The sequence below is a fragment of the Sarcophilus harrisii genome, chromosome 2 (genome assembly GCF_902635505.1).
Source record: "Sarcophilus harrisii chromosome 2, mSarHar1.11, whole genome shotgun sequence".
In the NCBI taxonomy this organism is placed as follows: Eukaryota; Metazoa; Chordata; class Mammalia; order Dasyuromorphia; family Dasyuridae; genus Sarcophilus; species Sarcophilus harrisii.
This window is the reverse complement of record NC_045427.1, coordinates 628035866-628157761: the sequence shown is the minus strand read 5'-3', so window position 1 is coordinate 628157761 and position 121896 is coordinate 628035866. Positions and strand designations below refer to the sequence as shown.

At 44.9% G+C, this 121896-nt stretch overlaps 1 protein-coding gene across 9 annotated transcripts; it reads right to left on the bottom strand.

Moving 5' to 3' along the window:
- Window positions 1-5737: 5737 nt before the first annotated feature.
- LDB3 (LIM domain binding 3) lies at window positions 5738-116905 on the bottom strand. 9 transcript variants are annotated; one of them, XM_031956741.1, is made up of 16 exons: window positions 116561-116806; window positions 84567-84718; window positions 77605-77680; window positions 64980-65002; window positions 62520-62723; window positions 59054-59068; window positions 55291-55460; window positions 53168-53204; window positions 39507-39542; window positions 37592-37759; window positions 29138-29271; window positions 19669-20167; window positions 17634-17814; window positions 17055-17175; window positions 14191-14306; window positions 5738-9070 (listed from the first exon to the last, which is right to left on the bottom strand). In XM_031956741.1, the coding sequence occupies exons 1-16, from the start codon at window positions 116651-116653 to the stop codon at window positions 8981-8983; spliced, it is 2115 nt and encodes a 704-aa protein (XP_031812601.1). In that variant the 5' UTR covers window positions 116654-116806; the 3' UTR covers window positions 5738-8980. The 9 variants fall into 9 exon arrangements, with proteins under 9 accessions (XP_031812601.1, XP_031812600.1, XP_031812606.1 ...); XM_031956740.1 differs by lacking the exons at window positions 59054-59068; window positions 62520-62723; window positions 64980-65002 and adding exons at window positions 71432-71829; window positions 116813-116905 and having other exon boundaries at window positions 116561-116682; XM_031956746.1 differs by lacking the exons at window positions 59054-59068; window positions 64980-65002 and adding an exon at window positions 71432-71829.
- Between the last annotated feature and the right edge of the window lie 4991 nt (window positions 116906-121896).

Sequence of the window (121896 nt, the reverse complement as noted above, 5' to 3'; positions counted from 1 at the left end):
ATATTATATATATATATATATATATATATACATACATACATATATACACAGAGTATATGTAACTATAATTCAGTATGATTGCTCTCCTTTGTAATCCTATTTATTTTATTTAATGCATTTTAAAACATTGTGAGAAGAGGTCCATAGGCTTCCACAGACTGCCACAGGAGTTGAGGACATACACAAAAGATTAAATACTCACACCTTAGATTTTTGAGGACAGCTGAGTGATTCTTTGGATAGAGCTCCCAATTTGGAGTCAGGAAGACCTGAGTTCAAATTCAGCTTTAGACATATACTAAGCTGTGTAACACTAGCCAAGCCACTTAATCCTGTTTGCCTCAGTTTCCCCATTTGTAAATGACCGAGAGAAGGAAATGGCAACTCACTCCAGTTTGTCTGCCAAGAAAATCTTACACAGGGACACGAAGAATCTAACATGACTGAACAGTAAGAACCTTACAAAGCACTAGTCTCATAACAATTCTATAATGGAGGTGTTATTATCTTCACTTACACAAGAGGAAACTAAGGTTCAGAAAGATTAAACTATTTGTGAAAGATCCAGAGTGGGAGGGAGAAGGAGGAGGAGGAGGAGAAAGAAGAAGAAGAAGAAGAAGAAGAAGAAGAAGAAGAAGAAGAAGAAGAAGAAGAAGAAGAAGAAGAAGAAGAAGAAGAAGAAGAAGAAGAGGAGGAGGAGGAGAAATTCAATTTAATAAATTAGTCAAGGGTCTATTCTAGAGAAAATAGTTGAATCAAGGAAGACAGACCTCAGACCCAGGAGAATATCAATCCCTTTCCTGACTGAAAACTTCCTGGAGGCAATAAATGGGGGAAAGTGGGCCTCTGGGCTGTATCCAGGCTAGCCCATTATATTATGGTGCTTAAGTTTTAGAAGAACTGAAAACAAGAGGGCCAGCTAAGACCTCTGTTGTCAGCAGAGTAACTATGGCAGCCTATTCATTGGATTGTCTTTCTCTAGGGATCTATGGAGCCCTTTGTCATGCACGGGCCTGGGAATAGCCTTGATCATTAAAATGGGTTATAAATTGCTTACAATACCCAAAATGCACCCAAAGCTGGGTGTTTGATCCTAAAGTATCACCCCCATGGCCCTAAATCTGCTGTATGTGTAGGGGGAAGGGACACGGGGATCCAGGAGTTGGGATCACATCCGTGTTCTGCACCAGCCCACCATGGCATGTTAAAGACAAAGCCAGACTTCTGCTATCATAGAATGGTGGAGCTTTAAGAAGGAAGACATTTCACTGGACATCACATCTTTTCCCTTACTTAATAATCCAGCCAAAAGGGGCTTCTCTCTATTCCATGTATTCTTTATCTTCCATCTCTATGTTATTGTCCTCACTGTCTCATGCCTAAAATAAACCCCTTCCTTAATTTAGACTCAGAGATTCTCCACTAACAGTACCTATATGACCCTAGACATGTAATCTTCTCTGTTTCTCAGACAATTAGCATTTAAATGCCTACTGTGTGCCAGGAAATGTATTTAATACCGAAAATGCCAAAAAAAAAAAATAATAAAAGCAAACACATTGTCTTTGCCCCCAAAGAGTTCACATTCTAATGGCAGAAATATATAAATTATTATATACATATAAAATAAATATTGACTAAATGTTTAGAAGGTAATCTCAAGGGGACAAGCACCCTCATCATGTTCATGGGGTGAGAAAACAATTCTGGGCTTGGGTTCACTTGTCTGTAAAATTCAGGATTAGCTCTAAGCCTCTGGATCTAAATGCTATAATTTTATGATTGCATTAATTACCTGTACATAGGCCCTTCTTCAGGGAAGGGGATGGAATTATATGACAGCCACTTAAACTCTTTCCCCAACCTTTTTTTTTTTTTTTTTTTTGCTAAGGTAATTGGGGTTAAGTGACTTGCCCAGGATCACAAAGCTAGGCAGTGTTAAGTGTCTGAGGTCAGACTTGAACTCAAGTCCTCCCGACTTCAGGGTTGGTTCCCCAACTTTTAACAGTTCAGACAATGAAAAGCCAATGTTCAGAGCTCAGCAAGGAACTGACCATCCTCTAGAGGACATGTGTCAGGGTCGCCAGATCTCTGACTGTCAGCCCTCTACAATTTCTGGCATGTATAGACCCAAGAAATCAGGGGGAAAACTCAGAGGGTAGTTTCTGTTGCTAATCTTGTGACATTGTATCTTTGCTACACAAACCACTGGCAAAAAATGCTTTAAGGCTTCTGGAAACTTTCAAGAAAAGCGAGAGAAGAAGAATCATCCTTTGGAATATAAGCATTGACACAGAGATCGAAACAATCTGCCTTCTCAGAGCTGTACTTCTTTAACATTGAGAATTCTAGCTCAGGTCTTCTTGTTGTAGTAGTTAGCCTTGAAGTGTAAGAGCCAATTCTTGAGAACTCTGGGTCACGGGTCTGGGCTCTCTCTTCTTTTATTGGATGGCTATGAGCAAACTCAGATGGAAAGAAAAGCTGGAACCCTCCTCAGACTTACTAGCAACATCTGCTGCCTGTCCCATAGAACAATGATTCTTTACACTCTTTTTTAGATCTAAAATTACCAACTAATGGATTTGTGAGCTCCAATGAAAACCAAGGATGTGGTCATTTATACCAGCTAGTATTTATTTGGTACTTCAAGGCTGGCAAAAAAAAAAAACTATATACACACACATACATAGGCACTCAGGGATATATAGTCTCACTTGAGCTTCACAACAGCCTCTTGAGCTAAGTGCTATTATTATCCCTATTTTACAGATGAGGAAACTGAGGCCAGGTGAGGTATTTTGTCCAGGGTCCTACAGATAATGTGTCCAAGGCAGGATTCGAACCTGGTCTATTCTGATTGCAAGTGTAACACACTTACTATTGTGTTTCTCAGCTACTTGCTCATGGTTCCCTGTAAATCCCAAGTTGGGGCTTAGAATGCGAAAACATTGCTTTGATGAATTGCTTGTTGAGGGCTTGGTTGCTTCTCTTAATGATGAATTAACCCTGGGTGAAAGTGGCTACTGACTTTCCCGTGTTCATTTTTATTTCCAGACAAAGTTGTAGAAGAAATTCCAGTGTTCTCTTGGTTTTCTTTCTAAGATCCTGTAAGATTGAGGGCAAGAGAGCGAAGGATAGAAAAGAGACACTATTCAGGAGATATTGCCACCCCTCACCCAACTGTAAAGTTCCACCACCTGACAGAATGATTTGTCCGTGGATGGAAACAAGTCCCAGAAATCCCAGGATGTCCCAGTGGTTGTACAAATAATAGATAATCTGTCACTTGGGTGTAGACTCATGACCCAGGAGACAGGATCCCAGTAGGTCTGTGACTAGAAACAAAGAGAAGTTCTGGGAATTCGTTGCTTGGTGCTGCACAGCTCAGCTGATGTATGACATTCAGAGAAGGCCATATCCTTCTCCCAGGGCTGCCAGATGCTTGGCCCAGAACAGATGAGAGCCACGCTAGCCAAAGACTCCAAAACAGAGGCTTTGCTTCTTGCTTCTCCCAACATGAGGACACTCAGCATGCTTTTAATTCTGTCAATATAGAGAAGTGAGCCCTATTGCATCTTAAGTCCAAAAACCTCAGTTGTAACTGTGTCTGATTGTTGAAGAGGCTAGGGACAGTGACCTCCCAGGAGTATTTGGCTAAGAACCTCATGAAGTCACTGACCTGACCTTCTACTTGCAGGAGTTTTGGTGCAATTTTAAAAAACAGTTAGAAATTACAATTATTAAGCTCCAAATGCCATCTCTGTGTAGAACAAGGACCTCTTACCTTTGATAACCACCCCTAGAACTTTTTATTTGCCAAATTGGGAAACATTCATTTGAATAGGAGTAAATGTAATTTCTGATCACATATTAGGAAGATAATTTTTTTTAAAAAAGAAGAATCAAAAAGCAGGAGAATTTGGACTGGAAACATTTGGGTGGGGTCCAAGGTCAATCCAGTATCAATTAGCTTTCAAGGCATCTTTAAACAGAAAGCTTGCCATGTTGCTTTTTTTTTAGGAGATCCTTAGTGAAACAAGTAGAAGTTCAGGTTAGGATGAATTCAATGAATTCTGATCCAAATCCAAGGGTGAACCAAGTATTAATTGGCTAGACTATCATGGGACTTCAGTGTCTAGTCAGTGAGTTTCTTGTAGTTGGGTCTAGAAATATTTTTTTGAAATTTAATTATACCTCAGGACTGATTTGTCAGTTTATCTCTGTTACACTAAGTTTCTTGCAATGCCAATGGGCTATGATAAAAGAACTTTAAAAATACTTCAAAGATGTATTTATATTGTATTCTTCTTATGCTTCATACAGGTCTTTCAAGGTCTGGTTAGATCATTTGTTAACAAATCAAATATCATAAAAACTGTTGAAAGATTTAACCTTGTCATTAGCCAAAACCAGTTCTTTCCATTTGGAGAAAGGATCATAAAAAGAAAGAATGAGAGAGGAAGAAAAAGATAGAAAGAAAAGGAAAAAGTGAAAAGAAAGAGGAAAAAAAGATGGAAAGAGAAGAAGAAAGAAAAAGGAAAAAGAAAGAGGGAAGGAAACAGAAAAAGATGAGGTAATGAAGGAAGCAAAAGGAAGAACAAACATTATTTGGGGCTGATTAACTTCTCAATCAACAAAGATCAAATTATTTTTAGTATACCTTTAGTATTGGGTATTTTTTAAAAAATTCTAATTCTTTGACAGCTAGAAATCCATGTGGGGTATATTTGATAACTTTCAATAGAGGGAGAATAAAGAAGAGGAGGAAGATAATAAAGTGCAAAGGAAAAACAAGGGGTAATGCCAAGGTCAGCCAGCACCTCTTTTTCTCATGCCTCATCAAGGTTTATGAACTGGATGCGACTTATTTATCGGATACTGTCATGATACATTTTTTCTATTTATAGGAAATAAATAAAGGAAAACCATAATTTCCAGAGAACTGTCTTAGAGTCATTTGGGTTAGGTTCAAAATGAATATTCTCTCAATATTTGGTTGACAAGTATAGACCTTTGTAAAGACCTAACCTTGAATTTATGACAACCCACTTCCATTTACATATTTATGCAAAACTTTTCCTATCTTCATCTTGTTTGATTAAATAAGAAAATTGAATTTGCATTAATGCAGGTAAAAATTCTATATATGATATGCTAAACCAGGGTGTTAGGGGATTTGAAGAGCTGTTTTGTCCTGCTTGTTCCAGAGGGCAGAACTAGAAACAATGTGAAGGTTGCAAATTGGCAATTTTAAGACTACCATTAATAGTAATTTTTAAAAATTGCTTAATTGGTAGAGCTATTTAAAAGAGAAATGGGCTACTTTGACAAGTTAGTGTGTCCTCGCTCACTTCCTCTTTTCCCTTCTCTACTATCATAATACTTAAGGATCCTAGGTTTGCATATAAAACTACAGGAGACTTCAGAGACTATTTAATCCAACCTTCTTAATTTACAGATGAGGAAACTGAGGCCCGATCACATGAGTAGTGAACATCAGCAAAGCCAAATGATTACTTGTTTGGATATCAGAAATGGAATTCCTATTTAGGTGTGAGCTATATCCTTAATTAACCTCTAGGATCCCACTTGTTTTTAAGTTGGTTTTTTTTTTTTATTCTGTGATTCTGCAACTTTCTTGACTTACTCCCATGTTTTCAAAGTCTCTATAAGTGATAATTGGCCAAACCCACTTGTGATTTTGAAAACTCTCAACAGAAAATTCCTTTTATGCACATCCTTTTTCATCATTTTATTTTGTGACAATGTTTAGTTCACATTGATTGGCGCAAAAACTTCATGCAAAATATATTGGCACACACTCCTAGTAAATGACATGACATTCCACTTCTGAGCTAATAAATAGAAACTTTTTCTTAAAAAATTCAAAAGCAAAGACATTTGGGATTGAAAAAACCCATTATAAAAGCTAAATTCCTAGCACATCACTGCAGACACATCACTCTGTTGCTAAAGTTAATGTTTAGAAATGTTAAACAGATGTCTATTCTAAGGAGACAAAAATTTCAATCCAAAGTATACTGCCTTATGTTGACTCAGAAGTGTGGTTCAGTACTATAGGCATTCATGCAGTTAACCATAAGTAAGAGATAACTTAAACAAAACATTGTACCTAACTTAATGACCCCTGAAGGACTAAACTTTAGGAGACTTCCTTTTTCTGTCAACTTTAGAATCATATGTGTGTGTATGTGTGTGTGTGTGTACATGTGTGTGATCTAAAAAGGTTACAACAGTAATAGCAAAACCGATTTCCCCAAAGTTCCTTTTTAAGGCTTTTCACTTTCCTTGTCAATTTCCACCAAAAAAAAAAAAAAAGGAATCAAAATAAAATCTTCAAATAGGCTCTAATATTCTTTAACTGTAAGGAAAGTGGGTTCCTATTGTTTTCTCCCTTGAAATCAGGCACTAGGAAATTTGTGAAATGGCAGAAGTCTGCTAAGGGAACACTGGATTTGGTTTACAAAGAAGGAGCATGGGACATTGGAAAGAATGCTGGATTTGAAATCAGCACATATAAATTTTAATCCTAATTCTGGCACTTGCACCTATGTGACCTTGCATAATCCTCATCTGAAAGAAGAGATTGAAATCAATGATCTCTACAATTCCTTTCAATTTGGAATTTATGAGTGTATGTCTCAGAAAATCTGAGCTTACATCTTGACTCTATCACTTAGGTGGATATCTTTGGGGGAGGTCACTGTCAGTTTGGGCTTCAGTTTCCTTATTGTGTAAAATCAGTAATTGGACTTTATCACCTTAAAGGTTCTTCCCAGCATTCTGTGATAACCTGGCAGATATGCTGTCCATTCAAAAATGCAGTCTGGATGTTTTAGGCTGTCTTTATCCTTAGCTATTATATTTTTAAAGAAGGTGATGGAATCATACATAGTTGTTAGTGTTTACTTCTGAAAAAAAAATGAAAAGTATCCTTTCTTCCTAATCTGAAAAGTATCTTCAAAATCAATATATAAAAAAAGATACGCCAACTCAAGGCTCTCATCTCAGTGCATATGTTTATGAATATGAATATATGCATATTCTCCTTTGGATTTTATATGGAAGAGAATAGATGGCTTCATGGAGATCCATAGAAATAAAGTTTAAAAGTCCATGACCATTTGTTAGCATCCCCAATTTACATACTTAAGGCACTTTCCCCTACAAATATCAATTTCCAGGGGGAGAACTGAAACTTCTTCATTATTGTACATACATCCAGTGGCTAAAAAGGGAAAGAAAAAATCCTCAAAAGGAAGGATGCAGCAGAGTTAGCAATAGAATGCAAAAAACTCCATCTGGTCATGCTTAATGGAGAGCCATAGCCATTCAAAACTGGAAGTATACTTTGTCAATGAAAAAAATATATTGCTTGCTACTGAAGGAATGAGAAACAAACATGTCATTTTCAGAAATCACACTCCTTTCTTATTTCTACTTACTGAAATAGCCTAAAAATGACCGTTTGGCATTAGCTCAACACTGAGATTATTTAAGGAATTTGGACAATCTCAATGGCGATATCAAAGGCAATACTTGCTATATTGACTAGAGAGATTAAGTTCAAATTTTTTCTAGCACACCTTAAAACACAGGATGTTGTAAAAATGTTAGCCAACAAGAGAGATGAGCAATTCAGCAATATTATCCTATCCCTTTCTTCTTATCAGCTAACCAAACTATAGGTTAAAGAATGGATCCCAAATAGGGGAATTAATCACAGTGGTACCAGATATAACTGTGAAACACCATCAGTCTGTGACCTTTGCCCTCCATCTTTAATGAATTTGGCAGAAATTAAATCTCTCCTCATTCTATAGATTGGGCAGGCCCTTCTGCTACCCTATTTATTTTTGCAATCCATCTTTGTTCCTTCCCAGTACTGAAAAATCAAGATTGGTTCTCTTCTCCTGACAAGGAGTTCACATAAAAACTTCAATCAGTGGCCATTTGAAGAACCATGGGTGTGGAGACCCAGGAACATCATTTCCAAAAAGCTCTCAAAACAGATACAACATTGAAATATTACAGAGTCCTCTCCTTCCCTTTACCTCCTTTACCACGGAACAAATTTGGGGGATACTCATGCCATTTTTCCATCCCAATTTAACATGAGATGGATACTTTATGGACACTGGGTGTCTAAGACCAAAAGAGATGAGCTGAAGAACTTAACTTTTCTTAACTTTGTACTGAGTAGGAGGACGTCTCTACTTATGTTATCCTTTTTAATGTCCCATTCTCCTAGAAATATAGCCCCTTTCTTTTGACTTTGGCACTTGATTTTTTTATTCTTGGTGACCTTTCATACTGTGGAGAATGATTCAAATTGCTTTATTTAAAGACCTCTAGTTTGCTGCTTTGGGAGTTAGCACCATTATATTAATAATGGAATAATGCTTCCTTTTTTGGTGAGAAATGCCTGGATCTGTCTTACTTTACAAACTACTAGCTCCAGTCCTAAAAATATGCTACAACTGGAACTTTTTTTTGGCATATGACTTTTTGTTTTTCTTTCTGCCAGCTGTAGCTACAGACTAGAGGGCTCTTCGAAAGGACGCTGAGCTCTTGTTAAATGCCAGCAAAGGATGACCAGAACTCTAATGGCTACTTTGCTGAGCTTATTCAAGAGCATATTTATATTTCTTAGGAAAAGTTGCTTTTAGTTTCATACTCTGGAGTGCTCACAATTGTGTCCTCAGCTTTTGAAGTACCATTCCAGTATTGGATTAATTACGAGCTCCTTCAGGGAGAGATTCGATTTGACTTCTGCTCAGAATAAGGCAAATGCATGTTCTGTGTACATAAGAAGGACTAAAATTGTACTTCAAAAGATCTCAGGGGCTTCCTAGGTCCTCTCCCTTCCCCACAGAAAGAAATCCATCGTGATTTATCCTTTGTAGTTAACAAGGTTGGCCATCGAGGTTCCCTCTGAGCCAGGGGCTGTCAGCTTCTTTTAAACATTGATGGCATGAGCATGCTTCTTGCAGAGTGGCTTATCTTTCTTGGAGTAGAAGGGTTGTCCCTCCAAATTCACATGACAGACCTGGAAGAAAGGTGCAAATGTGAGAAAGAAAGGTCATGGTAACAATGAAATCATGAATTCATGAATTGGAGTAACAGTGCATCACACAATTTTACATTTAATTTGCATCATTCACTTTTCTCCATTACTTTTTTAGGATGGGCTATCAATCAAACAATAAATTAAGCCTTGAGTTTTAATATTTGTCCATGCCCAGATGTTAATAATTGGCCTTTATAGACAGATTCCAGTAGGCTTCGACACACACATCTGAATAAAAGGCTGGATGTTGTGTGTTTGTTAATGTCCTTGGAAAATATTAGGAGTTGATTGTATCCCTCTCTTATTTAAAAACCTTCAGTGGCTCCTAATTGACTCCAGGATATTTCAGGCCTTCCACAATCTGACTTCAATCTACCTTTTCATGTTTGTTTCTTATTCTTCTTCTTTACATTCTTTACTTTCTACAAATTGGCCTATGAACTGTTTCCTGAATGTGACATTCCATCTCCTGCCCCATAGGCTGTTCCTTTGGCTCAGATGTTTTCCTTATCTCCATCTCTCAGAATTCTTATCTTCCTTTAACATTTGGCTTTGGTATCATCTTTGCCATAATGATGATAAAAATGAGAAATGATGAAATAATAATGATAATAATAAAATAAGATGGTAAAGTGATAAATGATCAAACAACATAGAAATAAGATGATAAAAGTGATAAATGATTAAATAATGATAATAAATAATGATAAGATGGTATAAAATTGGTCTTCTTCCTTGCCCACCTGCTTCCAAGTCTCAAGTTATCTGCCTTCTATTGTTTCATACCAGTCTACTATGTAACATTTGTTCCACAAATGAAACTTAAGTTCCTTGAAGCCAGAGGTGTGTGTGTGTGTGTGTGTGTGTGTGTGTGTGTGTGTATTCTACTGCCCTAAAAAACTAAGTTACTGACATTCGAGAGTGTGAGCTCTAGTCTGCATTGTTTCTTAATGGGACAGCTGCTAACTGTAGCTAGAGTCCATTGAAAAATTAAGTTTCTAAGAAATCCTCCCAACTTCCCAACATATGATCAATGAACTTGAAAGTCTCTGAGTTTCATTAATAAGAAAAGGACCAGAATATGAGAATCCTGGGAAGAATACAGCAGATTTCTGTGTCGAGTAACCAGGGGCAGTTTAGCTTCAGCCAGGTCATTAGGAGCAGGAGAACCCTGTTGGTGTTAGTGATGCTGTCTTAAGCAGCCAAGGAAGGAGTTAGCTAATGTAATATCTCATCTCTGCCGGAGCACCTCTGGGTTGCTACGGCAACAGGTAAATACAAACATATGGGGAGAGATAACAAGCTTACAATGCCAGGCCAAGCCAGAAACCAGGCCTCCAATGGAATCATGGAAGTTCATGGGAAATCCATAGGCTTGACTTGTCACTCCCATGACTAAGAAGGTCCAGGGGCTATTGCTTCTAGTCTGGGGGAAAATAGCAGCTCCTGTTTGGTGTCTGGAGTCCATTACAATGTCTTGCCTTTCTTTTCCAGCTCACAAACTTTATTCCCCACCCTGAACTCAGAATCAACCAGACTAGACCACTCTTTGCCTGTATTCTAGATCATAGATTTAGAGCTGGGGAAGACCTTCGAGATTTTTTAGTTCAATTTCTCTACTTTAGAGATAAGGAAACTGAGGCCCTATGAAATGAAATGCCTTGCCCCAGGCCACATAAGTGGCAAGTGACAAAGCTAAGCTTCTAACCCAGGTTCTCTGCTCTCCCATGCGAAGCTGCCTTGGGTATATAGCTTTGGACCCTGAGAAAGCCATTCAAACTTCTAGAACCAGGTTTCCTTCTCTGGAAAATAAGGAGGTTGGGCTGGTTGGCATCTGAGCATCCCACCCCCCACCCCCGCCAGATTTATGGTTCTATGAAATGCATCATTCTTTCCCCTTCTTTCCTCCCTCCATGCCTTTGTGCAGACTGCATTGGGCACCTGGGATGCCTTTACTCTTTAGTGGTATTGCTCAGAATCTGTAGTTCCTACAAGACTCAGGTCCAGCCACATCTCACCTTCCTCCCCTTCATAATTCTGGAAATACATTGTACTGGCTTATCTATGCTGGTAGTTTCTTTCAGTAGAATGTAAGCCATTTATGGCTCCAGTGTCTAATATGGTGTCTGGCACTTAGTAGGCAGCTCACAAATGTACCCTTTATGGCTCTAGTACCTAGCATAGTATCTGGCACTTAGTAGGCAGCTCTCAAATGTAAACTCTTCATGGCTCCAGTGTCTAGCACAGTATCTGGCACTTAGTAGGCAGTTATCAAATGTAAACTCTTCATGGCTCCAGTGTCTAGCACAGTATCTGGCACTTAGTAGGCAGTTATCAAATGTAAACTCTTCATGGCTCCAGTGTCTAGCACAGTATCTGGTATTTAGTAGGCAACACAAATACTTGATGAATGAATGAATTAGTGACCTAGAAGATGGCCATTTTTACAATGCTTACAGCTATCATGGAAGTAGGTGGGATTATATATATAAAGCTTTCCTTCTTGCCCCAGACCAGCTACATGTGTCTCATTGCTAAGGGGAAATGGAAAAGAAAATACCATCAAGTCCTAAGGAAACCATACAAGTGAGACAAATTAACATGTTTGAGTGTTAAACTTGTAGTAATGGGTCCTGAATTCAAATCCAAACTCTGTCATTTTCCTCTGTGACTTTTGGGGATGTCTCCTTGTGTCTCTGCCTCCAGCTCTGTATGGGCTAGATGCCCTCTAAGGCCCCTTTCAGTGCTATCTATGGCCCCGTGGTCATGGTTCAGTACAAACTCCCAGGAGAACCCTCATCCAGCCTCAGCCTCCTTCCAGTGATGAGCAAATAAGTGCCTCATTAAACAGCAGACAGAGCAGGTTTAAGGACAGCTAGGTGGTGCTGTGGATAGAGGGCTGGGCCTAGAGTCAGAGAAACTCCTGAGTTTTAATCCAGCCTCAGACACTTACTATCTGTGTGACCAAACTGTTTGCCTCAGTTTCCTCATTTGTAAAGTGGGGGTGATAATAGCTCCTGCCTCCCAGGATTGTTGTGAAAAAAAATTCTAAGTACTTAGCCCATGATAGGTACTTAATAAGTATTTGTTGGCTTGACAAGTAAGGCTTTTCTTTATACTATCAAACTTGCTTGAATTATGTACAGGTAGAAAATAATCATACTTTGAAATTGGGAGAGGACTTTATAAATATCCTGTTTATATATTGGAGAACTTGGCTAGGAGTTAAATGCTCAGGGCCTCTGAGGAAAAAAGTCAATAGTAACAAGAATAACGATCAACACTTTTTTGGCCCTTTAATGGGTAGAGTTTTGGGTTTTTTTTCCCAAGATAGCTAAGCCACCTAAGCGGGTGGTAGTGCAAATTATGCCCATTTTATTGATGAGGAGATTGAGGGTCAGCAAATGATTTTTCACTGTCACACAAATAGGCAGGCCTTAACTGGCTCTAGGTCCAATGTTGCCCCATTCTATCACACACATCCTAGTAGCAGCATCTAGAGCTTCAAATGTAGGCAAATATATGTTAGGGCTGTGGATTAGCAACCAGGAGAATTTCCCACTTCCTATTGAATCGACTGAATCTTAGCAAGCTTCTTTTAACAATTCTCATTAAAATGCTACAAGTGGCATTTCATTCAGCTTAAAAATACTCTCATTTCTAGTTCCTTCCCTTAGACTTTCCATAAGAAAATTTCAGCCTCAAATTTAAATAGGGAAAGAGAGGGTAGAGAAAAGCATAAACATTTATTAAGCAACTATTGCATGTTCAGCACTGTACTAAGGGCTTTCAAGAATTATCCCATTTGAGCTTTATATGAATCCTATGAAGTAGGTGCTAATATTAGGGGATAAGAAGGGGATACCCTTCTTACAGTTATGGAAACTGAGGCAGACAGAGAGTAAAGGACAGAGTCACAAAGCTAGTAAGTTTCTGTGGCTGCATTTAAACTCAAGTCTCCTTGATTCCAGGCCCAGTTGTCTATCTCCTGCACCCACCTAGCTGTTCATAGTTCTCTGAGTAGAGAAGACATCAGAAATCATCTAATCATATATCATCACTTCACAAATGAGGATCATAGGGATTAATTGACATGCTCAAGATCACAAAGCTAATGAGCTGATCAGAGCTAGAGAATCTCAAGTTCTCTGAAGTTATTCTGTTAGGCTGAATGAAATGCTGCATGAAGTATTATTTCCATTAATAACAACTGCCATTTGTATAGAGCTTTGATATCTGCAAAGTTATTTACATGCATATCAGCTTCTTGGAACTTGATAACAGCCCTGGAGGGAGTTAAAACTGGTGCTATTATTTCCTCTTTATAGATGAGAAACCATCAAGTTGTCAGGAAGCCATATATACAAGTGAGACAAATTAACAAGTTGGAGTGCTGAACTTGTAGTAATGGGCCCTGGATTCAAATCCAAACTCTGCCATTTGCCTCTGTGACTTTTGGGGATGTCTGCTTTCATCTCTGCCTCCAGTTCTGTAACATCTGCCCTCACAAATGTATCCTTTATGGCTCTAGTACCTAGCATAGTATCTGGCATTTAGTAGACAGATCTCAAATCTAAACTCTTCATAGTTTCAGTATCTAGCACAGTATCTGGCACTTAATAGGCAGTTATCAAATGTAAACTCTTCATGACTCCAGTATCCAAGTCTCAGATAGCTTAAGGGGCTTGCTCCTGGTCACACAGCTAACAAATTCCAGAAATGGGATTGGAACCCAAGGCTTCCTGACTCCAAGACCAGTGCTCTCTCCTCTTTCTTGTCCTCAATAGAAAAAAATTGAAGGTGGCCAATGGGCAATTTCATGCTTATCTCCTGACCTGCCCTGTTTCGAGAAGAGAGCACTCCCTGGTAAATGGAAATATGCCTTTTCCAAGTGAGAGACCATGAGGATTAGTCAATAAAGTCTCATTTGGTTTTTGTGATTTGCATTAGAAATAAAATAGGAATGAACAATTTTTGTAAATAAAACCAATGACTTTCTTCCTGTTGTCCAATGCCCAGTTCCCTGCAGTTTTGGTTCCCTCCACTTTCAGAGGGACAGGGTGACTGACAGAGTCCAAGTCACATAAAGGAAAACCTACAGCGCAGATGAAGCAAGTATCATGCCAAGTATGTCCCAGAGCCTCGATGAACTTGTCTCCAGCTTCCACGGGGAAGTCACAGCCATGACACTTGGTGCTAAACAAATTGATGTAATCTGAAAAGAAGCAAACATACACACTGAGACCCCAATACTCTGAGAAGGATCCAGAAAAGATGGCGGACAGAGCTATGGAGAAAAGATGGATTTGGAGGCAGTTCAAACCTTAGCTATATCCCATCCTTTTTGTGTGACTATAAGCACAACCTCTAAGGGCCGGGAAGTTCTTCCTCTGTCTGTTAAATAAAGGAGTCAGTTTAGATGACCTCTAATGTCTCTTCTAGATCTAAATATATTACCTTAAGGAGTGGGTTGGGAATGAGGAAGCATCTCAACTTAAGTCTACAAGAAACTAAGGCAATGCCACAATTCAATAAAAATCACAATCATAAGAAGGTAGCATCACATAGTATAAAGAGAATTTTGTATTTGGAGTCTAAGGACCTGAGTTCCAATTCTGATTCTCCTCCTCTCTACCACCTGTGTGATCTTGGACAAGTTATTAAGTTCTGAACTTTTGTTTCTTTAGTTGTAAAATGAAGAGAAAAGTTGGGCTAGATGAACTCCAAGGTCTCTTCCAATTCAAAACCTATGATCCAATTGGTTGCTAGGTGTCTGCCATTATCTAGATAAGAAATCTGTTGAATGACTTATTTTTTAACAGTTAAGTTGCTTTGACCTAGATATAGATTTTGAACTTCTGTAAGTACATATTAGTTTGATATTTTACATGATATTGTCATTAAATCCTATTCAATAATGACAATCCTCTTCCCTTCTGTCACCTCTCTTGTCTTCCCCCAAAGAAATACAAGTCCTTAGTCTGGATAAAAATGAATATGAGAAGTTATGATTTCACTCAGTAGTTATAATGAGTGAAAACAACACATTTTATATCTTCTCTACCTAAAAACTTCCAAAGGATTAAAACTGTCCAAGAATGGAAAGTAGAAAGTAAGTAGCAGAATTGGAAACTGAAAGTGGAATACATCCCTGCAATTTCTTTCCAGTGACCCTAATTCTATCCTTTGGATCTGTGTAGAATGATAATCCTTCAAATACTGCCAGATAGATTTCCTACCCCTTTCTCTCCCCATCCTAAACTACCTCTTTTTCAGGCTAAATATCCCTAGTTCCTTCCCTGAAGGCTTATTTCCCAGGTTTTTCTACATACAGCTTGTTCTCCTCTTTTCCATTTGTTCCTTGGGGCATTTGCAATCTACTGAAATCCCAATATATTTTTTTTTCATATCAACTGATGTTAAGCCAGGTTTGTCGCTTCATAGTTGTACAATTGAATTTTTGACCAAAGGAGCAGACTTCCAATTCATCCCTATTAAATTTCTTAAGGGGTTATAGCCTATCACTCCATTCTTTCAAAATCTTTTGGATTCTGCTATCTGACATATTTTTTTTTCCTGGCTTCATGTTATTGGCTCAATGGATAAATGTACTTTTTATGACTTCATTCAAGTCATTAATGGGCATTCTGGGAAGACGGTGAAGTAAGTCAGAAATTGATTATATCTTGAATCTACATAATCATGTAGATTCTTTATGTAGATTATGATTATGTAGATACTTTATGTAGTATGACATTAGAAACCTGGATTGACCAGTAATGTAGGAGTTAGGTGAATGTGTGGTTAATTGAACAGCTGTGCCTAAATATTGTGATTTAAAAATAGATGTCAGTATGGCTATTACATAATCATAATTTTATAGCTGAAAAGGAATCTCGTATTCCAGCCAGTCTAATCTTTTATTCTCCTCTTCCCCCAATCCTACCTCAAAACATAGAGTTAAAAAAAAAATCATAGAGTTTCAGAGGAGCTGAGAACCAAAGATATAACATGACTTGTCTGGAGCCCTGAAAACTCTGTTTGTAGTTAATTATCAGTAATAAAGCTTTCGTATTTTTCCATATACGAACACCAATGGAAGAATTAGCTAACAGTTGGTCTGACATTGGAAGGTGATAAGGATTCTCTGAGGTGGAGGAAGAGATTCATTTCAGACATGGTTGCCATGTAATAGCCTAGAGACAATCAATAGGATTTTGTATAACAGGAACAGTTGATGAGTCAATATGGCTGACTAGAATGATAAGTACATGGTAGATGATAATATGAAATAAAACTGGGAAATAGAAGACAACCATACTGGGGAGCACTTTTTGATCTAGAGAGGACTTTTTAATATTAACCAAGAGGCAATGGGGCACTGAAGGTTTGTGGGTAGGAAGGGAATATATGGTAAGATCTGTGTTTTAGGAATCCTGGCTTGACAGGAAGGAAACCCATGGGAGAGAAGGGACAGGATGGATTAGAAAGGGAGAGACTACGATTGGGGATACCCATCAGGACATTATTGAGATAGTACGAGAAAGGGAGGATGTGGGACTAATCTAGACTAGAGGATATATGAGTGGAGAGAAGCAAGCTGATGAGAGAGATGTCCTGGAAGAAAGATCAGCAAGGCTTGACTACTGATGGGGTGCAGGAGTGAAGGGAAGGGAAGGGAAGGGTTGATTCTGGGGCTGTGAATTTAAGGGACAGGAAGGATAGTGGAGTTGTCCTCTAAAGAGGGAGAGAACTTTGAAGAAGTCTGTTACCTGCTTCCTGAAATTCAGTGAAGCATTTAGTGCAAAGCATTATGGATTTGGAGTTAGTCTACTTGGATGCGAAGCCCAGCTTGGCTACATTCACTACTTGTATGACCCCATTCCTAAGTCTCTCTTGAGCTATGAGGTTCTGTTTTATAAACAATTCGAGCATCCCCACAGATTTCCCCCAGGCCCCGTACCTTTCTCACAGTAGGGCTCCCCATCCTCCATGTGGAAGAGACTATTGCCAAAAGGCTTCCTACAGGCTGCACAGACAAAGCAAGTGGTATGCCAAGTCTGCCTCAGAGCATGCATCACTTCCTGGGAAAAGAAAAAAGGGAAACACAAGGACAAGAGGGCATCAGCTGGCTGACCTTGGCTCCATCTCTGGGAGTACAGGAATGAGGGCTTGCAAGGAACAGTTTAACCCAGCAACCTTAGACCTAATGCAATTTCTGGCCTTGGAAGAAGAAAGGCCCTGCTTCAAGCAGATTCAGAGAAAGCATACCCCTGGGGCCTCGAACAGTTTTCTCTTCTGGAAGGCCTTCATTCCCCAGAAATGAATAGTTTTTTTTTCTTTCTTTCTTTCTTGCCTAACAGAAGAAAATGTGTCTGAATTGCTGGGTAGAAGGAGAGAGGTTATCAGAACTAGACTTCCTGAAACTGAGGAAATGGAACAGCTGCTTTTCCAGATGTGGGAAAATGGGAGTTAAAACAGGAGAGAGACATGAACGCATCTCTAGGAATCCCCTGGAACAAGAGGTTAACTTGTGACTTACCCCCATGATCTTGGTGTTGCACTTGGCGCACAGTGGGGCAAAGAACTGCTCGTAGCAACGCTCACAGTACACGTTATTCTGCTCCTCCACGAAGCACACATCGGCCAGAGAGGTCTTACAATAGGCACAGTTAAACTCTTCTGGGTGCCAGGAACGACCCATAGCAACCAGGAAGGGACCCCTAGGAAGAGAAAGGACAGGATGAAAGGAGTCCCTATGATGACAAGGCCAAAGATCACTGGAGTTTGACAGGCTAGAACAGTGAGCAAACCAGAAAAGATTTGATAAAGCTTGGTGATCAATGTAAAATCCTAGATCGGGGTTCAAAAAATCAGTCCCAACTATGAGGGGCAGGAGTTCTGGCCCAGCAATAAAGTTTCCATGAAAAAATGATCTAGAGCTAAAATGTTCCAATGGTTTTGTGATGGAGAGAGCCATCTGCACTCAGAGAGAGGACTATGGCCCATTAAACATGGATTACAACATGGTATTTTCACTTTTTTGTTGTTATTTGCTGGCTTTTTGTTTTCTTTCTCATTTTTTCCTTTTTGATCTAATTTTTCTTGTACGGCATGATAACTGTGGAAATATGTATAGAAGAATTGCACGTGTTTAACATATATTGGATTACTTGCTGTCTAGGGGAAGGGATGGGGGAACACAGGGTTTTATATGGGTAAATGTTGAAAATTATCTATGCATATGTTTTGAAAATAAAAAGCTTTATTAAAAATGATCTTTTAAAAAGATCTAGGGTTTAAGGAGAATGTAAATTCAGAAGAATGAAAGCAGTTGATAAAGCAAATGTAATTTTAGCCTGCATTGAGAGGAATGGCAGCCAGGACTAGGGAGGATAGAGTTCCCCATTCCTCCCCCCTCCACAGACACACATACTTCCCCTTCTTCTGTCCTCATCTGGAGACTTGTGTTCAGTTCTTGGTACCACATTTGAGGAAATCAATCAACATTTATTAAGCACTGACTATGTATGAGACTCTGTGCTAAGTACTGATCATCTGGAGAGTGTTCAGAGGAAGACAATGAAGATATTGAGGGACTTCAAGACTCTCATCTGAGAGTTAGTCAAAAGAACTAGGGATATTGAGCCTAAAGAAATGAAGACTTAGGAGACACATGATAATTGCTTTCAAGTTCAACCCATCAAGGCAGAACTGGAAATAATGGAAAGAAATTATAGAGAGGCAAATTTATGTTCAAAGTATAGAAAAAAGTCCTTAATAATTAAAGCAATCCAAAATAGAAAGCACTTAGCACAGTGCCTACACATAGTAGGTACTTAATACAAGTTTGTTGTTTGCTCCTCTGGGAGGTAGTAGCTTTTTCATCAGTAGGAGTCATTGAGAGACCACACACCAGGGATTTGTAGAGCTCAGTTATGGACTGGACTGAAAGATCCCTGAGGTTTGGGTTTTTTTACACTCCAAAACTCCTATGACGATGATGTCTTGAATAACTCAAATGGAAAGGTCTTAGTTACCATGGGCTCCCTTGCCCAAGAAATGATCAGCTTCCTGTGACAAATGAGTGGCTACAAGAGCAACACAGCAAGGCCATTTGCATCGTGATCACCCAAGGCTCCTAATGAGCAAATATTAATGTATTGGCTGAATACACCTCCAAGTGAGTCCTGATGCCTTCTCTTCCATGATGGAGTTTGCGGGCCAATATGGTAGAGTAGCTGGAGACAGAGGTTCAAATCCTGACTGGACCCCTGACTAGCCATGTGACCTGATCTAAAGCCCTTAACTTCCCTGACATTCTTTGTTCACCTAGAAAATGAAGGGGGTTGACAAAATGTTATCTAAGATTCCTTTCAACTCTAAATTTTATAATTATAGAGAGAAAAGGGGAAGAGGTAAGGATGAAGAGGGTGCACTGGGCACAAGTGGGAAAGAGACTGCAGAGGAAGGGAAGAAGATCCTCTCCATGTACCCCTTGTGTTTCCTACCCTTAGGGTCCTCTCTGTGAGTCAGAGCCCTTTCCCACTTCTCCCACCCCAGGCCCACGACTGTACCGGATGATGCTGTTACAGTGTCCACAGTGAGGAGTCCGGTTGCTGGCTGGAAAGCGCTCAGCCCTCTGGATGGTTCCTCGGGCTAATGTTGGTACCTGGGTGCCAGCAGGAGTATAACCTGGTGATGGGGCCGGAGCACCCCGAGGAAGGATCTGCTTGCTGAGTGAGGTGGTGGTCTTCCCGGGGGCGAACTTTTGAGAGAAGTTGTCATCGGTCACCCATGGTGGGCGGCTAGCTGGCTCCGCTGGGCCGGAGCTATAGGTTGCTGATGGGGCTGGGCTGTATGGGGAAGGGTTATAGGAAGGAGCTGGGGATGGGGTATAGGCTGGGGCTGGGGATGGGGTATAGGTTGGGGCTGGGGATGGAGTATAGGCTGGGGCTGGAGATGGGGTATAGGCAGGGGCTGGAGATGGGGTGTAGGCAGGGGCTGGGCTGTAGGTTGCTCCTGGAGCTGGGCTGTAATTGGTGCCTGGTGCTGGGCTATAGCTGCTTGCAGGTACTGTAATCCCAAAGCATAAAAAGAAAAAAAAAGGAAGGGGTCAGGAAGCTTTGGACTTTCCCTATGTTGAAATCCACATTATTTCCATATCTCAAGTTCACTAATTTTGTGAGATCCAACCCTCTGACCATAAACTGTCAGTTGCTGATGGAGCTGGGCTACATGGGAAAGGGTTAAAGAATGAGACCAGGGATAGGATGTAAGCTGAAACAAAGGTGACATGAAGAATGAGGCTTGTTTCTTACAACCAAAGCACTAGAAAATGTATTGTTTTAAGAATTCTCATTCAAAAGAATAAACTTCTTTCCCCCAAATCTTCATTTATTTATATCTTGATTTTTTATCATGTTCATTTTGGAATATATCTCTTCTCCCTCCCCTACTCAGAAAGCTCTCTCTTATAACAAAGATTAAAAAAGGGATAAAAGCATTTTAACAAAACCAATCACAACCTCAATCATCTCTGACATTAAATGAACCATTCCTCACCTCTGGGCCTCCATCTCTGCAAGAAGAGGAAGGAGGTCTCAGGAGCATCATCCCTAGAAGATGTCTCATAGGCTCCATACAATTTAACTCCCTCATTTCACAGAAGGAAAAAACTAAAATAACCCAGAGAGGTTGGCTGTGTAATTTGGCCAGCACAAAGATAGCAAATATCCAAGAAATAATTTGAACCCAGGACCTCTGCCTGCAGAATCACTGTTCTTTCCATTACACATTCTCTGGATCCAACTTGAATTATTATAATTTTTTCACTTAATAGTATTTTATTTTTTTCCAATTACATGTGAAGATAGTATTCAACATTCACTTATATAAGATTATGAATTGCAATTATCTTTCGATCTCCTTTCCTTCCCTTTCCCTCCCCAAGACAGCAAGCAATCTGATACAGGCTATTCACAGACAATCATTTTATACATGTTGTGAAAGAAAAATCAAAACAAAAGGGAAAAACTACAAGAAAGAAAAAACAAACAAAGGTAAAAATAGTATGCTTCAATACACATTTAGTTTGAGTTATTATAATTTTATAGAAATCAAATTCTTTTTGGTGGGATGGGGAAATATTTCAAAATTTTAAAAGAACTCTCCAGTGAGCTCTGCTCCCCATATTTCAAGTGTGATTAATAAAGACAAAGAATAACAAAAGAATTCCTTATCTGGAATTCAGAGAAAAGATCTGAAGAAAACAAAAGATGGAATTTATATAGCACCTACTGTGTGCAAGGCACTTTGCTAAGTACTTTACAAATATCTCCTCTGAGACCTCACAATGATGTGGGGGCTAAGTGTTGTTATTATCTCCATTTTAGGGATGAAAAACTGACACTGGGGCTAGTAAATGTCTGAGGCTGAATTTGAACTCGGGTCTTTCCGATTCCAGCACTCTACCTGTCACTTGGCTGCCTAAAAATGACACCAATGAATAATATGTCTAACTGGTCAGGACTGAATTTTTTGATTTCTTTAAAACTGGAAGTATTGGGGTTAGGGGGTTAGCAGAATTATGGGTGGGGTCTGGAGAAATGACCATAGAGGATGTTTAAATAAAGTTTTATAATATACAAAGTACTTTTATATCCTCTGAAAGCCCAGTGAGATAGATAATGAAAGTGTTACTAGCCCCATTTTAGAAATGAAACCACTGAGGCTCAGAGCTGGCTTCCTCAAGGTAATGGCAAGTCAGGGCAGACCCAGGCATGAGAGTGTCCATTTTAGGTACTTTCCCCAGACCCCAACTCTGTTTTCTCCAAGTGGTTAGAGGAAGACAGAGAACCTAAGCCTTCTGGATGCTCTGACAGCTCCTGGAGTCCATTTGCTCCCTGGCATCCCTCTTATTAAGATGTGGGATCCAGAAATTAGCTTAGAGTTGCTCAAAAGCAGGCCCCTTCTGGGCCAGGGTCAGATCCAGCCAGAGACCTAACAAGAGAGTAGGAGGAGAGCCCATAAGTGAGTTAACTCCTAGCCCAAGGGAATTCTGGGCTCTCAGAATGCTCAGCTCTCCCACTCTGCCGAGTGAAGGACGGATGCAGACATGCCCTGCCTACACACGGGCTTGTTCCATCTTCCAGCAGACTCTCAGGGCTCTCATTATGGCAAAGCGTTAGCCTCTTCTGCTCCTTTCTTGATATCTCATCCAGCTCCCCCTTGGACAGAAACTACAATTCTTCCTGCTTCCTAGATTACCAGAAAGGCATGCTGGGAGTCTCCTCATCCCTGAGTCCCCATTGGCTAAAACCACCCCAGCAGGATCAGATGAGTGTATGTGTGTGGGGGTGAGGGGAAGAGGGGGTTCCATGACTGAAATGGTGGTAAGGGACTTCGACTCTCCTCCATTCCGTTTCTCCCAGGCACTCATTCCCTACAATTAAAAGCTACCCTCTTATAGTTTTTCCAGATGACCCCTCTTCACCCAGCTTGTTACTGTTCAGGTTTTGACACTGCTCATTATATGCAGTGCTCCCCCATTTTAGTGACAGAGAACCCCCCTTTTCTTCCATAATCCAGACAGGCAGCTGAACCCCTCTCTTTGCCAGTTATTCCTAACTATTGCATGGGGAAACTCAGCTCCTTTTGGAGGGGAAATAGATCTGAGAAAAGAATGTGAGAGATAGATAGATGGATAGATGGATGATAGCTGGAAAGCTGGATAGATAGTTGGATAATAGAAGGCTAGATAGATAGATAGGTGTAAGTATGGATAGATAGATGTATACTTAAATGAATAATAGACGGATAGCTAGATGGACAGATGAATGGGTGGGTGGCTAGTAGATAGATGGGTAGATGCATGGATAGATAGATATTTAGATGGATGGATAGATGGATAGATAAATAGATAAATAAATGGATAGATGGATAGATTGACAGACAGATAGATAGAAGGATGGATAATTGGATGGATAACAGAAGGATAGATAGATAGTTGGAAGTATGGATACATAGATAGATAGGTAGATAAATATAGAAGGATAGATAGATGGATAGTAGATATATATATAGATGGACAGATAGGTGGATAGATAAATAAATGGATGGATGGATAGATAAATAGATGGAAGGATGGATAGATGGATAATTGGATGGATGATTAGAAGGATAGATAGTTGGATAGATAGATGGAAAGTTAGATAAAAGATCTATCGATGGATGGATGGATGGATGGATGGATAGATAAATAAATGGATATATGGATGGATAAATAGATAGACAGACAGACAGACAAAGGGTCCAGATTAAAATCTTGTCTTTGCTACTTCCTATCTGGGTAACCATAGACAAATCACTTAAACACTTGGGTCTCAGTTTCCTCTTCTAGAAAACCCAAGGGTTAGGCTAGATAATCTTTAAGTTCCTTTCAGCTCTAAATGCCGTGTCCTAGTTCTTCCTGCAGAACACTCTGCAAAGTTCTTTTAAAGTAGGAAGAGAAAGGGAAATAAACATGTCTGTGACATAGGCCCCCAATTCCCCGGAGGTGCTTGGACCTTAAGGCAGTAATAGAAATGAAGTGAAGTCTGTCTTCCCTCACCCACATGCATCCACACCAGCCACTCACCGTTTGGCAGATTGAGTGGAGAAGAAATAAAGAAGTATTTGAAAAGGAGGAAAAGATGAACGTGGAGAAAAAAGAAAAAGGAAGGGGTGTGTATTTGGAGGTGGTTTTTTTTGGGGGGTGGAGATTAGCACTATTTGAATTCAATTTAATAAATCTTTCTGAAGTATCTATTATGTGCTCCTAAGACAAAAATGAGATATTTCCCCACTCTTGAGGAACTTAAGCTCTTTTGAAAGGAAGAACACTTTTATAAATAAGGAACTCATTTGGATAGGGGTAAAGAATTAACAAATGGGAGGAAGCTGGGGAGGCTTCATGGAGGAGGTGGCACCTCAATAGAGCTCATGAAGGAAGAGGAAGTTTGTGAGATTCAGAAATGAGGGAAGAGTGCATCCCAAGCTTGAGAGATGGTCTGAGTGGACATACAGAAGCAGAGAGTGAGGGCAGGTAGAGTTTGTAAAAGGGAATCATGTGAAATGGCATTAAGGACAGTTAGAGCTAAATTTAGCAGAGTCCTAAATCCCAGCCTGAGGCGTGTGTATTTATCTTAGCAGGAGTAGGGAGTCAGGGATAACTCTGGAATAAGGGAATCAGGAAAAGGAACACTGCTGAGAACACTGCTTTCCTTGGTTCCAATAATGGGCACTCAGATGCCCCTGTGGCTCTGTAGTTACTCCTTGGAGCTAATGACACTCCTCTGGCTACAAAGTGAATTCTACCTGGGTTTGGAAGTCTACACTAAAGTCAGCACTGTGGCAGAACAAGAGGCTCCAGTGGAGACACACAAAGCTTTCTCTAAGTGATGGATATAAAAAATCATCTATTTCTGCATTTGAGTTCTGTTCAAGATTTGGATGACCTCTCTCCAAAGAGCTCCAATAAGTTCCTTTCAGGGCAATTGAGTCCTAGGTGTGGAGTCTTGAGCAGGGATAGCCCAGTCCAATACACCTGTCCTGATGCTGTACTCACCTGCTTGGCTATGTGAGTTTGTTAGTCAAGAAAGGTTGATTAAGCACCTACTATGTGCCAGGCACCAGACTAAGCAGAATGGACACAAAGAAAGGCAAAAAAATATATAATTTCTGTTAATAAGGAGCTCACAATCTAATGGGATCATAAGCTTTCAAGCTAGATAGGTAGGGAGGGGGAAAGTAGTATTAGAGACATGGTTTAAAGTGAGGTCCTCAGCAGGAAGCTCCTAGAATGAGCCTGGGCAAAGGCAAGGAGGTGGGAGATGACATAATAAGGCAACTAGGTGGTACACACCATAAAGTCCTTGATTTGGAGTCAGGAAGGGTTAGAGTTTGAATTCTACCTCAGACATTCATGAGCTGTGTAAACTTGGGTGTAAACTGAGGGAGCCTCAGTTTCCTTATCTGTAAAAAGGGCATGACCCCCTTCCTTTTGGGGTTTTTATGAGGTCAAATGAGAGAATATAAAAATGCTTTGTAAATCTTGAAGTGCCATCTAAAAAAATAATCCTGTATCTCTATCTCCTAACTTTAAAAAAATTGAGTTCCACCTGGCATCCTTCCTCTCCTCCATGATGTTAATCCCTATTTCTGTTAATCAGTCTTGGAACCAAACAACCTAGCTCAACCCAACCTCCCCCCCCTTTTCTACTTTGGAAAGATAAACAGTGTTTAAAAACAGCAGAGGAGAGCCTTGCTATCCTATCTCTTTAGAGACTGCCCAGAGGATGTTACTATTTCTGCATGATGGCATTAAGCCTGTCCAAATTAGAAGGTGATATTTCATCTCTAATTGGCAAGTTCAAAAGGCCCCCTATCTCACAAGGCTGCTTGGAGAATATGTAATTAAACAAGGTGATTCCTAACTAATTCTAACTTCTCTGCCCAACTTTTTTCAAAGAACTCTTACTCACTCAGCCTCTGGCAAGACCGTTTCCCTCCCAGAATCCTCTTGAGTTGAACCCCCATTCAACATACTCAAAGTTGTTTCTAGTGGTGATTATTCCAATGGTTTTTTTTTTTTTACCTTTCTGTGGTCCTTGGGATTCCAAAGAGTATACTAGCTACTATTCCGCAGTTTGGGGGCCCTTGAGAGGCTGTGCCCTCAAACTGGCCTACCTTCTTCATCAATGCCCCAAGGCTTTTTAGAGGGAACCTTACTGTGGCATCTCAGGCGCCCTACCTCTGGCGCCAGCAGAGTGGGGGCCCTGGATAAGATCATGACTGCAAGAGGATTGTTGATTCTGCTCCAGAAATGCCACCCACAGGCCCAAGGGGAGGAGTGTTGGGGCAGCCTGGAGAAGAGGGCTTCTGACCTAAGGGTTGGGTGGAAAAATGTAGACTTGGGCTTTCCAGAGACTGAACTTCTTTACTGGTTGGTCACAAAACCATCACTGCCTCCCATCCTCTCCTTTCAGAGTAGAAGCTATCTTGAACCCTTGCCAGTTCTTCCCTTGGACCCTGAAAATCTGATCAGAGCCTGTCTGAGGAGTGCTTTGAGCCTAAGAAGGTCCCAAATAAATACAGGGGACATCATCATTTTCCCTTTTCTTGAAGCCACCATGTATTAGAGATTGCCTGGATGAGTGGTGTATGGGAAGTTGTCCAGTCCCCCTTCCTGATAAAGAGAAAACCAAGTGTGAGATCCTCTGGGAGATGGGAGTTTCTGGGTCTAAGTACCCAGATCTTTCTTCTCTTTGCCAGATGGTCCAACAAGGGCCAATGCTGGTCTTTTGGCCAATATTGTTTCGTTCTGCCACCAAATTTGAGCCCACCGCAATATGTTCTTCTATGGATTCTAAAAGAGACTCACCAGCATGGGAGGCAACATAGTGCAGAACACTGCCTTTAGAGTGGAACCTGGGTTCAAATTCTGTCACTTACTAACTAAACAATGATAACTGACAGGTCACTTAAGCTCTATGGGCCTCAGTTTCCTCATCTGGAGCAGGTTTCAGACTAGATGGAATCTGGGGCTTCTTCTAGTGCTAACTCTATGAATCTGTGATTCCCAAGATAGCTGTATGATCAAGGGCAAGTCTTTGAGCCTCCATTCACTCATCTCTAAAATGGGAATCTGAATTCTTAAAATGCCTACCTCACTGGAAAGCCCTGTATAAACCCTTAAGTAAGTAGCTAGTGATCTCCTTGGGGACCCTCAGCCTCAGACGACCCCTGGAAACTTTGGGAATACTAACCCCTCTCTGACCCCATCCTGCCTGTGCCCTTGGCTAAGACCAGAGCCAGCCATTCCTTTCCAAAGCATGTCAGAGAATTCCTGACCCTCCCACCCTTCAGGCAGGAATGAGTTAATGTCTGGGAAGTAGATGAGATCTTCTTCTTGCTGGGAATGAAAGCAAATCCCATTCAAACTCAACACCAGCCCTACAGCAATGGAATCATTCTGGGGAGGGAAGGGGTTAAATGGAGAGCTGTATTCTTCTCCACTCCCTCATTCGTTCTTCCCTTCCCGTGGGGCTTGAAACTGGAACTAGGGGTATGCTGCCACCTGGTGGGGCACAGACAGATGGACCAGACTGGAAAAGGGCCAAGATTAAGACGGAAGAGGGGCCCAAAATGTTTCCAGACCCTCTGTCACCTTAAGAGAAAGCCTTTGTCCAGCTCTCGCGTATGAGCCTCCAGGGGGCAAGGAGCACGGGCTTTTGCACCAAGCTCTCTTTGTCCAGGAGCCTCTGTTGCCAAAACTAAGAGAAGCCCCAATCTGGGGAGGGAGGGAGGGCCTTCCTCCAAGGAGATTTTGTTTCCTTTTAGGATTCTGAACATTAAGCAAGCCCGTAGCCTGGCTACCCTGGCATCCTGCCCCATTGTTCCTGGTGCTATACTTAGCGTTGAGTTCTAGCAAGCTCACAATGCTCGCAGTTCTCTTCAAAGTCTGCAGCTCTCCTGTGGCCCTGCCTTGCCACTAAACTGGAGCCTGACATCGGATCCCAAGAGGCTAGAGACAAACTTGTGGTGGCTCCCATTGCCTAAATGCTTCAAAGCATGCCATGATCTACCTTCATTTCCAGGCTACACTGTCATAGGATTAAGAGCCGGAGGGGATTTTCCAAGTCAGCTAGTCTACCCCTTTTGTTTACTAATGAGAAACTGAGGACCAGAAAACTTAAATGATTTGTCTAAGATCATGCAAGCCACTATCTGTGGTCATGCAAGTAGGATTTATATATATATATATATATATATATATATATATATATATATAATTCTATATTCCCCATATATACACATACACATATATACATGTATAATTATTTTTCAACTAATAAGCATTTTTTCTCCCTCCCACTTCACTCCCCTCTTTTTCTTTAGTAGAACAACAATAAAAAAGAAAGAAAAAAAACAAATATGCAAAGTTAAGCAAAGTTAATTCCCTCTCTGGTCACATCCAAAAACATACGTCTCATTACATAGTCGGATTTAAGCCCAGTTTTCTTGGTCAGCCAGGGTACTTCCCACTCCTGCCCGTCTCTTTTGTTCTGTTCATCTTCTCTCTCCTTAAGCTAGGTCCCATTTAACTCAGTAAGATTTTGAAGGGGAGTTGGATGTTACCGGTCTCCTATCACTGGCATCCTTGAGGGCAGAAGGAGCTTTTGCCTACCCCCTGTGTGGCCCCAATGACTTTTGACCAGAGATTTGTCTTTGGGTATATCCTATGAAGAACACATAAGGGACAACTCTTACCCACTAAAAAATGTACTCAATTGGGCCTTTGTCCCAGAACTCCCAGGACAGGTCCAGAGGGACCACTTTCATTCCTTATGTTTGCTTCCTGGGTGGGAGACTGGGAGGCAGGAGGGATGATGTCCCTCCTGGGAATAGCCAGAGGCTAAGTGGGAGAGAGCCAGAAGGGTAACTTGGCTCCTAGTAGCAAGGGTCTTCCTGAGGAAGATGTTCCAAACATGTCCTTGAGAGGGCCTTTTACCTGATCTTGGATTGTGGGAGGAAGGACTGGGAGGAACCTTCTTGCTTTCCACCTGGCTCCCTGGGAAATGCCCTGGCCCTGTGCCAATCTACCAGCCAGCTCTGAACAGGCGGCTCTTCCTTTCCCTGAAGAGCCCATGAGCTGGCACATGGATAAACTTGAAACTCATTATTCTGCTCCCCAGCAACTCCCAGCAAGTAGGAGTTGCTCTTTGTAGAGGAAAGAAAGCCTCCTTGCTATTTGCTCCTGGTCTGTAAGAGACCGCTCCTTATGGCCCTCATATCAGCGAGATTCAGGATTCAAAGTCACACTGCAAAGCCTTTCCCTTTTCTGGGATGTGTGAGGTTTGATTGGCTCCCCTTTTCCCCTTAACCTACATACACTCACATACATAAACACACATCCACACACATATATATACATACAACACACACACACACACAAAGATACAATGTCTTCTCCAGATACATACAGATCTGTCCATGTGTTCTCACCTGATTGGTAGACTGAAGGCCGAATGCTGGCAGTGGTAACCACCCGGGGTTTAGGAGCCGTGGCAGGAGCTTCATTATAGGTGGCAGGAGCATGGGACGCCGAAGGCGCTGGCGAATAGGAAGAACTAAGGACCCTAAAAGGAAAGGGGAGCAGTAAACAGACCAGCCCACAGGGAAGCTGCTTCATTCACCTCCCTATTTTCTGCCTTTTCTTTTCCCCCCCATGCTTCTGTTTCTGCCCCACAGCTGTATCCGGGGATTAATTTTCAAGGGATCTTGGGAAAAGAAATTTTATCAAGAAAACTACAGTTGTTGGTAAAAAAAAAGCCTCTGGTTTCCTTGAAATTTATAGAATCATGTCTTCTCAGCCTCTAGCTACTCATCTTTGAGCTATCAGCAAAATGAGTCTATTCAAGATTAGTAATCAGCAACTCACATTTCCAAGGAACATTAAGTCTTTGATTTCATAAGAGTCAGTAGTTATAAGGATCAAATTATAGAGTTTAGAAATGAAGGGACCTTAGAGACTCTGAGATCTTGGGGTCCTAATCTTTCACGTATCGCTAGCCCCTTGAACAGTGTTTGGGGGAACCCTTCTCTGAATCTTATTTTTAAAGGTACAAAATAAAAATCCATAGGATTGCAAAGGAAGTCAATTATAATTGAAATATGTTTATCAAAATAAATTGTTTCATTTTACAGAAGAAAAGCTGCCTAGGGAAATAACTCCTTTCTCAAGTTCTCAAGGGTGGTAAAGTTATCTCCATTTTACAGATGAGGAAACTGAGAAAGAAGATGACTTGACCAGAACACAGTTCCAATGTTCAGTGATCAGTTACATTTCCAGAGTCAGTTCCTAGAACTTGGGGAGGGAGAGGGAGGCCCATTCCCTAATTCTGTTCAGTTGGATAAAGAAAGATCAAGAAACTGAAGGTTGTGGTTAGATGTGTAGAGTGGGCTCAAGGAGGACACAGCTCCAAGTTTCTAAGGTTTTCGATTCAATTCAATAAAAGGTCTACTATGTATTAAGTAGTATGATTAGAGAGACCAAGACAGAAATGGAAAAGTCTCTGTTCTCATGCATTTATGTAACTAAATGAAAGATAAACTAGGGAAGGGGAAAGGAACAAGCATTTATTAAGCACCTACAGTCTGCCAGGCTCTAAGTGCTTTACCAATGTTATTTTGCTCAAATATCACAGCATCCCCTGAAGTATGTGCTATTATTATCCCCATTTCATAGTTGGGGAAACTGAGGCAGACAGATTAAATGATTTGCCCAGGGTCACACAGCTTGTAAGTGTCTGAGGCCAGATTTGAAGTCAGTCTTTTAGACTTGAGTTCTAGAACTATGTGCCACCTAACTGCCTTGAGAGCAGGGGGAAAGCACTAACGGCTAGGGATTTGAGTAAAAACAATCTCTTCATTGGATAAAGAATCATCTGTCAATCATTTCGTCAATAAATATTTATTAAGAACCTATGATGTGTCACCTGGCTTCCAACACTTTCCTCCACGGTGGTATCATATAATGGCTCCCATACTGAATCTCATCCTGTATGGCTGTGTGTCTTCAGGCCTCCATAAAATAACCACTTGATCCCAAATGTTCCCTGAGGTTCCAAATCCTATTATTTTAAAACTTTATCCTGTTTTATAACAGGGGTTCTTAAGCTTTTTGTGACCTGAACACTGTCCCTTTTGGCTCCCTAGTCTAACCCCCCAAATGGGTTTTATGGTGTGGGCCCATACCAGAATCATGAGTTTAAATGCAGAATATAAAAATACAACCTTACAAAGGGAACTAATTATGCTGAAACTGTTACCAAAATATTAACAGTTTCAATTTCATTGAATCCTTGAGATCCAGCTGCGGACTCGGCTTAGGAGACATTCTCCACCCAGAACTGCCTGGGTCGACTCTTGAGAACCAGAGAATAAAAGATGCTCACATTTTGCTCTCCATAAATCAGAGAGAAGGTGCCAAGAGAAGCTGGCATTTACACAGCACTGGAAACTTTGCAAAACTTGCTCATTACCTCATTCTGTCCTTACAACACCCTTGTGAGAAAGGTGCAAAGGGTATTATTGTTCCCATTTCACAGATGAAGAAAGTGCCATTCAAACAGATTGGCGATTTGCCCATAGTTACATAGCTAGTGAATGTTAGTGGTGGGATTTACTCCATCTCAGGTCTCTCCTGGTTCCATGCCCGGCTACCACACAGATCTCACAGATGGGACAAACATTGTCCCCATTTAACAGAAGAGAACACTATGGCCAAGATGGTACAGCTAATGGGGAGGAGAGCCAGGATGCAGACCCGGCTAATTTGACTCCTAGTTGGGTTTCTTGCTTGGGCTGCCTGGATACTATCAAGAGCCCAACAGGCTCAGACTTCACGCTTTGGGCTCCAGTCTCGTCTCCTTCACTTACCTCAGACAAATCACATCATCTGACTCCGAGGTCTAGAGAGCCGTGAGGACGGAACCCAAGCTTTGTCAAGAGCTTCTAAACTGGAAAGCCTTCCAGTGACAGGAAGCACTGCAGCAGAGGCTTGGGCCATCATCACTCATGGAGAAAGACCCTCTACTAAAGGGCAGGGGCGCCCATTACTGACTGAACTCATCCCAGCTCCTTAAAGTATGCTGGGCCAATGAGCACTCATGGTTTTTTTGGAGCTTTTCAGTGACAGCCTTTGAGGTAGCAGTTAGTGCAACAATTATCATCCCCATTTTATAGTTGGGAAAACAAGCTCACAATGATGATGTGACTTGCCCAGAAAATACAATATAGCTTATAGTTACTTAAAGTGTCTGTATGTGTATATATATGTATATATATAAACATATATCTCAAATGGATATAAATTTCATATATATAAATACACATATACCACTTAAATTATAGATAGATATATACCAAAAACATATAAAGATATATATATTTGGCAGAAACACTGGTGTGTATATATATATTTATGCATGTATATATATCACATATATGTACATATATACATGTAGCTGTACATGTGTGTTAATATTTATACCTGTATTTATACATATATATCACATTTATAGCTCTGTGTATATATATATATGTATATATATATATGTATATATACATATATAAAATTACAAATGTGCTAAGAAGGGTTAGAACCTCTATAGAACAGAAAGGAAAGCCTGGAAGGATCATGTAGCCTAACTTCCTCACTTTGTAAATGAAGGCACTACATTTTGGGGAAAGCAAGTCCCTGGCCCAGGGTCCCTGGTAGAAAGTGGCCAAGCCAAGATTTGCCCCGGGTGCTCTGCTTCCACATGTGGCGCTTTGTGTCAGTGGGGAAGCAGTTCCCTAGATGACAACACAAAGGTATTGAGGTGTGGGGACACACGGAGCCAGAGCCAGAGCCAGAGCCACAAAGGAGCATGGCAGAGAGTGTGGCCTGTTCCCAGGCCCTGCACAATGCCAGCCGACCCTGGCCTTATGGGCCAACCTGGCTGGAGGGGATGGGGTGGTCCCTAGGGAGAAGGCATCGATGGAGAGCCTTATCAGAGATGTCTCCCCGGCTATCTGCCCTCAGCATCATGGGAGAGAATTCCTTTATTTTTTCTGGTCTTTTCAAATAGATTTTCAGAAAAAGGCCAGGAAAAAGTGACGGGAGATCCCTCCATTTATCCTTGTCCCCTTCTCTGCCCCCCCCACCTCGCCCAGTTATCTAAGGCCCACAGCTGGCAAAAGGCCCACGGCCCTAAAATCCCGTTCTTCTTCCAGGCCTGTCTGCTCCCAGGGAAGACTTGGGACATGTGGCCAATTCGGCGAGTTCCATCTAGAGCCTGACTATGTTGGGGGAGGGGGAGGGCAGGAGGGTCAGTGGGAGCTTTCCCCAGCTCTCCCCAGCTGGAGGGGCCCTTTGTGGCTGTCACAAGGAGCACATTCATGAGTTTTTGGTTTCCTTCCTCATGCTTAATAGCTTCATTCTTCTTCTTGGAAAAAAAAAAATAGCATGTGCCTCTAAGGGAAAGAAGGTCAAAGATGACAGACAAGAAAGCTAAGCTCTATTCTCCATGGGAAGGACTTAAAATGAGCTTCTTACAAATTGGAGAAGCCCTCGCTCCTAAATTCTCCCTTCCCCCATCTGCCTCCTCCCCCCTTCCCATCATCATTCCTCCCTGAGCTCTCCCAGTGACTCTAGGGGAGGGTTAGCTAGAAGAACAAAGGGAGGATCCTCTTTGGGGCACCATTGAGTAATTAGGCTGAGCTCGGGGCCTTTGGGAGCCTAGGCCCTGGGGGAGAGCAGGTGCCCAGAAGTTGGAGGACCTGGCTTCCAATTCCACCTCCATTTCACCTCTGGCTTAGGCTTCCTCTGCTGAGAAATGGGGGAGTTGGATGACGTTCCCTGAGGTCCTTTCTTGGAAAAGTCTGGATCTCCAGAACTAATCCTTGGCTGAGGCCCTGATTTAACACCTGGCTCCTTCAAAAGACATCCCTTTAGGAGCTTGGGAGCAGGGAAATACAAAAGAAACCCCCCCCCAAACAGCCAGGGCCCCTGAGAGAGGAAGTGGATCAGACTGGCCAGGACAGGGAGGTAGGTCAAAGAAAGGCCTTTCCTTAATCACTTGTAGCTGGAAAAAGGGAAGAGGGATAAATCTCATGTTGGGAAAACAGTGGGGGCTTCCAGGGTCCTCATGTTTTGTTCACTCTGTCTACCCAACTCTGATACACTATGTTCCAAGATTTCTTCCAGGACAATAGGATCTTTGTCCTGGAGAAAACTTCTAAGGACATTTAGCCCAGCCCCCTTCTTTACAGATGAGGAAACTGAGGCCCATGGAAAGCAAGTGCCCTGCCTGAGGTCACATGGCTAGTAAGCATCAGAGGCAGCACTTGAACCCAGGTCCCCTGGCTCCAGAGCCTCTGCTGTTTCCTAGAGCACTACTGACTAAATGACCACTGCTCCCAACTCCTTTGGAAACTACTTACAAGTCCTTAATGACTTCCTTAGTGCCCAGTCCAACTGAACTTAACTTTAAAGATATAGGGGAGGGAGGAGAGTAGGGGTTAAATGACTTGTCCAGAGTCACACAGCTAGTAAGTGTTTGAGGCTGGATTTGAACTCCCAACCCCAGGGCTGATACTCTATCCGCTATAGCACCACTTACTGGTCCCTAATGATACTGGGATGTTTTTAAGCTAAGAATCTTTGCCTTGTGGTCCTTGGATAGAGGTTCAGACTGTACCAAGAAAGTAATTAGGTCTAACAGCTTATTTCTGCTATTTCTAGGTCCTTTCCAGAGAAATATCAATAAAACCAATAAGTATCAATAAAATACCAATGAATTTCAATAAAAACAAAACCCCCCCAAAAAAACCCTCATGATCTTTCCTCCTAAATTCATTCCTCTTCATTCTCCTCTTTTTACCAGACAAGCCTGGAGTCAGCTTTTAAAGTTCAATTCAGTTGGACTGGTCACTAAGGGATCTCCTACCTCCAAGCTTTGCATAGAATTGGAACAGTCTCCTCAACATCTGGCATGTGGAAGCCTGATCTCCTTTCTAGCCTCAGCTCAAATACTCTCTCCTACAGAGGCTTTTCTTGCTCTCCCACCTCTCAGTGGTACCCTCACTACAGAATTAACATGTTTTTATTTTGCATTTAATTATGTGTTTATATGTTGTTTCCTGCTCCCCTGCCCAAGAGAATACAAACTCATTGGGGGAAAGGAGACAGCTTTTAACTCTTTTTTCAAAGATAAAACTAAGTGTGCCCAGTCCTATGCACAGTGCTTGGATACAGATGGTGCTTATTAAATGCTTGTCACTTTCTAGGAGAGGAAAGAAGAGCGCTGAGTTCTTGAAAAAGATCACTGAATTTGAGTTACTTGAACTTGACTCTAATCTAGTAACTGTGATCCTTAGCAAGTCACTTTCTCTCAGCCTCAGTTTGCTCATCTGTAACATGACAGGACTGGAATGGACTAAATAATTTCTAATATTTCTAATATTTAATAAGAATTCTTTACGAGGATGAGTCAACAAAAATGTGATAAGGAACAATAAAACCTTCACAAATGGGATCTGTCTCCATCCTGAGCTTCCCCTGTGCACTTCCTTGCTCCTAGCACCTAAAAGCTGAGCAAATAAAGAGGCAATGCTCCGCTAAGGAAATGGAGAAACCAGAGAGAAACCAGAGAGTCTGAGCCACCTAGTCTGAGGAGACAGAGCGAAAGATGCTTTCCAAGTGCACAAGTAAGAACTTAAAAGCTGGAGAAGAGGTTGGGCAAAAGAAGGAACAGATAGGACCTGGGAAAGGCCCCTGAACCTGGATACAAATTCGTAGACTAGAGATTTACTCATGTCCCATCTAGCTGCAAACCTTGTGGATGTAGTAGATGCCAAGGATAATAGTGTCTAAACCAGAAGATGAGATGTCTCCAGTGTTTTCTGGACCTTGGAGATCCTCTTTGGCCAGAAAACAGTGGCATGAGATCCTTCCATTTATCCTTGTCACCTTCTCCGCCCCCTACCCCAGTTACCATAGGCCCATAGCTGGCAAGAGGCCCACAGTCCTGAAATCTCGTTCTTCTTCCTGGTCTGTCTGCTCCCAGGGAGGACTCGGGACATGTGGCCAATTCGGTGAGTTCCATCTAGAGCCTGACTGTGTTGGGGGAGGCTGGAGAATGCCCCCAAATTACTCTAGAAACTCAAGAGGTGACTCCAATTTAATAATTGATATTCAGATGCTCAAAGCCATATATAGAATTCCAGAAGGGACCTTACCTCACTTCATTTTATAAAAAGGAAAACTGAGGCCCAGTGAGTTTCTAGGAGGTTGAAAGTCACCCGAGCAGTAAGTAGAAACCAAGATTTGAACCAGATCTACTATCTCCAAATACAATCCCATTCCATTACATCCTACTGAACCCCCTTTACTTTTCTTCCTTCATCCTAACCTTTGGTACTTCCTTGAATGAGAGATGGAAGACAAAGGTTAGGGATGAGGCTGAGGAAGTTGGAGCTGAAGGCCATACTCTAAACACCAAATTCTATCCATCCTTTGATCCAGCTTCTTCATCTTTTCCAAGAAGCCTTCTCTGCTCCCCCAGGGAAACCCATGTTGGTCTATTCTTTGCCAAACTCCTTATAGCAACAATGACAACCAACAACTGGTATTTCTAGAATTCTTTTGAATTTACAAAGTGTTTTGGTCCCGTCGGGCTCCTTACTTACTGCCGACAGAGACAGAAAGACAAGATCGCCCAGTGGACTGAGGGCGAGTTTTGAAGTTAGGAGTGCCTCCGTTGGAGTCGCACCTCTGACACGTCCTGGCAGTGTGACCATCGGCAAGATGCTTCACCTCAGTGCTCAGCCTACACAACTTTCTAGGGCAAAGGTGTGTTAATCTGTTGTGGGTCCAGAACATCTCGGGAAAGACCTAAGACCCTTCTCAGAACAATGTTTTAAAATGCTCCAGATGAAGGTCATAAGATTACAAAGGAAAGAAATTATACTGAGATATAATGCTCCTGAAATATCAAAATATGACTTTTTATATCTTACAATACTTTTGAATTGAAGAAATTCACAAACACTTCCTCTCAGATTAAGGACACGGCAAAATGATAAATTACAGGGAAGGTGCTGACCTGCATGGGCAGAGGGATTTCCCAAATAAGGAAGCCACAGGGTTAGTTCCTAACCCAGTCCCTGTTTTACACATGAGAAACCTGGATCTCAGAGAGGCTGCTTAGGGACACACAGCTGGTGAGAGTCTCTTTCTGGGCCTCCCCTGACTCCAAAGTCCAGCTCTACCATGCAGGCTCTCTGCACCATGCTGCTTGGTTAGCTAGCTTTCCAGAGGGAGCAGGCTTGTACCTCCAGATGGACTAGATTTTGGAGGACAGGGGCTGTGACGTCTCAGTCTTGCACAAATCTGGGCACATTGTAATAGGTGCTAAGTCTATCACTATGACTAGTAGTTATATAACACTTTAAGGTTTGGACAATGCTTTGCAAAGATTATCTTATTTGAGCCTCACAGAAATCCTTAGAAATAAAGGTCATTATTATCCTCACTTTACTGTAGACGAAACCGAGGCAAACAGACTAAATGACTTGCCCAGGGTCATACAACTATATTGGAGAAAGCAGAAAAGCCTTTGAGGAGGGAACTCTTGAGTCACAGGGTCGCTTGAGGAAAAAGTTTTACAAATTGCAAAGAACTCCAGAGATGAAAGTTACCTCTTCTCTCTTCTCTTTCAGCCCCTGTGCTCTGACTCCCCCAGGACCATAGGTGAGGAACATCTGGAGGTATAAGAGTCACTGCTCTCCTACAGCCTGACTGGTTTTCTAGGGCTGACTTTTCTCTTTCTGTGCTTCCTGTTGGGGCATCTCTTGAAACCCCATCCACAACCAGGGCCTGAGCTTCAGCAGGCAGAGCCAAGGACCCATTACCTTTGGAAAGCAGGCGAGAGGCTGTCAGCAGAGGCAGAGGTGATGGAGGCAGCTGGGGGCGATGCTGGGCGAGCTGGGCTGGCAGCAGCGGTAGCGGGTGGATGGGCAGAAGCTGGCGGCAGAGCAGAGGTGTGGCTGGTGGATACTGGAGCATGCTCGATGGGGGTACTAGTTAGGGTTGGGACCAAACAGAAGAAGTACATTGAGACAAAGTTCAAAGAGCCTGCAGGAGCGAGGCCCATTTGTAGCCAATGAATTGGGACTCCGGGAAGGACAAAGGGCATTGGGTTTTTTTTAGGAGGAAAGAAATCAGTGGAGGGAGGCAAAGGAAGCTGGGGTAATCCCCAAGGGTAATGGGTTCCGGGAGGTTGGGGTGGGGCTGCACCTGCTGGGGAGTGGCTTTCTTTGGACACCTTTTCCTTGACTTGGCTACTGGGTATAGACCTGGTTAGCTTAAGGGTGGCCAGACCACTTTGGGAACCACAGAAATATGGGCCTGATCACGGCTATCTAATCTAGTGCCTCCGAACAGCAAAAATATTCCCAACCAAGAAAAGCCTGGCTTGTTCATTAAAGGTCCCCAATATCTCTCTCTTAAATGTTCTATGAAATATTTCCTGAGGACTGTTTAGTGAGGAATAATTAGGGATAGAAGTGGAGAGAACAGCCCAGGGATTCTGAACTGGTTTTGCTTCCAGCCTGATGCATTGACTTGGGTAGAGCCCATCCTTAAGCACTCTCAATCCCTTGAAGACTTTCCTGCTCTCTCTTTCCTTCCTGCTCATCCTGGGGGCAAAATGGTGGGGCCAGGAAGGAGGTGGAAGGTGTGAGACAGAAGCCTGGCAAGAGAACCCAGAAGAAAGGCAGAGAGAAGCAGGAAGCATCCAGAAATGATGCTATAGAAGAAAGCAATGTCATTTCTTTTTACAAAGGTCATTGATGAGAAGAGTTCTGTGGGTACCCCCTGCCACAAAAAGGGATTATAGGATGCTACGGAATTGGCCCCATTGTTAATCCAGAACTATGTGCCCTTACAATTCTGCATTGTCAGTCTTTAGCTAGCTTCCACTCACCCCACCAGATGCTTCCCATCTCATTCCCTTCCTGTTTTACAAGGAATGAAATTAAGTTCCAGGGAGTTTCTTAGAATGAGCTAAGCAGATGCAGTTAGCAGGTGGTGGAGGCTTAAAATTCTAACTCTCTCTGGGCTTCCAGCCTCTGACAGTGTTCACTTGTCCTTCTTTAAGCCTGGCCTGACCAGGAGACTGCTGTGATCGGGTGAAGGGATCAAAGGATCTGAGTTTGAATTCAGTTCTGCTATCTGTAGATCAGCTAATATGCAATTATTTATTGTTTATAATGTGCTAGGTACTGTATGGATACAAGGAAACACTGGCCTGGGACCCTCAATTTAAGAACCATTCATTTTCTATGCACAACACTGTTCTGAGTCCAGGGCAATTATTTACTGCTTTTGTGCCTCAGTTTCCTTCTTTTCAAAATGCAGATGATAATATCCTGCCTGCCTTGGGAAGCTCATGTGAAGATCATATAAAAGAACAGAACAAACATAAATCCACAAAGCATGACTGTTTTGCTCTTTGCGGGGGGTGGGAGGGAGACCAGCCCCAAAGAAGTTCATTTGAAGGAGCCTCCACTCAAAGCCCCAGTCCAATCCCTAATATAAGTGGACTATCTGAATCATTAGAGTTCCTGAAGAGATTTGCCATTTCTATCTGCCAAAATCAGACTACCTGGATCTTGCAAAGCAAACCCAAGGCACAGCTCCCCAGGTGACATGGGTGTGTACCTCCAAATGGGCAGGTCAGTGTTTAGGAAGCAGTGAACTCTTTTGGAGGAAAAGGGAGGGAGAGGGAGGCCTGGACTGAGGGACACGGAACACAGAAAACTTTACCTTCTTCCTGCTGGCTCCTTTGAACTGTCCTTGGCGCTGTGAAAGGAGGGAAGAGGATATGAAGAAACCAGGGAAAACACAGAGTTCGGTGAGGAGGAAAAAAGGAAGAGAAGAAATCAGGAGAGAAGGTACCAATATAGCTTATTGTCTGGCTGTCCAAGGCATTAGTGTTTTGGAATGAAGAGCTCATTCTATGGTCAGAAGAGGTGGAAAACCATATTCTAAGGAGACAGGAAATAGATGGAACTTCCAGGGAAATCCCAAGGATGGCGTCAGGACTATGGACAGTACTCAGCTGCCAGGTCACTTTGCACTTTCTACTTCTCCCATTTAATTTGATTCATGGATACAAGCAAGTTTAGAACTCCAAACTCATCTCTGGCCATCCATCTGCCATATTCATAGGATGAACTTATGACAGACCCAAGGCATTCAGTTATGAGCAGGATTTTCCCCCCCAAAGAAGTTGTGAATCCCCAAAAGGAACATGCTCAGGTTGATGGGCAAATGTACGTGCCCCTGAAGGTCTCTGCTAGTAGCCAACTGGACAGGATAGAAGAGAAACCCTTGGACAGGTATCCCATCTCCCCACTACGATGAATGTTTTGTTGTGGCAGCCTTGCCGTTTGGGGCTTTTGTTAGCAGTAATGGAGATGATTACGTGGTCATGGGTAATGTGACATAGTCAGTGGTGGGGAGGATAGCGAGGGACAGCATTTATGATTTCCTCGGCATAGGGAATTCCCAGATGAGGACACTTCCTCTACCAAATCAGGCTGGCATCTTCTCTGTAACTTATGGTCTTAGCTCAGAGAGCATTGAAATGTTGACTGGTCTAAGATCACACAACCGAGATAAGAAACTTGACTTGAATTTGGATCTTCCTGATTTTAAACCCAGCTCTCTGGTTACCATGTCAAGCTTCCTCTCTGTCAGTGGTGATGATGCAGTTAAATAGTTGTCAACCTGATTTGATAGTGGTCTACTTGATGGTAGAATGTAGGGAGTGCTGTGGATATTGGGATCAGTGGTGATTCAACTGGGTTGCGGGGAGGATGGGGAGGTCTTTCCCACTCAACTGTTTTTAACTAGGTTTTAAAAATGCTGTGTCTAGGCTGGAAGCTTAAATGGGGACTACCAGAGAGTGAGACTGAATATGTTTTCCCCACCTGGAAACCAAAGGCCAGCCAAAGAGAGGAGGAAGACAAGAGTGGTCAACACTGTGTGTTAAAGGGAGAAGGAAGGTGGAGAAAACAACAACATGACATACCTAGAACCGTGATGATAGACCTAGAGCTGGGAGAGACCCCAGAGGCGGTTGAGTCTAACCGCCTCATTTTACAGATGAAGAAACTGAGGTCCAGACACATTAGATGAGACATTAAGTGACTTGTCCACAATCACACAGGAAGTAAGTTTCAGGGCTGAGATTTGAACTTCAGTGCCTATTCCACTGTACCATTCCATGCACAATCAGAGGAGCATCAAAGACATAGAAACATACTTCATGAAAAATGCACACAGCTAGAGGAGTCAGAAGCACCATTTATTTTCAGGATGGCCAATGGAAGCTCACAATCTCAAATCAAAGCAGAATGGCAAGCGGTGGGGAGGTGGGGGTGGGCAATAGCAGGGGGCCAATAGAAAATAGGAAGTGTGTCTGCCTGGGTATCGAGTGCCTGGAGATTTATGAAGATCAGTGACTTCGGGGAAGGGTGAGGGAAAATTATGAGAGTAGAAGACAGAGTGAGAGTTAGAGAGAGCAAGAATGAGAGAGAGATTCAGACACAGAGAGTGAGGAGAGAGAAAAAAGAGAGAGAAAGAAAGAGAGAATGAGAGTCAAACAGAGAGAGACAGAAAGAGACAGAGACAAAGATACAGAGAGACAGAAACAAAGAGATAGACAATTACAGAGAGATAGAAAAGAGAGAGGAAGAAAGGAGGGAAAGAGAGACAGATAGGGACAGAGAAAGAGTTAGCAAGATAGAGACAGAGACAGAGAAATACAGGAAAAGACACACAAAGAGAGACAGAGATAAGAGAAAGAGAGAAGGAAGAAGAGAGAGAAAAGGAAGGGGAGGAAGAGAGGAGAGAGAGACAGAGACAGACAGACAGACACAAAGACTGAGATAGAGAGAAAGAAAGACCCAGACAGAGAAAAACCGAGATAGAGAAAGATAGAGACACAGAGAGAGCATGCAATATCTGGGATTGTAACAAGATAAGTGAGCCCTTGGAACTAGGAAGGATGAAAAGAAAAATAGGAGGGAGAGAAGGGAGTAAAGGGAAGAGGGAGAAGAAATCTCTCCAGACAGTTCTCCAAGGAAAAAAGACAGTTTGAAAAGCAGGTAAGAGCTTTCCAAGTTCCAGAATAAGGAGAGATATGGGGAGAGCCAAAGGAGATTGGAAAGGAGGAGCCATAGGGAGTGTCTGAACCCAGCCAAGGGTGAGGGCCCTGAGCTTTTAGGGCCACCCTGAGACCTGAACAGAAAGGAGCTCTGCCCCTGTGTGTCTTTCCTGGCTCTGACTGCACTAAAATCAGTGTGACCTTCTGGAGAGCCAGCCAGGCTTGCCATAGGGAGGGGCATGAAGGAGTCCTGGATCCAACATCTGGCTACTGAAACTCAGGCTTGGGAGTGGAGTATTCCCAGTTTCTTTCCCTCTCCTTCCTTACAACCCTCTGAGATAAGATGGACAGTGGGAGATTTATTGTAGACGGGCAGCTTGCTGCAAGTCCTCTTTAAGAGCTGGCTTTCCTCTCCACTGTTCTTCCTCCACCGCACCCATCACAGGGCCCTCAGGCTGATTGACCACAAGATCTGATCAAAGTTCCTAAGCCTACGCTTCAATCTATTTGGCCTGGCTTTAAGAAGGAACCTTGTGATAGCAAGCCAATGGAGCAATAGCCTGGTGAAGACTGAAGGTCAAATGTCACAGCATGGATTGAGCCTCAGGTATCAACCTTCCTGCTCCTTCAAATGTCCCAGAGCCTTCTGAATCCTCCCTGAAACTTCCTACTGAAACTCAACTCACTCCAGAACAGTCAATGTCTCAAGACGAACTTAGGAAACTGCTCAGGTTTTAGAAACACTCGCTTGGACTCGGGGTGGGGGGGGGGCCTTGGAGAAAGCCCTCTCCCCCCCCCAAATAAAAGGCAACTCAAAGCTAGTCGGCTTTTGCATAGGATGTGGTTAGAGAGCAATGCAACACACACACACACACACACACACACACACAGTCTTTGAACAACCACTGATGACACTTATGGGAGCGTTGTAAGTTCAGTTTTCCTGCCAAAGACAATATAACCTAGAGTAATGCGTAAGTCATTATTCTTGGAGTTAGCAAGAACCAAGTTCAAATACTACCTCAGACTTTTGCAACTTGTATGAGCCTGAGCAAGAAGAACTCTGATTAGTCTTGTGTCCCTTTTGGTCCCAAACAGCATGGCAGCCCCTCGGGCGGAGGGTGGAAGAGAGAACCAAAGGAATTCCTCTTTTCTTGGGACTAAGAGGGAGCCAAGGACAGGCTCCAGTTTTAGAAAGGGCAGCAAGATGTAATAATGTTATAGTGCCCTGGGGGATAGTCCTGGGCTCAAATAGAAATGTTGTGGAGAAGCAAAAATGTACCATGAAGACCAGATCCCTGCCCAGAAAGTGTGGACACCCTTGTGACCTTCGGGAAGCCTTTGTTTTGCTAAATATCCCCTCCAGTTGGATGTCATTTTCTTCTGTCAACTGTTGGCAGCTTACCCACTAGAGAAGGCTCCCTCTGCTTGCCAACAAGGAGCACAGAATCATGGGATTGTGGATTGGAAAAGACATTAGAAGACATGGAGTTCAGCTTCTCATCAAAAAATGAGGAAAGCAGGGCTAAGAGAGCCTCGAGTGCTGTCCAATATGAGACTAGATACTTTCACTCCAAAGCCTGTGTCTTTCCCATGGTAGTGTGTGAGTGAATCTCAGAATATCAGAACTGGAAATAACCTTAGAGGCTACCTACATATTAAATGTTTGGGAAACTGAGATCCAGCAAAGGGAAGGGACTTGCCTAAGCTAGTGGAAGAACTGGGACCAGAAGCCAAGAAGCTTCTGGTTTGGAGTCTTTCCATTAAATCACTCAGTCACTCTGGGAGCTTCTTTTTGTGGCCTCCGGGGCACAACAGAGGCCACAACTTCTGGGCCTCTTTGTGTTTTAAAGACCAATCCTGTCCTTGGATCACTGCCTCAACAGCTGGAGATCTGGCCTACTGGGTCCTAGAGAGGAGATGGGTAGGGGTGGAGGAGAATCATGGGTCAAGTAAAAGTGCTACAGTACCAACCCAGCGTCTGAGGGAGCCAAGCTCCCTCGCCTCCTCTCCATGTACCCTCGCCTCAGCATGTGTGTGTACATTGTTCCACACAGCGTCGCGGATCCACAGAAAGTAGTCAGAAGGAAGCTCGGGAGCATAAGCCCAGGTTCATGCTCTACAAGATTTTTCTTTCTCTCTGCCTCTGTCTTTCTCAAACAACTGTTCTCAGACACACACACACACACACACACACACACACACACACACACACACCCTTTATCTGTTTCTCCTCTCTGTCTGAATTATTTCCTACTTTTTCTCTTTCTCTCTCTTCTCTCTCTCCTTTTTTCTTTCTTTCTGTCTGTCTGTCTCTCTTTCTCTCTCTCTCTCACACACATGCACACACTCTTTCTCTTTCTTTTTCTCCTCTCTATCTGAATCCATCTCTCCTACTTTCTCTGTTTTTCTCTCTCCTTTTTCTCTCTCTCTCTGTCTCTGTCTCTTTGTCTCTCTGTCTTTCTCTGTCTGTTTCTCTGTCTCTCTCTGTGTGTGTCTCTCTCTGTCTGTCTCACACACACACACACACACACACACACACACATACACACAAACACACAGACACATACTCTTTCTCTCTGTTTCTCCTCTGTCTGAATTCATCTTTCCTATGTTCTCTTTCTTTTTCTCTTTCTCCATCTCTCTCCTCTTTCTCTTTCCTTTTCTCTCTGTCTCTCTCTCTCTGTCTCTCTCTCTCTCTCTCTCTCTCTCTCTCTCTCTCTCTCTCTCTCTCTTTCTCACACACACACACACCCCAATCATGTATTCATGCAGATGGGCATACAAACTTGCTCCTTGCCTGAGGGTACAAAGCTCTTCCATTGTGCAGGGTTAGCTGAGCCCATCCATCCATGCAGGCCACCACCTCTCTTACCCTGAGATCTAGGCTGCCTGCCAAGAAGCAACCAGCAGGAACCCGCTCTCCTTCTCCTAGCTGCCAGCCCTCCCCCCACCCAGGGATCTTGCCAGCCAGCCATGCCAGGCTGGGGTTACAGGGTGAGGAGAAGGGGTGGGGAGAGAAGGCTTAGTACAGTTCTGAGAGGTTAACAGGAAGCAACGGAAGGAAGTAGGAATCGCTCTAAGCACTGTGGGTATTCATTGCCCATGTCTATTAAAGTAAAATTGAGAAGGGGTAGCAGTTGAAAAAGCAAGCTCAGGCACCAAACCCCACCTTCTCCCATAAAGGATGTGACCTCAGCTCTACCAGAGCTTAGGCCCTAAAGAAGATTTAACAGTTCTACCCAAGGGCCATTTTTGCTCCTGGCAACATTCTTCTAAAATGTCCATCCTTTTCCCATTCTCCTCCTGCCTGGCTCCAACCTAAAGTTCTCTACATCAGACTCCAGCTACAGATCGACTCTCTGAATTCCTAAGAAATAAAATGGGACAAAGCAGAGATTTCACCCAAATGTGTGCCCCATGGGACTTACCCACCACTGCTATCTCTGCTGGCAAAGTAACCCCAAAGTTCCTTGGCAAGAAAATTTAAGATCTGCTCACTAGGAGAGGTGGAAACTACCTCCTTCTAAAATCTGTTCACTAGTAGAGGTGGGCACTAACTCCTTCACACTCTATGGAGGAGACAGAGAAAGAGCTGGGTATACCCTCAAGGACCCACTAAGTTATGGCTGTCCCATTTGGAGAGCTCCCAGGATCCAGCTAGGTACACTTACTCCTAGGGATATATGGCCCCTCAGAGAACCTCAATATGAAAGACCCTCAAGAATATCTAGTTCAGCTTTAGACCTGAGAAAGATTCACTTTGGCCAATGAGTATCCATTTTCTGCCTGAAGATCTCCAGTGAGGTCTGCTTAAGGTTCTAAAAGGTCACAGTTTCCTTTTGCCAGAATCCTCCAAAAACCCATCCCTGAGTCAACAACCAATGTAGGAAGAAGAGAGCTTGATAGTCACTTCCTAATTTGATGAAATTGTCACCTTTTCAACAAAATTGGTTTTTCCATCAAGCTCTCTCGCCTCTGACTTAAGATGAAACTTGCAATGGGCTTTCCTGTCTCCTATTCTTTAAGTCCCAAGTTCTACTTCGTTCCACATCTCCCGCTCTCCCTTCCCAAACCCATCTCCCTCCAGCGACCTATAGCCAAAAGAGCCTGAACCATTGAACTTTCATTATCAACATAGAGAAAAGCAAGGAGACTTGCACAGGACCCTTCCACAGCACAAAAGCCAGGCTCAGAATTCACTCTGGAACCACGTTAGCTCCTTGGAAGTTGTTATTTAGGGTGGGAAATGCAGATAATCAATTTTTCTTTGGAGAAAGTTCAGGTGTGGCCACACCTGCCAGTAGGAAGACTCTCCCCATCCCCTAGAATCCTATCTGAGAGCCATTTTGGTCCTAGCAGTAAGGAATATATCTCATCTCCAAGAGCTCCATCTGGGCTTCTATAAGTAGGAAGACTCTCCTTAATCCTCGCTCATGGCATTTCTATAGTGCAGTAGAACTCCTTCTTGTCCCTATCTGAAGGGTTTCCAACATCAAGAAAGAAAAACTCTTTCTCTGAGAAAGAGAGACAACCCTGGGTCTCCAAGGATCTGAGATCTGGTCAAGGTTTGAGGAGTGAGGCGGGGAGGAGAGGGATGGCTGGGGCCCCTGTGAGCACCCGCCCCAATCCCCCCAAAGCCCCAACAGCTTCACACGCAAGCATTAACATGTTGCTGCTTCTGCTCCATGCTGTCAGTATTTGGGGGGCTGGTTTGTCAGAAGGGGAACAGAAATGGAAGGCAGAGGGGCAAGCCAGGGGAGGGAGAGATGTTAGGGGTTCACACCATGGCCAAGAAGGGGAGCGTTACCCTGCGCCACAGCCAGACAAGTTGATTTACCTGGAAGGGAGGCCTGGCTGCTGGGCTTGGCTTTTCCGACTGCTGTTGCCTGGATTGCATCTTCATTAAATGCTTAATTAAGACTGGGGTGCGGGGAGATCCAGGGCTGGGATTTTTGTGTGGAGGGAAGGGAGAATAACCCTGACTGGAACCTCATCTCTATTCATCCTTTGAAGTCTTACTAACATCCTGCCCCATACACAAAGTCTTTCCTTACTATTTCATAGCAGAATTCTTCTCCTCTGAATAACCACTATACCAGAGTTGGAGCTGCATCGTCTAACCCTGTGGTACAGTCTGCCTTTTTTGGTTGGATAATTTTGCCCATGCATGTCTTGTCTTTCTAGAAAGACTATGGAACCCTTGAAAGTAGAGATCATGTCTTTCCCTTCTCTTGATTGCAAAACAAACAACCAAACAACTGAAGATTCCATAGCTAAGGGACAGAGAGGTCTCTGTGGGGTAGTCACTGGATGGGGTGGGGTGCCCGTGATGAAGGATAAGGATTTCTACCTATTACTATTAGCCACCCCAAAGACTTCCTTTCTTCCACAGGCTACCCTTAGCCATGCACGTATTGTTTCTGCTCAGTAGAATGGTAGCTTCTGGAGGTCAGGAACTCTTTTCTTTTTTGTCTATATCCTTAGCACCTATGTATGGATTACACATAGAAACTTAATAAATATTAATTGAATTGAATTAATTGCTGGATCTGACTGGTCTAGGTATCTTAAATCCTTGTATTGGCTCAGCTCCTTCCCCTGGCGAACCTGTTGCCTTTTCTGTTAACTTCTTATTCCTCCTTTCCAAGGTTGGATTTTAGGAGATGGGCTAGAGGGTTTGAGAGATAGAGAAGAGGGAGAAGGAACCAGGAAACGTGTCTAAAATCTACTGGCTTAATCTCTGCCCGAGGTAAAAGATGCCCAGTGCCAAAGAAATGTCAGTGGAGTTGGTAAAGTTGGCAAACACAAGGTTGGATGGACCAATGAGGAGTATCAAGGGTAGGGGAGAAGGGAAGGAAGCCCTAGCTACTACAATAATCCTGACCTTCCTCATTCACTAGGAATCCCATCCCTGGGTGAGGGTGTACCTGGGAGGAATAGGGATAGAATTTAGCCTCAGGTTGGCTGGACCCACAAATCCATCCACCAACCCCCTTCTCCCAAGCATCATACGCTGGCCTGTGAGAAGCATCCTACTTGTCACCCAAAGCATCAGGCTCTCTGGAAGCAACAGACAGGGCTAGAGTAGTGCCAAGGAAATGGGGTCACAACAATCTCCCTGAAAAAAAGGAGATTCCATTTCCTTCCCATCACAGATAAAAGGAACTTCCCCCACTTTCTCTTGTTTATCATGGCTCCCAGACACTTAACATGACATCATTGCTAAGCAAACCATGAGAGGAGCTTGTGAGAGGCAGGGGATGGAGGGCAGCATCTGACTGCCCCCCATCTCTGTCCCTCATGGCCCCTGTCTGTTCAGAAGTTACTGAAGACTGCTAAGACTTAGGACCTGGGTTAGACTTGATGGGTTTTGCCCAATAGGAATATGGCAGGTGGAAAAAAATTCTTCTCTATTGACCCATAGACACATCTTCAATATTGCCTGATGAATGGATCTCTCCAGAGCAACAGTTGAAGTGTTATAGAGAATAGTGTCAAAATTCAGAGATGGGAAATTCTCTGCTTTCTGGACATCAATCCCCCTTTTGGCTGCGACCAAACCCAGGACAAGCCTAGGAGTCAATTGAATTGAACTGGACTGACTTGAGCAGACAAAAGCCTGTGGACCCAGCCCCTTGTGCATGGATGGGCCCGACCAACACTTTTGCCCTCTCCCAAGCCTCCGTATTTCATTGTTTACAGAACACAGGCACAGCATGACCAGGGCATGGTTCGATTTATTTAAAATTCTTTTTATTTCAGAAGAAGCATGCTGATATGTACAGAAAGGGGGGAAAACTGTGGAGCTGGCCAAGCAAGCATGTTACAAAGAGAGGAGCACATTCGTTGGAGGCTTGAAACGCCCTTGTCTGAGACTTATTAACCACACATATGTCTGAGACTAACAACATGGCTTGGGAACTCCCAGGACTAATGAGCTCTGGTGGGGCTAACCTCTTGATTATTCAACTTCCACTAGTGAAAGCATCATCTCATCCCCATCTTCTCTGCTTCCCTGAATATTTGGGATCCAGCGTTGGCTCCTTGGGCTCACCGGGGGTTGGCAAGGGGCTCAGAACCCGGACCCTGAGCCAAAGCACTGGTTCTAACACTCAACATGCACAAATGCCTAGCCCACTAGACTTGGCTGAATCTGGGGAAGCTGGCCTTTCTCACAAGCTAATTTTTTCAATAAGGAAAGCTGAGCACAAACTGTGATTCACTCATTTTTCCCCCGATGCATTAAAACAGCAAATCTAAACTTCCTAGCCATCTGACGGCTAAGGCTACATTGAAATAAGATCAAATAAACGCCAACCCTGTGTCCAAGCAGAAATTTTTGCAAGGGGGCGGGGAAAGGAAAGGAAAATTGATTATATTGAAGAGGATATAAGGGAGGTAGTATATCATCAGGGAAGGGAATTCTAGAATATTGTTCCTTAATAAGAATATAATGTCTCCAACATTGACTGCTGTGTATAGCAGTGAAGTCATTAGCATCCCAATGAGGCTCCTTGGATGCTACACATGTCTTTTTCTTTGGGGGGGGAGGGGATGTGGGTAGGGAGGAAGGGAAGGAAGAGGGATTCCAAATAGGGTTTTTTTTTGTTTTTGTTTTTGTTAATGTTTTTAGCTTTTCACATTAAGTAATTGGGCTGAGAGGCCATGATGCCAGTTGCGTAATTTGGCAAAACGTGGGCTGTTACGTTCCGTTTCAAACCTTTCCCTGTGGCATAGAGAGAGAGAGAGAGAGAGAGAGAGAGAGAGAGAGAGAGAGAGAAGGGAAGAGGGAAGGGAAGAGGAAGAAGAGAGAAAGACAAAAACAGAGAAATGAAAGAAAGGAGAGAGAGAGAGAGAGAGAGAGAGAGAGAGAGAGAGAGAGAGAGAGAGAGAGGAGGGAGAAAGAGAGGGGTTAGGGAACATATATGTCCACCACTCCCCTGCCATACAATTAGGTTGAGGGCAATTTATTTAAATTGGTTTCAAAAGCCACATGGGTTCCCAGTTTGGCGATCTTGAAAGGCCCTGAGTTTCTTTTGCCTAGGCAAGGAGAGACTGCTATATAACCAGAAGCCAATGAGATGGCTAATCATTGGGATGAATGGTGACCCTCCTTCTCCCCCCTCCCCCCAGGAAGACACCTGGAACATCTCATCCTGCCTTGAAGACCTTGGAAAGTCATTCATTGAGAATTTGTCTGCATTGGGTCTCCCATGGTCATCACAGACCCATTTCATGGCAAACCTGAGTCCCATGGTTAACTCTAGGATTTTGGCATTGGGAATGGGAGTAAGGAAGAAGGGAGGGAGAGCAAGACACATGTCATCCAAGCTCATTTACCTTGCCATGTTTGGAGGGGTCTGGGAAGCTTGTACTCAGCTATAGTCTTATCTTAGCCTCTCTAGGGTTGAACTTGGGTAAGGCAGAATTGCTGAATTTTTAGTCTTACCCTGACAGGACTGGACAGATCTCAAGGTTCTCGTGGTCACCAAAAAATGGGGACCTGGAAATGGGTCGTTACTACTTCGATTTTTCCTCCCTGATTAAATAATCAGGACAAAAATCTGCCTGCCTGGGAAATGTCCTAATAAAAGGTTTTGACTCGGGTAGACTCCTCAAAGTCCCTGAAACTGAGCTCTGCTGCTGCTGGAGAACATTTGGCCCGTCGCTCTCTCCTTGGAGAGAAAGATAACATCATCGGGCAGCTATCATTCCCTTCCCTTGTTTCCCCCCCTCCCCCTCCTCACTTCAGCTCCAATACACCTAGGGTTCCCATAACAGCCCAGCACAGCTAGCCAGGTCTGCTGTCTCCTCCAGATCTCTCTAAGCACCAGGAAAGGCACATGCTAAAGAAGGTTAGGAAAGAATTAAGTAGGGCTCGATTCATAGGACCAAAATTTGTGAGAATTAAAAGATAAAGAAAGGGAGTGAGTGAGGGAAGAAAAAAACAGCAGAATGACCCATTTGGAATTTTGGATCTGATAGGGACCATGGAGATCATTTCTACTGGCTTTCTCATTTTACAAATGAGAAGACAAAGGTCCAGATCTTGCCCAAAGCCACATCACTACACCAGCATGCTTTCCTCTACAACTTACTGGCTTGACCAACAGAAAAAGACAGGAGTAAGGATGGAAGTAGATGAAAGTAGAAGTTTACATGGCCCCCTTGAGGAGCACATAACAATCTAGATTGCTTGAATAAACTTGTCACTGGGGATAAAAGACCCATTATGGTATGTCCCAGCAAAAAGAGGTGTTTCTTCTTGGGGTACCACAGAATTTAGTGCTAAATGACACCTTAAAGCTCATCTAGCTAGGATAACTTAGTGCTTGAGATACCTTGAAATACAGCCTAATTGTGGAAATTAAGGAATGAAATCAAGTAAGTAAGATGTTAAATTATTTATCCAAGATCACACTGGTGGCAAGTAGCAGAGCCAGGATTCAAATCCAGGTCAGAGGAGTATAGATCTAGACCAGGAAGATACCTCAGAGACCTTCTAGTCCAACCCCTGCATTTTACAATTGAGGAAAATGAGACTCAGGGAGCCCTTAAGCCAAAAAGGGGTAAATTGCAGAGCCAAAATTCAAACCTCAGTTTCAGACTGAGAGCATTCTCTCCATCCCTTGGAATGGTCTCATGTAATAAATGGAACCTGGGGGACTTCAGGAGGCCCTGTGCTGGTGATATAGTCTGACCCAAATGTCTCATTCCTCCTAAACCAGCCCACAAGGGCATGTTTGGAGGATTCAAATGACTTTTCAGAGTCCAAGGAGGGACCAGGTCTTTCTATGTTCTAAAAGCAGATACAGAATAAAGCAGAAGTGTCACACACATAGGCCCAACCATGAGCATGGCCCAACCCAAATTAAAATGTAGTTCCTATCTGCTTCTAATGTTCTGATATATTAATAAAAGAAATATGTAAACATGTGTGATTTTCTGAGTCAGTACTTGGCCTGCAGGGATCTTTATGCAGGGCTCAGCAGCCACCATTTTTGTATAAGTTTGACACTACTGGCCGACCAGCCAGGTCCTAGACACTAATGGAGAGTATGGCTCAAGAGCACATGAGTCGCCTCTGAGATACAGGCTCCATCATTACTGGGTTTTTTGACTGGATGGCACAGTGATATAGAGAGGGTTGGGCAATATTCAAGGAGAGAGCATCTCCCCGCTACAAAGTTTCTATCCTAAAGTAAGGATTGTCAAAAACCCAGGTTCAAAGAAATCTCCCATAAGTGATTTACCAGTGTAAGTCAACTACTCAAGAGCCCAGCACGGAAGAGCATAGGATCCTAGATCCTGAACTGGGAAGGACCTCCATGGCCAGCTCTAATCCCTATCCTCCCATTTCACTAAGGATCCAAAAAGAGAAATGACTTGCCAAAACAATGGGGATTTTTTTTAAAAATCTGGTCACTTAAATGAAGGTAATTCCACCTTTGATTGAGCGAGTCAGGTCATCTTCATTGGTCTCAGCTTCCCTAACTTGTAAAATGAAGACTAGACTAGATTAAACGCCCTTCAAAGGTCCTTCCCAAATCAAAATCTTTGATCCTTAAGCCTCTCTTTTGGATCCTCAAGAAGGACCAATTTCTGCTAGAAATGAGGGAGATGTAGAGAGGATATAGGCTTCTCCTGACTTCCATGCTGACCTTCATCATCAGAGCTATGGCCAGGGTGGTGCCATTGGCCACTGCAAGATAAATTGGATCAGTGACGGAAACATCCTCTTTTTTGAGCTGTTCTAGCAGAAGGCTAGATACCTGGCTCCCAATAGCACAGGAGCCAACACTGAGTTTGGGGAAACATCCTACAATGCCCAGAGTCTCCAGAGCTGCCCTGCTCCCCCATGGGACTCCCTGTTAAAAGAGTCCTGACTGCTTTAATAGCCACCAGTGGGAGCTGAATGGCTCTCAGAGACCTTGAGCGAGAAGTAGAATTACAATCTCAGACCTGGACACCACTTTTGTGGAAACCACTAGGTTCAGAATTGTCTGGTCTGATTTTTTTGCCATTAGGAATATTGTCAAGGCTCTGCCGGTGGAGAAAGTAAGTGGAAAAGCCCTGTGAGCTGAGAGATAGGGTGTGTGTTTGTGTGTGTGTGTGTGTGTGTGTGTGTGTGTGTGTGTGTGAAGGGCGGGGAAGATGGGAGAGATAGAAAGCATTTCAGTTTTTAGTTTGGAGCTAAAGGAGTTAGAAAGGTCTCTTCCGAGTGAGCTGGTTTAAAGGAGTGGTTGTGGAGGAGCATTAGGAGGTGAGTAGAAGAATGAGAAGGTCACAGAGCCTGTTTCCAGGCACTTACCTTGATCTCCTCAGGGCCTCTTCATCAGGGTCTTGCACTACGAGAGGGAAAAGCACTGTTAGAAAGGCATGTCCCGGGATCAAAGTTAGCCTGACTTTATAAAGTTAAAAATCCTGATCTTTGAACCCAGATGAGTTCTACATGGCTCCATCTGACCCAGACAGACCCTGCTCGGCCCATAGGATGCTGGGGAGGTAGGTTAAAGAAGCCTTGTCTCTTTTTAAACCCCCTGCAACCAGCCAACAACTGGCCAATGTGGGCAAAATCAGCATGAGGGATGTATAAAGTCTAAGTGGTCATCTCTGCTTGGCTGCTACCTACTATGTGACTCTGTGCCAGCAAATCTCCCAGTCTAGAACTTAGTTTCCTCTGATAACAATGGGTAGCATTTACATAGCCTTTTAAGATTTACAATATACTTTATAGTTATCATCTCATTTGATCATTACAATAACCTGTGAGGTAGGTACCATTATTATCCTGAATTTATAGATGAGGAAACTGAGGCACTTGCCTGGGATCACACAATTAATAAATGTCAGAAGTAGGATTTGAATGTAGGTTCTTCCTGATTCCAAGTCCAGCACTCTATGTGTCTATATAAAATGAAGGGGCTGCAGAGAAAGTCCACACTGGGGACTGAGTGTGGATCGCAACATAGTATCTTCACTTTTGTTGTGGTTATTTTATTTGCTTGAATTTTGTTTTCTTTCTCATTTTATTTTCTTTTTTCATCTGATTTTTTTCATGCGGCATAATAATTGTGGAAATATGTATAGAAGAATTGCGCATGTTTAACATATATTGGATTACTTGCCAGCTAGGGGAGTGGGTGGGGGCAAGAGAGGGAGAAAAAAATTTTTTGGAACACAAGATTTTGCAAAGGTGAATATTGAAAACTATCTAGGCATAATGTTTTGAAAATAAGAAGCTTTAAAAAATAAAATAAAATGAGGGGGGGGATTAGGTGATCTCTAAGGTCACTTCAAGCACTACTAATGGGGGACATGGAAGAGAATAAGCATTTATTAAGTGCCTACAATACAACTGGCACTGGGATAAGTCCTTTATAAATATGATTGTATTTGATCTAGGATAGTCTACCAAATATTATCTCATTTTATTCTAGAACATTTTATATGGGTAAAATGGATGAATCCATCTCAGAATTGAGCATTGAGGGTAACACTTAATTAAGGGGTGTTAAAAAACACAGCATATTGGTTGGAGGGGAGAGATGACTAATTAAAGAACGCCAGAGTCTCTGGTGGTGGAATTAGGGATCTCACTCAACCAGGAGGCAGCCTCAGTTAAACCGAGACCTGTTAAAAATCTCAGGTTAAAAAGACCCAGCACCTTCTCCTGTCAACCCGATCTATATCTGGCCACTGGACCCAGATGGCTCTGGAGGAAAAGTGGGGCTGGTGACCTTGCACAGCCCTTCCTCCCTTCAATCCAATTCACTTTCGTGTCATGGCAGCATCTCCTCGAGGTCACGGTCCTGTTCGAGAACAAAGAAAAACCGACAGGGAGGAGGCAATAGAACTCTGCCCTGGTGTCAATACAGTTGGTCATGCTCTTGGATGTAAGAATCATGGCCAAGTGAAGAAATGATAAGCTGTAAACTTGATTGATCTGTGTCGAATGAAGGGAATCCATGACTAAGCAGGGATTTTCCTTAGAAGTGACAGGCTGGGAACAAGTCCTTTCTTGCTTTGTCACAGGGCTGAGGCCCTAAAGAACCCAGAAGATTGCCGACTTTCTTTACCCAACCTCCCTAACTGCCCTCTAGGAGGAGCTACAGGCCTGGGCTGGTCACTATTTGCAAGGCTGCAATCTGAGCGGGGAGAATGGTTGGCTAGCCCCCTCAGCTTGGGAACAAGGCCTTTTAGGGCCAGACTCCAAGCTCCCACCTCATCTGTATGTAGTGGAAAGAGTGAGGGACCTTAAATCGCGGCTGTAGCTTCCAAGACCACCTTTGCTACTTATTCCCTGTGTGATCCACAGCAAGTTAGTAAATGATTCTGGGACTCGGTGACATTTTCTGCAAACTGAAGGCCCTGACAGAGCTGACCTCTAAGGTAGGTACTTCTGGTTCTCCGTCTCGGATGGGAGCTACTTACTGTATTCCGTGCCAGTCATCTGCGCCAGGATTCGGAAGGAGCGTGACTGCAGATTGGAGGAGCGGCGGGTCCACTCATCCATTTCATCTTCAGGCTTGTTCTGGTTTTTAATCACAGCCTGATACACTGGGGAAGCACTGTCTACTGTGAGATCTTTAACGGGGATGTTACTGCAATGCAGAAAGAGGGTGTTGGGAAAGGTCTCCAGCTTGGGGACCACAGGGAGCACTTGGTGCTGTCTCCAGCACGTGACCCTGGTCGCCCCCGTCACTTTTTTTTTAAGAAAAGGAAGAAAAATTCCACCCCACCCCCCAGTGCAACCGAGGGAAAAATGGATTTTTTGTGAAGAAGTTGTACAAAGTGATCGAGAGGTAGGGAGAAGACAGCACGCTGGAGGGCTGTCTGGGTCATTGGCGCTCAGTCCTGTTCACCCTGTAGAATTTTTTCCCATTCACCCATTGCAGGAGACTAAAATAAAATGTTCTAAGTCCATAAGGCCCAACACCATGTGGTTACTGGGATCTGATCAGTCCAGCCTGGAAAGTTAAACAGTCACCGGGTGCAGAGGAGACAATGGGAGTTCTGGGATGTTGCTCAGCTGGGATGTCACTGGAGAGGAAGGAAGACTATTCTATACATCAGTTAGCCCTCCCTCCTTCTGAAATCTCCTTGGAAGCCTTGATATTACATCTTACTTTTTATCAGAACAAGCTCCACTGGGGAGCACCCGGGCAGCCAAACTAAGCCTCTGTCTCCCTCCTCCCTTTGCCCAGTGGCATTAAGCACTGATCAAAGGAGATGAATGCCCATCAGTGTCAAGGAGACCAAACTTCTCTTTCAAGGGCAAGGCATGTTTTTAATGTCTTTCCTAAAAGGTCTGAAAGTGACTTAAGTGGCCCTATCTGATGCTAATGACCCTACACTCCAAGATCAAGGCTAAAAAAATATAGGTGAGGAGAGCAAGAATCATATTGAAGAAATGGGTTCTTCTCTTTCTAATTGCTAGGAGCTCAGGAATCTACCCTTTGAAGGAAGCTTCTAATTCAAGGCTGAAAAAGAAATACAGTGAAAATACTAGCTTCAGAATTGAGGGACATGGATTCAAATCCTGCCTCTGACATCTACAATCTATGTGACTAGGGGCGAATTATTTAACTTCTTTGAATCTCAGTTTCCTTAGCTGTATAATGAGGGGGATTGATGAAATGGTTTCTAAGGTTTCTTTTTGAATCTATGATTGTCAAGATTCACATACCCTGTCTCTCTGAGGCAGTTGGTACTACAGGGAAAATGGGGAGCCTTGGAGACACATCCTTTAGGTTGAGTTGGGGCCTGTTTGAGTCTGGCCAGTGTACTGACTTCTTGGATCGAGGGTGTTTTAGAAATTCCCCAATATCAGGAACTGGGTAGAAGCTTAGAAGCCAACTCTACACTGGTGGATTGCCTTTGCTCAGTCAACTGCTGATATTGCCAATCTGTATTCAAGCCAAAGATTTTAGATTTGGCTTCCTGTCATCCCCGAGGTGCTCTGACTCATACTGAATACTTGGCCCTACTTGATTGAGTGTGGAAGAAGAACAGCCCCAATGGGCATTGAGGGGACTGGGCCAGACCACACTGAAAAAAGAGAAAAGAGACCTTTGAATCCACAACACTGTCAATTCCTACTCAAACTAAGAGCTAGGATGAGACTCTAGTAAAGACAGCATGCCTCTGGAAGTCTCCAAGACTCCTGGTAGGAACCATCAAAGTGTGAGTAGGTTTGTTCAGTCTGATAGAGGAGCAGGAAGTAGCCAAGCCTTACAGGGCACCTTCCTCATCAACAGTTGCTCATGAGACTTGGGTCTTCAGGAGCTGGCCCTAGTTGTACGCTCTCTAATGTCCCGTTGAGGAAAACAGTTCCACACTGGGATATGGCTGCCTTGTCTTGGATTTTCTTCTGAGTTTCCTGCTGGCATCTAAACAGACTTCATGTTCCTGCTGGCCCTGAGTGTGGCCAGAGCATAATGACCCTTGTTATGTTTGGACCCAATTGGAAGCCAAACAAAGAAGAAAGAAAAATGGATTCTGTTTGGCATGAGGGAAGATCTTAAGGTCCTTGACTAGTCTAGACTGATGGCAAGATAGTCCGGACTGAACTCAAGTACCACACAGCAGGGCAGGTGTGGGACTGTTGCTAGAGTTTTGTCTTTTGATTCTTTTTCAATATCATTTAGAAATAGTACATCCTAATCTTCATCCCACTGGTCTCTTTAGTTTTCGCTCATCTTTCATGGTTTAATTTTTACCTGTTAGGTTTTTTATAGGTGAGATTTTTACTTAAAGGTTAAATAAATGGAATTCTGAGAATTGGAGGGCATGAAGAATGAGCCCTCCATGCATTCAAAGCCTCAAAAGACCCCTGAAGTCCCTGGAATGTTTTCACTGGGATCAAAGGCATTAGCTGAGTCTCCAGCTGAGAAAAGCAGGGGAACTGAAATTTTCAGCTAAATCAATGCTAATCTGTATCATTTGTGCTGGAAGGATTAAGCCCATGCCAGGGAGTCAGAGGAGATTTCTTGTATTGGAAGAGAGCAGGTTTGGAGAAGAGGAATATTGGGAAATGTCCAACACCAAGGTTCTTAAAAGACATATCGAAATATAGCAGTTCAGGAAAAAGGCACCCCATGCCTGCCTTTGGTTCAATTAAGACAGGGCCCAGTTCGATTCAACGCAAGTCAATTCAGCTCCATCCTCAATTCTCAGAGGCTTCTCACTAAGCTTTCAGACACATCTCAATAAATGGTTTCCAAGCCACAGAACAAGAATATCCATTCTGATGGCAAAGGAAACATCGGGGCCTTTGTACTGCAAGTGTTTTCTTATGCTAAGCAGGGGCCAGGAAATTCTTCTTGGAATCCCTCCCTCCTTCCCTCCACCTTCTCCCCACTGATTTCCTACACATCTTTTGAAATGGAGCTCAACTATTAATTTGCCTTCTCCAGGGAGTCTGTCTGCCCTGAGCCTCTCACTCATCCCAACTGATAAAGGACCTTTTGCTCCATCAGATGTTTGCCAAGGATTAGGGTGGATTTTGGCTATATAGTGTATTCCCTTTTTAGACTGCAAGCTTCCGCACACAGTAGGTGCTTCATAAATGTTAAACTGAATCAAAGTATGTGTGATTTGGGGTAAAACACTCTGTGGGGCTATAAAATGAAAAGATTGTATTAGATGATGGCTATGGTCTCTTCCTAGGCCAGCAGATGGTCCCTTCCCATGACCTCACCAGACTAGCTCCTTCAGAGCCCTTTCCCGTGACAATACTTTAGACAAAGTCTCTAAGGATCCTGCCTTCCATCCAAAGACAGCAACACTCCAAGAAACCGCACACTATTATGTCAGAATAAGGATCTGAAGCCCCTCTATCAGAGGAAGCTCAAGTCTGTTAAGGAACGGCTCCCGCAAAGAACCCAGACTTTGACCTTGGATTCTACAGAGTCTCTGGAGGCAGATTTTCACACAATTCTGTAGGTAAGGCCAGCAGCTGAAGGCTGCCCGGCTCCCGGATGACCGGACGTCAGGACGACCAATTCCTGAAGCTGTGAGTCAGGGAGCGGGCAACGGGTAACAACCCTGGGCACAAAGCTGCTGCCCTCTGTACTTGTCATGGAACACACCTGATCAAATCCACACCCAGTTACCCAATCACCCCAAAGGAGCAGGCAGGAAGGCAGGCAGACAAATAGACAGACTTGGGAGGGGGAGAGATGCATCTACTTACACAAGTGGTGATTCTCTGCCAGGTGGGAGATGAAAACCCAGCATTGAGTGAGTGGTTTCCATCAATAAACAGAGGGGGTGTAGAGCACACAGCGGGGCAAGGTTAGTACCAGAAATGAGTTACAAGAGGAAGAATTGAATAAAGAAAGGAGAGAGAAAAAAAGAAAAGAAACATCAATGAGGAAAAAAACAAGTTAATCAACACCAGCTAATCGAAATAAGCACAAGTAGGCTCAGTACACTGGAGGCAGCATCGTGGTTTAGGTGTAAGGGAACCGGATCCAAGTACTGCGCTCTGACACTTACCAACCACACGTTTTATGTTTTAATATGTTTTGCAAAAGGTAGCATGGTGTTACAGAAAGAACAGGACACCTGGGTTCAAATCCCTCCCCAAGGTACTTATTATCCACGTTACCTAGGAAAGCGACACTCTCTCAAAGTCTCAGTTTCAGATCTGTAAAATGGGGTAATGATGATGTCTGAACTATCTACCTTGTAAGACTATGTGGAAAATGCTCAAAACATCATAAAAAAGGTGACTTTGCTTTTGTTATGAATTTATTTCCCCATTTGTAAATAAGAATGACAAGAGTTGTCATTCTCACATAACCTTCCAGAGTTGTGAGGGAAATTCTTTGCAAACCTTAATAAGGTACCTGCAAATATAAATTGCTATTGTTACATTGCTTTACCTCTCAGCCTCAGGTTCCTCATCTGTAAAATGGGCCAGTACCTACCTCATAAGATGGAATAAGGCAATGGAGGGAAATCCTGTAAACCTGCACAGCCTGCTATGAATGTCTGTTCTCACTGAGAGCCAAATGATAGCTTTAGAAGAATTATGTTTATAGGGAGGCACAGGGCATTTTTCTCCCCCCCCCCAAGTCTATATGGTAGACACTTAATAAATGCTTATTGACTTATCTTGACCAAGACTTCCACCATCTTTCTGTGGTTCTATGGCTTTGGAGACCCCTGAGAAAAGCCGAGAAAGGCAAAAAGGCCGGATAGAGGAAAGGGAGTTGTTAGCACCCATTCATGGTTTAATAGAGGTGGGTCAAATAGAGGGCCGGAACTCTGGAGAAGTATACTTCAAACAAGGTATTAATTCAGTGGAACTGATGAGATGATAGTTCTTTAGTTCCCATATATACTTAGTACTTAGCAATGGTTCTCTAGTTCACACTAATATGCTGTAATGATGTAATTACAATAAGGTATATAAGGGCTAAGGACTGGAAGATAGATATTCTATCTTTGACCAGCCTCCTGGTGGCTCTCCTGCCTCCTGCACTCAGATCAAGCCTGGTCCCGAGGTCCTCCAGAAAGCTAGCAAACTTTGTATTGTGAGGTACAATGGAAAGGGGGAGAAACCTGGAATTAGAGACCAATGTTTCAGTCCTGGGCCCTAGTCCTGGTCCGTGCCATCTGTATCGCCTTGGGTAATCTCTCTCTGCCTCAGTTTCCCAAGCTGTAAAATAAGTTGGTGATTGGATTGGATGATTCCCTAAGTTTGGCTTAAGTTTTCTGCCATGGAAGTTACCCTATACAAAACTACTAGATATTTCTTCTGCTTCTCATCCCTCAGATATGTCCAGGCCAATCTCTCTCTCTCTCTCTCTCTCTCTCACACACACACACACACACACACACACACACACACACACCATAATATAAGGGCTGATGACACATAAAATATCCTGGATAATGATGAAGAATGGGAAAAGAGGTGAGAAAATACTTTTTAGTCCTCTCCTCCACATGTTTTTTAAGTTAAAAGATCTAGAATAAGCATTTAAAAATTCTCTCTATTTGTAGATTGTATGATATGCTGCTACTCATACTAGGACAGAGGCATAATTTCTCTGCCCCCAAATGGGTAATAATGGTCAAATTTTGAAAATGTACACACTAATCACCTTTGGGATGAATCCAAGAATATAGGGAGTCCCTTCTCAGGATCCCTTGAAGATGGAGGCAAGGCAGCAAGAAAAGCTTTTGGAGTAATCCTGGTCTTTAATTTTTCCTTCTTTATTGTGCTACCAGCTTACAATTGTATAGCCTGCTCTTCAAAGCAGATAGTTTTCATTGCCACTTGGGGTGATGCACAAATAAGGAATCCTCTCACAGCTCTGATCTCAGTGGAAAACCCCCTGACCCGTATCTATTTTCAGAGCTGCCTTCCTATTCTTGCTCTTAGCTCGAAGAGAGAGAGAAATGAAGCAGTACACTTTCCATCTCAAGTGTGAAAAAATCAGAATAAATAAGAGAACGTTAAAAAGGGAGAAAATTGTGTTTAGATATCACCAAAATACCCCAGAAAATGAAGAATTCTTGAAAAAGTCTCTGAGATGGGCTGGCTCTGGTCCCAGAAGTTTCTTCTCTTTCCCTCCTCTGAATTAAAAATCTACTAAAATTCATCTTTCTCTAGAAAAGCATTCAGAGTTTCAAGAGGATATTTGGAATCAACATCCTAACAGCTGGTCTTGCCTCTTGGGAGTTTGGGATGGAGGCTATGCTAGAGACACCTGAAATATATCCCTTTCCCCCGTTAGCAGGAGACCAAATGGTTTCTCTAGTCTTCCTGGAGTTTTTCAACAGCCTACCTAGAGAAGACCCCAGGACTATGAAAAGTCATGACCGACAAGGCAGCTCAACGACCCCAAGGGATTCCCAGGAGCACTTCCTTTTCATTTCCCCCACCTTTTCTCACTTTTTTCTCTTCTGTCTGCTGACACTTACTACCAGATTTGTTCTACTTGGTCCTGGGGTGGGCAGAGATAGGTCATATGAACAAACTAAGAACTTCTCAGCTCCCAGCCTACCAAAGCCCCGGGATACTAAAGAGGGATTTCAGTTAGAACTCTAAAATCGTAGACAAAGAAGGAGAGGGCCCAAGGCCAAGAGCAAACATTACTGGGTAAGTCTGAGACATAGAGTTGTTCTTGTCGGGACTTCCATCTAGAAGGAACGCAAGCTCACCCCGACCAAATAGTGCTTGTTCACCAGTCATAGACAGGTGGACAAGGAAGCAGCTGAGGGCACAATCTAGCGGAAGATAATCTTGTGAACCATGCTGGTGATGAGGAGGATGTCGTTTGTGGTCAAGTGGCATTTAATGCAGTTGTCCTATACTTTTAAGCACATTGTGACAACCCATTTGTGTTCCTTCCTGTGTCCCTTTGCCAGGGATGTTCTCTGGGGAGATTTCTATAGCTTCCCTGCCTTTATTACAATCAGTGTGACTCTGCTCACATGACTCAATCTCCCTGGACTTCATTTTCCTCATCTGTAAAATGGTACACAGCCTCTGAGGACCTCCCAGGTCCGAGGCTATGATCCTCCAGTGCCCTTCTCAGGCCCACGGTCTTCGGAGACCCATTCCAGACCAAGGAGAACCTGGGACCAGGAGAGGGGACAGGTGCCCCCTCCCAGGCATGGGCGCGGTAGGAGTCAGGTCTTACCCGCTGAACTCGCTGCCCTGAGCTTGGGCCTGGCCAGCGATGGCATCCATGATGGCATCCTGTGAGTACATGCTGATGGGCGTGTTGTACTGGGCATGGATGATGGTGGCCTTGCCCCCAAGCCCCTTCACCTCGATGGGCTTGTGGGTTGACAGGGCAGAGTCCTTCAGGGCATTGGGATTGAAGCGTTCCTGGTACTCCGCGCTGGGGGTAGGAGAAGGGAGGAGAGGACATAGGGGTAGGGAGGGACAAAGGGGGCGAGAGGTTGACGGAGAACAGGAGGCAAAGAAAGGAGGGAGGAGGAAATAAGGAAATAAGGAAGGACAGAGGGTCTGGCATTAGATAGAAAATCAGAGAAAGGTGATGAGCCAGCTGATGAGAGATATCTTACAGAGAGAAGGCACTGGGACTAAGTGGTAATGGGTCAGCCTACTGGGCTGGATCATGGAAGGGGGTCAGACAAGGGGAGGAGGGAGTGGAGAAATGACTGCTGGAAGGTTCCAGGCATCTTAATAGAATGTATGTCCAGCTCTTGACACAGTGCCTGGCATACAGTAGGCATTTAATAAAGGCTTGCGAATTGGCTCTATCTTGCCATTGGACTTCTCTAGGGGGAAAAAATGACTGTCTTGGCTGCTACAGACCTTCTTAGCTTGATTTCAGTGTAAGGAAACTTTACCCAAGCTCAGAAAGGCCTTCCTCATGGTCCTAGAATGTACCCAGACAGGGATGGCACAGTGGATAGAGCACTATCCCTGGAGTCAGGAGGATCTGAATTCAAATTCAGCCTCAGATACTTGCTACTCAATAGTTGGGTGCTCGCCAAAAAAAAAAAAGTATGAACTGAACAGCCTCATGGGATAAGCCCAGGGGAGTTGTGGGTGCCTATATGGGTTCCTGTGCCCATTAGGTTCTGTCAGATATCTCACTTTGCACAGACTTGACGTCAGGGATGGGGCAGGAGAAGGAAGAAAACAAGAACCACTCTCATGGACACAGACAGACAGACAAATGAGAGCAGACAGACTCTCCAATCCATGCCATCCAAGGCCCAGAAGCAAAGAGCATCCCTGCCATGTCCTGCATTGGACAAATGGGGGCTCCACTCTCCTCAGAGGGAGGGCCCCCATCTTCAACCCCTCATTGTTCTCTGCCATCTGGAAGTTTCTGAAGGGGCGATAGTTCAGGGGGTTGTTTCTCCTGGCTCTTTCTGGGGATCCCTCTTGTTTCTCTGGCAGGGACCCTCTGTGCAGATCAGAACAAAATCCCTATCCACGTAGCAGACAGCAAGCAGCCGAGTCCAGTCCCACTTCCCCAAAGTCCAGACCCCCTCTGGCTTTTATTCCCCAGAAGACCTAGTGTGGCCTCCTGATTTGTGAGTTAGGGATGAGCTCCAGAGGGATGGAGCTTGTACCTGGAGCTTATCCCCAAGAAGCCCAGACCTTGATATTCGGAGGCCACTTGCCTAAGGACAGCCAGTTTTGTGGGAGGGAGGCATGCGGGTCCATGCAGCATAACTTGGCTAAGAATCCCCGGAAGGGACGGGATTTCTAGAAGGAAGGAGTCAGGAAAAAAGAGGACCTGACTCCAAGAAGAAGAAATTTGGGTGAGGGACTGAGGGAAGATGGAACCCCTGCGAAGGGGGAAAGAGGATAGGGACCGATGGCCAATGATCCGGCCAATCGTATGGCCAGCAGCCCACTCCCAAAGCCAGCCAAGCATGGCAGAACACAGCAGGAAACACAATCCCATGCGAGCCACCCTCCAACTCCAGACGGAACACAGTAACTTGGGCTTACCAATCTATCACACATAGAAACATATTCACATGTGTATAAGGATCTGCATTGTGCATACAGGAGAGTGGATGAGAATATGTGTGTCTATACATATATATTCATATACATTTCTTCATATATAAGAATGCATATGTGTATATATTTATAAAAATATGTATTTATATAAAACTATATATTTATAAATATATGTGCATATATGTAAAAATGAGAGCCTGTGAATGCTTTGAATGTAAATCCTATGTGCATGTAACACATGAGAGCGAAGACATGTCTATTTTGTAGTCTTTATAAGTCCAGGGGAGTTATCAGAAATGTATGTATACATTATGTGACTATGCCTATAGGCGGATGATTGAGAATACACACGTGTCTAGCACATGTGTGCAAGGACATGCATGTTTCCATGTGAGCACACATATGCATGTGTTTGTATCTCTTCGGGTCCCTTCGTGTGTGTAGCACACACAGAGTTGCACAAACACATCTATATCTAATGCTTTTTGCTCACACACGTAGTCAGTTTTGTACAATTCTGTCACAGAGAGACATGCAGATGCTGCTGACGTATGGACATGGGCTTTCACGTGCACAGATTCACACACGCACATGCTTTCACACACTCATACACACACACACCCACACTCTTCAATTCGATACTAACTTGGCAGGAGAGTTGGCTATAACCTGAGAAAAAGAACAGACAGAAGAAACAGAGTAAGTCTAAGTCAATTTTGGAAAGATCCCTGTGACAGAGAGAGACCGAGTCCAGAACCCCAGTAGGAACCCAGCGAGAGGGTTCTGGGCCCCGGCTGACACGCCACTGCCTGGTTTTATTCCTGAATATTGATGGAAAATTGGAGACATTATGACATGTGACGACATATCTCCGTCCCCTTCTCCCTAGAGAAAGCCCCAGCATTCAGTTCATTGTGCAAAGAAAGATCAGTATCTCAGAAGTGGGATTGGGGGCGGAGGGAATATGGATAGCAGGGGTTGAAGCAAGTCTAGAGCAGCTCCCAGAGGCCTCCACTGTCCAGGGGAAGGACTCTTTGCTTGGTCCCTTTAATAGCTCTTGAGATGGATCAAATAGCCCATCTCTACTTCCATCCCCATCCCTGTAATACCTTCTGAAGGTCCTTCTGGAGACATTCCCCAACCTGAACTCCCAGGGAGGATCTCTGAGGAAGGCCCAGGAGCTATAGACTCCAGAGAGCCATAATAATAATAACCACTCACACTCTGCAGCATTTAGTTAACATCTCTCAGTAGATGTTCTTCCTCACAAAAAGGCTGGCGTGACAGAGAGGAAGCCCATTTTATAGGTGAGGAAACTGAGTTTCAGAAAGATTAAGACACTAGGACTTGGCCATAGAGCTGATAAGAGGAGGGATTTGAATCCAGGTCCAGAACCACAATTGGGCAAGAATAACTTAGTTTTTCACTAAGGCCCAGCATGTGACACTTAGAGCGAGTTGACGACATTTGCATTCAGTTAATGGGTATTAACAGCTGAGTCTGGAGCATCGTTAGCAAGAATAATGAGTTAAACCTGCAAGTTACCATATGGTGGGCTGCTTCATCCCAAGGGAGCCCCCCCCCACCTCCTCCCTCCCAGCATCCCTTTCTCTCCCAGAGACTGGGCTTACAGGAGGGCGGTGGCGAGGTCACCCCAGCCTCTCTGGCCACATCACTGACCTCTAGGCCCCTGAACAAATAGCTGTGGTTGGCCCCCAGCCGCTGTCCCTCCTCCCGCTTCCCCTCCTCCATCTCAGGTTCAAGGCTGTGTCTGGGGCAGGACCCACTCAAAGCCATTGGGAGTTCTAGGGGATGAGCTGACTTTTTAGTCAGTCACCTGGGGGATGCTCGTTTAAAACAAAAGAGATTTAATCAAAGTAAATCCCCCAGTAAACACCAGGGATGCGTGGCATGTGTGAAGGGGCTCTCTCAGGTAAGTGAGCTCCCTCCCCTCCTCCTAGGATCACACAACTCGGGGAGTCCCTTCTCTAGGGACCCAGAAGAAGCTTTCTGCATCTACAGGATGGACAGCTGAAAGAGCTCGGTTCTACATTCAGTCCTAGATTTTCATCTTACAGGTAAGGAAATGGAAACAGAGAGACAGAGACAGTCATAAAGACAGAGAGACAGAGACAGAGACAGACAGTCTGAAACAGAGAGAGTGACAAAGAGACAGAGATGGAGACTGACAGAAAGACAGAGAGACAGAAACAGACAGAGACAGTAAGAGAGACAGAGAGATGGACAGAGATAAACAGTCAGAAACAGAGACAGAGTGACAGAGATAGACAGAGACAGTCAGAAAGAGAGAGAGAGACAGAGATAGAGAGAGATGGACAGAGACAGACAGACAGACAGTCAGAAACAGAGTGACAGAAAAGATAAAGACAGACAGAAAGACAGAGACAGAGAAACAGAGAAAGAAAGAGATGGATAGACAGAGACAGTCAGAAAGACAGAGAGAGACAGAGAGAGAGAGAAATGGACAGAGACAGAAACAGAGATAAAAACAGTGATAGAGATAGACAGAGACAGAGAGACAGAGACAGACAGTAAGAGAGAGACAGAGAAAGAAAGAGATGGATAGAGACAGAAAGACAGACAAACAGACAGTCAGAAACAGAGACAGACAGACAGAGAGGCAGAGAGGGATGGGCTTTTGGAGAAGGCATCAGTTCCTGGTCACAGCAGAGCTGGCCCTGTATAGAGGCAGAACAGGTCTTGGCCTCCCAGTATGATCTGGAGAGGTTGTCTTAAAATATCTTCTTCCTCCACGTGTCCCTTTTACTTAAATTAGAATCACAGTCGGGGTGGGGGTTGGGAGGAGGGGATGGATAAGCTCCTCAGACCGAGGTCATCCTGCCCAAGCCTTCCAGAAACTTCTACAGCCCTCCCCACTAGGACTCACTCAATTTTAGCTTGAGCTCTGTTAGCAGTGGGGAGCTCACTACCTCCCAGGGTAGAGCAAAGGCTCTTAGATCTGGAGCAGGAAGGGCCCCTAGGGGCTGCTGAGTTCAACTCTTTCATTTTACAGAAGGGGACATAAAGGCCCAGGGGAGCAAAAGTAGAAAGCACTGGAAGTGAGATTTGAACCCAGAGCCTCTGATTCCAGAGCCAGAGCCCTTTCTACTAAACCTTACTTTCTCTTATTTTATAAATGAGGAAGCTGAGACTCAAGGAGGGAAAAAGGCTCTTTCCACTAAATCAATGCCATCTCCCTTGATTACCCTTTACTATTCATTACTGTCCATTCTGGACTCCTTTTTCATGGTGTAAACCTCCACCTCCCTGCGGGGCCACGTCATTTTAGGAGCAAGTAAATTAGCAAGAGCTAAAAAGGGTGGGGGCAATGGGGGGGAGGAGAGCTGAATGTGGGCACTCTCGTGAGAAACTCCGGTGTCTTCCTGGTTTGACTGAGGCCTTGACCCTATGTGTGAGGAAGAGCTTCTGGAGCCACCCTGCCTGATCAGGCTCTTTCTGTCCATCCCGGCTGCTTGGAGCATGACTGCTGATCAAGGCCCGAGTTTCCGGGGCCCAGGTACTGAGATCACAGTGTGGCTCTGTGTGACATCCGATCACCAGGGAGCCCAACTCCATGATTCTCACCCCTCCCTGGCTCCGATCCCCTAACATGTCTCTGGACACTCTGAGTCAAGAAAATTCCATCTGCCCTCTGAACCCTGGATGACACCAAAAATATCCCCAAGCTGGGATATTTTAGGAAGAAGCCACGGTCCCTTTTCCATTTTAGGTGAGCATTGGGCATGGGGCCTCTGATCTAGGAAATACTTAATCAGCACTTCGGCCTCCAAAGGAGGCGGCAAAGCCCCTTCCCACAGATAGAGCTGGACCTCCACATCTGGTTCTCCTCCACTGCCTGGTTACCCTGGAACGGTCAAGCAGGTTTCCAAAGCAATGGAGAGGAGACTCTGCTGTTCATCCCCCCTCTCCTCGGCCCAAGTCACCGGACTCAGGCTCAAGGCTAGGTCAGAGCTAACATCTTGATACCCATTTCTTGGCCTCCCACCCAGTCATAGAAATGAAAGTCGCTACTAATTCCAAATCCTACAAGGGGACATGTCTTGCCTCTGGTCACATAAGTCAGACACATCACTGGAGAGATCCTGGGACTCCAAAGATGGTGCTTTCCCCCTCTTAAGGTCCTTGTGAGTTGGAAATGTTTTGTTGGTTACTTGTACCATCATTACCTAGCATCGGGGCTGATCCCAAGTTGGTGCTTAATAAGTGCTTGTTGGGGGCAGCTAGGTGACATTGTAGATAGAGTACCAGTCCTGAAGTCACGAGGACTTGAGTTCAAATTTGACCTCAGACACTTAACGCTTCCTAGCTGTGTGACTTTGGACAAGTCACTTAACCCCAATAGCCCCAGCAAAATATAAATAAATAAACAAACAAATAAATGAATGAATAAATAAATAAATAGAATGTTTCTTGGCTGATGAATAGATCTCATCTAAATCTGTAGAATTTTCTTCCCCACGATAACTCCCCTTCCAAATAACCAATCAATAAATGAGAAGTATTAAGCATCTACTATGTCCTAGAGTTGAAGTTACAAATATTATAAATGAAATAATACCCACACACAAAAATCTTACACTGTAACATTACAGTCTACCCCATGATGGGAGACTTGTTCACCTGGCTTTGTAGGTTTGCCATGCTACCATCCCTAATTCCTCACCAGACACCCATGGTGAATGTGTTATAGCGAGTTATAGGGAGGGAGGCTGCCCCCATTCCCTAGTAATTATTGGTTTTGCTATTTATCTCCTCCTTCCTCCAAAGAAAGAATTACAAAAGTGGCGAATCCCATCATGCTCCAGAAGCTTCAAATATCAGAGTGATTCAGCCCCCCAATATAGCTCAACCCTCAAATCTGCACACAAAAAATCATCAGCTCACGCCTTTGACCAACAGCCATGAAAAATCAGGCATAAATGGTATTGTTTCCTCGGGCACCCCAACCAGCCAGTCCCTACAGAGCGAGAGAAGGTGTTCTGACTACAACACAAGGGCTGCTCCTTCCTTCTCTTGAGTTACAAACAACAAAACAATCCCTCTTCACAAATTACTTTCAGTGAGACAAGCTCCGAGTTCAAATCTTATCTCTCAAGGTTACTATTTTGCCTGCTCTTCTCTCTTCAGCTCCTCTCTAGAAACTGAAAGGCCTAAAAAATGATCCAAACACTAAAGCATCAACTAAGCACCATGTGTTTCATGTTTTGTAGCAGTAGCAATCGGCATGATGCTTGGTGCATAGGAAACATTTAATAAATGGGGATTTACTGACTGACTGATTGCCTACTGAGATTAGAATACTCTGGGTTCCCAGCTTTTATCTGTCTCAACTAAGAAGGGCAGTTAGACCTTTGGGGGTCTTTTAACAGAGAGAAAACAGGAGTCAATATTCAAATAACCACAGCCCCAATCCATCATCCAATTCTTCCCTCTGGCTAGGTAGGCTCTAGTTTACTCCTAGAACAATATGGGTCTTTTGTCCCTCACGGGATCATAGATTCAGAGTCAGAAGAAACCTTAGAAACCATGGAGCTCATCTCCCCCAATTGACACCTGAGCAAATTGAGGCATTGAAGCTAGATGACTTGCCCAGCATTTTGAACTCTTTTTTTCATTCTAAGTCTCCACTATTTCAGGCTGCCTCTCCTCCAGACATTATCCACCATGTTTCCTCTTTCTGAGCTTTAAGGACATGAACCTGAGCCTTCCTCTTTAGTATACACTATTTCACCGTCCCTTGGTCAGATCTGCTGGCTTTGGAAAAGGGATAATTTGTCATGTTAAGTCGGAACTCCTTTATCTACCACTCAAGGCCTTGCAAAATTTGGCCCCAACTTCCCTTTCTGGCTTTTTGTCCCCCAATCTCCCAACAGGTTCACTCTGCTCCAGCCAGGTCACTGTCTTCATGGTTCCCTACATGTGCTATATTCCTACTTATTTCCTCTGAAAACCTGAAGTGCCTTCTCTCCTTCCCCTTCTTTTGTCGATACACTGAAAGCCTGTGACATTGCCTACCGCAATGGAGGAAGGAGTTGGTGGAGCTACACCTATGGCTAAGCCAATCTGCTCTGGGTCCGGGCAAAGCTTTCATGGACACCATAGCAGCTTCCTTCACATTTCCCTTTGCCCTACTCTTAGGCTGAGAGTCCCTTCTAATTCTCACCTGACTTGGCTTGCTATTGTGTTTTCTCTTCTGCATTGCACTTTTTTTTCTCAGAAAGGTCTCTCCCCTGTTTTGGCTTTTTTAGATTTTAACTGGGCATTGATGGAGAGAATTTTCAGCAGACAGAGATAGAGCAGATAGAGCATTGTCTGGGGCACTAAGAGATCATCCCTGATCCAGCTGGCACCAATACTAGACAGGCAGAGATATATGGGGACCAGATCTGGGAATTTCCCGAGATAAGGAAGCCCATCCTACCTCAGATTAGCAGCGAATTCTCAGCAATTTCCAAACTTTGGAACTTGCTTAAAGTGGAGATGGCAAACTTGAATAGAAGGGAATTTCCAGGCTATATATTGTTCTTAGAAAACCACAAGTTAAATCATCTATGTTGTAATATATTTTTATTTTTGTGTTAAATATTTCCGAATTCCATTTTAATCTGCTTTGGGTTGGCCACAAGTTTGAGACCTCTGGCCTAGAGCACTTAGATTTGCCCGAGATCATACAGCCAATCTATGTCCGAGGCAAGATTTAAGGGCCCCGGTTTTATCATTATGAGTATTACCAAGGTAGCAACTCATTTACAGTGTAGGGGTGTATGGGATAGGGAAGAGGCAGGTGACATGGCCTTGAGTCTAGGCCCTCCTGCCTAGGCCTCTATCCCCTGAGCCAGGCTGGTAGTAGACATGGTAAACACCTGGTTTGACTCAAATTCCCCTGGACTGGATGGATCAGAAAGCCCTTAACCCAGCAGGAGCTAACTAGAGCACCAAGGACCCAGAGCTCCCTTGTGTGATTAGGGGTAACTGGGAATGTGGCTTGTGCAGTCACTGAGCAGGTGGGGAGGACGGTGCACAGGAGGGGAGGACGGTGCACGCTGGGTTACCTACCCTCTCGGAGGTTCTGTACCCGGAGCCTTCCCTTTGAGGCTGAGCTGATACATCTCAGCCATCTCCCTCAGCGTCTCTGCCGAGTACAGACCAATGGGATTGTTATACTGCTTTTGTAGCCCGGAGCCCGCTTGCGCCTTGGGGCTCAGGCTGTCAGAGGTCACCTCTGGATTGGCCTTTGACCCTTGGCTCCCTCTCAGAGGCGAAGGCTCCGAGGTCACCGTGTGGGAGGAGATGACGGTCGCCTGGGAGGAGGAGCTAAGGGTCTGGCGGACCTCCTGGGCGCTGAGAGCCCCTAGGCCTGTTCCATTGGTCACCCTTGGGGTGGGGAGGTCCACCTTGGGGTTGGGGATAGAGGTTAAAGCTGACAAGTTGCCATTCATCTCCGAAGCAGGGTCCTGGAGCAAGGGAGCCGCCGTGGAAGGGGCAGGGGCGAGGGAGGGGGGCAGAGAAAAAAAGAGTCATCAGAGACACAAACAGTATGGACGTGGCCATCCGTAACATAAGGGGAGGTGTACACAGCCCGGCTGCCCTCCCACCCTCAAAACTCAGACCCCTTGGTTCAGGCCTGTGGCTTCCACACTATCCCCTTGATGAGGGAAGCCCTGGAATAAAAAAACTGTTTGTGGGATGTTGCCAGCCCCCACAGGCTGGTAATCCAGGGGTCTCTTCACATCCTCTGAGAGCTAGTTGCCCCTGAATAAAGAAGCAAGGAGGGGCAGCTGGGTGGTACAGCGGTTAGAGCACCAGCCCTGAAGTCAGGAGAACCTGAGTTCAAATCTGCCCACAGACACTTAACACTTCCTAGCTGTGTGACCCCCAGGCAAGTCACTTAACCCCAATTGCCTCAGCAAAAAAGAAGAAGAAGGAAGAAGCAGCAGCAGCAGCAGCAACAAGGAAAGGCTTTTGGAAAAGTCAAAGGCAGCTATGCTCATGGGTAAGGATCCAAGGGTGGGGGGCAAAGAGATGGAGTAAGTTGTCCACAGTGGGATCATCCTAATGATTAGAAGGGACTTTGGAGGCCAATTAGTCTAACCCTATCATTATCTAGATTAGGAAAATGAGACCCAGGGAGATTAAAAGATGCTGTCCAAGGTCACACAGGGAGGAGGAGTCAAAGGTATGTTTGAGAGCAAAGAGAGCAAGCCCTCTTGCCGGGATTTCTCACACAGCTGCCAACGCTCTCCAGCCACGTTTCCTAGACCCAGGGCAGCCTCTAGGGCGGCTTTCCAAGGGACATTTCCCTCCAGGGAACTTAGAGAAATGGCGGCCCCCTCTAAACAAGGAGGACACTTCTACGTTTTGATGCCCAGGGAGGGAACCTACTTGCTCCCCTAAAGATCACCCTCCCTGTAAGGGGCGCTCTGCTCCAAGGCTACCATCCCCAGCCCTGATATCATGGCTCAGTCACCATGACTCTCTCCCAATACCATCTACCCTGTGCAGTCCTATGGCATGTCCCTACCTAAGCTACCCCGATGCCCTCCTGGGTATGGGCTATCCTCGGGCTGGTTTTACCACTGCCATCAATGACATTGCATCCTTCTCCCACAAACTGTTTTGTTCTAAAGAAAATAACTCCTAATAACAGCTAAAAAACCCTTCCTTTCAAGGCTCCCAGCTTGCACCTGGGCTGCCTGCTTCTCTGCCCATTTATATACCTGGTCTTGAAGTCTTGGGAGAGTTAAAGCCACAAAGGGGCTGTCAGGAGCTCATGATTTATTTGAGAGAAGAGTTCCTGGGTGGAGGGAAGAGGGTGACCAAATTCTGGCTTACTGATATTTTGTTCTTGACTCTCTCTAGTCAATTGGGCATAGTTCTGGAGCAGCTAGTGGGTCAAGTTCTGGGTCTGGAGTGAGTGAGACACTTATTAGCTGCTTTGTGACCATGAATAATACATCACTCAATCTTGGTTTACCTCGGTTTCCTCGTCTGTAAAATGGACATTGTCACACCATCCACCTCCCAGGACTCAATTGTGAAGCACTTAGCATGGTACCTGGCACATAGTAGGCACTATATAAATACTAGCTATGATTATTATTAGCCTTGGGGTTCATCCGTCTGTATACTCATAGCCGTGGGCCTGGGGCAGCTGGGATGGGATCTGGCCCCTTTACTCCCCCAGCTCCCGCTTGGGCATCCCGCGGTGACAGGGGGTTTGGGTTCCAGCAAGTCTTGAGTTTGAGCAAAGATCAAAAGAACCCCAAAATGTGGGCTTTGCTAGAGGTATTAAGGTGGCCCGGTCCTGAGGCTTTCCTGGGAGAATTTGTGCTCCCACTCTCCGGATGGGGAAATAAGGCCATTTCTAGCTCTCTGCCAAGGTCTATGGAGGTCCCCTCTGCTCTCCGCTTCTGAAGCGCTTGGTGCTTCTCTCTGGGGCTGGTGTGGCTGGCTCCTCATTCTAAGGAGGATGTCCAGAGAATTCTAGGCTCTACCCTGCCTAGTTCCGGCATTCTGCTCTCCTCCCTTTCCTTTTATGTGTAGCCTTTCTCCATCAGAATGTAAGCTCCTCGAGGGCAGGCCCTATATTTCTGCTTGCATTATATTCCTCTCACTCTGGGACATATTATTTCTTATTGGCCGATTGTTCTCTAGTTTCGTGACCCCATCTGGTATTTTAACAAAGATCCGGAAATGGTTTGCCATTTCCTTCTCCAGGTCATTTTTATAGGTGAGGAAACTGAGGCAGATCGGATTAAGGGATTTTCCCAGGGTTTAAGGCCGAATTTGAACTCATGCCAGGTCTGGCATTTTATCCATTGTGCACACTAACTAAATGCATCTTGACTTGATTTGCTACTTCCTTTCTTTTCCTTTGCACTTCCAGAGGAGCCCCTCACAAATATACATATAGGATCAGAAGACTGTTGGGGTTAAGTGACTTGCCCAGGGTCACCCAACTAGGAAGTGGTAAATGTCTGAGGCCAGATTTGAACTCAGGTCCTCCTGACTTCGGGGCTGGGGTTCTATCCAGCTGCCCCAGGCCCTCTAATTTTATCTGAGAAGTTAAGGTCCATGGAAGCTGAGCAGGGCCATGTGGGCTCATCTATTGCCTTTGGTCAAGAAAGGAAGGAGTTTGATGGCTTCTGGGGGGGAAGGGTCATGTCTTCTATTTCCCATGAAATTGAGGTTCAAAACAAAACTGGAATGACTGATTGAAGCTCCTTGTGTTTCCCTAAGGCTGGACTTAGAGTTGGGACAGTTGGGCTCAGGGCCTTGCCCTAATCATTGCTATCTGTGTGACCCTGGCAAGACATTTAGCTAAGGGAGCCAACAGAAAAACATTTGATTTATAAAAGGAAAAGGGTTTTTAACAATTAGAACGGAACCAAAATGGAAGGGGCCCCTCCCGAGGAAGCGGTCTCCCATCCCTGGAAATGTCAGAGCGGAAGCTGATGACACTTGCTGGGGACATTTTAGGAGGGCTGTGGTTCAAGCTTGGATTAGATTGAGTTTCTGTGATTTAGTGATTTGGGGAAAAAACTACCTGGGAGCTATGGCAACATGCAAATGAAGCCCAGGAATAGCCTCGGAAAAGGTGGGCGTTGTTTTAAGGAATCCCCCATACTTTTTGAGAACAAGGACTCCCAGTTCTCAGCAGAGAAAAACAAAGTTTGGAGGGCATCTCCAGATAATGGCCACAGCCACCCCTGTTATAAAGACTTGATATAAAGTCTTTTGGAGGAAAGAGTGATGTCCTCCAATCACTTTTATGAGTTAAGTAGTGTAGGTACTAGTAGCTCCATTTTGCAGATAGGTAAACTGATAATCAGATAGGTAAAGACATTTTCCTAGGGTCACACAGGTAACAAGTGCCAGATCAGAATTAGAACTCAGGTCTTTTGGCTGTAAATTTAATCCTCTCATTTCCCCTAAATCATTGGTTTTCCACAAGGACCAGCGACATCAATTCGGTGGCTCAGGACTTACTCTTGCCTGAATGTCGATGGCTCACTCCAGAACCCCACTCCGCCCAACTTCCATCTGTCTCCTGGATGCTGAGGGCTGGGGTCTGCACCCGAGCACCCACAAAGCCTCGCTTTCTGTCCCTTTCCTTCTTAATTTCAGGGCCTGATTCTCTCAGAGAGGCCTGCAGAGGGCACCCCAACCGCACCTTTGGTCCTCCTCCGCCTCCTTCCACAAGGCAAACTCAAGGTCAGGAATTTCCAAGTCCTGTCCCAGACTTCCCATGATGCTCCGCAATCACCTTGCCGTGAAGGCTGCAGTTCCCCCATCTTTTGCTGGGGCTGACTTATAGGCGTTTTCTGCAGTGTTTTAGAAGGGATCTGATTGCACAATGCCAGAACTACAAGGACACTAAGAACATTCAGAGGCAGTGTGGTCCAACAGTGGAAGCAGGAACCCCAATGCTGAATACTTATGAGCCTATCACTGCCTCAGTTTCCTCCTCTGAATAATGGGGTCAATGATGCTTTTACAAAGCTTGTTTTGATGGAACATTTTACAAATTTTAAATGATAGACAAATATTATTTATTATTATTATTATTTAGTCCCACAAGTGCATTTTAATTATGAAGAAACTGAGGTTTGATGAAGTAATAGACTCATAGGTTTAGAGGTGGATTCTAGAGATCATTAAATGCAAATCTCATTTTACAGATGGGGAAACTAAGGCAATGAGAGACTAAGTGACTTGTCCTCAGTCCCAGCTTGTAAATGGATCTGAGTCCAGGCTACTGTCCACTGGGCTTGCTTAAGTTTAAGCCAGGATTCAAATTCAGCGTTCTGTCCACTTGACCATACTGTCTCTCCCAACCTGACTTATTTTACAGATGGCCAAGCTAAGGTTGGAATGAATTGGGGGAGCCAGCAGTTCTGGAGCATTCTGCCTGGCCAGGAGAAGAGCCAGCTTAACAGAGAAAACTCTGCCTAGATCAGATTCTAGGTTTTATCCTCCATCTGTAACATGAACAGGTTCCCTAAAATGCCCACGGCCAGTGGTCATCAGCTTTCACTTGGATACCTCCAGGGACGGGGAGATTGCTTTGACCCCAGAGGTCCTTGGAAATCCTGCTCCATTGGGAAGAAGGAGCTGGAGAATAGGGGACAAACCTGACCTTTGCTTACTGCTGTTGTCCAAAAGACCTTCAGCATCCTTACAATCCTCCTCTGAAGGGCCCCATGCCTTTGCCACTCTAGACTCTTCTCCCAATTTCCATTATAGGTAACAACAGAAGAGGATCATGGGAATCTCCGTTTGGAGCATGGGCCCCTCTTCTGCTGACTTGAGAGTCCTCCCAAGCCCTTTTCCCCATCAACTAGACCCTAACCCTTGTAAACACCCAGATCTCTCTGCTACTTGAGACAGGAGATAGAGAAAGCACCATAGCGTAGGTGAGGCAGGCCCGACCTGCCGCTTCCCTCCCTGCTTGAGCATCTGCATCCCCATTTCCCTTACACTCTCACAACTAGCAAGCTGAGGGGACAGTGCCATGGGCCTCCTAGAGTCGGGGAGACCTTGCCAAGCCCCTTCTTCTCTGGAGGGAGGAAATATTTGCAACCCCTCTCAGCTCCCCAACTCTGGCAGAAGTTCTGCTGTATTAAGTAAGGGGGCAACTCAGGGGATTATGAATGCCCCCCAAGAAAGATCTAGAGTCAAATTAGGAAATGGTCAAGTATTTTAGAGAGAAAACCTCTCTGGGGCGTGGAGGAGCCCCATTCTGTGGGAGATGTCCTGTCCACAGCCAGAAGTCCCATTTTCTAATCTGACCTGGATCTTCATCTTCTAATGTCTTATAAACCCCATTAGCCCCAACCCCTGTTTAAGTCCAGGATACCTCCTCATTCTAATTCTGAGTCAGGATACGAGTTCTGGGTCAACTGGGCATCCCTGCGAGGGCATCCTTGGGTCCCCTCCTGGTTTTGGGATCTGGGCAGGGGGACGGTGAATGCTCTTAGATTTACTTGTTTTTAGGGTTAAAAGAGCTTCTATCTACATTTTCTTTTAGGGTCCAACAAGCTCAGTTCTGCAATTCATCATTCCCTGCTTCATTGTGTCTCAAGCATCCTTTCCCCTTTTTTCTCGTCCCATTAAACGCTTGTCCTTGTTCTCAGAAGACAAATGAGCCAAGGACTCGGATGCAGGAAGGGGGAAAGGAGAAAGACCAGTGTAAGGAAGGAGGGGCCATGTGGCCACATGTCACATACCTTCTGATGGGGAATCACGGGCATTGGAGACTCAATCCGCGGAGCTGAGGTAGAGATGGAAATGGGGCGCTTTGACCTAGGGAAAATCAGAAATGAGGTTCCAATTAGAACCATTCTTCCTTGCAGAACCCAAAGCTGTCAGAGCTATTTCCCCAGCCTGGCCCCACCTTCCCAGAATGCTCTGACCCAGTGCTTTGCTTTGCTTTTTCAATTAATATTAATTTATTTTCTCTCATTCCTTCTCTCTCTTTAAAAGAAAAAAAAAAAGAAAATGAAAACCCTTGGAGCAAATTATGTGTAGTCAAGCAAAACAAAATCCCATGTCCCAAAAAGTGTCTCCTCAGTTTTCTTTAAATTTAATTACATTTTTGTTAAGTTCATTTGTTTTATACCAACTTCATTTCCAAATGTGTCCCTCCTCTTGCATCTCCCTTTAGGGGAGAATCATTCCTTGTGAAAAGAAAATGTTTCAGCAAAATGAGGCAATATAGCACAAGAATTCTGAGGATGTATGCAGCATTCCATACCCATAGTCCTCTACCTTTACAAAGAAGGGAAAGACACATATCTTCTCTCCTCTTTGTGGCCAACCAGAATTTCTGGTTCAATTTTCATCAGAAATCCAGAGTTGATAGAGGGCTGCCACCAGGAAGAAGCTGCTCTGACCTCTAGCAAAGATTGGATCCCTTCTCTACCCCCCAGGGTGAGATCTGGAAGGTTCAGACTGAACAAGAGGGAGGGAAGGGCCCTGGTGGCCTCTATGGTGCCCGTGAGTCCTACACACACAGCAAGCTGCTGAGTGCTACAACACTGAGATCTTGATCTTAGCATAGGACCTTGAATGAGGACTTTCTCAGAGCTCAGAAACTCAAAGGATGTCATTTCCATATTAATATCAGCTATTATTATTATTGCTATTATTCCTATTAACAAAGAACAACAATAATAATAGAGAAGAAAAGTTGTAGGGTACAATCAACTTGGCGACAGCCTCAAGTCTCACCTCCGACCTGTACTGCTTGTATGACTCTAGGTAAGTCAGTTAATGCTCTAGGCCAGAGGTCTCAAACATGGCGCCCCATGGGCTCGCTGTTCCAACTAGATTAAAATGTAATTGGGGAATATTTAACAAAAATGTTCATAAAAAGACAATAGAACAGATAATGTTAATAATTGGTTTTCTAAGTCAATATGTGACCTGGAAGGGACTCAGGTATGGTTGCCGGCCCCATTTCCACGTGGGTTGGACACCCTTGTTTTGGGCAACTCTCTAAAATTATAACTTAAAGAGAGAATCCCGATATCTGCATTGGGAGAGGGAGTGTTCTCAGCCGGGAGATCCCAGGTCCAATTCCTAGAGCCTTATGGTGGTTGTTAGGAAATTCAGGGAGGAAATGGGAAATGAGAATTTTTCAGATCAGATTGTGTCTGAGGGCTAGTAGGGTGGAGGTCTGAGGTCGGATAAAGGATCACCTTGACCTGTTAGAAACACAGGGTGTGATGACAGAGCACAGTAGCTGGAAAGGAGCCCCCTTGGAGCCCCTTGTTGTGAAGGAAATGAGGTACCAATGAGGTACCGCGTCCCCTATCTAGTCTCTCCCTTTCTCTGCCCCCAAATAATCTCCCGTTCCAAAGGAGGAGTGCTGGCCATGGTGGCTCGTCTCATCTGCTCCTCTTGGTCATCCCTATCAACGATCACTGTCCACCTTGGACTGGAGCTTCTTCAAACTTCCTCCTGATAATAAGAACTGATATTTATAGAGTAATTTAAGGCTTGCAAAGAACTCTGCTGACATTCTAATGGAGCTCTCTGTCAGGCAGGTCCTAGAGGAGGTATTAGCTCCATTGTACAGATAAGAAAACTAAGGCTTAGAGAGAGAAACTTGCCCACAATTGCAGAATTAGTAATCAAGTAACTTATCTTTCTAACTCCAGCCCTAGGACTCTTCCCATTGTACCTTGAGTATAATGAAGGACCCGAGTGTGAATCCTCATTTTGTAACTTGCATGACCTTGGACTAAGAGAAGGATTCTGCTTGTCTGCCTACATGTGTCTACAAAGGGAGACAGACTTTTGAGTCTACCTGGGGATCATCTATAAAATGAGCAGGACAAGGAAATGGCAAACCACTCTAGTGTCTGCCAAGAAACCCCTAAAACAAGTTCACAAGAAATAGGACACAAATAATTGAACAGAAAAAAAAAAAAGGGCCATCAAATCCATTTCTCTCCCAGGTTTGGTTATGACCTTCCCAGGATCCCTTGGGACCCCCTGGATATGGCTTATGGGCTGGTAGGACCGGGCAATGTAATTCATTGTAGTTCTGGGACCAGGAGACTCTCTTTGTTCTATGTTTAGAGAACTGCTTCCATTCCAGCTTTGCCCAAACTGGGAAATGGATTTGCCAATAATTAAGTGGAACCTGACCTGGTGCAGACTGACCCAGGTCCCTGAGACCTCTTTGGTAACAGACATCAGGAATCCTGAGGTCTTCCACATGATTCCTTTAGGCTCCAAGTCTGTTCCTCAGGAGAGATATGTTCAATTCAACAAGAAAACAGCTGTATCATCTCATTACACAAATGGCAGCTTAAATGGCCTCTTCTGCAGGAACCATTGCCAAATTGGAATTCTCTCAAGAAGGTTGGCTTGCTGTGTGACTCTAGGCAACTTCCCTGACCTCTCTGAGCATCCCAGGAGGCACAAACTGAAGACACTGCTGCCTTTGCCCAAAAGGAAATGAGGTGAAATCTGGGGAGGGTTTTGTGCCGTGCTCAACAAAAAGGTTATGGAAACAAGGGAGTTTCCTTGTTTTCAGCTCTTTCTGTGTCCCAATGAGAACTCCATGGTGTAGGAAATGAGAACTACCTTGGAGATCCAGGGATAGCTTGTGGTGGTATGGAACCCATAACGACTGAGGTAATGCTGGGCTGTAAAAGTGTCCAGCTTCGGGGCTATTGCCAGGCGGGGCTAGTACTGCTGGTGTCTTTATCTCCACAGGGTCTCGTCACTGCCAGCCTTGCCAGCATCCAGACCTCCGTTATTGCAACTGTTCAGCCTCAGCCAGGCCAGAACCATGTGGGAGGTCTGGGGGAAAATGTGTTTTCAACTAGAACGCTCATCTCTGGCTCTATTGCTGGGATGCCACGTTAGCCTCAAGGAAACTTTCTGAGCTATGGGGAAGAAAGACAGCTGAACACATATTGTTCAAACCCCCCTCCCCACAGTTCTCCAGTCACAGGGAAGAGCTCTATGGATTGCTCAGGAGGCCCATAGAGAGAAAAGGCAGACGTGCCAGGTGGAGCTTCCCAGGGGAAGCCCAGGGCTGTCTCCCTATGGGAGCCTCCTTCCCATCTGCTTCCCATCAGCATTTTGGGTAGAGGGAAAAACAAATCCCTCCTCACACTGCAGGGGGCTTCAATCCCTCCCAGGCCACATCCAAGTCTTCTTCATTGTCTGAGGCATCTCAGGTGGAAGCTTATGGGATCATAAGATTAGAGGTGGAAGGGGTCGGAGAGATCCTTCAGCCTGTCCTGCCCCTTCCTTTACCACACAAGGAAACTGAGGTCTGAAAGGTAAAGTCACCTGCTCAATGTCCCACAAGTAAGCAGAACTGGGATCTGAATCTGGGTCAAATCCAGGACCAGATCGTCTCAGATTTTCTTATAGAACTCTGTCGAGAGCTTTTCTTTTCCCCTTTCAAATTCCAACTTTTGACAGATTTATGGATAGATATTGCTGTACATGGATAGTCCCCTATTACTTTTAAACTTTGAGGGCAGGGATTGTCTAGAAGGCTTGGTAGCCACTCCCCACCAAGCACAGCTCCTTGAATGCCTAGAAATACTTCATAAAGACTTGTTGAATTGAGTTAAACTGATTAGAACCTTGTAGACCCTACTCCCAGAGCATGCCCCACATGTTAAAGCTTCTTTCTTTATGACATTCTGTCTGTTTGCTCTTTAGTAGAAATAGTAGCAGCATTAGTAGCAATTACTGGCATTTCTCTAGCACTTTACAAGTTTCTCATTTAATCCTCATACCAACCCTGTGAAATAGGTCCTATTATTATCATCCCCATTTTACAATTGGGGAAACTGAGGCAGGATTTAGTGAGGTGCTGAAATAGTTCAGTGACTTGCCCAAAGTCATACAGCTGGGGAGACTCTGAGGCCAGATTTGAACTCAGGTCTCCCTGAGGAGACTGGACCAGAAGCCACCTAATCCAGAGCCTTCATTTTGTGGTAGAGGAGACTGAAGGTTCAGTGGCTTGCTCAAGATCACACCAGTCCTCTAATGTCAGAGTTCTTTTCATTATCCTACAAACTCTCCCCTTATCACAAGTTCTAGACTTTATTCTGTTTATTTTGCCTTATTGTGTTTTCCCCTTAGTTACTTGATTACTATTGTACATAATAAAACAGATCCCCAACTTTTGCTTTATCCCAGTGTGCCATGGTGTGGGGGGGAGGGGGGAAAGGAAGGGGAAGAAGTGACCAATGGTTAGCCCTGTGAACTCAGAAGTAGGACACATTCTCAAAACCAGGGAGTGACTGCAACAAAGGAAAAGAGAAGGGCTGCCATCCCTTCTCCATCTGGGTGCTAGGAATTGTCAAGAGAATCCAAAGCAGAATCATCTGAGTTCTGGGTTGTACTTGCCTATACACTTTGTGGCTCTTTCCCACTAATCCCCTTGAAGACAGGCACAGTCCCTAGTACAGAGTCAGTCAATAAATATTCTGTTTACTGTATGCCGGGCACTGTGCTAAAGACAGCAGACAACATAAATGCTTTTTCACTGATTGATGGCTACTATATTCTTTCTTTCTGTCTGCATTCAGAGTATCTACAGCTTGAAGGAAGTTTAAAGTTCATTTAATCCAATCCTCTCATTTTACAGAAGAGAGAACTGAGATTCAGAGGAATGATTTGCTTAAGATTATTCAGGTAGTAAGTAGCAGAATTGGGATTTAAATTCAGGTCTTCTACCTGAAAATTCATTGCTTTTCTTGTTATTCCAAGCCTCCTCAGTAAAAGGATTTCCTTATAGGGATTGGGGATTGGGAATAGAGGAAAATGCCTTTGGAAGATATATGGACATCACCAAACCTCCTCTGCCATGTATCCTTGACCCTATGGACAGAGCTTTTGAGGCATGTCTGCTCCTCATAGCTGTCCTTGCTGCTCAGGAACAGATTCTTCTAACTGAGCTCTAGAGGTGACCTAAGGAAGTTTCTGGAGTTTGTAGGAGGCCAGAAATAGGCTGATGGGGAGGGGACGGACGCCTCACACTTTCCAAGCCCACACAAGTGGAAAATAACAGAGTAAACCACCAGTAGTCACCTCACGCTGGCAGAAAAGAATGTTATCTTGAGTGGTGTCCTTCACTACAAAATTCCCTCCCCCAGTGCCTCCCACAGTTCCTTGTCCTATTTTCTGGGTCTTTGCTGATCTGATCCCCCACTTTCTGGGGGTCCCTGCTGTAAATTCTGGACGGGGGGCCTGTGTGGACCCTGATTTGCCCCAACCCAGAATCCTATCTGCTCTCCCTGAGGCTCAGGGCACCCACCCGGGTTGTCAGCTGCACAGATTGCTGCCTGCCTTTGGTATGTATGCCCTCCCTTCTTCAGGCTTCCCAGAGGTGCCAGTGTCCGCAACGTGGCAGAATCTGGGCCTCTTGCCACATCTGTGACCTATGGTCCTGCCAGGCCTTCTATCCTGGGAGCAGCCATTGTGGGTGTGAGCTGATATGAGAGCAGTCAGCCAGCACTGGGGAGGAGGAGTCGCCCGGGAAAGATAAAAAGACTCAGGACAGTGGCGATTATCATCCCTTATAACCAGCAGCCCTGTCTACTGTCCCACGCCATCTTCAAGGCCTGCTCTGACCCCTCAGTGTACCTGGCAGCTCTCGAAGGCTGGGAGGGCACAAGGGTGCCATCCTTCCCCAGCAACCGACGCTCTGAACCTACCACAGCCCTATAACCAGAGTCAAGTGGGAACAATTAAAAACCCAGTCCCAGGGTTCAAATCCAGTCTCAGTCACTTCCTGCTCACAAGCTCTAGGATTCTTAAGCTCTCTACGCTCAGGACCCTCATCTGTAAAAGGAGTGGATTCAGTGGTCTCTATGATCTGTAAATGGATGATTACTCCTCCTCCTCCCCAGGTAGGGGATCTTATTTATTGGTGACTAAAGCTATCCAATAAACATTTACTGAGAACCTGCTGTTTTCAAGAGACACTGAGGATACCAGTTTTAAAATGTAAATTTTTCTATGTGAGCCTGGGCAAGAAATTTACCCAACTTATTCTATTTGCTTCAGTATACTAAACTATAAGATGGGATAACTGTAAGGTCCCTGTGAGGATCCAATAAGATATTTGTCAATTGTTTAGCCCTGTGCCTGGCATACAGTAGGTGCTATATAAATGCTCATTCCTCCTCTTTTTCTGGTAGAGAGTATTTAAGACAATAGTAAAAGCGAAGGAGGCAGAAAGCAAAGCCAGGAACAGCAATGGCAAGAAGGAGAAAAGAACAGATAATGAAGGTTCAAAAGTACAGCAGTTTTCTGGCCCAAGGAGCCAGGCTGGCTCTGCCCAGGAAAGTCAGGAAGCCTCCAGTCAGCCTTCAGTGATCAGTGAAAGATCAAAGCCTTGAGGACTGAAGGCAAGATGGGGGAGCAGCTCTGAGACCAGAAGTGGACATTGACCAGGGCTGGGGCTGGGGTCCAGGGCTCCAGCTTTCGTTCTCCATCCATTGGCCTGATTCTCTGCCGCCATCTTGTTCAGAATCCATGCTAAATCGATCTGTTCTTATCTTCTCGGAGGCATAAGGTGGCCACTTATGCCTCGAGACGGGCCCTAGAAAGGTCCTCAGCCCTGGCTGCTGCTACACCTGCGGTCTCTGGGCCCCCTCCTCCCACCCAGGCCCCATCCCCGCCTCCAGAACGGGCTCCCACTTACTTCTGCAGGGTGAGGCTCAGGTTGTAGCTGGCTGACTTGATTTTGTTCTGGGCCTCCAGGTGGGTCATGGTATCTGTGTTCACACCATCGATAGCCACCACGAGGTCCCCCTGGGTGAGCTGAGACTGGGCTGCCTTGCTGCCAGGAGTGATCTGGGGGAACAGAAAAAAGGCAAAGGTTAGAGGGGTCTTGGTGACCTTGCTCATGGACTCAGTGGTCAAGAAAGAATCGAGGAGCTAGCATTCTTCCCCAGCCTGGCAAGGGAGGAGAGTCGCAGCTAAGGGAAGTGGGGAGATAACAAGTCTATGTTCACAGATATATGCTTCAAGTCAGATAGTCTGTGATACTTCAAGAAGAAAGACAGAGACAGATTCAGGCCCCTTTCTTCCCTCTTCCCTCACCAAGGAAGCCTGCTAAATGTTTAACAACCATCTCTCCAGGGCGGGTAAATGCTTAACAACCAGCTCATACGAGACACGATCAGCTTTTCCGCCACACTTTTGAGTTTAATCAGAATTATTTACATTTTCTCCACTACTTTAAGTCTAGACACTCATCACAACAATAAATCCAGCCCTGATTTATAGCACTGAGGATTTCTGGGGTATAAGTGCTCACATTGAAAATGGAACCATGGGTAAGAGAGAGTTGCAGCCCAGCCCTGCCCCCTGCCCATGTCTGCGCTGGTCCCCTAGCATCATCCCATGGGAAAGTCTGGCTCCACAACAACAGACATCATGTGGAGCGACTGTGCAATCAGAGAACTTCACCAGGAGGATCTTACAAGATCATCTAACCCAACACTCTTATTCTATAACTGAGGAAGCTAAGTCCCAGAGGGAGGCTAAATAATTTGACCAAAGTCACACGGCACTGGAACTGGAAGCCTGCTCTCTAAATAATTATTGGAGGTAATAATAATAACAGATAGTCTTTATGTAATGTTTGGAAAGCACTTGATAAATATTTTCTCATTTGATCATAGCAACAACCCTTGGTGGTAGGTACTATTATTAATAATCCCCATTTTACAGATGAGGAAACTGAGGCAAACAGAGTTGGAGTTTCTTGCCCATAGTCACACAGTTGATGGGGTCTTAAGATCTCTAAGAAGTGTTTTAGCTCTAAGCTTCTATGATTCCATAAATATTGGGCTTTTTTCGGGGGGGAGTAGAGGGGTGTTTGTCCTCGGAACCCTGGCTGCCTGGTGATGGCCCATGTTGTGATGGTTAGTTTTGGAAGCCCTGCCCAGTGACAAACCAAGAGCCATCACTACCAGTTTCTAGATGAAATGGTCCATCCTCAGAGACCCTGCCCCCAAAATCCCTGGAGCTGTCACCTGCCCCTGGGTCATTGTCCCCAAAGCTGTCGCCCCTCCTGAAAAGCCCAGACATTGTCACCACTGATTGTGCAATTAAACACTCTACTCCTGCCCTCTCTCCAGCCCTGATGCAGAAGCTCCTGGGCAAAGGGCAGAGGAGTGCAGATCCTTTCCCCAATGAGTGGTGGAGAAGGGAAAAAGGAGGAGTCTCTTCCCGACCCTCTTCTTGGCCAAAGTCCTCTTGCCTAAGAACACTCCAATCTGCCCTCAGACCCCACCAAGGCTAAGGCCTGGGGAGGTCTCAAAGAGACCCATTCCTGCGGGGTGGGTGGTTCCAAAGTGCCAGGCCCTCAGCTGGAGGCTCCGAGGCTCTGCCAAGAACATTGTAGCAGCCCGGGCTGGGCCAAGTGTAGAGAGGGTTGATGACCTTGACTTTAAAGAGTTTCTGTTACTTAGTAAGTGCTCAGTTAAATGTTTATTCATTTCATTCATTCGTTCACTTGGTTAAAAAAAAATAAAATACTGGATTTGGGGGCAGCTAGGTGGTGCAGTGGATAGAGCATCAGCCCTGAAGTCAAGAGGACCTGAGTTCAAATGTGATCTCAGACATTTAACGGTTCCTAGCTGTGTGACCCTGGGCAAGTCACTTAACCTTAATTGCCTCAGTCAAAACCAAAATCAAAACAAAACAAGCAAATACTGGATTTGAATCCAAAAGACCCAGAATGGAATCCCACCTTTTGACTTTGTCAGGTGGCTCAACCTCCCTGGGCTGAAGAAGGCGACTTCCCTCCCAGCTCTAGATCTATGACCCCAATTAGTAAGCCCCTACTGTGTGCTGAGCACTGTGCTAGACCCAGTGGGACTTCCAGAGTTCAAAGGAGGCACAATCTAACTTCATTGGAAAAGAGACAGGACGAGCTGAGTGAGCTGGGAGAGGGCAAAGTCCTCCTCCTACCCGGGGAATCTGAGAAGGGACGAGTTCTATTTTAATGCCTCAGTAGAAATGCCACCGGTGAAGAGGGGAAGGGAGTGCTTGGCAGGCATAGACAATGGCATGGAGGTCGGAGAGAGCGGGCGGGTTCTAAGGAAAGGGAGGGTGGGTTCTAAGGAAAGGGAGGGTGTGGCAAATGGATGCCCAGTTCAGTTGGAACCCAGTCTGGCTGCAAGAAATAGGAGTCCAGGGGGCAGGGAGAGGGCAGCAGGCGTTTGACAAGACAAGCTCGACAGGCTGATGAGAGCTGATTATTAAATCTTCAGCGTGGGCATTAAACCTCAGACATCAGCAAATGCTTCAACCTGGGACTTGATTTATAATTTTGTTGGCTGTCTAGATTGAAGAAAGAGATGGGAAAATGTGTTAATTATGCCAAAAATCAATTGTTCACCATTTACCAGCACATCACGGGAGGGGTTGTGGTAGAAATTAAAGAGGTCCTTGAATGCCAAACCAAAGCCCCCTCTTGTGGAAGATTTTCTGAATGCCTCCTGCTATCTCTCTTGCCCAATACCAGCCTCCTTCTTGTACCAAGTGACTGCATCGAGTTGGCTCCTGGGCTTAGGGCTCTCCCCCAGCCCCCTGAGTTTGGCAGCTCTTCCTGTATGAGTGCCCTCCCCGCTGAAGGGGAGAAGACACAAAAACAGGAAAATTGAGCCCCAAGTGTCGTGCCAACGTGGCCCTCACAGCCGGCAACCTGGCGCCTTCCTCCCGCCCCCTGCCAGCCACCTGTCTCTGCTCATCAGGGATCCCCCTCGTGCTGACCTTTGGCAGACCCTCCCCCCAGAAGAGCCAAGCGGCTGTTATGGGAGGAGTGAAGTCCCCTCTCCTCCCACTTTCTGAGGCAGGGATGGGAGGGGGCAAGACTTTAGTTGCTGACACTGAGAAAATGGAGGGGAGGGGGGCAAGCTGGAGGGGCTTGGGGCAGGAGCTGGCCTAAGTAGGGGTGCAAGGAGAGACATTTTCAACTCAAAAGCTCCACAGAGTTGGAGACCATCTAGGTCAAAGGCTCTTAGCCTGGGACCAAGGGGTCTAGGGGGGAGATTTCAAGGGGCTGTGAACTTGGGGGGAAATGACATCATTTTTTCCACTCATCTTCAGCCTCTTTTGATTGGTTTTTAGTTGGGTTTATGCTTTAAAAGCCCGATTCTGAGAAAAGTCCCTAGGCTTCCCCAGACACCGTCACAGAGGTCCATGGCACAGGAAAGGTTACCTGTTGTTATTCGGGCATCTCAGTCATGTCTGACTGTTCATGACCTTATTGGACTTTTCTTAGCAAAAATACCAGAATGCTTTGCTATTTTCTTCTTCAGCTCAGTTTTACAGATAAAGAAACTGAGGCACACAGGGTAAAGTGACTTGCCCAAGGTCACACAGCCAATAAATGCCTGAGCTGATTTAAATTCAGGGAGATTAGTCTCTCTGGCTCCAGAACTGGTAATCCTGTGCACTATGGTACCCCGTAACTCCCCTACCTATTATTTCAGCTTCATATTACAGATGAGGAAACTGAGGCCCAAAGTTGAGACTGACTTCTCCAAAGTCATAAGTAGTGTGATCTGACTCACAATTCAATGGGTTCAGTGGGTTCCTCCCTCCACCATTCTTCAACCAACACTGAACTTTGGATCATGGATTCAGATCTGGGCGGGGCCTTAGAAAGTAGCTTATCTTGACTCATGAAGAAATAGTCAAAGAAGCCAAGGTATGAATGGCAGAGCCAGGATCTGATTCCAGGTCTTCTGGATCCAAATTCAATGTTCTTTTGACTGTACCATGTTGCCTAGATGAATAAATGAGTGAATGAATGAATGAATGAGTGAGTGAATGAATGAATGAACGCTACTGAAATTGGAACCCTGAGTTCAAAGCTAACCTCAGACACTTAACACTTCCTGGCTGTGTGACACTGGACAAGTCACTTAACCCCGATCGCCCCTCGAAAAAAATTTAAAAAAGAAATTATCATCTTCCACCATCTACACCTCCTCCTGATGGCCTTAATTCCAGTCATTCTAGTCCCCCAGACTCAGAAATCTGACTTTCCCGTGTGTTGGCCAATGTTTAACAAAGCAGCTTGGGAAAGGGGAGGGAATAGGGAGAGAATGAGCGCTACCTTATTGACTTTTTCTCCATTACTTTCTAAGCACAGACAACTAACTAGACAATAAAACAAGGCCTGATTTGTAGCGTGTGTGTCTCATCAGAGGTGCAAATTCTCATGCTGAAAATTTAACAACTGGCTCTGCCCACTGGAACTGGCCCCATCATACCTCAGTCCTTCCTTCTCCTTTAAGCAGAACCCCCCCCCCCATTTAATCAGTGGCCAAGTCTCTCTCATCCTTTCCAGTGCAAACATTTTCCCCACCCTGGTGAAATCCTGGTTCCTCAGTGTCTTTTGTCTGGAAGGAAGCTCTGTTGCTGTTGGGGGACTCATCTCTCATCTTTTTTTCTTTTGAAATAGCCAGGAGTGACCCCAGAAGATCCACTTCGAAAACCTGGGGCTACTTTTCCGGATCACAATTCTGGAGGTCACCCATGAGGAAAGGAGGGAAGAGAAATCAGTGATGGAATCGTTGTTTGGGTCTCAAAGGCAGCGCTTGTTTTTACAAAAGCAATAACTGAGCCCCAAAGACGTGGCCCAGTTGGCCAGATTCCCGTGTCCGTGCGGGGATTTGAACCTGTGTCCTCTAGGGTTCTTCCCACAGAAAACTCAGCTCCTGGAAAGCACAGGGACCAGGCTTGCTTTAAGGGAGACAAAAGCAGAGGTGGCTGTTGGCTCGCATCATGGAAAAACCCCCTAATAATGATGGAGAAGGTGGACTGAGAAGGTAGTGAGCTGCCCTTCCTGGGGGTCTGATAATGGAGCCTGGACCCCTGTTGGTCAGAGACCACTGAAAGGGGTTTTTGTGTTCCATCGAGCTCAGAGCGAAGGGCCCCGAGCCCCTCTTTTGCCATTCTGAGGGACGATTTCCATCCTCGCTTGGCTTTGGCCATGAATCAGAGGCCAGGGGTAGGCCCCACCTCTCCCAGGGACCAAAGAGCAGAGAATTTTCCTGGAAGGGACACAAGCCCCTGAGCCCTATTTATAACCAACTTCTTAACTTAGCCGAGTATTTATAGGCAGTGAGACATTCTCCCCAGCCCCACACCACCCAGGCCTCCAGCAGAGCAGGGAATGGGGGAGGAGATGGAAGGGGAAGGGGGGCTGAGCAGGACCCCAGAGAGGCTGAACATGGACCTGAGGCCTCGGCTCCAGCCAGGGCAACCGGAGGGGGTGCTCAGCAGGGGCCTCTGGTCCGGCCCCGGGAAGGGGTAGAGAGGAAGGGGTTGGGGGGTGGCTTTTCCACAGGGCAGTGTGAGCTGACCAAATTAGCTAATGTTCCATGGATGCCTCCCCTTCATACCAAGAAACTCCGGTTACAGCAACATCTAGGACACCTCAAAAGGTTGGGAGTCTGTGTGGGAACTTCAGGTGTCCCCCAGCTCTAGTCCCTCATACTGCAGGGGAGAAAACTCCAGCTCAGAGACATCAAAATCTAGCTCACAACGATATAAATGTAGGAGGAAGGGTTTTAATCCAGATCTCCTGGTTCCAAGTTCAAAGCTCTATCTACTAGACCCAACTATCTTTTTTTTTTTTGGCCGAGGCAATTGGGGTTAAGTGACTTGCCCACGGTCACATAGCTAGGAAGTGTTAAGTGTCTAAGGTCACATTTGAACTCAGGTTCTCCTGACTTCAGGGCTAGTGCTCTATCTAGCTTTGAGGCCCCCTGCTCTTTCCACTTGGCCACCTAGCTGTGGGCCCTCCCCCTCAACTGTCTTTCTTGAGATTTACAGGAGTGCTGAAAGGATAATTGTGTGCACATGAGCCTTTTGATTTTGGTTCAATAATAAGTCACTTCCTCTTTTCACCTTGGCCACCTCTCTGAGACACAATGAGGCATCAGTAACACGGGGACCTCACTCTGATTTAATGTATGGTATATGGTGGTGGGATTGGGGCTCAGTGAGATGGGGTTGGAGGATTTCTAGGTAGAGGCTCAATGATGGAATGGGAAAGGAAAGAAAGAGCAGAAATAAGCTTTAATTAAGCCCCTACTGGGTGCCAGGCACTGTGCTAAGTGCTTTACAAATAGTATCTCATTTGACACTCACAATAACTCTAATAAGTAAAGGCTATTCTTATCCACATTTTAAAGATAATGATAATAACAACAACAAATAAACAGTTCACATTTATATAGGATTTACTATGTGCTGGGCACCTTATAATTATTATTGCATTAGATCCTTGCAAAAACTCTGGGAGGTGGGTGCTATTATTACCCTCCTTTTAAAGATGAGGAAACCGAGGCAGACAGAGGCAGGCTAAGTGACAAAGTGTATGAGATAATATTTGAACCCTGGTCTTCCTGACTCCAGGCCCTTCTCTCCACACTGTGGTACCACCTGGATGTCTCTGGGGGGGGTTCAAAGAAGGGTTACCAGAACAACACAAGGTTACATTGTAGCGACTTCCTTTGTGTTGTTTATTTACCGGAGCAACCAGAGGTTACATTGTAGGGACTTCCTTTGTGTTGTTTATATTCCAGGGCAACCAGAGGTTACATTGTAGGGACTTTCTTTGGGTTTTTATAGACCAGAACAATCAGAGGTTACATTGTAGCACCTTCCTTTGTGGTTTTACAGCCCAGAGCAATCAGAGGTTACATTGTAGCAACTTTCTTTGTGTTTTACAGACCAGAGCAACCAAAGGTTACATTGTAGGGACTTCCTTTGTGTTTTTTATATACCAAAGCAGCCAGAGGTTACATTGTAGGGACTTCCTTTGCTTTTTTTTTTTTTTTTTTTTTTTTTTTTTAAATATACTCTACACAATGCACATGTAAAGCCTAAGTCCCGGTGTGGATCCAGAGCCTTGCTCTATGAGAATTCTGTTCTCCTTTGTTCTCCCTCCTTCCGTCTGAGAAACCTAGAACGGAGGTGCTCCCTATATAGCTCCACTCTTTTATGAATGACCCCAGCTCCATTCACTTTCTAGCTTCTCCATCTCTTCAGCAGCACCTCCCATCTCGCATTTTCTACCTTGCCCTTGCCCGTTGTCTTTCCCCATTAGAATGTAATCTCCTTGAGGACGGGGCTGTCCTAGTTTGTCTTTGAATCCCCAGCCCTTAGTTCAGTACTAAGGACTGTTGATCTGTCTATCCTCAGAGCCGCAGTATCAGTCACAAAGGGTTCTGGGTAGTCTTGTCCTGCCTCATAGAGCCTAGGGTGCAGGTAGGGAGGAGAAAGGGGGAATGTGACTGAGGTTTTCCATTCTCCCCACACTCTCATTTAGGCTCAGCTGGGACAAATGTCCCTATGATTTTAACCACCTCCCAGGGGTCCTGTTTTTCTACTTTTACCGGTGCTTGACAAAACAGTGGGGACCATGTTTACACTCTTCAGTCCATCTGCCTGGTGGATGCCTGTTGGTTCCAATTTTGCAAAAGAAAAAGGCCTGACTTCTTCTCTTACTGACCACCCCTCTCAATAAGCTATGTAAAAACACAGAGACAAAACAAGGATCACTGCAGTTATTTAAGGTGGGGGCTGATCATTGAGCTTCAGCGGTGCCTCCTTGGTTCATCCATCAGGGCTATTTGAAAGTTTATTGGCCTACCATGGAAGGTAGGGAATACCATATCACAGAAATATTTAAGCAGAAGCTGGAGGTTTTATTAAGAGAATTCCTGCTGAAGTAGAGATTAAGTCAAATGATTTGGGTTGTTTCATCCAGCTCTGAGAGTCTGTGATTCTACTCCCTTTTGTAATAAGATCAGGAATGAGTTCAGGAGAAAGGAACAGGAGAACTAAGTAGAACTGGGAAGCCCAGATTTCCTCTGTTCCCTACCGCCCAAAGTTACCGTGTTTTCAAAAGCATCAAATCAGAATAATGTTTTCAAATGCATCCAATAAAATAGAATTAAAAAGTCACAGGGGTGAGGAGGCAGGGAAGGGCTTGATAATGGAAAAGTGGGAGTGGAGGGGCCCTTTTTCTGAGATTTCTCCGAAGTGGGGACTAGAAGGAGGAGTTATACACACCTCTGGGTGGAAGAGTGTATGTGTATGTGGTGGGGGAAGGAGGTGGTGAGTGTGTGTTGGAGAGAAAGTTAGTGGGTGCCTTACAGCTAGGCCAGTCTATTTCTAGCATTGAGTGCAATTGTCTGGGGCAAGGCCCTAAGGAATTCTAACTGGACCTAGATTAAGGAAGACCTCAATTCAAATCCAGCCTCATACCCGTACTAGCTTATTGATTCACTTACCCTCTGTTTGCCTCAGTTCCCTCATCTGTTCAATGGAGATAATAATATGACCTGTCTCCCAGAGTTTATGTGAGAATCAAAGAGATAATATTTGCAAAGTGCTATCTAGATGCTAGCTATTTTTATTGGTTTTATTACCAAGTTCTAAAAAGATCTTAGAAAGATCTGATTAAGTCACTGGCTACAGAACTCCAAAAACTCAGATGTGGGAAGGACCATCTAATTTTGCCCTGGACCCCTGGGGCAGCCTGGTGAAACCTATGAACTCTTTCTTGGAATGTTTTCAAATGTACCCAAAAAAATAGGATTTAAATAAAAGTCACTTATGCTGAAATAGAGTTAGCAAAATAATGAATTCACAGACTGCCTGAAATCTAACCACAAACTCCAGCTGAAGAACCAAGAATCTTATCTAACCCAGATCCAAGTTGGAATCCTGTCTACAAGATCTGGACCAGTAACCATTTGGGCTTCTCTACTTGAAGACCTAATCACGACTCCCTGGATCTCAGGGGTTGGACAAGTCAGGGAATCTCTCCTGCTGAGATCACCTGGCAGGTACTCCCATCTAAGTTTTGTAGGGAGAGATCAGAGAAAGCCTGAGTGAGATCTCTGCACTACAGAACAGGCTAAGAAGATCCTTTGTCTCTAACTAATCTCACTCTCGAAGTCCAACCCAGCTGAGGGAATCAAGGGCCATGGCGGGAAAATGACTCGTCCAACATCATAGTGTAAATGCAGGAGCCTGAATCGGAAGCCAGGCCATCTCCTCGGCCTCCCATCAGGTGTCCTTTTTACAGTATCATGATTTTCCCTTTGGCCACTTCTGCTTCATGATCACACGTGAGTCTCAGATTTCTCCTTTGGAAGATGAGAGGGTAGAAGTCAGGGGTGCTCTGGAGTCAGCTCTTATTGGCATAGGAGAGCTAATTGTTAAATTTTCAGTATAAGCGTTTAAATCAGCAAATTCTACAAATCAGCCCTAGATTTAATGTTTTGTCAATTGTCTGGACTTAGGAAAGCGGTGGGGGAAAGTGGAAATAATGCAGATTCCATAGCAGGGCGAGCCGGCTGTACAAAATTTACCAGCGTGTCACTGGTTGGGCCGGGCCATGTCTGCGTTTGCTTCAGACTGTGCCATTCTAGAATTCCTTGATTCTGTGGTCGTCCCAGCAGCCAGATGCTCGCACCCACTATGTTCACACACCCACACGCTCACACTTCTTGGTGCTCACAAAGCATTCAAACACCCCCTCACCCATTCTCCCAGACATTCCCCTTCCCAGACTCTCACACACCCACACTAAGAACCTACACCCGCTCCCACATGTCCCCCACACACACTCAAACATGTACTGTCTCTAGAAAACTCACAGCAGTGTCAGCAATGAGACAGTGATAGATAGCAACGTTTGTTTTACTCGGAATTAGAAATTCTCCGAAGGGAAAGAGACCTCAGAGGCCATCTTGCTCAACCTCTGCCTGACCAAGCTCTCTAGGTGGATTGAGCACCGGGCTTGAAGTCAGGAAGACTTATCTCCATGAGTTCAAATCCAACTTCAGGCACTTATTCTGGGCAAATCACTTAATCCTGGGTGCCTCCATTTCCTCATCTGTAAAATGAGCTGGAGAAAGACATGACAACTGCCTGATCAAGGCTCCTTCCTTGACTAGTCATCCAGCCTCTGCTTGAAGACTTCTTGAAAGACATCTCGCTCAGTCTACTTTTGGATAGATCAAAAAATTAGGAAGAATTCCCGTATATTCCCTGTACCCCCCTTTTATCTCTCCATTGCACAAAGTTCTTACTCCCTGTTGTTGGGCAAGTGACCTCTCTGGGTCTCAGTTTCCTCATCTGTAAAGTGGGGAAGGTGATGGCCTAAGAGAGCTAGAGGATACCCTAGACATGATTCTGTTTCTCATTCTGCTAGTGACACTGAGCAGGTTATTTATCCTTGATGTCTCTTTTTCTACAGTTAACAGGTTAGATTCCATGATATCTTGGGGTATCCTCCAGACCTCTTCAAGTCTATGAGAAATGATTTAAAAAACCTTCTAGAATAGCAATGGACAGTGATGGGCCCAGGTCAAGGTCAAGGATAGGATCAGCTGTTAGGTAGAAGTCAGAGTCCAAGCAGCACTTAGGGTCAAGGTCCTGGAAAGTTCTAAGCTTGGGTCTAGATTCAGGTTGGGAGGAATCAGGTCAAGATCAAGGCCAGGATGGGGGTCATGAGTTGTCTGGAAGATTTAGGTGAGGTCCAGAGACTGAGGGTACTTCAAGGCTGGAGGAAGGATGGGAATTACTACTGGAAACATGGAGGATGGAGAAGGTGCCCAAGGGTGGTGTTTACAAAGGAACGCTCTTCTCTTATTGTCGGTTCAAATTATCTTGTTGTTCCTAGGATGGTTTTTCCCTTTTCTTATATATGCCAGTATCCCTGGCACTTATAATAGACATGTAACAGATGTAACATGTAATCTTCCTCCATTACTGAGTGGGGAGCAACATGCAGACAAATAAATATAGAATTTTGCACAGAATGAATACAAAATAATGGAGATAAGGCATGAACAAGTAGAGAAGAGAATCAGCCAAGATTCCTTATAGGATATGACTCTTCAGTGCCTCGAGTGGAGTTGAGGTCCCCAAGAAATGGACGTTAAGAGGAAGGATATTTGAACCATAGGAAGGAGCTCCTGCAGAGGAGTGGAGCAAGGAAGAGGTTACCCTGGAAGAGGAAGAGGAAGAGACTATCCTGGAGGGGAACAGCCAAGAAGACTGAGAAGGCCTCCTGATGCTGGGAGGAGAAGGAATTCTAAGCATAGATTCATTGGTATAGAGAACTCCCAGGTGAAGAGAGACTTTCTAATGGACGTGGCTCTTTTCAACAATGAGATAATCCAAGCCAGTTCCAATGATCTTGTAAAGAAGGAGCCATCTGACCCCAGAGAGAATTGTGGGAACTGAGCGTGGATCACAACATAACATTCTCACTCTTTTTGTTGTTGTTTGCTTATATTTTGTTTTCTTTCTCATTTTTTCCTGTTTGATTTGATTTTTCTTGTGAAGCAAGAGAATTGTATAAATGTGTATGCACATATTTGGATTTAACATATATTTTTATCAAGTTTAACATGTATTGGATTACTTGCCATCGAGGGGAGGGGGTGGAGGAAAGGGGGAAAAATTGGAAAACAGTTTTGTGAGGGTTAATGTTGAAAAATCATCCATGCAGATGTTTTAAAAATTAAAAAAAAAAAACTTTAATTTTTTTTTTTAATTTAAAAAAGAAAGACCTCACAAGTCTACATTAAGACTTTCTCTGCTACTTATAATCTCAGGGTGAGGAGTCTCAAAATTTTGTGTGCCAGAAACCTCATTGACCATGTAAGAATTGTAGATCCTTTCTCAGAATAACATTTTTTTAAAAATCACAATTAAAGGAAAAGTTAAATTTCAGAGAGAGGCAAGTGAAAATACACATTTCCTCCATCACATTGGGTGGGTGGGTGGAGTCCATTAACCTCAATTTCAGGACCCCTGCTTAGAATATTGAGGGAGGGGCTAAGGGACACTTATCAACATCTGTCATGGGCTTCCCAACTCTAACAGCATTTCTATCTTCACCATCATTTCACTTCTCTCAAATGCCTGAGGTTTTATGTTTTATCCTACAGGAAATCTGGAGTCATTAAAACTTCCTGAGCAGGGCAGTAACATGGTCATGTTGGTACTTTTGGAATATCAATTTGGCAACCATGTAGAAAATGGGTGAGGGAGGGAAAAGATTGGCTGCAGAGACCAATTAGTAAACTGCTGAGATTAAAAAAGTGATGTTTGACCACATTGCTTTCATTCTGCACTTGGGTGGTTCATTTTTTAAATCCAAATATAGCATTCTACATTCATCCTTGCTTGGTCTAGCAGCATCCAGTTCAAAGTGGATTGAGGCAAGGAAGAACTGGTCCTTCCCCAGCCCTGCTGCATAAGCTGTAGCACACAGGACAGGCTGGCCAAGCTCCAGTCTTGATAGAATTCATCTTTTCCTTGTTTTTTTTTTTTTTTTTCATTTCTTTCCCCCCTCCCTCCATCCTTTCTTGTTCATAAGAACCTTAGAAAAAAATTCAAGCTTGGCTCAGTTCAACCAAGGTAAAGGGGATTCGTTCAGCCCTGTGGCCAGAAGGACAGTTGGTATTAGAACACACCCAGAGATTCAGAATGTTTTTGTTCATTTGCTTCACTTGTGTCTAACTTCATAGTCCCATTTGAGGGTCTCTTAGCAAAGATAATGGACGATTTGCCATTTTCTTCTCCAGCTCATTTTACAGATAAGGAAACGGAGGCTAAGTGAAGTGACTAGTCCAGGGTTACACAGCTAATGTCTGAAACCAGATTTGAATACTTCCCTAAGTGATCCCCATTAATCTTGCATTTATTTTGTATATGTACTATAGTTATTTCTTTGTATATACACCGTTCCCTAGACATAGGAAGATGGATTCATTTCTGTGGCCAGCAAAATGCCTTTTGAAGATCGGATTTAGAAAAAATTGGATTCCGATAGAAAAGATATCTTTTTGCCTCCATTTAGTGTTTCCCTTTGGAGTATATACTCTCTGCTTTGATGTTTCAGATTTTGGATGATTGCTGAGAATTTCTTTTGATTTCGGGCTACCCACTGGATTTATTTATTTTAAACCTTTCAGTCTGATGGGAAATCATTTGTTATTTACTCTCCTGGGCCACAGATCCCTTTCCAAGGAGGCTTCCTTCCCTTGCTCTGTTAATTGCTAATTAATTAGCAATCTCCAGTAGGTATCCACTCATACCCATTGGATAAAGAGTTCTCAGCCTATTTTTTGCATGGGTCATTGACCCCTGGGACAGCGTCTGGTAAGAATAATAATTTTAAATGCATCGAATAAAATTTACAAAATTATAAACTAAATCAATTATATTTAAATAAATAATTAAATATTTAAATGAAATTTTAAAATATTTAAATAAATTTAAACTTAAATTAAATCTATTTAAATATCAAAACATTTTTTAAAAAAAGCTCACAGGTCATAATTAGTCTGTAAGAATGTGACACTAAATATTCCCTCAGCATGACCTGGCAAAATGGGGATTCTCGGAAGAGAAAGGAATGAGATTTCAGGAAATGCTTCCTTAGTACAAGACTGTCCTGAGGGCCAATGAAGGTGGGTTTCCTACAGAGCTGAAATGCGATAACCTTTGCCTTGTTAGGAGACAGTTATATCTATATTCATCATGCAAGAGGAGGGTCATTCAGTCCTGGGCCCTGCACTCACATCACAGTCTCTATTCCTGACCTTCAGGGCTATGCTATAAACAGTCAGTGCCTGTCAGCAGCTCTGGGTAACACCAGAAACAAAACACACGGGCAGGCTTCTGTTGAGAAATTCCAAGAATGTCCAGTACAGCCTTTCCCCGGAATAGCCGGGGTCAAAGAGCCATAGGACGTCACAACTGGAAGAGACCACACAGGGTAGCCGCTCAACCCCCCAGGAGCCCAGCCATCGCTGCTAAAACATCTGGAAAAGGGTCATCTGGCCTCTGCTTGAATACTTCCAGGGACAGGGAACTCACACTGTGAACTCAGCCCATTCCACTTACAAACATTATTGTTAGGATTTTTTTTTTTTTTAATATCCTACAAAAACTTTGTTTCTACAACTTTCACACATTGATTGATACTAGGCCATTCCTCCAGGGCTATGCTTAAAATATATAGCTAATACCTCTTTTATAGCAATACACAGAATGCTAGCAATCCACAAGCTATTTGAGGACAAGTATCATACCCCTCCTCCTCCCCCACCCTCAGATAAACACTCCCAGTTCTTTTACTTTATCATCAAATGCCACGGCTTCTGGTCCCCTCACCATCTCATTCACCCTCCCTTAAAAAGGGTTCAGCTTATCAATGTCCTTAAATGCTACCCAGGATTGGCCAGAGTGTCCCAGCTGGGACAGGATCACGGCAGAGCACAGCAAGACCACCCTGGTTTTTGTCCTGGACATGACACATGGCTCCCTCTGTATGTACTTTCTTGGTTGCCGGGCCGTTCTGGCTTGTGCTGAGCCGGCGGTTCACTAAAACCACCAAGTCTGATGGAAATGAGAGCTGTTTTCTAGCCACGGGTCTCTATCTTGTCCTCATGAAGTCGGCTTTTTGAACCTCTCTTTAACCCCAGTCTATTACAAACCACATTCGCTGGCCATCCCAGCTTGGCGTCGTTGGTCCATTTTTTTGACTTTGCCTCCTCTAAATCATTAATTAAAGTGCTGGACTGAGCACTGAGGACTGAACCTTCTGGGAGTCAGTTCATTAAAGGCTGGGATGACCTCATAGGATTATGAATTGAAAGGTAGATCGGACATAGAGGTCACCTAGCCCAACCCCTTAATTCTCCAAAGTCCAGAGAAATGTAGTTCCCATGGCTAAGAAGTGAGGAAAGCCGGTATTCACACCCACATCTCACTCAAAAGTCCAGCATCTCTGCTGCTTTATTAGCACAGTGTTGCCCCTGGTTTCCTCATGGGTCTAATGAGGTGATTGAACTAGATGAGCTCTAAATCCCATGCTTTTCTAGGTCATAAAAGGTGAGCGTTCTGAACAGAGACTTTTCCACGGGGACTGTTAAGTGACTGGTCTATGCGGATTTCCCCTTCCCCAGTCAATGACCCTGACCCTCTATTCTCATTTAATCAGCCTCCCTGACCAGGCACAGGGTAGGAACTGCTCCTGAGCAGCTGGTCTTCTTGTTCCAACCCTGATTCCCCGGGGAGAGCTTCCTCCTAGTCTGGGGAGTGGGGAGGAGGATAGATGGGGCAGCTGAGGGAGGGGAGAAGGAGCCCAGCTCCCATTACAGCTGCCCATGTGCACCTGTTGAGAGATAAATAAAGTTGTTCCCTTCAAACCCCTCTTTGTAAAGTGAACCCCCCACCCAAGTCTGGTTAGCCTCTGGTTAATGCCAATATCCCAACCCTATGGGCAGTTAGAAACTGCTGGGGATGGGGGCCCAGAGTTGAGAAATACAACTTTTCATTGTGGGGCTAGACCTGGGACAGCTCCTAGAGGAGGTGAAGTTCAGCTCTCCTGTGCCGCAAGGTCAGGTCAAAGACATAGCTGATGTCAGCCCAGGAGGCCGGGGAGAAGAGCTCTTAGCCCAGGAAGCAGGGATGGGGGCAGGTACTCTAGAGCTATGGAGTTGCCTAACACAAGAAACTGTGCCCCCTTCATACTCTCCTCCACATGGAGTCTAAAAGGGACAAATGTAGGGCATTGTGTGCCAGCCAGCTGTAGACACTGACCTGTCCCCCAATGACTGGGCCACCTGAACCTGGCCAGGATGGTATGACTATAATTTTTAATTAACTGGGGCTCAGGGCAAGCAGCCAGATATCTGTAGAAAAACTCCTTTCTCCTAAGAGGCAGCATGGTACAGAGGATAAAGCACTAGACTTGGAGCAAGGGTTAAAATTCTGCCTTGGAACTTACTATCTGTGAGACTCAAGGACCCATTTAACCCTTCTCAATCTCACTTTGCTCATCTGTAAAATGGGAATGATTGTAAAGATTACATGAAGTATTTATACAGATGTTGGTTTGTATTATTAACCCTGAGGAAGGAGATTAGCTTGATCACTGAGGCAACTGTGGACATCTGGATGGGGGTGAGTAGACCAGAGCTTAGAGCATGAGTGCTAGTTTAAATATAATTCAGACTTCTTAGCCTGGTAGTCAAGACCCAATTTCACATCTTTATCATTTCTGCCCCTCTTTACTCAAGTTACCCATTGAAATCAAGTTCCTTCCTGGAAGTTATCCCTTCCATTAGCTCCACTTCTGCTTCCTGTGTTTCCTATGCTTGGGATGCTCTCCCTCTGCCAGCCTTGCTATCATTTTCTTTTTTTTTTTTTTTGCAGTCTCCTCCAGCATGCCTTCCCTGATTACTTCCATTTCGTGAAAACTTGTGTGCTTAATAAACGCTTGTTGCCTGATCTCCCAGAGGCTTTTGCTTGCACCTCCCTGAGGTCCCTTATCACACATTATCATGTACTCGAGTTTTCCATGTTTGTGCTGTCTTGAAGCCCACAAATGGAGGGGCCCTATCTTATCTAAACTTCGAAGCTTTCCCGAGGCCTAGACCATGCATACAGAAGGTGCCTAACAAGTATTTGTTGAGTAACTAGGACATCAGTGTGGTCTGGTAGAGAGAAAGCCACCTGGCCTCGGAGCAAGGACAACAGGCTTTCAGACCTCACTACTTCATGTCTTTCTCTAGGACTTTAGACAAATTATGCCCTCTTGTTTCTCATCTGCAAAATCGGGATGACATTTATCGAATCCTTTAAGGCGTAAATAACATTTCCCACCAGTGATCTCATTTGATCCTGACAAGAGCCTCCTGGGATCAGTAACTAAAGGATTAATTACTAGCCCATTTTATAGATGAGGGGACCAAGGGACTAATCTGTGATCACACACTGGCAAGTGTCAAGGGAGGGATTCTTAGTTCAGGTCTTGTCTGACTTCAAAATTCTCCCACTAAACCCCCCTCACAGGGTCTCATAATAATCATGTGAGAGGATGGATTTTACAGGTGGAGATATTGAAGCTGATCAAGGTTGAGGTCACTCTGGGGTATGCCAGTTAATGTTTAACAACCAGCTCTTCAGAAGGAAAAAACTCTCACCCTACGCTTTTAAATTTTGATCCTAATAATGGACAAACAACAACAATCCTCATTATTCACATTTTTACCAGCATTTTCTTAAGTCTAGACAATCAAGAAAGGAATCAAGCTCTGCTGGCCATTTTCTAAGGTATAAATGCTCATACTGAAAATTTAACAATCAGCTTAAGAGCTAGGTGGCTCAGTGGATAGAGCACTGGCCCTGAAGTCCAGAGGACCTGAGTTCAAATCTGTCTCAGACACTTAATCCTTCCTAACTGTGTGACCCTAAGGCAAATCACTTAACCCCAATTGCCTCAGAAAAACAAAAAACTGGTCCTAGGCAGCTCCAGTTATTGAATATCTCAGGCAAGACTGGGAGCTTGTTTCTTGCTCCACTCTCCCTTGCAAGCCTCTGGGACTTCTTGGTGCTCAACCCTTTCCCCCAGCCCCAGCCCATTCCCCTCACAGACCCCTGGGAGTGTCCTACTGATGCCTGGGTACTAATCTTTCCTGATCCTTCCTCAGGGATCCTGTTCTAAAACCAGCCTCTCCTCCTCCTCCTTTGATTCTTCCCTCTTCCTTCAGAATTCAAACACCCACTTCCTGCCCCCAGCTAATGACTGATGTCTCTGAGCCTTATCTGTCATCTGTAAAATGGAGTTAATGTATCCATTAGGAGGCAGTGGGAGATTTGGGTTCCAACCTGTGTGACTTTTCAAATTTATAACTTCTCCGACCTCAGTTTCCTCATTTGTGAAATTAGAGGCTGGGTTAGATGGCATCATGGACTCCTTCCAACTCTAGTCCTTTGACCTGTAAAACTTATTTCCCTGGGTTATTGGGAGGATTAAATTAGACAGTATCTGTAAAGGGCACTTTGGAAACCTAAGAAAGAGTCCTGATCAACTTGTTCACACTACAGAGTGAATGATTGCTGATGGCTTTCAATAGGACTCTTTCCCATAGTGCTCTGCATTTCATGAGAAGTCAATGGATGTCGGTACTGTTTTAATAACAATTCTCTGACAGTGAAATACCAGATACCATCTAGGTCACTGCCTCCTTGGCCCAAGCTTCAAGGTCATCCAACCCAGTCCATGTCTAGAGGAGAATCTCCACTCCAATTTACCAAACACATGATCCTCCAGTTTCAACTTGAAAAGCTCTAGTGAAGGGGAGCTCGCCACCTCTCAAGGAAGTAGTCCATTCTCCATTTGGATGGCTCTAATCGTGAGGAGGGTTTTCCTGATCTCAAGCCTACATTCATCGTTTTGGTTTTTTGATTTGTTTTGCTTTATTTTGGTAAGTTCCACAAATTGCTTCCAGTCCTGCTTTCTCAGGGCCAAGCTGGAAAAATCTAATCCTTCCTTCATAGAATAACCCTATAGCCCCTTCATGGCTTTGCCTCCCCAGTAACAGGTTCTTAAGAACTACTTCTTGATTGATAGCCGTCTCATGGTTTGGGAGGTAGAAGAGATCTCATTTGGTCCAAAAGTCATTTTACAGATGAGGAAACTGAGGCTTGGGGAACTAAAGTGACTTGCTTATGGGCTTACAAGCAGTAAATCACAGTAAAAGGACTCAAATTTCTGATTCCAGAAGCAGTTTTCTTTCCACTACAATCATGCTGTAGACCTCATGGTCTATCCACTACAACCTTCTCTAGGCTAAACATCCTGAGTTATTCCAACCAATTTTTCTAGAGCATGAACTCCAGGCCCTTCTCTTTGCTACCTTCTGATGTTCCATGTTATCGATGCCCTTCCAAAATGGCGGGGCCTCTCTCGGACTGAGCAGATGCTCTAGACAAAGTCTGATCAGGGCAGAATACCAACGGCCTCTTTCATACTGTTCTTTTTGCACAATCTAACATCAGGCAAGTTGCTCTGGTTGTCATATCACATTGTCGACTTCTGTTGGATTTTTAGTGCCCAAGTTGCCCCCTCCACTGCCTACCCACCTTATCTTTTTTAGATCCCAACTTCTTAAACTATAGTTCACAGCCCCATATGGGGTCTCATATTTGAATATGGGGGGTCACAAAATTATGATTTATTATCAGTATGTGTGTGATTTCTATTCCTATTTTATACTTGGGAGTCAAAAAAATTTCAGGCAAAGAAGGATTGTGAATGGAAGAAGTTTAAGAAGCCTTGCTCAAGGTGAAGTACTGGCAAACCAGATCTCTCTCATTTTGACTTTGAGACAGTGATTGTTTTTAACTCAAGCATACAAAATTTCCCCATTAAATTTCATCCTATTTGATTGAACCAATGGTATATTCTATCTTGCTGCCATTCTGACTTGTACCTTCCATGCTTCAGTGCCAAACCCAAAAAACCGCTTGTAGCCCTGGCTCTGCTTCTCTTTGCCTGGTACATTAGAATCCCCCTTCCACCATGGACTGAATCTTAGTGAAGAATCCTTGCTTAGACTTAGTAATGTCCCATCCCACCTCCATTTAGTCTAACTCATGTCCCCCTCTCTTATTAGTAATTGATGAATCTGGACATTAGTTGGGTTGGGCCATGATGGGAGAATAAATTCAGGTCTATCTCCAAATGGTCTGAGAAATGAAATAGTTCTGGGACAACTAGGTGGTGCAATGGGAAGAAAGAAAGAAAGAAAGAAAGAAAGAAAGAAAGAAAGAAAGAAAGAAAGAAAGAAAGAAAGAAAGAAAGAAAGAAAGAAAGAAAGAAAGAAAGAAAGAAAACAGAAAAGAAAAGAAAAGAAAAGAAAAGAAAAGAAATCATTCCGACAGGGATCTTGAGACTCCAAGTATCTCCTGAATAAAGAAGGGAAGCCAGATTCCATCAAGCTGCCTACCAGAACTACCACAACTTTACCCCCGGAGAGTCTGCTCAACCTTTCCAGCACAGAAACCAAAATGAGACTCTACAAGTGTAGAATCAAAAGCTCCTTGCTGTCCAATCTCACCCACTGACACTGATAAAGCTCTGCTAGGAAGCTTGAGAGGTCATCTCAGGCATCCCTCTGCCTTTCAGCATGACCCCAGGATAATGAGAGGCTGTCCTTTTTTTGGAAAGACCCCTGAGTCATTAATTCAAGCACTAAGTTAGGAAGATCCTCCCTCTGTCTACCTAAGGTCCTAACCTTCCGTCCATGCTTCTGGACCCCCCAGAGGGAACACGGGGCTAACATGATCTGTTTCTGCTGAGACCCTGCATGAGGTCATCAGCTATCCCTGGCGGCTCAGACGTGCCAGGAATGTGCTGAGGCCTCTATTGGAGAACAGGGAGCCCTAGGCAGGCTACTTTGGTGATTAGGTTACCATGTGGGGGCCCTGATGGATGCTGTTCTGAGAGCCTGGAGGGAGTGGGTGGAGAAAGAGAGGGTTGTGGCTGGGAAAGGAGGTCCCTGCTCACCAAAGCCCTTTTGTAAAAGGGGAGGCCTGGATTCTTCTGAACAAAAAGAGGAATGACAGCTGCGAACAAGACGCTAAGGAACGGATTGTTCTACAAAATAAACTGGAATTCTCTGAGAAAAGGGACTGAAGTATCCACACCCCTTGACCCAGAAATCCAACTCCTGGGTCCAACCCACCTCGCCCATCCCCAAAGGAGGTCAAAACCAGAGAGAAATGACCCCCATACACCAGAATGTTCTCAATAGTACTTTTATGGTAGCAAAGAACCAAGAATGGAATGGGTGTCCATAGACTGGGGAAGGAGAAGGGGAAGGGAAACTTTTTGCAGTTTAAAAAAAAGAGAGAGAGAGAGAGAGAGAAACTTGTGAAGAACACATGAACTGATGCAGGATAAAGCAAGCAGAATCAGGAGGATGATGCACACTGTGATTCTAGTCATAGAAATAAAAAGAGCATTAAAAAAAAGCTGCCTCTTTATACCCCAACAATTAGCATAGTGGCTGGTATCTAGTAGGCACTTAATAAATGTTTATTGAAACTTTGGATGGAAAATACCATCTGCATCCAGAGAGAGAAATATGGAGACTGGATGTAAATCAACACATGCTATGTTCACTTTTTTTTCTGCTTTTTATTTTTCTCTCTCGTGGTTTTTCCCTTTTCTTCTGATTTTTCCTCATTCATAAGAAAATGTTTTTTAATTGAATGTATAACTAGAAAAAATTCAAATGCCAAAAAAATACAAATGTTTATTGAATTGAATTGAAGTTTGAGTAGCTAATAACCCAGTCTGATTCTAGAGACAGGGATCATCACCATCATCATCATAGTTAATATTTACGTTGTACGGAAAGTTTTATTAGGGATTTTATATGTATTAACTCGTTTGATTAAATTAACTGAGGTAGATAGTTTGAGTGACTGGCCCAGGGTCACACAGCTGACAGTTACTGGAAGAAACATTTGAACTCACTGCTTCCCGGCTTCCAAATCTAGCTCTCGAAGCTCTATAGCACCACCTAGCTGCTTGCCTTGTCATTTCGTTGGCGTAGGGAATTTAAGGGCATTGTTGTCTAGAGGACAAGAGACGGCTAAATGGCTCATCGGTGCTAGACCTGGAGTAAGAAAAACCTGATTTCAAGTCCAGCCTCAGACACTTACTAGCTGATTGATCCTGAGCAGGAAATGGCAAACCACTCTGGTGTCTTTACCAAGAAAATTCCATGAACAGTACGGTCAGAAGAGGAAAGGTGTTCCAGGCAGAGAAGACTATGATAAGCAAAGGTGTGGAGGTGGGAGATGGCGGGATAAGACTGGAGACCAGCCAAGCAGTCCATTTTAGATGGAACACAGAGTCCAATTAATGGAGTAAGGTGAGACAGAGATGGAAAGGAAGGTTGGAGAAATGAAAAGCAAGAGTCAAACAGATTGAATGACTGAATGATAGAAAGGCCAGGACATTGGCCCAGGGTCACACAGCCAGGATATGTCAGATTGTGATATGAATCAGGTCTTTCCAACCTTGAGCTGCATCTCTCTCAGTTGTGCTCCTAAGACACAAATAGCAGAAAATTCCTCCCTTCTTTTGCAGAAAGATGAGGGACTACTGGGGTAGAACCCTGTCTCACTCAGGGTTGTTTTTGTTTGACTACTGTAAAGAGCTGAAACTCTGAGCTGGTGCACTGGAATCAGACAACCGAACACTGTAAGCTAATTACTGATTGGCCAATATTAACATATGCTTAGAAAATGGCCCTTCCCACTATCCTGTGCTGGTTCGATCTTTTGGTGTATACAGAGAATTGGAGGAGGGAGTAGGGGGTAGAGTAAGACTAGCCAGAGTCACTTTGGAGGACGACGTAAAGAACCTGTGTCCATCCCCTTCACTTCTCCCCCTAAAGACCAAGAATAAAGACCAAGGACTTTTGCTTATCCTGACTCCAGCTAATGCTGAGGCCTCCAGAGAGCTAACCTGGACTTTACAGACTACATCTATTTGTTAAAAAGGAAAGTCTAAGTTACTGGAAGAGAAGAGACAAGGAGTAGAGAAGTTTGATGGAGAAGGAGTAAATAATGTTTGCTTTTTAAAATAAGGTCTTGAGAGACATGGGAGGAGCTGGCCAGCATCCCGCTCTCCGAGGCTGTTTCCCTGGGTCTGAGGCTTCCCATTATCCATCAAATAAGAGATAAGCCCTTTCACATGTCACTCAAGGCCCTTTCTAATCTGAATAGAACTTTCCTTTCCATCACTGTCTCTCCTTATTCCATGTAATGGACTCTTGTGTTCCATCTCAAATGGACTGTTTGGCTGGTCTCTAGTCTTGTCCCACTTTCTCCCACCCCCACATCTTTGCTTACGACAGTCTTCCCTGCCTGGAACACCTTCCCTCCTCTGCTTGTTGAGCTGTTTCTCTTCCTTCGAAGCCCAGTTCACGAATCACCCGTTCCAGGAAACTTTCTCTGACCTCCCTGGGTAGAACTGATTTTTTTCTCCCTTTTCAAATTTCTTTGTCCTCTCCTCCGCACTTACCAAGTTATATCTCATGCTATTCTTATTTACGTATTTACCTCAGCCCCCTAGTTTTTAAACCCCTCAAGAGCATGTTCGATGAACACAAGGACTGCATCTTACCTAAACTTTATAACTCTTCATAGACTTGGACAGTATACTGAATACAGTAGGAGTTTAATAAATGTTGACAAGCACCACCAAGAAACTTGGTTAGGTTGGAGGAGGGAGAAAGAGACCCGTAGATTTAGAGACCTAGAGAGCAGTCAGAAAAAAGGAGGAAGAGATGACTAAAGGATAGGAGAGTCTCATAGATGAGACAGAGAGAATAGAGATAGAGAGTTTAGAAAGAGAAAGAGACAAGAAACAGTAGAAGTGAGAGAGCAGAAAGAGAGAAAGAGAAAGACAGAGAGAGACAGAGAAACAAAGATAGCAATAAAGAGACAGAAATAGGGACAAAGAGACAGAGAGAGAAAGAGAGGGGGGAGAGGGAGGAAGGGAAGAAAAGAGGGAGGGAGAAAGAGGGAGAGACAGAGACAGAAACAGAGAGACAGAGAGACAGAGAGAGAAAGAGAGACACAGAGAGAGCAATAGACACTGACACAGAGAGACAAATAAAGAGAGAGGGAGAGAAAGAGAGATAGACACAGAGACAAAGAGACAGACAGAGAGACAGAAAGAGAAAGAGAGAGGTGGGGGAGAAAGAGACAGAGAAACAGAGACCGAGAGAGAGAGGGAGGGAGGGAAAAAGAGAGAGGGAAGGAAAGAGACAGAAACAGAGAGAGGAGAGAGAGAGACAGAAAGATAGAGAGAGAGGGAAGGAAAGAGACAGAAACAGAGAGAGGAGAGAGAGAGACAGAAAGAGAGAGAGAGAGAGAGAGAGAGAGAGAGAGAGAAGAGACAGAGACAAAGAGACAGAGAAAGAGAGAGAGAAAGAAAAAGAGAGAAGGGGAGAGAAAGAGAGACAGAGACAGAGAGAGGAGAGAGAGAGAGAGAGAGAGAGAGAGAGAGAGAGAGAGAGAGAGAGAGAGAGAGAGAGAGAGAGAGAGAAATAGAAGAGACAGAGACAAAGAGACAGAGAGACAGAGACAGAGAAAGAGAGAGAGAAAGAAAAAGAGAGAAGGGGAGAGAAAGAGAGACAGAGACAGAGAGGCAGAGAGACAGAGAGAGACCATAGTTCTAGAGCCAGGAGTCCTCAAACTTTTTAAATAGGGAGCCAATTCACTGTCCCTCAGACTGGTGGAGAGCCGGACTATAGTAAAAACAAAAACTTTGTTTTGTGGACCTTTAAATAAAGAAACTTCATAGCCCTGGGTGAGGAGGATAATCATCCTCAGCTGCTGCATCTGGCCCGCAGGCCGTAGTTTGAGGATCCCTGTAAATCTAGACCATGAGGGGTGGGGTGGGGGAAGCTAAGGAGTAATTCTCCTTGGCCAGATCTTTGTTGTTATTGTTAGGTTGTATCTGATTTTTGTGACCCCATTTGGAGTTTTCTTGGGAAAGATACTGGAGTGATTTGCCATTACCACCCTCCCCAGACCATTTTACAGATGGAGAAACTGAGACAGACAGGGTTAAGTTGGCTTGTCCAGGGTCACACAGCTCATAAGTGTCTGAGGCCAGATTTGAACCTACCAACAGGCGTTTTCCTGACTCCAGGCCGGTGCCCCACCCATTGTGGCCTAGCTGTCAATAATAACTCACTCTTCACAACATCCCCAAGGAATAAACTCTTCTATAAAAAGGGAAAAGGAATAGCATCTGTCTGCCTAGTAAGGGTCAAATGAAATAAAGCATTCTGTAACCTTAACGAACTGTGTAAATGCTATTATTATTAATGCATCTGAACAAACATTTATTAAATCCGCACTGCCCGTAGTGTACAAAATATATATGTACATTTTTCACATGGTACACAGGGATTACTGTTCCCATTTTACGGATGAGGCTACTGAGGCGCAGTGATGAACTGGTTTGCAAGAGGCCACATGGTAACAAATGATGGAGATTTGAATCTTGGTGGCGCTGACTCCTGCTCCGTCCCACAGGCCCTAGAGCTTTCTGCTTTGCCTGACCTTGGGAAAGAGACTGGCGTCCAGAAGGCCAGGGTTGGCCCAGATAATACCTGAAGGCTCCAGCCCATAAGGAACAGGTTTATTTTCCTAGTTTGTGGCAGGCCCGGGAGACTGAAGATCCAGAGGAAGTTCTGACTGAGCTCAGATCACTCCTGCCTCCTGGCCTTGGCTCTGTATTACTTCTCCTGTCCGGAGCAAAAGGACCACTCAGATCATGGGCTTTTCTTCCAACTTCCTGCCACACAGGGCTTGCCTCCTGGGGAGCTGCTGCCAGCAGGACTGGGAAGGGAGAGCCGGCTTCACCCGAGCCCCAGCAAACTTTCCCACTATTAAATGGGTTTATAGGTTTGCCTTTGCCAAGTTAGGCCAAAGCCCCAAGGCAGCTGGCTCCTCCGTTTACAGTGCCTGCTTGGCAGGAAGGGACACAGGGAAGAATCAGGCAGGGAAAGGCATTGAGGAGCCAGGTGGGGGTGTTGAAAGAGCCTATGAACAGTAATCTGAACACCCCCAATTCAAATCCTTCCTCCATTTTTGTTATGATGAAATGCCTTTAATTCTCTGGGCCTCTACCTCCTTATCTATAAAATGGGGATGATAATCTTTGTCCAATGACCATCGGTGTAGGGAGGAGCGTCTTAATGCTCTGGCAGTGTGAGTTATTGTTTGTAGCAAGAAAGCAGCTGGGGGAAGAGCGAACTTTGGCTTCTCTTGCTGGGATTTGGGAAGAAATATTCTGCCTCTGAGATGATTTAGCTTGTCCCCTGATGCCCCTGGTGGGACTTGGGCAAGCCGAGCACAAAGGGGCCCATTGCATGACAAGGGCCTGCACAAGAACTTCTCGTTCCTTGAGCCTTGGCCCATCAGGAGCCCCTGCAGGGGCTCAGCCCTCCAAGGTCTGGGACCCAGGATGGGGACAGTGGTGACCGTGCTGGGTTTGGAATCATAGGACCCGGTTTTGTCATTCACTCCCTGCATGACCTTGGGAAGACCTGAGACTTAGATAAGTCAACTTTCTCTGGCCCTCAGTTTCCTCATCTGTAAATTGTTGGGCTAAGTGAGAGGTGTCATGGAGGGGGGAAGAGAGGGAGAGAGAGAGAGACAGAGAGACAGAGACAGAGAGACAGAGAGAGAGAGACAAAGAGAGACACAGAGAAAGACAGAGAGACAGAGACAGAGACAGAGAGACAAAGAGAGAGACACAGAGAGAGAGAGAGCGTGCACCCAGTGCTGAATGAACCAGATTAAAATGTAACTGGGACATGTGAACCAAAGGCCAGTTCATTCAATAACTAAACCATAGCTCGCTATATCTATGTGGCACTTTCTGTCCACTGCCTCAGTCCACCCGGTCCTGCTCCTCTCCCCCGTTCCCTGACCCCCTCCTCCGACTCTGTGTGCCAGTTTCAGAATGGCCTCTCCCGCTCCCTCCCCAGCCCACCCCAGCCCTTCCCCCAAGCCCCAGCTCTACTGCTTCTCTCTGGCTCGCCCCACCCCCAGCCCACCTGCTCTTTTCCCTTTGCCCTCCCCGCAAAGTCAGTCAGGCTGTCCCTCCTCAAGCCCCCACCAGCCCCTGGCTCCAGTGCTGTCTTCTCCTTCAAGACAAGTCTTGGAAATAAGCAGCTACCTGCCAAGTACATTGTGGGGCTCAGGGAGACCCAAGATTGCTCCTGCTTCCGTCATGCTGACTGTGACCTTGACCAGGCTCACAGTCTCCCAGCCTCAGTTTCCTCATCAAACCAAAGGGAAAAGGGGTAGACAGTGACCTCTGTCTACCTTGGAGGTCTACAAGGGTGAGCCCATCAGCTCCCTTTCATGCAAAAGACAAAAATCTGGTTCTGTTTGTCTTTGCTTTGAAGCAATTTTAAAAAAAGTGCTTTTGAGGCACCCAGAATGCTCTAGTTCTGACTCCCCCTGAAGACTCCTGCTCTGAGAGCCCACATATTCCCCGGGGGCTTGGAATAGAACAAGAGTCAGCTCCCTGCCCCTTGCCCTTGTCCCCTGCCTTGCTCAAGTGCCAATCAAGACCTTTCGCTCTCTTCCTTTCTCTCCAGGGTCAAGAAAGTTTCTGGCCTCCCCGTTTGGATTTCCCTCTGAGAGAGAACAATTCCCCCATCAATAAGTGTGGCTCAACAGCTTGGGTTTTACCCCCGCCTCAGTCCCCAAGAGGACAGAGAATCAATACTGAGAATTTGGAGAAGTGAGGCTGGGGTGGGCTGGGGGGGGGGGGGGGGAATATGGCAGCTGTCACCATTTGCTAAAGCAGCTGTGGGATCTCCCTTGTAAGGGAACAGATGAGTGGAGCTTTGTGAGTCTCAGCCACAGAGGAGCATGGACTTTGATCCACAGGGACCTTGGAGACTAACAAATATGATCAGTCAGTCAGTCAGGCAGTGGACATTTATTAAGCACTTACTGTATACTAAGCACTAAAGGTAGGAAGAAAGGCAAAAACATGATGTCCGTCCATAAGGAGTTCACATTCTAATAAAGGTGGAAAGTTGGGGGCAGAGGAAGATGGTAACTGGAAAAGAACCATTTCTATGTATGATAGGTACATTGAGGGGAAGCTCTAATTCTTTATGAGCTGCCCGGGACCTCAAAAAGCAACTGATCCAAGTCTACTTGGTGGGGCTCCCCTTTGGAACGTCCCTGAGCATTCGTCACCCCTGCAGTGTTAGGGAACCTGACTCCCTCCTTGGGTAACTCATTCGGCTTGGGGACAGATCTGAGTGTCAGGCTGCGCTTCCCTTCCCCTTAACTCTAAACAAGTTGAAAATGATCCCCTCCCATCATTCCCCCATTATTTCTGATTCAGCCCAGCCAAGCCAATCGGTGTGAGAGTAATCCGTCTCTTCTGCGATAATCCTCCACGTGCTTCCTAACACAGGGTGATACAATGCAGTAGGGCTCCAGGTAGACCTCGTTTGGGATCCTAGCTCTATCTGTGTGACTTTGGATGCGTCCCATCACTAATTGGGCCTATTTCCTTGGGTTTCAAATGAGGGCTCAGACTGCTGAGATGGCCTCCCGAGTCCCTTCCCTTCTCATTACAGACTTTCTTTCCTTTAGGATGTCCCCATGAGGGTCAGGGAGCCATAGCATGATGGAGGCCATAGCAGGAAAAAAGACAGATGAGAGAAAGGAGGAAAGCGAAGGAGACAGCGGCCGTGATGGGTCGGCAGGGAAGAGGTTAACCCCACGGCTTGGGGGGGGTTGTCTCTGACTGTGTGTGTCTCTGACTGAAGGGAGAAATGTTGGAATGAGCAGAGCCACTTCAGACTCTCACATGAGTTCCTCGGAAATAAGATAAGGGATGCACTTTTCAAAAAAAAGAAGGAAAGAAAGAAAAAGCCCAGAACCCACTTTTAAAGGACTATCTCAAGTGTCAGGGACGGCAGAGGGAAAATGTCAGAAGTTGGGGGCTTTTATCACCACTAGTAAAGGGCACTGGGAGGTGAGAGAGCCCCAGACAGCCTCTTTCGGGACTCCCACCCAGGCAGGAAGGGGATGGGACAGCCATCTCGTGGGACTCAGGGCCACTATGAATGGCTGATCCTTCATGCCAGAGAAATCCAGTTTTGACCCCTTGGTTTTGTAAGTAAGGGACAAGGGACTGTCTTCCAAGCCCCCGACTCCCTCATTGCCCCAGTCCCCCTCTCAGTACAAAGGTTTAGAGATGACCTGATTTCAAACCTTCTGGGAAAGCGGACTGGTCACCTACAGAAGCTGGTGTTTGGCCAGTCGGGAATCACACAGGTCCTTCCAAATAGCATCTTTCATTTCTTTCCTTTCTTTTCCTCCCCACCCTCTCCCACACTTATCTCTTCTCTCCTCTCCTCCCTTCTTTTCTCTTCTCATGCTCTTTCTTCTTTGCTCCTCTCTTCCCTTTCCTCATCTTTCTCCTTTTTCTTCCTCTTCATCTGTCTTCTCCTTTCTTATTTTCTGTTCCTTTCACCTCTCTTCTCCCCTCTCTTCTTCCCTCCTTCCTCCTCTCTTCCTCTCCCCTTCCTGCCTTTTCTCTCTTCTCCCTAGACTTTCCAGCCTTCCTCTTCTCACACTTCTCCTCTCTTTCTCCTTGTCTCTTTTCTCCTCACCTCTCCATTCCCCTAAATCACTAATTGTGAATTTGAAAGTGATATTATTTCCCCTCCTGATCTCTCTCTGTGTCTGTCTCTGTCTCATCTCTCTCTCTGACTCTTTATCTCTCTCTTGCTTTCCTTCTTTCTCTATTTCTCTTCCCCCTTTTTTCTCTCTGTCTTTCTGTCTCTGCCTCTCCTCTTTTTTTCTTTTCTTCTCTATCACCCCCACTCCATTCTCTGCCTCTCTCTTTCTGTCTGTCATTATCTTTCTCCTTTTCTCTCCCCCTTTCTCCTCTCCTCTCTTTCTGTGTGTGTCTGTCTCTATATCTAACTTGTCTATCTCTGTCTCCCCCCTCTCTATCTCTCTTTGTCTCTCTTCTCTATCTCTTACTTTTTCTCTCCCTCCTTCCCTCTCTTTCCTTCTTCTCTGTCTTTCTCCTTCTCTTCTCTCTTTTTATCTCTCTTTCACTTTCTCACCTTTTCTCTTTCTCTCCTCTCCTCTCTTCTGTCTCTATCTCCCCATTTCTTCTCTCTCCTCTTTCCATTTTTCTTTGCCTCTGTTTCTCTTCCCTTTCCTCTCCCTCCTTCTCTCTCTCCCCTTTTCTCTCTCTGTCCCCCTTTCTCCCTCTGGCTCTATTTCTCTCCCTCTCTCCCTCTCTCTCTCTCTTCTTTTTTCTTTTTCCTTATCTCTCTTTGTATGTGGTCTGTCTTTCTGTCTCTGCATCTTCTCTCTATCTCCCATTTCTCTGTGTGTTACTGTCTTTCCCTTTCTCTCTCTCTCTCTCTCTCTTTCTGTCCCCCTGTGTGTCTTTATATCTCTCTCCTCTCTCTCCATCTCTTCTTGTCTCTCCTTTCTATTTCTCTTTCTCTTCCCTTCTCTCTCCTCTTTCCTCTCTTTCCTTCTTTCTCTATCTCTTTCTTTCTTCCTTTTCTGTTTCTCTGCCTTTGTCTCTCTATCCCTGACTGTGTCTCTGTATCTTTCTGTCTCTCTGTGTGTGTTTCTGTCTCTGTGTATCTCTATTTCAGTCTCTCTACATCTCTGTCTCTGTGTTTCTGTGCCTTTTTATATGTCTCTGTCTTTCTGTCTCTCTTCCTCCTCTCCCTCTCTCCTTTTTCCCTTCCTCCCTTCCTCCTTTCTCTCTCTCTTCTCTGTCTGTCTCTTCCTCTGTCTCTGTCTCTCTCTCTCTGTTTGTTTCTCTCTGTCTCTCTCTCTCTTTCTCTGTCTCTCTCTGTCTCTGTCTCCCTGTCTTTCTCTCTTTCTCTTCCTGTCTCTGTCTCTCTGTCTCTGTCTCTCTCTGTCTCTCTTTCTCTCCCTGTCTCTATCTCTGTCTCTCTGTCTCTCTGTGTCTCTCTCTCTCTTTCTCTGTCTCTCTCTGTCTCTGTCTCCCTGTCTTTCTCTCTTTCTCTCCCTGTCTCTGTCTTTCTGTCTCTGTCTCCCTGTCTCTGTCTCTCTCTCTTTCTCTCCCTGTCTCTGTCTCTCTCTCTGTGTGTGTCTCTGTCTCTCTCTCTGTCTCTGTCTCTCTCTCTGTCTCTGTCTCTCTTTCTCTCTCTCTCTCTGACTCTCTCTCTCTCTGTGTCTCTGTCTCTCTCTCTGTCTCTTGTCTCTATCTCCCTGTCTCTGTCTCTCTTTCTCTCTCTCTCTCTGACTCTCTCTCTCTCTCTGTCTCTGTCTCTCTCTCTGTCTCTTGTCTCTATCTCCCTGTCTCTGTCTCTCTGTCTCTTTCTTTCTCTTCGTCTCTCTGTCTCTTTCTCTCTCTCTCTCTCCCTCCAGTACCTGGAATACTGAAAAGAATATTTCATAGCTTAATTAAGCTACCTGATTCCCTTGATCATGTTTCACTTCCATTCTAGAACACAGGGATTGAGAAATATAGACTTGGCTGTGAGAAAAGTCTCTTGGGAAGAAAAAAAAGGTGGTGCTATAAGCTGACCTCAGCTTCAGCCATGGGGCCAGCACCTCTCCAGGTCTGTTTGATTGGGCAGCTGAACACCTGATCCTCCAAACATTGGGTGCCCCCAGTTTTTAATATGATACAGGAAAGGTCTGCCACCTTCTCCGGTGCTTAAGTGTCTCCCCCCACCCCCAATATCCCAGAAGCCTGGGCTGGCTACAGGAAAACTCAATGGAACGGTGCTTTACCAATGACAACGAGTTATCTCGAACGTGGGGACTTCTCGAGTCTCCATGCCCTAAGCAAGTTATCCAGGCTCCTTCCATCCATCCAGTGTGGCACCTGGGCCCACACCCTGCAGCCCTGCCACAGCCACTAGTCCCTGACTAACAGTCAGACAATGATGCATCTGATTCATCTGGAGCATCAGAAGGACGGCGTCCCACCTCCGGGGCTCCCAGTAGTTGGTATTCCTCACCCCTCTCTCTCCAAGCCCCTTTGAGCCTCCCCTTGCCCAACCCGATCATTTCCCATCCCGGGGAAAGAAGGCCCCAGCTCTTCAGCCCTTGCCGGTGAGAAGGCAGCTCTCCCCTCTGAAGGGTTGCCTGTTGCTTCCTCTCCTCAGGACCGGAGGCACCAGAGACAGGTCTTAGTGGTACCTTCCTTGGGCCCCAGAGCTGGGCTCCGTCCGGGCCATGAGCCCCTGAGACACTCACCCGGGAGATGGTAAGCGGCATGTTGAAGTCCTTGCCTCCCTGGAGACGGAAGCCCCAGGGTCCTGGGCCCGTGAGGGTCACGCTGTAAGCCATCCCAAGGTGGAGACACTTGCCCTTCGCCTCTGCAGGACAGACGGAGAAGCTGGTGAGGGAGAGGGAGATAGAAGGGGCTTGGGGGACGCAGTGTAAGGAAGGAAAGAAATCCCAGCCGCCCTCCCCACCCCAGCAGGGAAGCCACCCGGTCTGCCTTGCCTGCACAGCCCAGCTGGAGAGTCACCTAAGAATAGACGGCAGCTCGAACGTCGACACTGATATCTCCACTCAGCTGAGTCCATAAATGGGTTGTAACCCAATACTCCCTATACAAGTGCCTCCATGACTCACCCAGCTAATATAGCCCCCAGGGAAGGGAGCCCGGTCCCAGCTCCCCCAGCCCCAGCCCTGAGGGCATAGAGAAGAAATGGACATTCTTATCCCTGCCCCCAAACTCATCTTTTTTAGGGGGGGATCCCTCCCTTTGTCTTCTGGATGGGCTCAGCCTTCCTGAGCACCCAGGGAGATACACAATTTCTTTGCTGGGAGCAAAACCTCATTTTCAAATGCTCCATTTTTTTTTTATGGAGCCTTTGGGATATGGGGAAAGTCACTTTAGCTCTTTGGGACTCAGTCTCTTGATCTGTAAAATGAAGGGGTTTATTTTGGTGACTTGGAAGGTCCCTTCCAGCTCAGAACTGATAAACGAGCAAGTGAATGAATGAAAGGACATTTATTAAGCGCTTACCATGTGCCAGGCTGTATGCCAGTCTCTAAGGATGCACACATTAGAAAGTGGACCCTGCCCTCAGGGACTTTACATTCTTCTCTGTCTCTCTGTCTCTCTCTCTCTCGTCTTTCTCTCTTCTCTCTCTCTCTCTCTCTCTCTCTCTCTCTCTCTCTGTCTCCTCTCTCTCTCCATTTCTCTCCTCTCTTTATTTCTCCTTCTTTCTGGGTGTCTGTCTGTCTGTGTTTTTCTGTCTCTCTGTGTGTGTCTCTGTGTGTGTGTCCCTCTCTCCCTCCCTCCCTTTCTTCCTTTCTTTTGTTTTTTTATCATAACAGAAGCACAATGGCTCCTCATGGGCCCAATCCTGTTATTGATACATGGACATTATGACCTCCGACATTTCTGATCTGGGCAGCTTGGTATCTCCCCCAAAGGGGTTCACTATATTGGTGCTGGATGTAGACACACACACTTTTGTCTTTAGTCATACTGTGATACAGAACTCCTGAGCTCAATTGCCTGTAAGCCCTGACCTTTGGGAGACTAAGGCTGGTGGATTGATTGAGCTCAGGACTTCTGAGCTGAGTTCCATGAGTCTCAACTTCCCAAGCATCAGGGATTACAGGCTGAAGATATATATATACATATACATATATATATAAACCTATTTATAAACCAGATTTATATATATATACCTTCAATGCACCTAGAAGCACACAGAGGGAGGCAGGCAGGGTGGTATCCTGCGGTTGGAGTCAGGGAACCTGGCACCTAGTGCCCACACTGCCACTAATTGTTAAGATACTGGACAAATCAAAAGACTTAAAAGGTGGGACTTTGAAAATCATCTGATCCCTGAATCATTATACAGGTGGGGAAACTGAGGCTTAGATTCACTAAAAAGCTCATATTTCCATAGCACATTAGGTTTATAAAGTTTATAAAGCTCAGGAGAATACCATAAATGACAGAAAACTGGTATTATTTTGTTCATTCTGGTCCGACTCTTCATGACCCCCTTTGGAGTTTTCTTGGTGGAGATATTAGTTTGCCATTTACTTCTCCAGTTCATTTTATAGATGAGGAAACTGAGGTAAACAGGATGAAGTGATGTATTCGGGGTCATCCAGCTAGTAAGTGTCTGAGCCCAGATTTTAATTTCGCTCTTCACAACTTCAGGCCCATCACTCTCTCTACCGGCCCAGCCAGATACCTTAGCCATAGGTCTCTGATCTTGATGGTAGCCACTTTCCAGAAGCATGTGATCTGAGAGATCCTGAAGCTTAATTTTCTGACCCCAAATTCACCATTTGGTTTTCTCATACTGTAAATATGTGAACCATTCCACCTCTGAGCCTATTTACTCATGCATAAAGTGCATCATTCTCCCCGTCCCTCTCCGTTCCCGGGGTTGCCAGGAGGATCACATTTCATATTGGGACTGAAGTATTCTTAAATCATAAATGACTATGTAAATTCGCTTAATTGGTCATGTGATTTCATCAATGTCAAGGAGGTCCCAAGGAGGAAACTCCCTTTAGAAATGCACAATCTTCTCTCTACCAGGGTACTTGGAAACTTACTCCAGTCACATAGCTAAAAACTGGAGGCAGGATTTGAACCCAGATTTTCTACCCTCTCTCCTCCACTCCCTCATTATTTGGGACTTTCTCATGAGGACAATGACCGAAGTGCACAGTTGTTAATTAAGACACAGCCTTTTTGGCATCCCCGGGCCATTGCCATTGAAGCCAGCTCTTCAAAGACGGAAGCAGGTTGCAAGAATGGGCCGGGCAATAGTGGATCTGGAGTCCAAAACTTGGCTTGGAGTCCTGCTTCTCCCACTTGCTAGCTGTGTGACTAAAGGCAAGTCAACCTCTTTCAGCCTCGGTTTCCCCTTCTGTAAAATCCTACCAGATGGGCAAAGGTCTAGTAGCTCCAGGGCTTCTAGCTGGGGAATGCTGAACCCAGACCTGGAGACTCCCGAGTATAGGATCAATAGGTTATTGTGGGAGCAAGGGAGGAAGGAGTGCCAGGAAAAAACACTGTCTACACCTTGGCCCGGAAGGTTTACGAAGTACCTTTAGTTATGTGAGGTGGATGCCGGGGTTAAGGGCTGGGTCTGGGATTCTTGCCCCCTTCTGTTCCTTCTCCCAAACCTGTAACTCCAAGCTCAGGGCCAGGGCCACACCCTCCAGGCTGTCTCCAGGCCTGCTCAGGGCCATTCCTGTGTCCGTTGCCTTCCAGGCTTTGGCCGTTCTGGAAAACCTGACTGTAGCCCAGAAAGTGGAGGCCGGGCTGTGCCACAGGCTCTGTGCCCTTTGGAATGGGGGCCTTGGGGGGGAGGGAGGGGAAGAGGGCAGACAGACAGATGCCATTTGCTCGTTGCTATGCAGCAGAGCCTCGGGGAGACAGGAGCCCACATTCTTCGAGCTCTGATTAGCTGCTCGTTGGCAGGGAGCAGAGCGTACTGGCATGCCTCTCACATGACGCTGCGCTTAGGAACCATGGGGTGTAATGGAAACCCAGAGTCTTAAACCAGACTCAAAGGGCTTGGGGTGGAGTGCCTCCCCCCATACTTTGACCCAGAATTACCAGCTGTATGACCTTGGCCAACTCCCTCATTTTTCCCCATTGCCCCCCTGTGCCAGCTCCCCAACAGGGTTCTTAGGAGAAGAGGGTGCCGACTGTCTTCAGCTCCCCAGCTCCAATGGTGTGGCTGTGCCCCACACCAGGCCAGCTCACTGCTCCCCTTCCCCTCCTCGTCCCAGTGGTCAGACCACGTCCTGCTCTGCTGAAGCAGCAGGGCTGCCTCTTGGTGACAGTCTGTCACCCGGCCCAGAGGCTTTCTAGCTTGGGAAGGGTTGGCCAAGGTTTGATCAACATGGCAGCTCCTTTAAGTAGGAAGGCTCATCTCTGTGGGGTGATGAGAGAATGTGAGCGGAGGGAGAGGAAAGGGCTTCAAGCATTCACTCATGTGATTAATATTTATTAAACGCCTAGTAACATTCTTTACCTAGAACCTCAGTTCTAATGGTCTGTCACAAGAACTAATCTACCAGCCCCTCCTGATTGCCTACACCTTGAGCCCTGGTCCATTCCCCTTTAACTGCCCCCTCCCCCTTGCCCTCTATCTGTACAGTCTTTCCCTGGTCACCCGCCTCAGCAGTTGGATGCTGACCTCCATCCCCTGGCCCCCTGACCTTTCCCAAGAGAAAAGGCTTTGGACAAGGGCGTCTCCCGTCACTGGAACCTGCCACAGTGAAGACCCCCGCCCCAGAAATGGTTCCAAGGGGAGGATAAGAGCGGATGCCTGCATCTCCTTGTTGTGTTCTTAAAGGGAGATATAAGTCCGCTGTGAAAAGGGAGGAGATGATTCCAGGAGGTAGAAAAGGGAGTAGATGGAGAGACTCATGTGGATGATAGGACAGCTCTGAGAGGATGGGTATGGAGGGGGATCAAGGGCACAAAATAATGCCAGAGCATGGTCTGGCCAGAGCTGGGCCAATGTTTGTAGTCTTTAAAAAGCCCCTTCCCAATTCTGTCAGCAGAGAGCATGTGGCTGAGAGGGATGTGGTAAAAGGAGGCAAGAAAAGAGAGGAGGAGGAAGGAAGGAGGAAGGAAGGAAGGAGGAAGGCAGAAGGTAAGGAGGGAGGAGGAGGAGAGAGATAGGGGAAGAAAAGGGAGGGGAAAAATACAAGAGGAAGGAGGAGGCAGGAGGAAACAGGAGGGAAGAAGTAGGCAGGGGAAAGGAGAAGGAGAGAGACAGAGAGAGAAAAAAAGAGAGACATGAGAGAAGAATCTGCAAACCAGAGACCAGTGAGTTTGATTTTCCTCCTGCCTCCTGCCTCCTCCTCTCTTCTCCTTGCTCTTCCCTCCTCCTCTTTCCTCTTCTTTCCTCCTCTTTCCTTCTCCTTCCTCTTCCTTTCTCTTCCCCTTCCTATTTCCTCCTCCCCCTCCTGCCCCCTCCTGTCTTCTCCCTCATCTTCCCTCCTCTCCTCCTACCTCCTCCTTCCTCCTTTTGCCTCCTCTGTCTCCTCCTCAGTTCAAGGAACTAACTACTAGTGCCAGCATTTGTGAGCTTCCCACAGTAGAAAGAATACCTCAAATCCCTTCTCTACCATATATCACTTGGGTGGCCTTGGACAAGTGATTTCATGTCTCTGGGTCTCAGTCTATGCATCTGTAAAATAATTGGGCAAAGTATCTTTAAGGTCCTTTCCAACCCCAAATCCTATGATCCTAAGAGATCGTGGCATCCTGTTCAAGGTCTTCCAAGATGTAAAACTGGAAGAATGACCTGTAGGAGACAGAGATATTCCTGGTCATCCTCAGCCCATTCTTCTCACAGACTTGGGGGAAAAGGCAGCTTCACCAATCTGTCGCAACCCAAAAAAAAATACTCCCAGGGAGAAAAGGGACCAGATCTAAGCCAGCCAGACATTGAGCCTCCCCTCCAGGGACACTCTGAGAGTTGGAAGCAGCACTGGGTGGTACGCAGCTGGCCCTGTGGAAGGGGAGGGGACCATCTGATTCGAGAGCCATCACTGGCTGGTACCCAAGCATATACCACTTT

Bases quoted from the DNA above. Each gene is read 5' to 3' on its own strand.
- LDB3 (XM_031956746.1), bottom strand. From the start codon at position 116,653: ATGGCTTACAGCGTGACCCTCACGGGCCCAGGACCCTGGGGCTTCCGT. The intron at 62,724-71,431 runs GTAGGTAACCCA...TCCTACCCCCAG, and splicing joins GGTACAGAACCTCCGAGAGG to CGCGGAGTACCAGGAACGCT. The intron at 39,543-53,167 runs GTAAGTGCCTGG...CTCCTTTCACAG, and splicing joins GAGGCCCTGAGGAGATCAAG to CGCCAAGGACAGTTCAAAGG.